The following is a 144,179-nucleotide window of genomic DNA, read 5'->3' as shown; positions in this document are numbered from 1 at the left end:
CAAACATTTTGCCTTCCTCCCCCTATTTTTCTGACCCCCTTTGTGTTGGGTTTAGGACTCTAGGCACTTTACTACTGCTAATCAGTGTTAAAGTGCATGTGCTCTCTCCACTAAAATGTGTAATGATTGGCTTACACATGTTTGGCATACTTAGTGTACCTGTAAGTCCCTTATAAAGTGGTATACCCTATACCCAGGGCCTGTAAATTAAATGCTACTAGTTGGCCTGCATATCGGATTGCAACACGCACAGAAGTAACCTTTCAAACTTGTCTCAGGCCTGCCAGTGCAGTGCATGCGTGCGTAGTTTACTGCCCCATTGACTTGGCAATTAAAACTATTTGCCAAGGCCTAAGCTCCCTTTTTACTACACCTAGGTCACATCTAAGGAAGGCCCTAGATAGCCCTATGGGCAGGGTGCTGTGGATGTAAGAGGTAGACATGTACTTATATGTGTTACATGTCTGAGTAGTGACAAACTGCCTATTTCGTTTTTCACTACTATGAGAGCTGCTCCTCTCATAAGTTAGCATTGGGAATTCCCTTAAATATTTTTAAGTGGTCATTTCTGATCTGTGAAGAGTAGCATTCAGCATGTTTGGTATGTTTTGAATGGTAGTGAAAAATCCTGCTTACTTGTGTAGTTGGATTTTACATTACAATTTTAGAAATGCCGCTTTTAGAAAGTGGGCCTTTCTCTCTGCATATAACTCTAGTGTTTTACATCCTGACTCCAATCCACGTCTAGGACAGAGTAGCAGCTACACTTGGTGCATACTTTCCAGACAGCGAAAACACAGAAGGGGCTGGGTGTGACAGAAGAGGCATCTGCATCCATCTGCATAATGAAAGTCATCTTGGGCTGGGTAGATGGAGAGTCGTTTACATTTTACAGTGTCAGATTACCAAATAGGCAAAGTAGGCACTGGCCTATGTGCCTCACTCATTTTAGGGGCTCCACCACAATAAGCAAAAAAATATTGATTTGATCTTCAAAGAAAATAACAATCAAGCTTTCTTAAATTGTTTTTAAAAGACAGAAAAAAATGGATCAACTCAAAGAAACGAAACCTTACATCAAAGACTCTATAGAGAAAATCCTGTATTAATGTAATATACCAATCAACAACTTAAAGTGCATAAACCATAGACTGCAGATTCACAGAACAGTTTGTCTTTTAAAAGCTCATTTTCTGTCAGTTGGTCCAAAAAAATACGTGTAAACTACATTCTTGTAATGTTTAGTTTTGTGTAATAAGATCTGTCACGTGCTTTCTCCACTATTCCTAAGCGCTGGCAGCTTCACTGCCGCGGCTCGCACTGTGCGTGCCTAGCTGCATTCCAACTGCTGGCACTTTATCACCCCTGGAGTTGGACCTCTTGCTTCAACCAGCGAGAAGGAAGCATGGATAAGCAAGAGGGAGGAGTGACTGCTGTTGTACCGTGCATCAGGCGGTGCCTTTCTTTTAAGTTAAGCAGCGGTCTGACAGGCCCTGGAGGATCCTGAACACGCTGCCACATCGGCCTTGTGCAGGCAGCTACATTTGCCAGCAGCTGGGCCACACGTTTGCGGTTTCACACGCAGTGGGACCCAGTGAGGTCTCCCCACAGTTTTCACAGTGTGTGCTCCCCACCCCTTTTGGGACCCACCTGGGGCACGTGCACTTTGAGACATTCCGAGGTGAGTCCTCTGCAGAGGTCCCCCTCAGAAACTTGTCCCTCCTAGAGACTAGGAGGTTACCACATTGAAGGTAATAGGCACGCAGGGGCTGTGATGCCTACAGTTAGGACCTCATTACCACATATAGGTTCATAGGAGGGCAGGCGCACTGGCCCCTATGTGTTTATGTAGATAGACGGTTATTTGGGCATTTGCAATGTTTTCTGGTGATGCATATGCCTGGTCCCTAACACAAGGTTGTATTACTCACACTAATATATTGACCTGTATACCTTTCTTTGCTTTATCATGCCCCAGCGCATTTCATGACTGGAACCCTTTATTGATCATTGGATACAGTTCATGTTGATCTATGCATTATCATTATACTGAGTGCCATTATAGTAATGGTTTCATTTACACAATATTTATGATGTCTGTCATTTTTGGTCCATGCTGTATATTCCAATATAGAAACAAATTGTTATACCTTCTGTGTGGAGCCTCTTTTGTGGTGTATTTATTTTGTCACTGATGTGAGTGTGTAGTGCAAACGCTTTACACATGACCTTTGGGGATAAGCCTGGCTGATCTGTGCCAAGCTACCATGGGGTGAGCACAGGTTATCTTTGGTGTGCAACGTACTTGCCCTGACTAGAGTGATGGGTTCTGCCTGGCTAAGGTGCATACCCTAGCCAGCCAGAAAATGCATTTCTAAGATTAAATCCATGTCCGAAGTCCCTTTGATGAAAGGTAGATTTGCTGCAAATATATTTATTAGATTTACCTGCAAGAAATCCAAACACTGAGCGACGCTCCGGTGGAGCTGCCCTTTTCCATATTTACAAGGTGGGGCTAAGCCACTTTGCATGGCTTGACGCTGCCTTGTAAATATGCCCCCCAATGCAGTTTTCTGGGCATGGAGTGGGTGTTGCTGTGGGCATTTCCACACAACATCCATTGCTTTTGACACTACCCCCTCCTGGGACACTTTCCTACACATAAACAATCATTCCCTGCAATCCAGGCACCCTTGCACTATGCCAACCTTCGTTGGAGCTAGGCAGCTAATTTTAGAGCTAGTGCTAGGGAAAACACAGAGGGGCGCCATATTCTTGTAAATACAGCTCATTCCTGTGTTTCCAAAATGGCGCAACTCGCCGCAGCAAATAGCTTGCGGCACCGCTCTGTGCCATTTCCTAGTAAATTAGTCCTGAATACATAATTACAGGCAACTTTAACCTCAAGCTGCCATACTTTAACCCCAGTGCTGAAAGATCCAGAGAGCAAGATGTTGTCTGGCAAGTACTGAAGTGTTTATACCATCCCCAGTGACCAGAGTATCTTGGCACAAGCCTAATTGAATCACTGCATTCTATGGGCTTTAGAGCTCCAAGGATGTCTTTCTCTTGACAAACCAGGTTCCTTCATGCATATGGCATCAAAGCATAGGTCAGTACTTGACTATACAATAGCTTCCCTTCACCTCAAGGAATTCATAAGTGAGCATCGCCTGGAAAGCAAACTGTTTCCATGGAAAGCTGTCTTAACCACTGGCAAATTTACCTAACTATATGCAACATCTGGGAAATCAGCTTCTAAAGCGAAACTAATAAAGTGGTGATCAAGGGTGGAAAAAAGGCTCCAGGAATGGATGTCCTCTATCCCAGGAGCCTTCTTGGGTTTTTAGACACCATTTTCCAAGACAATAACCTGTAGTGCCATATTACATAGATGGAAGCTAAGAGGTAAATTAAGCAATACATTACATGATGAAAATCAAAAACATTAAAATAGCAAACACAATCTAACCTACATCTTCAAAATATGGTTCACATTCAGCCTCCAGCAAGACAAAAGAAAGCTAGATAGGTTCAGTAGACTGGTGAGTAAAGCTAGACATGGGAATATGATCTACCATCAGAAATTATACAATTGCTTATGAGAGGCAAAAGCAAAAAGACTTTAAACTGAGAGGCTCTGGACATTTCTACAAAAACCATGCTCTTCAAGCAATTTCAGTTAATTTTGGTAATGGATTAATAAAGTGTCCTCTGTGAGCAACCCTCCCGCCACAAACTGCTTAAACTCTACAGAGTGGGAAAAAGCCATTGCAACCCTATGCATGATAAATCACAACCCAATTGATGAACTGTCAACAAGCAAGATCATACACAATTCACACCAGCAAACCTATGGAAAATGGATGACGAATAAGCTGCAATTAGTCTACCCAACAACCTAGATCAACATCCTCTAAAATGATTAATAAGAGAACGTCTACTGAAGATAATTGCCAAAAATCAGATAGATGCTGCTCCTGGACTGAATGTGATCAAATTCTCCTGAGCAAGATTTTTGAAAATTTATACTTTTCATGTACAATAATGACCTCTTGGAAAAGATCACACAACCCCATGTATAGAAAAGGAAACAGGAATGATCCCTCTAATTATAGATGTATAAACGTTTTGAATGCAGAGGTGAAATGTTGTGTCTCTCTAATTTTAGAAGATATGGCTGAATGAACAGTAAAGCACAATCTAATACCCTGATTCCAGACAGGGTTTAGTGAAAACAGTGGAACCACAGATAACATTGGAGGTCTTGCCCTGCTTGTCCACAAATCACTAATCAACAGTAGATCCTTCTACACATGCTTTATTGACCTTAAAAGGCCTTTGACATCATTGATAGATTACTGTGGGCCAGACTGAGTAAATGCGGCATCCCTGCTAAGACACTCAGGGCAGTAGTTTCGCTCAATTCTAAAAGCTGGGTTCAAGTCAAGCTGGATGCCCACAGAACGTTGTCAGAAAAGGTATTTGTCAACAAAGGACTGAAACAGGGATACATTTTGGCCCCAATCCTATTCAACTTGTTGGTCGCTGATTAGGAGCTGACAGTTGGTGGTCAAAGAGCATGCCCACCCAACTTAAATGTCCAACTGGTACAGATTCTTCAGTTTGCCAATGATGCGGTCATCCTCGACTACTCCACCACAGACAATCTTCAAAACTACTGAAAACAGTACAACCTGTGCATAAACCAAGAGAAAAAGAATTACCTTCTCGAAAAGACTACTCAACTCTACCCAACCATGGATATTTTGCCCCCATTCCTTCTTTAGTTCAATCTCCCACAAGTATTTGGGGGATGAATTTCTTGCATCTGATCACCACAAAAACATGCGCAAATGCTGGTAAACAAAGTAATAAGAATTAGATTTATGCTTGCTAACTCAGCACAATTTTTGCCTGGCTCATCTCCAAAACCCCTGCTCAGATTTTTAAGTGCTAAGTATCTTCCATTTCTAACATATGGCCATAAAGCATTTCTTGGAAAATGTAATAGATTGCTCAGGCAAATAAAGTCCAAACTTTACAAACTCATCCTTAAGCTGTCAGTCTCTGTGAGGAACGTACAGTTCTGCATAGATTTTGGCTTACTTGAGCAATCACTGGGTCAAAAAGCAGCATTTCTAAAATCCTGGTTCAAATTAAACCGAGCTGAAAAAGGTTCCTTCAGACATATTTTGGTTAGTATTCTCCCACTTCCAACATTCTCCTTGGCGCTTACTTTTGACTCTATACTCAACAATCTACCAATGGTACCATAGTGGGACCTCAATATATCCTACAAAAAATTCATACAATGTCTTAAGAGAACATTAATCTCAATATCTAGGGAATGGACTTGAAGACATTGCAAGCAAAACAACATAATGTGTTTGCAGTCTTTACATATAAAAACCAGGCACTGCAGGGGTGCTTAAATTTTGCTGTCCGCTGAGAAATGAAACTTCATTTCCTGAGGCTGTGCTTCAGCCTGTTTGATGTAGGTGAGATAACACAAAAGTGGAAATATAAAAGAGCAAACTGTGCCTGCCGTTTCTGTCCATACTTTAAAGAGTTGTTTACGCATGTTGTCTGTGTATGCCCAGTCTTTTGCTTGGGAGAGAAAGAGACTTCCTGGTCGACTTTTTTGGGAAATGAATATAAGAAAATATGGGCCTCAGTTACAAGAAATGATGCACCGCTGCCGCAGCGCAGCGGTGCGTCAAAAAAATTACAGCTACAGTACGATAGATCGTAACGCCATGCTAGCGCCATATTAACAAAATGGTGCACCATGGCGTTAGGATCCTGGATGCGTAAAAAAAAATGACGCTAGCCTGAGCACCCCAATAAAAAATAAGGCTAATGCTGCAGAGGTGACACTTAGCTAAATAGCGGCAGGTAATATGAAGCAAGCCTTCCTAGCATCACGTTTGTGTGCCACAAGAGTGAAAAAACCATCTGAAAATGCCTCATTTAAAAACAAGCACAACAGGAGTCACTCCAGAAGCAAACATGGAGAACCCAGGGCACCAGAGACCCCAGGACAATCCCCAACAAACCCAAGTACAAGCAAGGATGTCCGGACAGACTCTCAGGAGAAGGGGAAGAGGAAGTGCAAGTTTAGTGAGGAGGAGAATAACATCCTGATCACTGAGATGATGGAGCATCAACACCAGCTCTTTATCACTTCTAAATTGCCATTAGGGAGGAAATAGGTCATATAGCATTCCATTGTCAACAAGGTCAACTGTGTAGCAGAAGTCAGGTAGACAGTAATCGATTGTAAAAAAAAAAAAGGCACTGGCATGATTGCAAGCGCAGGACAAAGGAGAAACTGCCCAGCAACTGCAAGGCAACATTACAGACTGGAGATGGAAGTCCAGTGTCGCAGGAGCAGCTGGATGACTTGGCGGAGATGGTAGCAGCTGTCATCCCTGAGGTGTTAGTAATAGGAGTCCAAGGACAGGACAGTGCAGCATTTGACGAGCAACAAGAAACACAGGATAAGTCCCAGCGAGGGGCAATGTAGCAAGTAGGCAATGCCATAAGGTGCCGGCAGCTATGTCACAGCACTAAAACACACTGTCTGCAGGCCAAAGGGCAGTATGCTGGCACGCCTATGGTTAAGAGACATGTAATGCACACTGACCACCCACAGTTTGCACAGCCCAGTCCAGAGCCATCACCTTACTCCCTTCATTGTGTGAAGTGCAGAATCAGTCACTGTTTACCTAACTTTGTATTTTTTAGCACTTGCAGTGCAATGTACAACAGTACTCATCACAACTACAAATCCCAAAATACACAGCAAAAAGCATAGACTGGAACAATACACCAAGCATGCACACTGCCACCTTGCACAATCTGACTGTTACAATGCAGGACACCTTGCGCCATGTAGCTACTCGGTCTCACTTGGGCCTATGCACACTAATCTAGAATTTTAAGCCTCAGAATGGAATGGCTGTGTCACAGGAAAAATAATTCATCTGAGAGGGGGGGCCAGGTGTGGGAGGTATCCACACATAGGGACATGGCAAGATACACATCTGTAGTGCCCTGCATGAAACTAAATTGCACCCAACTGACCTGGCGTGCAGGGTGAGTGCACACAAGCGTGAACCACCATGGAAGGGACCATAGGAACTCCTTGCTAATAATCAATTGGAGGATTGGGGGAAAGTAAGAGATGTACACCACAGGACCATGTGTGTACAAACTAATGAAGATGTGTGGGCATGGTGGGCCACTGCTATGCAATGTAGGTGCTGACTGTGCATTTCAAATGACATTTGGTTTGAATGGGGAGACTGTGCATAATGGGGAGGTCGGAATGGACATGTGCACTGCCTTGGAGCTACACAAATACACATGCACTACTGGGTCTGACTGTGCAACGCTTGTGGCACACCCGGGAGGGATGACAAAAAACTGCCTATTGGAGGACTACAACCTACATGTCAATGTGGTCTAGGTGGAACATGTAGCATGTGCCAGGAGGGAGTCTGAAGCCACATTATCTCATGGTGCCACATGTAAAAGATCTAGGATGTCAAAGAGGGACTTGACAAGGGATACCAAGAAAAACTTAGCCATCACAAATTACAAAACTCATGGAGGAACCTAGGCTCAAGTGGGTGGGCCCACTGATGTAGGAATCGTATGTACGTTCTTGCCACTGTTCATACCAATAGAACCATGTGGGGTGAGGCAGCACAAGTAGCTGTCTAAAACAAAGCAACATGTAGCATCATTTTACATGGGCACGCATATCCTACGTGTTGTCGGCATGTGAGAAGTATGATCTAGGTAGGATTACTGTGTGGCACTTAACAGTGTACCAGGATCCAAAAGTGGGTAATCAGAGGAGGCATGTACACATACAATGGGGTGGGGCTCTGTCACATGATATGTTACAGTCTGCAGATAAACAACTCTGATCATGATGAAACTGGGAGAATGTCAATGAGCTTAAACTACCCAGTAGAACAGGGCCTATCCACTAGTAGGTACAGAGTTCCTGTGAGAACAATGCAGAGATAATTCTATTTGTAAGGGAAATACTGCAAAACTGTTTATTAATACCCATGCCTAACAGGTTTACTACACTTCACTGTTGAACTGAGGGCCTCATATATGAGGAAATGATGCAGCGTGGCACAGCAAGCCATCTTGCTGTGTGGCACTGCACCATTTTCAAAGTTCAGGAATGTGTCATATTTACAGAAATACAACCCATCCCTGTACTCAGCGCAGGTGCACAATCTGCTGCCTGGTGCCAACACAGGCACCCTTGCACGATGGTGCAAAGGTGCCTGTGTTGCAGGAATGATTGTATATGTGCAGGAAGGAACACCGTCTTGCATACAAACCATCATTAACGGTGCATTCCTCTTTCAATGTGCGCTGCAGAATGCAGCACACATAAAAAGTGGAAAAAAATGGGGAGAAAAATTACATTTCTCCCGTTGTGCCACTTTAATGCCATCCCTAAGGTAGTGTAGAAGTTAGATGTATTCCCAGACTTGTGTATCCGAGAATGTGTCAAATTGCTTTGGATTCCAGGGGTGTTGTGTGGGAACACCTACAGCAACACCCATGGAACGCACCAAACATGCAGTGTTATGTGTGAAAGGGGTACATATTCACAAGACCATGAAAAACCACGCCGAGGCACAGCGCCACCAGAGCGTAAAAAAAAACCTACACTCTGGTGGCACAGTGTGCCACTATGGCCTTGTAAATGAGGCGCTGAAAGTGCTACATCTGAAATCTTGAATGTCAACCTGATTACTCATGTCAACATCTAGCAGAGATCACCATTAACATATCTCCATCTCATTGCAGAGGATGAGTCCATGCCTCCTGGCCAGCTGACTGTCCTGGACTTTTCCGATGATGTGGATGACCAGCTGCAAACCATAAATTCTGACCCCCTCCAGCAAACCTTGGGTGCCATCCAGGGACCATCTCTGGTTGCGGGGAGGCATGACAGCTTTGTGGGGTGTCCAGATGATCCATCCAACATACACCACCTGCCAGCCCACCCAGAACCTGATCTCCCAGGACCCAGAACTGACATTCCAAAAGGCTGGGGTAGGAGTCCAGCATGAGCTGGAAGATCAGGTGCAGGTGGGGATGGAGACCATGGTGGGCATCCTAGAATCAGTCCATAGGTACCTCAATCTGAATATTGACAACACGACTGCCATCTGAGGCACATATTCTCCGATCCGTGGTCTCCAGCAGTCCCTGGCTGACATTGCACCATGAAGCAGAAGCATGAGCAAATGCCATGCCAAAGTGGCACCAGCGAGGTTGCTAGCAGGGGCAGGGGGCTATCCAAAACATTGTGGAGTCCATGGAGCGGAAGTAAGACTCTCTCATTGCCAACTTGGGTGTCTACCACTGTGACATTGCTGCTGTGTTGCAAAACCAGCAGATCCTCCTTGCTGCAGTGCTGCCTTATGTTTTGCCAGAGATGAGAGCTGCTGCAGACACGGGATCCACATCTTTTGCTCCTGATGTGTATGTGCCTCCCTCTACTTCAACACCTACAACACCCCTGTCAAGGGAGGCACTGCATACATTGGAGGAAGAAAATGTGGAATGCACAACTTTCATCAGAAAAACTGCCCGGTAGCAATTCCCTGTGGCACATACTCACTTTCTCCTTTGCCCTCTGCTTAAGGTCATGCCAGTGTCTAGACACCTGGCACTGTCCTCAATTTGACTCTCCCTCTGTTGATCTCTCACATTTGTTGGGCTGTCATCATGGCCTATCTTCTCTATTGGCAACGTGTCCTCCTCCTCACTGGAGCACTCTTCTCCTACACATGTCCCATCACATGTTCCCCCATGGACTCTCTCTGGACATCCAGTGGCATGACACATCTGTTGGGGTTGTTGTCTCATGAAGTGTACATCAGTACCTCACATAATTTTGCACCTGTAAATAAAACCACTAACTACAACCTGTGTGTTGTATGTGTGTCTGAAGCAGGACCATTTTGAACCTGTTGCATTGTGTGAGGAAAATAGACTAACTACTTACCAAAGGGAGGTGTGGAATGGAGACAGAGGAAAAGCCACACAGACTGAGTGAAACAAATTTGAAATTTTATCCATATGATATGCTTGCTGACTTGAATGCAGCTTCTGAGGCTCCCAAGCATGCAGTGCAACAGGTATCATGCAGTCATTATGAAAGTTGATGTACCTCACACCACAGGTGGCTGGTCTAATCGTGGATAGTAGCAAACAAACAACATTTCTGTTACAACTAAATGATGCAAGTGTGAGTCTGTAAGGGCAGGCATTAGTGTGTGAGCAAAAAGTCCTTGAATTAGGGTGGCTGCAATGATAACACCATCCCACCAATGCATGTCCCATGACTTAGCTACACATATCAACTGGATATGAATACCTGTGTTGGGATGTGTATCCATTCACAGACGGATTGTCACATGCACTGCTCATCGATGTTTGTAGATAGCTCATGTCATTCTATTACCAAGCTGACAGGTACCTGCCCATACGGAATTCATCTAGTCACACATGTAGCCAAATACTTCTAGCAAACCCAAAGGCTCATACCTAACATTACCTGACCAGATATGCTAACTCCTACACAGTAAATCGTGATGTAGACTGATGTATAACAAACAACAAATTTTAATAACAGCTTAAATACATGCCACTAAAAAAGCCTAACTACAAATACTAACTATCCTAAACTACACTAACTCACAGTAATTAATACCTACAACAATCTTAACTTAACCAAACTTATTCTGTACATTTAACTCCACATTATAAAAACTACCCCAGACCTCCTTAAAACACATCTTCAGACAATGAAAGCAGTAACTACAGCTATCCATTTACTAACTAAACATCTATGCTTAAACAAAGAAATCTTTTTCGTATTTTTGGTGATTTTTATAAATGTGTTTCTTTTTTTAAACACACATACATTTCACATCAAATCCACACACACTAAAAACTCCCAAAAAACACAAAACCCCTAAAGTTGTACAAACCCGTACTACTAACTACAAACCACTAAAACTAACCTACATTGCACTAACTTACCTAAACTATACTATCTAAAAACACCGACCAAAAGCAGTAACTGTCTACAAGGGGAAGGGAAGGAAGGGTCCGTTGGCCTCATCATGCCACTCAGTGTATTTGCACAGCCTGCTTGATTTCTGTGAGCAGGATGTGCATGCTGTCCAACTTGTGCTCCAGGCTGGAAACACGAAACTTCAAGCCTGCTATTTCCATGTGCATGTCTTGCTCAAAGTTATGGGAAGGTACTTGTGGTGTAGCATGGGAGACTGTGTGGGCTGTATGACAAGGGATGGAGGTTGATGGTCCTGCTCCTGCAGACCCACCGTTATCTGCATCCCAAACCTTGGTGGTGGTAGCTGGTTACATTGTCGGTACACCTTGAGAAAAGGCCCTCCAGGATACCCATGCCTTTTACTTGTCGAATATCTTGCCCATTTCTTGAAGGCCTTTTGCACTTTGCAAATGTGCCTATACCATTCCTCTCTCAGTTGGTGCTGTTTTGTTCTGGGCTGCGATCATGCTCACTGTGTAATCGTAAAGTATACATGTCATACAAAGGTTAACTTGGTAACTGAACATCAACCATGCCATGTAACTTCTATCTTCAGACATCACATGTTGCACTTTGCATGTCCTAAATACAGCTTGAAGGACAAATTGCTCATACATCTGCACAATATCCATCATCTCACAATACACCTCCATCAATGTACCAAGAATAAGCTAATGTTGCATAATAGCAATGCACCAATTTAAAACATCTAGGCATGACCTTGTCAACAGTGGGTATGCTTAGGAACAAAGCTGTTTTATGACCATGGTGAGGTGCAATCTTCAGGACATATTGATCATCAGTGTCCCTTCTGCATCCTTCAATGCTCTTGATACCATTGGCATTAGACAATGTGAGTTGAGCAAGGACTGTAAGTCACATGCAGTGTGTCACAACATTGGGTGCCTGATATGGCAAGGACGCATTGCCAGGTATCATATGTGACAATGGAGGGTGGATAGCTCACTCACATCACACAGAGATGTATGGAACAACTCCTATAGTAATTCCTGTTAGTACATGGTGGGCTGTGCGACAACTTCTTGCATACTCCCCAAGTAACTGCATGTATCCCACTACTCAACCCATTGCCTATACATATGTGTCAGATATTCATGTCACCTTGCTGCACTCCAGCACTCTGCACAAACATTTGATGTGTGTGAATGCATGCCCTAAATCTCATCTGCACAGGGATCTTGGGATGGCAATGGCTAATGCTGTACCTGCTATGATCCTGTTTGCAGTACATTTTGCAGGCTATAATGGCCAGCACTATCAGAAGATGGAGTGGGCATTGGCATTTTGCATGACAATGCTGTGCAGATGTTCCTCTGCTCCAACACACATTGCCCTATCTCTGAGGATGATATGGGTTAGCAATGTCGATCAATCCAACGTAGAGTATGGCTCAACACATCACATGAGTGGCGACTTCAACTACAGCCCCAAGTGTGGAATGTTGACCTCTGTACTTATTCACAGGTCCATCAGTCCAGGAAGAAGATAACGTTTTGTGATGCTCCTGTGGCACCCACAGCAGGAACATATTTTGAAAACAACATGATGCCACCCTGCATGGCTTGATGAGACTGTAATTGTGGCACATGTCCTTATTGTCATTACTGTGTTGTGACTCATACCCCCTGTGTGGGCTAGCCATACACATCGGACATATATTGTACTGTGAGTAACAACAGCATATCTGTGCATCTGAAATGCATTTGTTAGGTTTAACATCTCCTGCAATATTCAACTATGAATCCACCAACACATATGGCCACAGATCATGGCACTGTGGCCATTGCTCTTTGGTCATACCAGCAAACATGTGGCCCCCTCAGTGATAGCAATCAGATCCTTCTTGACATTAGCCAGAGGCAAGTGCACAGCCAGGACACATCCTTTACCTTCCTGTCCAGATTCATATGTAATATATGGAGTTTGATTTGCAATAGATGCACATTGGTCATGTCATTGCACAAAGCATGCAACATCACACACAATCCTTGCGCTACCCATTTGACATACAGGATGGCACTCACTGGTAGCATAGGGTCACTGAAGTTCTCGACCTCTCCAGTGGTGTAAGGCTCGGGTCCACCTGCAAGACATTAGAAGTAAAACAAACATCACTCTCCCATTAACGTTTAAAGTATTAATTAATCTGAAATAACACCTTATTGAACACACAATGATTTTATTCATATATAAATATAAATAAATGAAAATATCCACAGCACATATATAATAAGACAAATCCCCCCAACAACAAAACAAAAAGGTCAATAATCCAACTTATATACAGATAAAACTACAACACAAACAAACAGACATACTTGACCAAAACAAACGACAACATCAAAAAACGCCGGACAAACAAATAATGACATCAATATATACTAAAAAATAAAAATAAAGACAATAATGTTCAACAACCATGATCAAAATCATAAGAGTATGTAATTATATATTTATACAGTTTCACATACAATCCTTGTAAACTGCACACAAATTCTCTAATACTTTAATTCCAGTGAATGAAGGTAATAAATGTTCAAAATATATCTCCACACAGACTGGGGAATGTTCTGAAAAATGTGAAAAGATGATGTATATCAATCTTGTCAAGTGTCCACTTAATATAGTTGTAAAAATTTCAGAATTTCTCAAAATAATCGTTGATTCTCATCAAGGCCAATCATTAATTCACATCAAGGCCGACGCGCGTTTCGGTGGACTAACAAATCCTAATAGTCCCAAAGAACTGGAGCCACCTTCATCAGGGCACTATAGGATAATGAAACATTGTGTCGCAATCTAGGATCTAAGCATAATGGAGAATAAATATCTCAATTCAATACTGTTACATCTATACAGGGGAATGTCTCTCCCGTTGCCATGACAGTGGAAAAATCTAGAAAGCGTGAATATTAAAAATTATACAACACACCGCCAAACCCATGAAAAAGCAAAGATAAAGAGTAAGGGTAAGACCCAAAACCAAGACTAAAGTGAACTCCAAAACGAGTTTCTAGGCACATGCAGAGCCTCCATCATTAATAAGTAGATACAAACGATGTCTAATCTCCATCCTACCTGATAGTACTAGCAAACCAAAGTAACTCCAAACACCCCTCAAGGGGGTAGGGAGGTAGTTGACTCTAGAATAACAAACAACAGAAAAACACTGCTGTATAAAGCCTCCAAGCACATGTCTATTACACAATGGTTAAGTGGTACTCAAGGAATGGCAAAAATAAATATGCCTATCAAACAAAGGATGAACAACACTTACCCTTGAGCGTGATCACTGGGTGGATTACCGTATCTCCCTCTGCCTTAATTGCAGTCGTTTGCTGGACCTTGCGTGGTCGCAATACAGGGCACTTTTATACTTAGAAACAAACCCCGAGGTGACGATAACATAAAAAAGGGATTATGGACCAGATGTAGCAAAGTCCCAAATTGCGACTTGCAATTTGCGAGTCCCTGCGACTCGCAAATTGCAAGTCGCAATTTGGGATGCAGAAAGGTGTCTCAGACACCTTCTGCTACTCGCAATGGGGTCGCAAAGACCCACCTCATTAATATTAATGAGGTGGGTCGCAATTTGCGACCCCATTGTGAGTATGGGCACTCACGGAGATGGTGGCCTGCTGGAGACAGCAGACCACCATGTCTGTGACTGCTTTTAAATAAAGCAGTTTTTTTTTTCAAAGTGCAACCCGTTTTCCTTAAAGGAAAACGAGCTGCACTGTGAAAAAAAAACGAAACCTTTAGTTTCGGTATTTTTCAGGGCAGGTAGTGGTCCATTGGACCACTGCCTGCCCTTAAAAATTATTTTTATGGCCAGACACAAAGGGGAAGGGGTCCCATTGGGACCCCTTCCCGTTTGCGCCTGGGTTACCATCCGCTTCAAGTGGATGGTAACTTCGCCTTCATTGCGGTCGCAAATGAATATAAATAGCATTGCGAGCCGCTAATAGGAAGGGAACACCCCTTCCTATTAGGGAGTCGGAAATGCATTTTGCGAGTCGGGTCCGACTTGCAAAATGCATTTCTGCATTCCGGTGAGGCTTTTGCGACTCGCAAACGGCGTTTTTTGCCATTTGCGAGTCGCAAACGCTTTGCTACATCTGGCCCTAGATGCCTTCTCGAGTGTGCCCACAGCACAAATCGGCCAGTGGCCATGTTAGAATGGATACATATGGCTTAAGAATAGAGGTTACAAACTGCCAAGCACTCCGATCGGCCCAAATAAACAAAACCAATTATAAATATGAATAACAGCATGAAATACTAAAACAATATATACTCAAAAGACTGACGACGATGTTTGTACAGAGAAGGTTCTGTATAAAAAGTCTAAAAAAAAAAAAAAAGGGTTAATTTATGACAGCCGTATTGGAGTGGAAAGCAAATAATCTAAACATATAACAACACAGCATTCTGATAATCGCACAAGTGCGCGATTAAATAATGTGATGACCAATTAGCAATGCCAAATAAGACAAAGAGGGGCCTGATGGTAAACAGCATAACAAAAAATGTGTAGAAAAAGAATAAAAAAAATTAAAACTCCAACACAAATTCAACAGACAGGGGTACATCTATCTAAAGAAGAAAGGATTCATAGGTCACGAAAACTAGAAGAAGTTGTTAGCAAGGTTAGAGGGCATTGTGCCCAGGTATTTTCTAGTTCGGACCTTTCTCAAAAGTCTGTAAAAGGAAAATCCAGAATACCTCTCTCTTTTTTCTGATAGATTCCACACAGGCACCCCCTCTTGACCCAATTTTCTCCAGTATGGTCCATCTTAACTCGTCTTCCCTGTGATTCTGTGTATCCCAATGGGAAACCAATGGGGCATTCCATTTACTTGTTCTTATCGCAGATTTATGTTCACATAGTCTGGTCCTAAACTCTCTAGTCGTCTCACCCACGTAAACTAGATTACATGGACACAGGATCAAATACACCACGTTCTTAGATCTGCAATTCGTCGTAGTTGTAACAATCGTTCTTCCATTATGTACAAACTTGTCAGTAATCACGGCCCCATCGCATGCATGACAGCTACCACATTTAAAGTTCCCTTTAATGGGGTCCAATCCTAAGACTGATCTTTGTGCCGGATCATGGGTCAGCCTAACAGATGCCCGGACCAGAATATTACGCAAATTCTGGTTCCTTTTGAAGGCAAAGAGAGGTTTTTCTAATGAAGTGGCATCCTCACTCGTATTCAAAATGTGCCACTCAGAGTTGATAATTTGCCTGACTCTGTCATTTAAATTAGAGTGATGAACTACACAGACCAACTTCTCACTATTTCCTTTTTCCTTGCTTTTCAGTAATGACTGGCTGTAGGAAGTTGGCTCTGTATGTACTATTTCAAAGTAAGAAATAGTATGCACAGAGTCCAAGGGTTCCCCTTAGAGGTAAGTGTGACCGGGTATGCCCGGCACCAAGTAATTCAAATGACGTATCGGAAGGCTCCGATACGTCATTTCCGCGTTTCCCCGTTGCCGGGGAAACGCCGCGGGACCGAGGCCGCCGCACGGCCGTTGCCAAGGAAACCTGTATGGTTTCCCGGCAGAGGGGAGCTGAAAAGGAGGACGTGCAGGACCGAGGGAGAGGAGCGCGATCGACAGAGGATCGGGAAAGGAGAACAGACGAGGAGAAAGGAACCCTGGGGAAAGAGGAGAGACCAAAGGAGGAGGACTACTCTACGAGAGGACCATCAAGGACGAGAGGACGCGGAGACCCAGGAGGGAACGAGGAATCTACCCTGGACACCCCGGGAAGAGGAGATAGACCGGAGGACCGCCATAACGCCAGCCACGGCCCTGGAGGGTCGTGGCTAAGCAAGGTACGGTCCTTTTGGACTCCAGAAAGGGGCACAAAGTTATAAGGGACTGGGGAGGGGATATAAAGGAGGGGAAAAGGAGGGACGGGAAAGAAAGCACCTGGGCCACTGCATGTGAGACACTTTTTCCCCTCACTACGTGTGGACGCCAGTCAGGTCATTCCGCAACCGTTCACCAACACACCCCATCCTTATTTTGTTTAACCCATTTCCCCAGTCAGAGAGAGAGAGAGAGAGAGAGAGAGAGAGAGAGAGAGAGAGAGAGAGAGAGAGTGGAAACGGGTTATACAAAACCCATACTTACACCAGTATTTTCTATCCTTCTATTTCCGGTACTTTTTCTGGATCCACCTGAGTGAACACACCAGGACTGCATCTGAAAGAGAAAACAAAGACCAGAGGACATTAAGCAAACCGGGATTATATTGCTCGAGAACATAATTGAGAGAAAAATCAACATTACCTTAAAATAGACATTCTATGTACTTCACCATTTTCATTTGTTTAATAAACCACTTAAATAAGCACTATCACCACCTCTCCATTGTGTTTATACTGTTCGGCCTGTCACAGTGGTGTCAGAAGTGGGATTTTGAACCCCTTCCCGACGCCCGAACAGTAAACATAATGAGTGACACTCCCTCGCTGGAAGATATGATAAAACAACTAGCGGAAGGCCAGAGACATTTGCAGTTGGTATGGGAGGCACACCAACGCGAAGCAAAGGAGGATAGGGAAGCATTACAGTCGGCTTTGAAAAGCCAGGCAACAATCCTCGCAAACAATCAACTGGTCCACGAGACGGCTATGAAAAAATTAACCGAAACTATTGCTGTCAGTAAGGTTCATCCAAACGTACCTAGTTCTGTGTTACAGAAATATCAAGAAGGTGAAGACCCCGAGTCGTTCTTTACTAATTTTGAGAGAGTGGCCTCGTCTGCCCAATGGCCTGAGGATAGATGGGGTCAGTATGTCGCACCGCTTCTTACAGGGATATTACAAGCAGCCTATCAAGCGGCAAATCCAGGGGGTACTACGCCATACCAAGAGATAAAGACTAGTATTTTAGAACGTGTTGGGCATGACACCGAATATTATAGGGTCAAATTCCGGAAAATCAAATGGGGACCAAATGAGGACCCCCGAACCTTTTATTATCGTGTAAAAGACTTAGCTTTGAAATGGTTAGGTCCTTCCGGGAATAGCAGAGAGGAAGTGATCCAAACAATCGTTCTTGAACAATATTTAGATGCCTTGCCCACAGCTACCAAACACTGGATTCGCCAACATCCCAAAGTAAATACTGACATGGCGATCGACTTAGCGTGTGCTTATCATCGCTCAGTGGATATAAGGAATGTACCACCCCGACCTAGCTTAAAGCCAGGGCTATCCAACCCTAAAAGCATTCCCAGAACCCCTCCTGAGGAGCCTATTCCACGCAGACTAATCGATCATCCTCAGATATCAGGTCCCCAATGTTACAACTGTGGCAAATGGGGACACATCGCCCGCGTGTGTCCTAGAAAACAAGATCCTGGTGAGCCCATGGAGATAGGAGTCACCCGGAGAAGGGTACTGTGTACAGGACAAGGTAACCTGAAGTTTAAACAAATTATAACCATCAATGGACAGCCAGTATGGGCTCTTATTGATTCCGGGTGTAGCCAATCCGTAGTGAGGAAAGATATCGTAAACCTATCAGACGAGGACGTAGAACGAAGGGTAAATATTTGTTGTATTCATGGAGACAAAGAGCGATACCCCTTATATAAACTAACAGTGGAGTGGGGAAATTACCGAGATGTCCTACCCATGGGAATAATGACTGAATTGATTGAGGAATGTATCATTGGGACTGATTACGAACATTTCCAAGAAATCCTAGATCATGTTATAACATCCAAGAAGACCCAGGATTGGTGGAGGGAAGCTCCCTTTTCTAACAGTGGTATCAAATGCCCTATAACTCGTCGAAAGTTATCACGTAGAGAAAAACGAGCAGTCAAAGCAAATCACCGGGGAAAAGAGATACAAGTACAAAAGCCTGGCCTTATTGCCGAAATACATGAGGCACCTATCAGTTTCCCTCAGCTACAGAGAGAAGATCCTTCTCTCACACAAGCTTGGAAGTCCGCAAAAACTGAAGAGACTGAGGAGGTGGGTCCCTACTTCCTAATTAAGAAAAACCTCTTATACAGAATAACTACCACTCGTACAGGGGAACATAAACAACAACTATTGGTACCCGAGCATTATAGAGAACACGTCCTGACTTTGGCGCATAGTCAACCAGGTGGGGGTCATTTTGGGCGGGAAAAGACCGAAGAGTACCTCCTTAGGCGGTTTTATTGGCCAGGGGTTTTCGCCCACATACGCAAGTATTGTGCCCAATGTCCCCCATGTCAACTTACTGAACCGGGTAGACCTAAGAAAGCACCTCTACTACCTCTTCCCATCATAGACATCCCTTTTAGTAGGATGGGGATGGATCTAATTGGACCCCTAGTACCCTCAACGAAAGGTCATATGTATATCTTGGTTATGGTTGATTATGCCACCCGATATCCCAAGGCCGTCCCTCTCAAAAGTATGACAACCAAAACCGTTGCCCAAGCAATGATAAACGTTTTCTCTCGAGTGGGTTTTCCACACGAAATACTCACAGACCAGGGAACCCCCTTTATGTCTACTCTTATGAAGCAGGTATGTAAGACATTGGGTATTACTCAAATTCGAACTTCGGTGTACCATCCACAGACAGATGGTTTGGTGGAACGGTACAACCGAACCATAAAAACCTTATTGAGAAAAGTGGTACAGGACTCAGGAAGAGATTGGGAGCAGAAATTACCCTTAGTATTATACGCCATACGAACCCATGAACAGGCCTCAACAGGGCATAGCCCATTTGAGCTCGTCTTTGGAAGACAACCTCGGTCCCTTTTAGATATGGCCATTGAGACATGGGAAGAGGAGGCAGAAGAGGGTGGGAGACCATTATTAGAATATGCTCATAACTTACGATCTCAACTCCAAACTTTGTGGGAAACAGTGAGACAAAATATGGAGCAAGCTCAACAAACCCAGAAACAGTAGTATGACCGAGGAAGTAAGTTAAGGGTTCTACAACCAGGAGATCAGGTTCTAATAATGCGTCCCACCTCTGAACAAAAATTGATTGCAAAATGGCAGGGTCCATATCGGGTTATATGCGCCGTTTCTCCTGTTACCTATCTGATTGAAATCACAACCAATCCACCGAAAACCCAGATTTACCATATAAATCTCTTTAAAAAATGGGAAGAACCCGACAATGCAGACACTTCCGAAGAAATGGTCTGATTTCTCTGCCCTAGCAGAAATTTGCAAATTGAGTTTTGTCCCACAGAAACCAAGGGTGAGGAGGAAAGACTACCCGAAGTAAATGCGTCATTAACAAAATTAGAGAAGGAACAGGTGTATAGCCTACTAGAACCCTTCCGAAAGTTTTTTTCAGTAGTGCCAGGTAAAACCCCCTTGATAACCCATAAAATAAGGACAACACCGGGTAAAATTGTTAGGTTGCGACCGTATAGGATTCCCGAGGCAAGGAAACAACTGATGGAGAATGAAATACTAAAGATGTTAGAACTAGGAGTGGTAGAACCTTCGACTAGTCCCTGGTGCTCCCCGGTCGTCCTGGTGCCGAAACCTGACGGTACCATCAGATTTTGCATTGACTTCCGAAAGCTTAATGAACATTCAATGTTTGACACATATCCCATTCCTAGAGTGGATGACGTCTTGGAGAAACTGGGAAAAGCAAAATATGTCCACCTTAGATTTGACAAAAGGGTATTGGCATATTCCCTTAGCCCCAGAAGATAAAGAGAAAACGGCTTTTTCTACGCAGTCCGGGCTGTATCAGTTCACAGTGCTACCATTCGGACTGCATGGGGCACCCGCTACGTTCCAGCGATTAATGGATAGACTTTTAAAACCATTTCAATCCTTCTCAGCAGCCTACCTAGACGACGTAGTTATCTTTAGTGGAACCTGGGATGATCATCTCCTCCATCTTCAACAAATATGCCATACCCTCGAAAACGCGGGTTTAACTGCCAACCCTAAAAAGTGCGTTATCGGGAAACCCAAAATATCCTACTTAGGATACGAAATCGGTCAAGGGACGTTACAACCACAAACTAAGAAAATTATTGCCATTCTAAATGCACCCAACCCTAAAACAAAAAAAGATCTACGCTCGTTTCTCGGATTAGTCGGCTACTATCGTAGATTCATTCCCGACTATTCCACCCTTGCAGCCCCTCTCACAGATCTTTTGTCTAAATCACACCCTAATCGATTGGCCCCGTTTTCGGAATACCAGAAGGCTAGCTTTGAGCAATTGAAGTACTATCTGACTCAAGATCCCATACTAAAATGCCCAGATTTCACTAAAACCTTCCATCTATACACTGATGCCTCTGATGTAGGGTTGGGGGGAGTACTGGCCCAACCCGACGAGGAAGGCAGGGATCACCCGATAGTATACATCAGTAGGAAACTATTTCCCCGGGAACGAAACTATCCTATCATTGAAAGAGAATGTCTGGCGATTAAATGGGCTGTGGACTCTTTACAATATTACCTGTTAGGTCGACCTTTTATTCTTTTTACGGATCATGCTCCCCTCACATGGTTGTCCACTCATAAAGATACAAATTCCCGAATTTTGAGGTGGTTCCTTGAACTCCAACCATTTTCCTTTCAGGTCCGTCATATCCCAGGACCACAACAGACCCCGGCTGATTATTTGTCGCGGTTCCCAGGCTCTACTACGGTCCTCGAACAGGACCGTTCATGGGGAGAGGTGTGTGACCGGGTATGCCCGGCACCAAGTAATTCAAATGACGTATCGGAAGGCTCCGATACGTCATTTCCGCGTTTCCCCGTTGCCGGGGAAACGCCGCAGGACCGAGGCCGCCGCACGGCCGTTGCCAAGGAAACCTGTATGGTTTCCCGGCAGAGGGGAGCTGAAAAGGAGGACGCGCAGGACCGAGGGAGAGGAGCGCGATCTACAGAGGATCGGGAAAGGAGAACAGACGAGGAGAAAGGAACCCTGGGGAAAGAGGAGAGACCAAAGGAGGAGGACTACTCTACGAGAGGACCATCGAGGACGAGAGGACGCGGAGACCCAGGAGGGAACGAGGAATCTACCCTGGACACCCCGGGAAGAGGAGATAGACCGGAGGACCGCCATAACGCCAGCCACGGCCCTGGAGGGTCGTGGCTAAGCAAGGTACGGTCCTTTTGGACTCCAGAAAGGGGCACAAAGTTATAAGGGACTGGGGAGGGGATATAAAGGAGGGGAAAAGGAGGGACGGGAAAGAGAGCACCTGGGCCACTGCATGTGAGACACTTTTTCCCCTCACTACGTGTGGACGCCAGTCAGGTCATTCCGCAACCGTTCACCAACACACCCCATCCTTATTTTGTTTAACCCATTTCCCCAGTCAGAGAGAGAGAGAGAGAGAGAGAGAGAGAGAGAGTGGAAACGGGTTATACAAAACCCATACTTACACCAGTATTTTCTATCCTTCTATTTCCGGTACTTTTTCTGGATCCACCTGAGTGAACACACCAGGACTGCATCTGAAAGAGAAAACAAAGACCAGAGGACATTAAGCAAACCGGGATTATATTGCTCGAGAACATAATTGAGAGAAAAATCAACATTACCTTAAAATAGACATTCTATGTACTTCACCATTTTCATTTGTTTAATAAACCACTTAAATAAGCACTATCACCACCTCTCCATTGTGTTTATACTGTTCGGCCTGTCACAGTAAGATAGTGGCAAAAAGAGATCATTTGAATGCTCTATTTTGTGGTAGTGTGGTCTAGCAGTAGGCTTATCAGAGGGTAGTGTTAAGCATTTGTTGTACACACACAGACAATAAATGAGGAACACACACCCAAAGACAATTCCAGGCCAATAGGTTTTTATATAGAAAAATATATTTTCTTAGTTTATTTTAAGAAACACAGGTTCAAGATTTACAAACAATACTTTAATTGAAATTTCACTCAGGTATCTTAGGAACTTTGAATCATCACAATAGCATGTACAGTTTTGGCAAAAATGGCAATAAGCTATTTTAAAATTGGACACTGCAAAATTCAACAGTTCCTGGGGGAGGTAAGTATTTGTTAGTTTTTAAGGTAAGTAAAGCACTTACAGGGTTCAAAGTTGGGTCCAAGGTAGCCCACTGTTGGGGGTTCAGGGCAATCCCAAAGTTACCACACCAGCAGCTCAGGGCCGGTCAGGTGCAGAGGTCAAAGTGGTGCCGAAAACACATAGGCTTCAATGGAGAAGGGGGTGCCCCGGTTCCAGTCTGCCAGCAGGTAAGTACCTGCGACTTCGAGGGCAGACCAGGGGGGTTTTGTAGGGCACCGGGGGGACACAAGTCAGCACAAAAAGTACACCCTCAGCGGCACAGGGGCGGCCGGGTGCAGAGTGCAAACAGACGTCGGGTTTGCAATAGGTTTCAATGGAAGACCCAGGGTTCTCTTCAGTGATGCAGGCAGGCAAGGGGGGGTGGCTCCTCGGGGTAGCCACCATCTGGGCAAGGGAGAGGGCCACCTGGGGGTCTCCCCTGCACTGGAGGTCAGATCCTTTAGGTCCAGGGGGCTGCGGGTGCAGTGTGTTTCCCAGGCGTCGGGTTCTTTGAAGCAGGCAGTCGCGGTCAGGGGGAGACTCTGGATTCCCTCTGCAGGCGTCACTGTGGGGTTCAGGGGGGTCAACTCTGGCTACTCACGGGCTCGCAGTCGCCAGGGAGTCCTCCCTGTTGTGTTGGTTTTCCGCAGGTCGAGCCGGGGGCGTCCGGTGCAGAGTGGAAAGTCTCACGCTTCCGGCGGGAAACTTGTTGTCTTTAAAAGTTGCTTCTTTGTTGCAAAGTTGCAGACTTTGTGGAACAGGGCCGCTGTCCTCGGGAGTTCTTGGTCCTTTTAGGTGCAGGGTAGTCCTCTGAGGCTTCAGAGGTCGCTGGACCCTGGGGGACGTTTTGCTGTTGCAGTTTTTCTTGCAGTGGGGAGACAGGCCGGTAGGGCTGGGGCCAAAGCAGTTGGTGTCTCCGTCTTCTCTGCAGGGCTTCAGGTCAGCAGTCCTTCTTCGTCTTCAGGTTGCTGGAATCTATCTTGCTTGGTTCTGGGGGCCCCTAAATACTCAATTTAGGGGTGTGTTTAGGTCTGGGATGTTAGTAGCCAATGGCTACACCCTCTTTGTGCCTCCTCCCTGAGTCACCTCAGCTCAGGACACCTTAGGGGCTGTCCTGACTGGCCAGTTACTCCTCCTTGTTTTTCTCATTATCTCCACCGGCCTTGCTGCCAAAAGTGGGTCCGTGGCCGGAGGGGGCGGGTATCTCCACTAGCTGGAGTGCCCTGGGGCGCTGTAACAAAGGGGGTGAGCCTTTGAGGCTCACCGCCAGGTGTTACAGTTCCTGCAGGGGGAGGTGAGAAGAACCTCCACCCAGTACAGGCTTTGTTACTAGCCACAGAATGACAAATGCACTCTCCCCATGTGGCCAGCAACATGTCTGGTGTGTGGCAGGCTGGTAAAACTAGTCAGCCCACACTGGAAGTCGGGCATGTTTTCAGGGGGCATCTCTAAGATGCCCTCTGGGGTGTATTTCACAATAAAATGTACACTGGCATCAGTGTGCATTTATTGTGCTGAGAAGTTTGATACCAAACTTCCCAGTTTTCAGTGTAGCCATTATGGTGCTGTGGAGTTTGTGTGTGACAGACTCCCAGACCATATACTCTTATGGCTACCCTGCACTTACAATGTCTAAGGTTTTGCTTAGACACTGTAGGGGCATAGTGCTCATGCACCTATGCCCTCACCTGTGGTATAGTGCACCCTACCTTAGGGCTGTAAGGCCTCCTAGAGGGGTGACTTATCTATGCCATAGGCAGTGTGAGGTTGGCATGGCACCCTGAGGGGAGTGCCATGTCGACTTAGTCATTTTCTCCCCACCAGCACACACAAGCTGGCAAGCAGTGTGTCTGTGCTGAGTGAGGGGTCCCCAGGGTGGCATAAGACATGCTACAGCCCTTAGAAACCTTCCCTGGCATCAGAGCCCTTGGTACCAGGGGTACTAGTTACAAGGGACTTACCTGGATGTCAGGGTGTGCCAATTGTGGAGGCAAAGGTACAGTTTTAGGGAAAGAACACTGGTGCTGGGGCCTGGTTAGCAGGCCTCAGCACCCTTTCAAATCATTACTTGGCATCAGCAAAGGCAAAACGTCAGGGGGTAACCATGCCAAGGAGGCATTTCCTTACACAACCCCCCAACCCCCAAATGAAAGAGGATGAGACTAACCTTTCCCAAGAGAGTCTTCATTTTCTAAGTGGAAGAACCTGGAAAGGCCATCTCCATTGGCATGGGCAGTCCCAGGTCTGTGTTCCACTATAAAGTCCATTCCCTGTAGGGAGATGGACCACCTCAACAGTTTTGGATTTTCACCTTTCATTTGCATTAGCCATCTGAGAGGTCTGTGGTCAGTTTGAACTACAAAGTGAGTACCAAAGATGTCAACACCAGAGCAATACGCGCTCTATTGGCGACAAAAATGCAAAAAAACCAGCACTCTCAAAACAAAGTAATTTATGCATTGTGCTGATATGTTGTGGTTTAACCTTTTGCATTGCAGAGTTCAATCCTGAAAACTTATTTTTAATAGGCTTACAAATGCTGTTCCTTTGCAATGTATTGCTGCAGGTTTTCAGAGTGTGTTAGGGTGTGGCCCCTTTCCAGGGCCTTCCAGAGACTTTCCCTGCAACATGCCTGGGCGTGGTTCTGGGCTGGGCCAAGACTCTATAAAAGAGAGCCAGCCCAACTCCCAGTGCTCACTATTCAGAGGTCCCGGTGCAGAGCAGAGCTTCTTCTTGAGCTCCTGTCCCGGCGGCCTATTTGGATCTTCTAGTTTTCTGCCCTAATCCTTCATTGGTGATCATTGTTCCAGGCGGTAAGACGGTGGTTGGACTGTCCCGACACCGTTATTTCGAATTTTCATATTCTTGGTTTAAATTCTTAAATGAGTAACAGATTACTTGCGCGCTACCATTTCTTGACATTTATATGGTAGTTTACAAATAGGCAAGATGTGCAATTTATTTCATAAAGGTTTGACTTTGTTATTCATTACTACCTTTTCTTGACATTTACATGGTGGCTTAAGAATTGGCAAGACGCGCGATTCGTTTTATGGTGTTTAAACATTGTTGTCCATTGCGCGCTATATTTCTTGACATTTACATGATGTTTTATGAATTGGCAAGACGCACAACTCGTTTCATGAGCATTTAACTTTGTTGTTCATTGCGCGCTACAGTTTCTTGACATTTTACATGGTGGCTTAAGAATCGGCAAAAGAAGCGCGATTCGTTTCATTGTACTTTGATCTTGTTATTTATTGTGAGCTGTTATTCCTTGACATATACATCGTGTTTTATGAATCGGCAAGACGCACGATTCGATTAATGATGATTTGACTTTGATATTCATTGCGTGCTACCATTTCTTGGTATTTTACATGGTAACACTCGAATTGGCAAGACGCACGATTCTCTCCTCGAGTTTAATTCATGTTGTTTATTGTATGCTACTATTCTAAGATATTTATTATGTAATATTCGAGTTGACAAGTTATGTGATTTGTTTCCTGAATCCATATTGTGTTATTCATGGTGCACAATCCTTTTATGGTGTTTACTATATATATATATACATATGAAATGTGCGCAATTTGTGTTGAAACATTTTAAGAGTACACAGAAGGCCAGAGTTTCTAGATGCAATATTGTATGGTCCTAGTATACATTCTCAAAACAGGATTTATATGACTGGTTTAAAATTTAGTCAGAATGATTTTTTCTGATTCTCATGTAAAGGAAAGTACTTGAATAAGAAAGTTTTCATTTAATTCATCTTGATTCCCCTACAGGTATCCGGCCATCTTGAAACTTAGTCATTTTAAACTTAACTCTTAGATTGTTCATGTTTTCAGAGTGACTAGGCTTAGAATCATAGTCTAGTATTGATTTCAGGAGATATAATTTTCATATTGTGTGTTCTAACCTTTTTCTTACTACAGGTCTCCTTCCCAGCTGTCCCCTTCCTAATCCCCTCTTCCCCTCTTGGACTCTCTCAGTCTCTGTGATTTATCTATCAGAGTCTTGGAGCTGTTCAGTGGTGGACGTGTTGGGAACGTGCACAGACCCCGAGGTTCTAGTGACTCTGACAGAATAGTGAGCCCACAAATTATTATCCTCCTGACTTGTGTATGTTCTCAGCATGGCCATGCTAGACGAGTTAGTCAAGGCTATCACCCAGCTCCAAGCAGAGGTGGTATCATCCAAAGAATTGACAACAAGCTTAGCAAAGAGAGTGAGTCAGTTGCAAGTTAAGGTAGAGAAGAAGGAACAAAGTCCCACAGGTGTGTCTTGGCCAGGTACTTCTTCTCAGGCTTCTGGAAGTAATCCGATTTCCCTAAATGTTCCTTCTGCAATTCCTTTAGCTCCCCCAGAACGTTTCTCAGGTGACGCTTTGAAAGCGCAATCTTTCCTGGTTCAAGTGGAACTACACTTCACCTGCAGACCAAATACTTTTCCCGATGCCCAGTCCAAAGTAGCTTTCTTGTTATCATATCTGTCTGGGGATGCAGCTACTTGGGCAATTCCTCTTGTGCGTAAAAATAGTCCCTTGTTGTATAACTGGAGACATTTTGTTCGTGAATTTGAGAGAGTTTTTGATCGTAGAACTGTAACACAGTCAGCAGATTGTGAATTATTAGATTTACGCCAGGGAAATCAAGACCTAGTGTCGTATTTAGCCAACTTTAACCGGCTGGTTGCCGAGACATCCTGGCCTGAAGAAAAACAAGCGGTCTTGTTTTACAAGGGACTTAAAGAGGAATTAAAAGATATCTTAGCCCAAATCGATCCACAACCTACAGACTGTCAAGAATTAATAAATCTTGTCTTGAGACTTGATCATCGTTTAGCAGAACGTAAAGGAACTCGCAAAAAGATTGAAAAATATTCATGGCGCGTTCATGATAACAGAGACTCAAGAACTCCGAAAGAAAAAACGCCGGAACCAATGGAAATTGGAACCATCAGAAGACCTTTGACCAAAGATGAAAAGGACCTCCACAGAAAAAATGGACAATGTCTTTATTGTGGGCGAAAAGGTAATTTTGCCAAAGATTGTCTAATCAAACCAAAGAACAAGCAAGGTCCAGTTCAGAAGGTCGCAGCCAATGCACCAGTCGAGTTGGAAAACTAAAACACCCGAGATGCAGAGAAGGGTTGCTCTTGGGTGTCATCGTGGACCCTTCACAATCTAGACATCTTAAACTGAAATAAGAGTTCAGGTCAAGAAAAAGATCTATTTAAAAAAAGCTCTAGTCAATTCTGGGGCTATTGGGAATTTTGTTGATGTCCAATTGGTTCGTACATGGTGGATCCCATGTATTGAAAAGAAGACCCCAGAAATCATCTAGGCAGTTGATGGAAAACATTTGACTGGAGGTCCGGTAACTCTTCAGACTATCCCCTTGTCGATGATTTGTGAAGATAAGATTCAAAGAAAGAAACATAAAGAGAAAATCATCTTTGACATGATCCATGCTCCCCAATATGGGATTAACCTCGGCTTGCCATGGTTAACTCATCACAATCCAGAGATCAATTGGGCAGAATGAAAAATCGTGTTCTCATCTGCGCTATGTAATGAACAATGCCTCCAAAAGATTGAAGTACCAAAAGTTTGCAACTCTTACATAGCTACTGCCGCGGAGAAAGAAATTCAGCTGCCCAAACAGTATTCATCTTACAAAGATGTATTTGATGAGAAAGGAGCAGAGACTCTACCTCCTCATAGATCTTATGACTGTCAAATTGATCTAGCCCCAGGTGCGATACTTCCCAACTGTCGTGTGTATGCCCTGTCAGGACATGAAAATCAACATTTACGAAAATACCTAGATCAGTTTTTGGAGAATGGCTTCATTCGCCCCTCTAAGTCTCCTGCAGCTTCGCCTTTGTTTTTTGTTACAAAAGCTAATGGAGAACTTCGAACTTGCATCGACTATAGGGGTTTGAACAAAGTCACCATCAAGAATAAATATCCTTTGGCCCTAATTCCGGTCTTATTGGAACAAGTAAAGAAAGCAAAAATCTACACGAAGCTTGACCTTCGAGGTGCATATCATTTGGTCAGAATGAGAGAGGGTGACGAATGGAAAACAGCGTTCAAGACAAGATATGGCCTTTTTGAATACACCGTCATGCCTTTTGTTCTGTGTAATGCTCCAGCAGCATTTCAATTTTTCTTGAATGACGTTCTTAGAGAGTACCTCGACATATTTGCCATAGTCTACATCGATGACATTTTGATCTACTCAGACAATGAAAACAAACATGTCCAACATGTCAAGAAAATTCTTGCAGCCCTTCGAAAACAGCATTTATATTGCAAACTAACCAAGTGTGAGTTTCATGTTACCACAGTTGAGTTTTTAGGGGTTATTCTTACCCCTCAAGGTATGGTGATGGCAGAAAAGAAAGTAAAAGCCGTATCTGACTGGCCCACCCCAAAGACTTTTCGTGATGTACAATGTTTCCTGGGGTTTGCAAATTTTTACCGGAGGTTCATAAATCATTTCTCCCAGACAGTGGCTCCAATCACTAAGCTACTAAGAAAGAAAGAAAAGTTTGTATGGTCCCCAGAAGCTGATCAAGCCTTCTCGACTTTGAAGGAAGCTTTCTCCACTGCCCCAGTCTTGACTCATCCTGATGCGAATCAACCTTTCATAGTGGAAGCTGATGCTTCAGATGTAGCAATAGGAGCCGTCTTATCACAACGAAATAAAGGCACTGGTCAACTTCATCCTGTAGCTTATATGTCTCGGAAGTTGAACGAAGCCAAACAGAACTATGTCATTGCTGAAAAAGAGCTTCTGGAGATTCGTGACGCCTTTAAAGAATGGAGACATCATTTGTTGGGTGCCAAATACACTGTTACAGTATATACTGATCATCGTAATCTTCAATTCATGAGTTCCGCCAGACTTTTTACCCCTCGGCAATTACGCTGGATGCTTTTTTTTGCCGAATTTGATTTTGTAGTAACATTCCGGCCTGGTAAAGATAATCCCAAGGCTGACGCCTTGTCCCATCAAGAGTCTCCCATGTGGCCTGCATTTCAAGCCTCCAGAGGTATCATTGCTCCTGACAAGGTTCTATGTATCATAAAAACTGAAGATTTCTTTGAAGAAATTTGCAACTCTTTCACTGTTGAAAAATGGCAAACATGGGCCCAAGCAGATCCCAAAAGGTCAATCAAGCAAGGATGACCTTTCATGACGCTCGTTTGTTCGTACTCACTACCAAACTTCGCAATATAGTGTTTCATTGGTTGCATGTTATGCCTACGGCAGGTCACCCAGGTATTCCTAAAACTCTTGAACTGACCCAACGCTATTTTTGGTGGCCTACCCTAACAAAAGATGTAAAAGCAATGGTAAACAACTGTGAAGTTTGTGCTCGCATTAAAACAAGTCATTCAAAACCAAAAGGGTTGTTACATCCACTTCCAACCCCAAGTCGTCCATGGGAGCACATTTCTTTAGACTTTATTACCGGTCTGCTAGTGGTTCAACAGCATTCAGTAATTCTGGTGGTAGTAGATAGTCTCACGAAATATGGACATTTCATCGCCTGTAAAAAATTGCCCACTTCTAGTGAATTGGCAACTATTTTACTGAACAGAGTGGTTCGTTATCATGGACTGCCAAAGGTTATCCTCTCCGATCGGGGGTCACAATTTTCCTCCAATTTCTGGAAGACATGGTGTAAAACACTCCAAGTGACATCTACGCTATCTACTAGTCACCATCCTCAAACAGATGGTCAAACGGAGAGACTAAATCAGACTTTGAAACAATACCTACGTGCCTACGCTGAAAAGGCACTTCATTCTTGGACATCTATGCTCTGGTTAGCTGAGTTAGCTTACAATAACTCATTCCACACTTCTATTGGCGTTACACCCTTTTTTGGTTTATTTGGCTATCATCCTGACACCTTGCCCATCACAATTCCTCAAGAAAGTTCTCTTACTCCAGCTGTGTCAGAAACCATTCAGCATTTACATCAAACCCAGAAACTGATTCAACAGCATTTAGAAAAAGACAAAACAAAAATATAAAAGGCATTATGACAAGAAACATTGTGAGGGACCGCAATATCAACCAGGTGACAAAGTGTGGCTTTCCACAAAACATATAGACTTCAAGAAGAAGCACATGTTTAACCCTAAATTCATAGGTCCTTATACTGTCCTTCAGCAAATCAATCCGGTGACCTATAAACTACAATTGCCCCGATCCTTACGGATTCATCCAGTGTTCCACACTTCCCTCTTGAAAAAGGCAGTCCAAAAGGTCCACCCTCATCCAGCTCCTGTTCTAGTACAAGGGGAAGAAGAATACGAAGTCAAGAAAGTATTGGATTCTAAACTGAGAGGGCGTAATCTATGGTACTTAATCTCATGGAAAGGTTATGGCTCTGAACGTAACTCATGGGTTTCCGCATCTGATGTTCATGCTCCAGTACTTGTGAGATGCTTTCATCGTCTTAATCCAAGCAAACCAGGCCCTAGAGCGCGTCTGGGAGAGGGGAGTACTGTCAACACCAGAGCAATACGCGCTCTATTGGCGACAAAAATGCAAAAACCCAGCACTCTCAAAACAAAGTAATATATGCATTGTGCTGATATGTTGTGGTTTAACCTTTTGCATTGCAGAGTTCAATCCTGAAAACGTATTTTTAATAGGCTTACAAATACTGTTCCTTTGCAATGTATTGCTGCAGGTTTTCAGAGTGTGTTAGGGTGTGGCCCCTTTCCAGGGCCTTCCAGAGACTTTCCCTGCAACATGCCTGGGCGTGGTTCTGGGCTTGGCCAAGACTCTATAAAAGAGAGCCAGCCCAACTCCCAGTGCTCACTATTCAGAGGTCCCGGTGCAGAGCAGCAGCTTCTTCCTGAGCTCCTGTCCCGGTGGCCTATTTGGATCTTCCAGTCTTCTGCCCTAATCCTTCATTGGTGATCATTGTTCCAGGCGGTAAGACGGTGGTTGGACTGTCCCAACACTGTTATTTAGAATTTTCATATTCTTGGTTTAAATTCTTAAATGAGTAACAGATTACTTGCGCGCTACCATTTCTTGGCATTTATATGGTAGTTTACAAATAGGCAAGACGCGCGATTTATTTCATAAAGGCTTGACTTTGTTATTCATTGCTACCTTTTCTTGACATTTACATGGTGGCTTAAGAATTGGCAAGACGCGCGATTCGTTTTATGGTGTTTAAACATTGTTGTCCATTGCGCGCTACTATTTCTTGACATTTACATGATGTTTTACGAATTGGCAAGACGCACAACTCGTTTCATGAGCATTTAACTTTGTTGTTCATTGCGCGCTATCATTTCTTGACATTTTACATGGTGGCTTAAGAATCGGCAAAAGAAGCGCGATTTGTTTCATTGTACTTTGATCTTGTTATTTATTGTGAGCTGTTATTCCTTGACATTTACATCGTGTTTTACGAATCGGCAAGACGCGCAATTCGATTAATGATGATTTGACTTTGATATTCATTGCGTGCTACCATTTCTTGGTATTTTACATGGTAACACTCGAATTGGCAAGACGCACGATTCTCTCCTCGAGTTTAATTCATGTTGTTTATTGTATGCTACTATTCTAAGATATTTATTATGTAATATTCGAGTTGACAAGTTATGTGATTTGTTTCCTGAATCCATATTGTGTTATTCATGGTGCAAAATCCTTTTATGGTGTTTACTATATATATATATATATACATATGAAATATGCACAATTTGTGTTGAAACATTTTAAGAGTACACAGAAGGCCAGAGTTTCTAGATGCAATATTGTATGGTCCTAGTATACATTCTCAAAACAGGATTTATATGACTGGTTTAAAATTTAGTCAGAATGTTTTTTTCTGATTCTCATGTAAAGGAAAGTACTTGAATAAGAAAGTTTTCATTTAATTCATCTTGATTTCCCTACAGGTATCCGGCCATCTTGAAACTTAGTCATTTTAAACTTAACTCTTAGATTGTTCTTGTTTTCAGAGTGACTAGGCTTAGAATCATAGTCTAGTATTGATTTCAGGAGATATAATTTTCATATTGTGTGTTCTAACCTTTTTCTTACTACAGGTCTCCTTCCCAGCTGTTCCCTTCCTAATCCCCTCTTCCCCTCTTGGACTCTCTCAGTCTCTATGATTTATCTATCAGAGTCTTGGAGCTGTTCAGTGGTGGACGTGTTGGGAACGTGCACAGACCCGAGGTTATGGTGACTCTGACACCAACGCTGCTCCCTGGGGAGTAACCTCCTGCTAATGAAAGCAACAGGCTGGTCAAGGCCATCATCATTTGTTTGGGACAAAACTGCCCCTATCCCATGTTCAGAGGCATCAGTCTGCACAATGAACTGCTTGAAGTAATCTGGAGCTTTTAGAACTGGTGCTATGTACACAGTTTGTTTCAGGGTGTCAAAGGCCTGTTGGCATTATATAGTCCAGTTTACCTTCTTAGGCATTTTCTTGGAGGTAAGTTCTGTGAGGAGTGTCACTATTGATCCATATCCCTTCACAAACCTCCTGTAGTACCCAGTCAAGCCAAGGAATGCCCTGACTTGAGTCTGGGTTTTTGGAGCTACCCAGTCCAGAATAGTCTGGATCTTGGGTTGGAGTGGCTGAACTTGGCCTCCACCTACAAGGTGTCCCAAGTAAACCACAGTTCCCTGCCCTATCTGACATTTAGATGCCTTGATAGAGAGGCCTGCTGCTTGCAGGGCCTTCAAAACCTTCTTCAGGTGGACCAGGTGATCCTGCCAGCTGGAGCTAAAGACAGCAATATCGTCAAGATAAGCTGCACTAAAGGACTCCAAGCCAGCAAGGACTTGATTCACCAACCTTTGGAAGGTGGCAGGGGCATTCTTTAAGCCAAAGGGCATTACAGTAAACTGATAATGTCCATCAGGTGTGGAGAATGCTGTCTTTTATTTTGCTCCTGGTGCCATTTTGATTTGCCAGTACCCTGCTGTCAAGTCAAAGATACTTAAGTATCTGGCAGCACCTAGTTTGTCAATTAATTCATCTGCCCTTGGAATGGGATGCCCATCTGTCTTGGTGACAGAATTAAGTCCTGTGTAGTCCATACAAAACCTCATCTCTCTCTCACCATCCTTGGTGTGAGGTTTGGGGACTAAGATCACTGGGCTAGCCCAGGGGCTGTCAGAGTGCTCAATGACTCCCAATTCCAGCATCTTGTGGACTTCCACTTTGATGCTTTCCTTAACTTGGTCAGACTGTCTGAATATTTTGTTTTTGACAGGCAGGCTATCTCCTGTGTCCACATCATGGGTACACAGGTGTGTCTGACCAGGGGTTAGGGAAAAGAGCTCAGCAAACTGTTGTAAGACTTTCCTACAGTCAGATTGCTGTTGGCCAGAGAGGGTGTCTGAATAGATCACTCCATCTACTAAGCCATCTTTAGGGTCAGTGGAGAGGAGATCAGGGAGAGGTTCACTGTCAGCTTCCTGGTCCTCATCTGTCACCACCAACAGATTCATATCTGCCCTGTCATGAAAGAGTTTGAGGCGGTTCACATGGATCACCCTTTTGGGGGTCCTGCTAGTGCCTAGGTCTACCAGGTAGGTGACCTGACTCTTTCTCTCTAGCACTGGGTAAGGGCCACTCCGTCTGTCCTGAAGTGCCCTGGGAGCCACAGGCTCCAGAACCCAGACTTTCTGCCCTGGCTGAAATTCAACCATAGCAGCCTTTTGGTCATACCACATCTTCTGGAGTTGTTGGCTGGCCTCAAGGTTTTTACTTGCCTTTTCCATGTACTCTGCCATCCTGGAACATAGGCCTAGTACATAGTCCACTATATCTTGTTTAGGCTCATGAAGAGGTCTCTCCCAGCCTTCTTTTACAACAGCTAGTGGTCCCCTGTCAGGATGGCCAAACAGAAGTTCAAAGGGGGAAAACCCTACTCCCTTCTGAGGCACCTCTCTGTAGGCGAAAAGCAGACATGGCAAGAGGAAATCCCATCTCCTTTTGAGCTTTTCAGGGAGCCCCATGATCATGCCTTTCAATGTCTTGTTAAATCTTTCTACAAGACCATTGGTTTGTGGATGGTATGGTGTGGTGAATTTGTAAGTCACCCCACACTCATTCCACATGTGTTTCAGGTATGCTGACATGAAGTTGGTACCCCTGTCAGACACCACCTCCTTAGGAAAAAGCACTCTGGTAAAAATACCTACGAGTGCTTTAGCTACTGCAGGGGCAGTAGTGGACCTAAGGGGAATTGCTTTAGGGTACATAGTGGCATGATCCACTACCACTAGGATATACTGGTTCCCTGAGACCATGGGAGGTTCAAGTGGACCCACTATGTCCACACCCACTCTTTCAAAGGGGACCCCCACCACTGGAAGTAGAATGATGGGGGCCTTAGGGTGTCCACCTGTCTTACCACTGGCTTGACAGGTGGCACAGGAGACACAAAACTTTCTGGGACATGTTGGGCCCTATAGAAATGGTTGACTAACCTCTCCCAAGTCTTGGTTTGTCCCAAATGCCCAGCAAGTGGAATATCATGAGCTAAGGTCAAAATGAACTTCCTAAACTCCTGAGGCACTACCACTCTCCTAGTGGCACCAGGTTTGGGATCTCTTGCCTCAGTGTAGAGGAGTCCATCTTCCCAATAGACTCTATGTGTTCCAGTGATTTTTCCTTTGGTCTCTTCAGCGGCTTGCTGCCTAAGGCCATCAAGAGAGGGACATGTTTCTTGCCCCTTACACAACTGTTCCCTTGTGGGTCCCCCTGAGCCTAAGAGTTTAACCTGATAAGGTTCCAACTCCATGGGCTCAGTTCCCTCAGAGGGCAGAACTTCTTCCTGGGAAGAGAGGTTCCCTTTCTTTTGTTGTGTTGAAGCTGGTTCCCCAGTCTTCTTTCCTTTCCTCTTGGAAGGTTGGGCCATTATTCCAGGCTCCAACACCACTTTTTCACCCTGAGCTTCGCACTGTGCCCTTGTCTTAACACACACCAGTTCAGGGATACCCAGCATGGCTGCATGGGTTTTGAGTTCTACCTCAGCCCATGCTGAGGACTCCAGGTCATTTCCAAGCAAACAGTCTACAGGGATATTTGAGGAGGGAGACTACTACCTGTTTCAGGCCATTGACCCCTCCCCATTCTAAAGTTACCATAGCCGTGGGATGTACTTTAGTCTGATTGTCAGCGTTGGTGACTGGATATGTTTGTCCAGTCAGGTATTGTCCTGGGGAAACCAGTTTCTCTGTCACCATGGTGACACTGGCACCTGTATCCCTCAGGCCTTCTAAACTAGTCCCATTAAGTAAGAGTTGCTGCCTGTATTTTTTCATATTAGGGGGCCAGGCAGCCAGTGTGGCTAAGTCCACCCCACCCTCAGAAACTAATGTAGCTTCAGTGTGAACCCTGATTTGCTGTGGGCACACTGTTGACCCCACCTGGAGACTGACTATTCCAGTGCTAACTGCAGTAGTAGTAGAAGTGGAACCTTTCTTGGGACAGGCCTTGTCTCCAGTTTGGTGTCCCTGCTGGTTACAGCTATGACAGCAGGCCTTTTTGGGATCAAAGTTTTTACCCTCGTACCCAAAATTGTATTGTGAAGAGCCTTTGGACCCTCCCTCCTGAGCAGGTTTTTGGGGCCCTGTAGAAGACTCTTTACTTTTACCCTTGGATGTCTCAACACTCTTCCCCTGGAAAGTCTTTGTGGCCCCTTTCTTTTGGTCACCCCCTGTGGAAGTCTTGGTCACCCTATTCTTAACCCAATGGTCCGCCTTCTTTCCCAATTCTTGGGGAGAAATTGGTCCTAGGTCTACCAGATGCTGATGCAGTTTATCACTGAAACAATTACTTAAAAGGTGTTCTTTCATAAACAGATTGTACAGCCCCTCATAATAATTTACACCACTGCCATTAATCCAACCATCCAGTGTTTTGACTGAGAAGTCAACAAAATCAACCCAGGTCTGGCTCAAGGATTTTTGAGCTCCCTTGAACCTAATCCTGTACTCCTCAGTTGAGAATCCAAAGCCCTCAATCAGGGTAGCCTTCATGAGGTCATAGGATTCTGCATCTTTTCCAGAGAGTGTGAGGAGTCTATCCCTACACTTTCCAGTGAACATTTCCCAAAGGAGAGCACCCCAGTGAGATCTGTTTACTTTTCTGGTTGCACAAGCCCTCTCAAAAGCTGTGAACCGTTTGCTGATGTCATCACCATCTTCATATTTAGTTACAATCCCTTTGGGGATTTTTAGCATGTCAGGAGAATCTCTGACCCTCTTACAATTGCTGCCACCATTGATGGGACCTAGGCCCATCTCTTCTCTTTCCCTTTCTATGGCTAGGATCTGTCTTTCCAAAGCCAATCTTTTGGCCATCCTGGCTAGCGGGAGGTCATCTTCATTGAGACTGCTCTCAATGCTTCCAGAGTTGCTGGACTCTCCTGTGAGAGAAGCAGCATCTCTGACTATCACATGTGGAGTCAGGGTTGGAGAAACCCTGGTCTCCCTATCTAGGACTGGAGGTGGGAGTTCCTCCAACTCACTAGTGTCCCCCTCTGTGAGGCCATCATCAGAGGGGTTGTTTTTAGCAAACTCTGCCAAGAGCTCCTGGAGCTGTACTTTGGTAGGGTTTGAAGCAGTTTTTATCTTTTTGATTTTACAGAGAGACCTTAACTCTGACATCCTGAGATGCAGGTAAGGGGTGAGGTTGAATTCCATCACTATCTCTTCTGTAGTAGACATTTTGTTTCTAAAAGTTGGAATACTTTTTAAGAACCTAAAACTATCTCTAGAACTTAATTCAAACGTTTACAAAACTTTTAAACTCTAAAAGAAATGCTAACAGGGACTAACACAAGGCCCTAGCAGGACTTTTAAAAATTTAGAAAAATAGCTCCAATTTCAAAAATCAGTTTCTAATGAAAATTTTTGGAATTTAGTCGTGTGATCAGGTATTGGCTGAGTAGTCCAGCAAATCCAAAGTCTTGTACCCCACCGCTGATCCACCAATGTAGGAAGTTGGCTCTGTATGTACTATTTCAATGTAAGAAATAGTATGCACAGAGTCCAAGGGTTCCCCTTAGAGGTAAGATAGTGGCAAAAAGAGATAATGCTAATGCTCTATTTTGTGGTAGTGTGGTCAAGCAGTAGGCTTATCAGAGGGTAGTGTTAAGCATTTGTTGTACAGACACAGGCAATAAATGAGGAACACACACTCAAAGACAATTCCAGGCCAATAGGTTTTTATATAGAAAAATATATTTTCTTAGTTCATTTTAGGAACTTTGAATTAGCAAAATAGCATATACAGTTTTCACATAAATGGCATATAGCTATTTTAAAACTAGACACTTGGTGCAATTTTCAGCAGTTCCTGGGGAGGTAAGTATTTGTTAGTTTTTCAGGTAAGTAAAGCACTTACAGGGTTCAAAGTTGGGTCCAAGGTAGCCCACCGTTGGGGGTTCAGGGCAACCCCATAGTTACCACACCAGCAGCTCAGGGCCGGTCAGGTGCAGAGGTCAAAATGGTGCCCAAAACACATAGGCTTCAATGGAGCAGGGGGTACACCGGTTCCAGTCTGCCAGCAGGTAAGTACCAGCGACTTTGGAGGGCAGACCCGTGGGGTTTTGTAGGGCACCGGGGGGGACACAAGTCAGCACAAAAAGTACACCCTCAGCGGCACAGGGGCGGCTGGGTGCAGAGTGCAAACAGGTGTCGGGTTTGCAATAGGTTTCAATGGGAGACCCAGGGGTCTCTTCAGCGATGCAGGCAGGCACGGGGGGGGCTCCTCGGGGTAGCCACCACCTGGGCAAGGGAGAGGGCCACCTGGGGGTTGCTCCTGCACTGGAGGTCGGATCCTTCAGGTCCTGGGGGCTGCGGGTGCAGTGTGTTTCCCAGGCATCGGGTTCTTTGAAGCAGGCAGTCGCGGTCAGGGGGAGCCTCTGGATTCCCTCTGCAGGCGTCGCTGTCGGGGCTCAGGGGGGTCAGCTCTGGCTACTCACGGGCTTGCAGTCGCCGGGGAGTCCTCCCTGTAGTGTTGGTTTTCCGCAGGTCGAGCCGGGGCGTCGGATGCAGAGTGGAAAGTCTCACGCTTCCGGCGGGAAACGTGTTGTCTTTAAAAGTTGCTTCTTTGTTGCAAAGTTGCAGTCTTTGTGGAACAGGGCCGCTGTCCTCGGGAGTTCTTGGTCCTTTTAGATGCACGGTAGTCCTCTGAGGCTTCAGAGGTTGCTGGACCCTGGGGGATGCGTCGCTGTTGCAGTTTTTCTTGAAGTGGGGAGACAGGCCGGTAGGGCTGGGGAAAAAGCAGTTGGTGTCTCCGTCTTCTCTGCAGAGCTTCAGGTCAGCAGTCCTTCTTCATCTTCAGGTTGCAGGAATCTATCTTGCTTGGTTCTGGGGGCCCCTAAATACTCAATTATGGGGTGTGTTTAGGTCTGGAATGTTAGTAGCCAATTGCTACTAGCCCTGAGGGTGGCTACACCCTCTTTGTGCCTCCTCCCTGAGGGGAGGGGGGCACATCCCTAATCTTATTGGGGGAATCCTCCATCTCCAAGATGGAGGATTTCTAAAAGTCAGACTCACCTCAGCTCAGTACACCTTAGGGGTTGTCCTGACTGGCCAGTGACTCCTCCTTGTTTTTCTCATTATCTCCTCCGGCCTTGCCGCCAAACGTGGGGCCGTGGCAGGAGGGGGCGGGAATCTCCACTAGCTGGGATGCCCTGTGGCGCTGTAACAAAGGGGGTGAGCCTTTGAGGCTCACCGCCAGGTGTTACAGTTCCTGCAGGGGGAGGTGAGAAGTACCTCCACCCAGTACAGGCTTTGTTGCTAGCCACAGAGTGACAAAGGCACTCTCCCCCATGTGGCCAGCAACATGTGTGGTGTGTGGCAGGCTGGCAAAACTAGTCAGCCCACACTGGAAGTCGGGTATGTTTTCAGGGGGCATCTCTAAGATGCCCTCTGGGTGTATTTCACAATAAAGTGTACACTGGCATCAGTGTGCATTTATTTTGCTGAGAAGTTTGATACCAAACTTCCCAGTTTTCAGTGTAGCCATTATGGTGCTGTGGAGTTCGTGTATGACAGACTCCCAGACCATATACTCTCATGGCTACCCTGCACTTACAATGTCTAAGGTTTTGCTTAGACGCTGTAGGGGCATAGTGCTCATGCATCTATGCCCTCACCTGTGGTATAGTGCACCCTGCCTTAGGGCTGTAAGGCCTGCTAGAGGGGTGACTTATCTATGCCATAGGCAGTGTGAGGTTGGCATGGCACCCTGAGGGGAGTGCCATGTTGACTTAGTCATGTTCTTCCCACCAGCACACACAAGATGGCAAGCAGTGTGTCTGTGCTGAGTGAGGGGTCCCCAGGGTGGCATAAGATATCCTACAGCCCTTAAGGACCTTCCCTGGCATCAGGGCCCTTGGTACCAGGGGTACCAGTTACAAGGGACTTACCTGGATGCCAGGGTGTGCCAATTGTGGAGACAAAGGTACAGTTTTAGGAAAAGAACACTGGTGCTGGGGCCTGGTTAGCAGGCCTCAGTACCCTTTCAAATCATAACTTGGCATCAGCAAAGGCAAAAAGTCAGGGGGTAACCATGCCAAGGAGGCATTTCCTTACACTTGGGATCAAAATATGTTGCTCTTTTTAGAGAATTCTTGATCACCCTTGGTGGATATCCTCTTTGTCTCAGCTTCTCCGCTAGGACATCTGCATGGTTCAAAAAGTCTTTGATCTCAGTGCAATTTCTTCTGAGATGTAGAAACTGAGAAAAAGTAATAGCCTGTCTTTGACTTCTAGGATGGAAACTATCATAGTGTAAAAGTGTATTTCTAGCTGTGGGCTTGGTGAATAGAGACACGTTGAGGTGTCTGTTCACATGTTTGATGTATACATCCCAAAACTCCACCTGATCACAGCTGCACTTCATAGTGAATTTAAGGTTGTTGTCACACAAATTAAGCCATAAGAGAAACTCATCCAGTTTCTCTTCCTCACCTTTCCAAATTAAGAAAACATCGTCAATGTATCTACACCAGATCGATACATTTTCAAAAAAAGGGGTGATCTCGTTATATATATATTTTTCCTCAAACTCACCTACATATAAATTAGCTACACTGGGAGCGCAGGCAGCACCCATGCTGACTCCCTTGATTTACTGGTATATTGTCATATTGAAGTCAAAAAAATTGTTATGTAAGACAATGTTCAAGCAGTCAACTACGAATTTATGTAGGGGATCTGGGCCCAGGTTGGTGAAGAAAGACTTCACACAATCCAGGGCTTGCTGTTGGGGGATATTCGTATAAAGAGCTTCCAGGTCCATAGTGACTAATATCTCTTGCTCTGGACTGAAATCAAGACCTTCTACTTTTGAAATCAAATTTCCTGTGTCATGGACATAGGACGGAAGTTCTATGACTAAAGTTTTCAAATAAGTGTCAACGTACTGAGATAATGGTTCTATTCCAGACCCTATAGTCGAAACAATGGGACGTAGGTGTGGATCTGTTGAGTTTTTATATACTTATGGAAGTCCATAAATAATGGGCAAACTCGTATGCTCAGGTGTAAGAAAATCGAATTCCTTCTGGCAAATCACACCTTGTTGTAAGGCAATACTGTTGTTAGCTTTAATCAATCTTTTACGTATCTCTGGATTTCCTGGCATCACTTTATAAAACTCTGTGCACTTGAGCATATTAGACATCTTAACGATGTATTCATCAGTATACAAAACAGCAATACCACCACCCTTGTCGCAAGGTTTAATAGTGATCTTGCTATTACATTTAAGATGGCATAAAGCAATGTTCTCTTCTTTGTTTAAATTAAATTCTGGCTTCAGAATATGTTTAAACATATTATCAAACTTTCGTAGCACAGCTTTCTCAAAAATCGCCACTTCTGGACCTAAGGAGTCTAAACTAGGAACAGACGAGGAAGGGAGTCTCAGACCTGATCCGTTGGACTCTGGTAAAGAAAGAGGCATAGAAAAATATTTTCTCAAACGGACACGTCTGAAAAAAGCATGCAGACTCCTCAAAAACTCAAACCTATTAATGTTGGTACTAGGAACGAATGACAAGCCTTTCGACAGAAGACGCTCTGAACAATGATCTAAGGAAATAGTACTTAGATTGAAAATAGGGATGTTGTCTAATCCCTCCAATATTGGTTGCGTCTGGTCTGTAGATAGTGTGGTGAAGGATCTGAGTTCAGAGGCCTGTTCCTTCGATTCTGTCGAAACCGTGGTTTGAAATTGTGCCTCCTGTTCCCTAAAAAATGAGAAATTACCTGATAGTGGTCAGATTGATTCCACCTGTTACCAAAGGAGTCAAGGTGGTGAGAACTGCCCTCACCTTCTGAATCTGATGTATCTGAAAAGGTTACTACTTTCTTAGATGTCCAATCCTGTTTTCCACTAGAGAGTTGTTGTGATTGCTTACAATATTGCTCTGATAGATAGGGAAACGTCTTTTCCAAGGTAAAATACCTAATGTCCTTTCTAAGTTTGTCCATCTTTCTTTTGATCAAATACTGATTAAACGACTCAAAATTGATCTTAACTTCTTCAAGTTTCTTTTTCGCTTCATCCAATGCAACAGATTGTTTGATTTTTTTCTCCAGTTCCTCTATCTCATTGATTAGGGCTGAAACAATTTCTCTAGCCGTTTCTATTATAAGCAACATCCAATCTCTAGAACACCTGTTTGAGATCAGAGACCATTTCTCCAAAAATAGTCTGATCTCCACAAATAAGCCTGGGACGTTTCTCACTCTAAGACCATTGGGAATAGTGCCTGCTTTCAAATATTCTAACAAAAATTCTGCGTGTGCTTCTGTTCTACGGGCTTTCCTTTTAAGGTTCAAGATTTTCAACCAATCGTCATTTAGATTATTGGAGAATAAAGTGTCTGACCCAGCATTCAAACTAGCCCCTACAATTCTTGAAAAGTCCACCTCAGAGAATCCAAAGGTCTTAATACTATCCATCAAACCGGAAAAAGAAATTGGGGCCTAACTACAAAACTAATATTACAAAAATAAAGCTCTCACCACACCGCCCAAGAGGAATAAAAGAAAAAGAGGTGAATAAAAAAGTGAATGAAAAAAGTGCACCCACAGTGTCATGAGAACGGGCCAAATCCAACCAAAGAAAAAGAGAACAAACCCTCACAGCAAATTGCTGTAATGAGGCAATTAAAAAAATAAAAAAGAGGGTCCCTGATCAGATATGGAGAGAGATCCAGGGAAATACAATAGAAGTAAAACAAACATCACTCTCCCATTAATGTTTAAATTATTAATTAATCTGAAATACCAGCATATTAAACACACAATGATTTTATTCATATATAAATATAAATAAATGAAAATAACCAAAGCACATATGTAATAAGACAAATCCCCCCAACGACAAAACAAAAAGGTCAATAATTCAATTTATATACAGATAAAACTACAACACAAACAAACAGACATACTCGACCAAAACAAACAACAACATCAAAAATTCCGGACAAACAAATAATGACATTGTTGCGTAGGCTCTCATTATCCCAATGAGACTACTGGATTTTTGGGTGGCAGGATCATTCACAGTGTGGGGGACTAAGTCTAACCCACGGCGAAGGACCCTTGTCACCCCAAATCCGGGTTGAGCTCCGGTTAACTAGCAGTGCCTCATCTCTCCCAAAGGGAAGAGACAATTGGGCAGCCGAGCGCATGACATCTTAGTGCTTCCCAGGGAAGTCGTGGTCACTCAGATCCCAACCATTTCTCTCATACACAGTGTGGTCTCATATATAAATGACAAAGGCAGTTTGAGTTTTAAAGATTTGTTTAATAAAAAGACTGCATTTTAGATAACAAGGCGTGAGCCGCAATAACCAGAACCATACAACACAGTAGGATTGAAATAGTAACGAGGAGAGTGAAACATAAGAATAACGCTATTATAGTGCTACTAGATTACGTTCTCTCTTCTAAGTTCTATTTTGTGCACAGCATGTTAAGCTCTAAGCCTGCCTTTCAGGTTCCCCCGGGAGGACATCCACCCTCATACCTGAGCAAAGGCCTGTGATCGGGATCAGCATCTGCAACAGGACAGTCAGCGTCTAGTTGTGGTTCCTTGGTCGGAATCTCCCTCCTACGTGTACCAGGACTAGGAAGTGTTTTTATAACTAACACGCCGGTGTTCTAAGAAACGTCCCTACGTAAGAATGTGTACTTTCTACGAACCCTAAAGACTAAACTTCTACCACGTCTATCGGCAATGTACCAGACTGTATCCTTGACTGAAGCACAGAGCGAGCAAGAATGCATTGTTTGAGAACTCCAGTGCTGAAGTAAGCTAAACAGTGTGATAGAAGAGAATAAAACAAGACCGTGAAACTGGTTATTGTAAAATAACAGTGCGAGGCTAAATAAAATGCATCTAGGACAAAGTGCACAGAGGCCTAATACTTTAAGCAAATGCGCAAAAGCTACATTAAAAAATGGCTACACTACACCCTCCCCTTGTCGGTAGAAAGTGGTTTAAGCAGAAGCTAAAAAATGCCCTAAGTTAAAAAAATTAACTAAAACCTTATATAATTTCAACAAGTCAAGAGGACACCAAAGCACAGTAATACTAAATTTGAAAATAGGCATGTGGCTAAGAGCACAATTCATGTAACAGTGTCAATTTAGACCAAATTCAATTCAAACAGTAGTCATGGAAAGCAGGAGGTTCTCCACTTCGGCAGATGACAAGACCGGAAAATCCACGCCAAAGACTATTAAGGAGCAGGTGTGTTCCAAAGCCCCAGAATCAACCAAGGCGGCATCCCGTACACAGTCCGTAAACGAGTTAACATCAACTTCCTCCAGGAAGGGTATCTCGTAATCAGCCTCACGAAGCAAACGCAGCCGCAGCCGCAGCGCGCATGTCTGGGAATGAGCCCTCATCGGGAACATCAACAGATCAGCATCAACCACTGGGGGGCGTCGCTGTGAGAGACAGACGTCTAGTGCATGTTCAAAAGAGCACCAACGGCACCGAAACACAGGCTGCACACAATCCAAAACCGGTCTGAATGACAGAGACCAGTCACACTCCAAATGTCCCAGGAGTGTTGCTCCAAAGTGCTGCATCATGTGTTCACGACACAGCTGCACTGATGGGAGCGCCCACATTCGCCCTTGTTGCGGCGGGACAGCCATTGCAGAGTATCAACAGCAACAGCAAAATGCCGGCTAATAAAGCCAAAGTGATCGGAAATCCCCCAAAAATGCTTCCGAAAATTGAATGAATAGCCGAAGGTATTAAACCGAATATGGAAGAGAAGGTGTGAACGAAACCAACACCTACGGCTTTGAAAAAATGTGCCAATCCAGCTGTGCTGGACGCATTAAATATACGTCCCACAAGTTCACCAAAGTGGCTCGGAAAGTTGGTATTTAACAGGGACTGTATTTCTGCTGATGACCTTGCCACCTGAAGTGCGTAGGTCTCGCGTGCAGATGTAAGGGCCACATGCTTCTGAAACAATAAAGCCTTTAGTCTACTTAACTTGTCGAAATTCACCTTGGAAGTAGCAATGTGAGGCCAGATATCTGGTACCTCCCTTAATTTAGTGGGGGGAAACAACACATTCCAGCAGGAAGTAACGACCTTGGTGACCGAAACAACGTAAACTATTCCGGCCCGCATGCCACAACAGTCTTCACTATTGAGGAGGACATAGCTGCCGTTTGAAAGCACCTGGAATGTGCGTTTAATCAAGGGGACCGGAACTCCCTTCAGATAGCAAGCCAAGTTTGCAACCGAGGCATTACATGCCCCATGCAAGGACAGCTGCTTACAAATCATCGAATGGCTGACTGAAGTCTCGCATTCACTACCACTAAGAAAAACCTCTCTCATGCCATTGAGACATTTGTACAAGAAGGGAAGTTCCCACACCTCATGTATATAACTATCTCCCAGCTTTTCATATCTGCCTACCGGAACATGTTTTAAACAAGAAGTGAATTGTAGTGTAGAAATAGGCAGATTAATAACCCCGTGTATCAACCACTCAGCTGAGGGAATCTCGGCCACGGTAAAAGGCAATCTTTCCAATTTTTCAATGTTAAGCATGACATAAGCCGCCTCCTTCTTAGCCATCAGTTGTTGTTGTCGTGTCAAATTAATGGAAAAAAATATCTCCCTGGCACTGATGTGCTGCCATGGAACGCGACCCGCCTTCAATGTCTGAAGTGTCCAACCCAACTGCATAATGGACCTTGTTTGACTTTGTCCATGATATAAAGAAGACATATCAGATCGGGTAATGTCTATAGCAGAAGAAACAATGTTGTCAATGGTATATATTCGGTCGGACAAGGTGTGAATTCCATTATCCACAACAGCTAATGCCTTTTTCAAATTTTCCTGATCTATTTGCCTTAACCGGGCTGAAGCCTCTTGTTGGGAAAGTTTCCATATTTCATTGTACACTTCGTACAAGAAACGCTTCCTACGTGGTGTCTTCGGGCCTGACAAAAAATCTTGCAAGTCAGTGTTATTAGACAGGAGAGTAAGATGTGTCTTGACTGCATCTAGCGAGGATGATTTTAACCATTGTTGACTCAATTTTCCCACACTATATGTAGTAATAATTTCAGCATATTCAGGTGATATGTAGCGAGGGTCTGCCCGACTCGTCCTGAAACCCCCCGAGGAGGTGACAAAATGTTGATGACACTCATTGGTGTCTATAGGCCGTAATAACCACGTGCCCGGACGTGTCAATGAAGTGTTAAATGTACCATTCTGGACCCAGTCTGTAAGCTCACTAAAAGTGGCATTTATGTATTTCTGCCAAGCATTAATTTTTGTAGGGACAGGTATACTAGGCATGTTCAATTCTCTAATCATTGCTAAGCCCAAACAGCTAGTCTGTTGTACTGTTTCATTTAAAAAAATCATTTGGACGGGACTGAGACATGCTCTAAGCAATGTTTCTCTACCCTGTGTCTGACAATGTTTTGTTCCCCAAACACTTTTCAAATCAACATTATTTGACCAACATTCGTAACCTTCAATCGACAGTCGGGAAAAAAAAGAATCTGAGTATATGAATTTCGTATTAGTCAACAACATTTGCTTATCTTTAGACGGAGTTAACTTAAAATATTATGACTTAGCATTCATTTGATGATGCCCAGAAAAATACGTAAATTTGTCTGAATAAGTTTTAGAACTCCCTTGCGGGGGAGTTGGGCAATGCTCCCATTGCGTATAGTAAAATATCGTTTTTGGACTACTTGCTTTATGTATAAAGTGGTGCCCATAATATTTATAGCAAAACATGTCACCATAATTGTCTTTAAACTGGTAAACATATTCATTCTCATAGACAGTATAGTATTGTAATTCAGTCATCATGGAATCAACTGTCTTCACATCCCAATCATCAGATACAATGCCTGGTATTACTATATCATTCATAGCTAACTTTAGAAAATACGGTATTTGAATTATCTCAGTGGGACCGTATATATCAAAGATTACTTTATCCCACACAATCCCATCCGGAATTGGTACTGCAGAAATGTTCACAAAGGACAAGTCTCTTCGAACCTTATGTGATGAAAAATGTGGCTTCAACACCTCCTCCACCTGATCAACCGCTGATCTCTCAGGAAGATAATGACCATGTATCAACAGAAAAAAGGTACCGACAAACCCTATCCAGAGAAAAAATGCTGCCATAGTCAATAAGAGCCACAGATAGTTCCAAGGAAAAACAAAATACGTATCTTTAAGCCAACAAATCAGCTTACGTAGAACTGGGTCAGTGGTTGAAGAGGCAAACGAGTCCGATAGACTATCGTTGTTGTTGGCAAAGTACCCAGAGGCAGTTTGTGTAAAAGGTGCCTCCGTATTCAATGGAGGAGTTGGTGTTTCTCGCGGTGGTACACTGTAGATAGCACCATCCGCAACATCAGTAGTCATGGTGACTCTATCAAATGTTTCCAAGTTATTTGTCGTCAGTGGATCTAATGCAAGATCATGTTCCACCCTCCCCAAGCTTGGAGAGGCAACAGTGTTGGTATAAATAACTTGGAGTGGAACATCTTCCCCAGTAGTGAGAGAGATTCGGGAACTACTGGACGTTCCTCTTGGTCTGCTGTGCAGAATCGGCCACATGTTGTAACTTGACATTGTCAATAGAAACAAAGCGATTTTCTTTGGCACCTGGCAACGGTGGTAAAATAACCGTTCTTGTTCCGTGTATCCCCAACACAGGGACTGGTGCTCGATAAGAAGGGCCAAATTATTTTTTCACTGCGACCTTTTCACGCACAAGATCCCCAACTCTGGGAATCCAACCAGTAGGTTTTACTGGCACATCCTTAATTCCTGTGGAGGCAGCACTTTTAGAAGAGTTATCTTCACGGAACTGTCGTAATTCCTGCAAAACAGTGACACGATCATTTATGTCAAAAGGCGTTTCCGCCGCCACCACACCAGGACCATCTAGATCCGGAACAAATATTCGTGTTCCGAACAGGCACTCATATGAAGTACGACCCCCCAGGGACCTTCTAGGCAGGTTATTCAGTGCTCTCTGTACTCCATACAGGTGGGTTATCCAACTACGACCCGCACCTAAGACTCTTGCTGTTAAGGATTGCTTTAAATCGCGATTTAAACGCTCCACGACAGAATTTCCCTCGGGATGAAATGAAGACGAGAACTGGAGCTGGACCCCAAACGAAGCCATGGTGTCCCCGAATGCCCTTGAGGCAAAAGCAGGGCCCTGGTCTGAATGGAACGCCGCAACTGCATATGTACCGACAAAGACACGCAAATCTTTAATAACAGTTCGAGCGTCAGCCGAGCGCTGTGGCCATACCCACACAAATCTGGAGCAAGAATCTACAGCCACCAGTATATATTTGTATGCACTATCCGGTGTGAGTGGACCGCAATGATCCAAGTACACACATTGTAATGGTCTGTTTGATATTAAGGGAGGTGTCTGCAGCGGGCGCTTAGCTGTTGAAACTTTAATTTGTTGACAGATGTCACAACAAAGGACATACTGCTTAGTCTCTTTATAGAGACCAGGCCACCAGTAACGGGCCTGTAATAGCGAAATTGTGGCGGCCACGCCAGAATGTGCAGATGGCACCCCCTCATGCGCTGCATTAATCAATTGAGGTCTTACAACTTTATTGGGGATCTCGCGTACGCCTACGCCTGGAATTTTAACCTCAGCATTCAGCATAATTCCCATAAAGTATTGGTATTTATTAGGAAATCTTTTAGGATAAGGCGTGCCATCAACCGTAGCTTTAATGGCAGCCAGAATCTCTGTGTCTGGTTTGGAACTCGAACGAGTCACTGCGGCTACAGTGGCAACTGCCACTGCAGTCTTTGCGGCTTCATCAGCCAGAGTATTCCCAGCAACGTGTATTCCAACACGCTGGTGTCCAAGAGTATGTACAACATGGACTTTGGGTAGCGTCTCCTTCAGGTCTGCTACCTTCCCCCACAGTAGTCTGTGTTTTATGGTGTTGCCCTTTGAATCTCTGAACCCATTCAAGCGCCAGTAATGTAGGGATTCATTAAAAGACTGGACACAATAATACGAGTCACAAACAATCAGTGTGAACTGTGTCGGATCCGTATGTTCTAATGCCATCAATAGAGCTTTCAGCTCAGCCAATTGTGCCGTACAGTCCCCTAAGGTTTGTGTATAAGTATGTTGGGGGCAGAATTTCTCCCCCTCCATATGGCTGCTCACTACTGCACATGCAGCAGAATATTGGTGTTTTGTCCCCACCGCCGGTTGCGCAGAGCCATCGGTGTACATGACTACTTGATAGTGATCAATAGGCAACGTGTCAGCGGGAACTGGATATTCAATTTCATATTGCAGAAATTCCTGAGTCTGTAACTTTGGGTCAAAAATGTAATCTACATCAGTGGCTGTTAAAGACGTAGCCCATTGTATCCATCGCGGGTGCAGTGCTTTCGCGTTAGGAACACTCGCTTTTGTAACAGCCTCTTGGGCCGGAATAGGGGAAACGACTATAATGCGTTTACCCTGGGCAAGAGGTCGTCCTTTAATAACAGCCATCTGTACAGCAGTGAGAATTTTCTCCGCTGGTGCGAGTCGTTGTTCAGCAGCCGAATACAAGTGGGACTTGTATCCAATCGGGACTGTCTCACCTTCATTAAATGTGACATACGTAAACCCAATGGCCCCAGCTATCACCCTGATGACCAAATGCGTCTTATTGTCCCGTGTATGTAAATGTTTTGCAGCTAGAAGATCTGCTTGTAACTCCCGAAGGGTATGTGTATGTTCAATTGTCCAGAATTTGCTTGAAAAATCAGGACGTATTAATTCGTATAAAGGTTTTATGCATGTAGCATAATCAGAAATGTATGTTCTGCCAAAATTTAGAAAGCCCAACAATGATTGGAGTTTCTTAATCGTATTAGGTGGTTGCAATTGTGCACATTTTTCTAAAAATTGTGGCGCTAGGCTCTTACCTTCATTTGACAGCTCATATCCCAGGAATATGACGCTGAGGAAGGCAATTTTTGATTTTTTGAAGTTACATTTGTAGCCGGTTTTTGGCAAACCCAACAACAATGCGGGCTACCCGTCTCAAATGTTGTAGTAACTCGTCATCCGTGACATATATATCATCTACATATGACCATGCTTCAGGGTCCAACCCGTGTAAAAGTTCAGTCACACGAGCCGCAAACAGTCCCGGGCTATTCTTATACCCCTGAGGCAAATGACAGAATTTTTTCTGGGAGCCTAACGCACTAAAGCTTGTGAGGTCCCTACTTTCGGGTGATATATTCTGGCAGAAGAAACCATTCGAGATGTCTGAAGTCGTTTTGTACTTTTTCCGCACAATGTTGTTCATCAGTGCGGCGCTATGTGAATTTTGTATAGCATGTGTACGTGTATGTCCGTTCAAATGTCTGTTGTCTAAGTCTATTCTATATGAATGGTCTGGTTTAGCTACAGGGAATAAGGGATTATTCATCGGCAAGACACAGGGTTCAATTACTCCCTGGTATTCTAATTGCGTAAGTATTTCTCTCACCGGTGCCCTTGCTTCATGTTTTATTGGATATTGCGGTTGTGGCTGAGGTTACCTTTAATCGGAATTACATGATATGGAGAATCCCTATCCCACCCTACATGATTTCTGTATAAGGCAGGTGCTTGTGCTAGAGCTCATTTGATGCTATAGGACTCTGCAAGTTCCCCTGGAACAAGTGGTGAGAACGAAAGTTGAATAACCTCCTCCCCAACTGGGCAGGTGCGAACAAAGTCAGGCGGCCAATCCTGTTCAGACAGCAAAATGTCATATATCTTGACTACACGATCCCAAAAGATTGCATTTATAGTGCGTTCAATGTCTCCTTCCAATTGTAAAGTCACTGTATATGCCCTATCGGGTTCAGAGACACACATATCTGCTGTTTCAACTTGTATGAAGTCATCAGTTGCTTTCACCTCCAGATGCTCTAGAAGATTCCGGCAAACTATTGTGACCTCTGCCGCGCTGTCTAGCAGTGCTTGGGCCCATGTCTTGTTCTTCAAGAGAACTCTCTTCCTGTGTGGCATGTCTAACTGAGACTACCGCCACTTTTTTCTTTTTAAACTGTTGTTTTTGTTGTATCGGTTTCTCTTCCTTCTTGACAGAAACCTCTGAAGAGCGTTGTAAATCCTGTCTTGGTTTCACGTACTCTGTTCTCCGCTCTGACCGCCCACCTCTCTCATTTCTCTTTTCCGATGAGTCCTGAAAGGAACGAGATTGGCGTGTATCAGTGTATTGATATCTATCAGGCGTTTTCAAGTTATCCCTATTTATGAGATTATACCTAGTCTGCGGGGTCTCTGCTCGCGGAGATTCTCCCCTTTCTTTTTTAGGTGTCTGTTGTTTTTTCTCCCAGCGCTTTTTATTACCCTCAGGTTGCTGTTTAGTATTATCTTTACTAATTTTCCCTTGAAACTGTGGTTTCTGTGGTCTAGCCCCTAGGCTATCTCGACCAATACTGGAATATGTTTCCGCTATTATTTTAGGCAGTTCCCGCTCCTGATCTAGTTGCGGGACGTCACGAAGACGCATGCGCACCGCTAGTGCAACTGCCTCCCCTTTAAGATTACTTAGTATTATTGAAGAAACCGTGGCAAAATTGCCCATCAGTTGCATTCCCAAATCTAAGCCTGGGGCAGCCCCGTATTCATCCTGAATCTGTTTAAGCACTTCCGGTAGGTTTGCCAATGTCGGTGTACCGTGTGCTGTTATGTAGAGGGTGGCAAACACCGTGCCCCATGTATTACAATGTTCCACTGTGGGAACCATGCCAAATGGTAAACACATAGTTAATATTCTATGTTTGTCCTGAGATCCAGTATGGGGAAATACCGCCTCCAGTGTATTAATTTTCTGTGCCAGCCAAAATGGAGTCTCCTCCTGTTTTGCTGGAACTTTACCCATGATAGAGTGTACAGTCGCCGGGTTTATACCTGGAGCTACTGCATGTGGTTGTGCTGGAGAAGCACGCGCTGGGTTTGTATTGAGTGTCTGCATCACAAATTGTACTAAGCGTCTATATGTGGCCGTTAAGTCTGTATATAAACAACGAACTTCAGCCACCGGCATGTTTGCAACCGCAGGATGTGGTGTATATGTGGCCAATAAAGGCCAGGTCGGACCATCATTACTCAGTGGACCTAACCTTACTGGCAATATTGTATGGGGTAAGGCGCCATCAAGCCAATTATTATGTTCTTGATAAGATAGAGGTATCTCTAGGTATGCGTACGCCCTGTACTGGCCAGGCGCGTTCGCAACCGTATATGTGTGAAATGTATTTGTATTCCCATCAACTGCTGGAAATGTGACCCAAGAGTAAAAAAGTTCTGTTTTATAGGCTGCATGGGCAGCCACCACAAATGTGACTGGACCCCCCTGGATTGTAAAACCATGTGCAAGCAAATGTGCCGTGATCGGCTGTCTCATATTAAGAGCTATTTGTATTACCTGGGGATTCGCCAGTAGAAAAACAGCGATGGTTCAGAGAAGGCACACCAAAAACGGGGTCTTTCCTTTTAAGGTTCAAGCTTGAACAACCATTCGCTAAATATAGGGTTACCTATATTGCGGTGGTGGAAGTCCTCAGTGCCACGGACGTCTCCGTTAAAGGAACTGAGGGATCATTATAATATATAAGACCGAGAGAGACTGGTGGACGCAAAGATTAGAGCCAGACCAATCATTGGCGGCGCCATGTCACGGAGGCTCTCATTATCCTAATGAGACTACTGGATTTTTGGGTGGCAGGATCGTTCACAGTGTGGGGGACTAAGTCTAACCCACGGCGAAGGACCCTTGTTACTCCAAATCCGGGTTGAGCTCCGGCTAACTAGCAGTGCCTCATCTCTCCCAAAGGGAAGAGACAATTGGGCAGCCGAGCGCATGACATCTTAGTGCTTCCCAGGGAAGTCGTGGTCACTCAGATCCCAACCAGTTCTCTCATACACAGTGTGGTCTCATATATAAATGACAAAGGCAGTTTGAGTTTTAAAGATTGGTTTAATAAAACGACTGCATTTTAGATAACAAGGCGTGAGCAGCAATAACCAGAACCATACAACACAGTAGGATTGAAATAGTAACGAGGAGAGTGAAACATAAGAATAACGCTATCATAGTGCTACTAGATTACGTTCTCTCTTCTAAGTTCTATTTTGAGCACAGCATGTTAAGCTCTAAGCCTGCCTTTCAGGTTCCCCTGGGAGGACATCAACACTCATACCTGAGCAAAGGCCTGTGATCCGGATCAGCATCTGCAACAGGACAGTCAGCGTCTAGTTGTGGTTCCCTGGTCGGCATCCCCCTCTTACGTGTACCAGGACTAGGAAGTGTTTTTATAACTAACACGCCGGTGTTCTAAGAAACGTCCCTACGTAAGAAAGTGTACTTTCTACGAACCCTAAAGACTAAACTTCTACCACGTCTATCGGCAATGACCAGACTGTATCCTTGATTGAAGCACAGAGCGATCAAGAATGTATTGTTTGAGAACTCCAGTGCTGAAGTAAGCTAAACAGTGTGATAGAAGAAAATAAAACAAGACCGTGAAACTGGTTATTGTAAAATAACAGTGCGAGGCTAAATAAAATGCATCTAGGACAAAGTGCACAGAGGCCTAATGCTTTAAGCAAACGAGCAAAAGCTACATTAAAAAATAGCTACACTACAACATCAATGTATACTAACAAATAAAAATAAAGACAATAATGTTCAACAACCATGATCAAAATCATAAGAGTATGTAATTATATATTTATACAGTTTCTCATACAATCCTTGTAAATGGCACACAAATTCTCTAATACTTTAATTCCAGTGAATGAAGGCAATAAATGTTCAAAATATATCTCCACACAGACTGGGGATTGTTCTGAAAGATGTAAAAAGATTATGGGGGTCATTCTGAGTTTGGCGGTCGGCGGTTGCCGCCCGCCAAACTTCCCCCGTCGAAAGACCGCTCCGCGGTCAAAAGACCGCGGGGGCCATTTCGACTTTCCCGCTGGGCCGGCGGGCGACCGTCAAAAGAGCGCCCGCCGGCCCAGCGGGAAAGGCCCTGCAACATTGAAGCCGGCTCTGAATGAGCCGGCGGTGTTGCAGGGGTGCGATGGGTGCAGTTGCACCCGTCGCGATTTTCACTGTCTGAAAAGCAGACAGTGAAAATCCTGCTGGGGCCCTGTTAGGGGGCCCCTGCACTGCCCATGCCAGTGGCATGGGCAGTGCAGGGGCCCCCAGGGGCCCCACGACACCCGTTCCCGCCATCCTGTTTCTGGCGGTGAAAACCGCCAGAAACAGGCTGGCGGGAAGGGGGTCGGAATCCCCATGGCGGCGCTGCAAGCAGCGCCGCCATTGAGGATTCTCCAGCCGGGGGAAATCCGGCGGGAAACTGCCGGACCCGGCTGGGCGACCGCGGCTTTACAGTTCTGTTTTATAGGCTGCATGGGCAGCCACCACAAATGTGACTGGACCCCCCTGGATTGTAAAACCATGTGCAAGCAAATGTGCCGTGATCGGCTGTCTCATATTAAGAGCTATTTGTATTACCTGGGGATTCGCCAGTAGAAAAACAGCGATGGTTCAGAGAAGGCACACCAAAAACGGGGTCTTTCCTTTTAAGGTTCAAGCTTGAACAACCATTCGCTAAATATAGGGTTACCTATATTGCGGTGGTGGAAGTCCTCAGTGCCACGGACGTCTCCGTTAAAGGAACTGAGGGATCATTATAATATATAAGACCGAGAGAGACTGGTGGACGCAAAGATTAGAGCCAGACCAATCATTGGCGGCGCCATGTCACGGAGGCTCTCATTATCCTAATGAGACTACTGGATTTTTGGGTGGCAGGATCGTTCACAGTGTGGGGGACTAAGTCTAACCCACGGCGAAGGACCCTTGTTACTCCAAATCCGGGTTGAGCTCCGGCTAACTAGCAGTGCCTCATCTCTCCCAAAGGGAAGAGACAATTGGGCAGCCGAGCGCATGACATCTTAGTGCTTCCCAGGGAAGTCGTGGTCACTCAGATCCCAACCAGTTCTCTCATACACAGTGTGGTCTCATATATAAATGACAAAGGCAGTTTGAGTTTTAAAGATTGGTTTAATAAAACGACTGCATTTTAGATAACAAGGCGTGAGCAGCAATAACCAGAACCATACAACACAGTAGGATTGAAATAGTAACGAGGAGAGTGAAACATAAGAATAACGCTATCATAGTGCTACTAGATTACGTTCTCTCTTCTAAGTTCTATTTTGAGCACAGCATGTTAAGCTCTAAGCCTGCCTTTCAGGTTCCCCTGGGAGGACATCAACACTCATACCTGAGCAAAGGCCTGTGATCCGGATCAGCATCTGCAACAGGACAGTCAGCGTCTAGTTGTGGTTCCCTGGTCGGCATCCCCCTCTTACGTGTACCAGGACTAGGAAGTGTTTTTATAACTAACACGCCGGTGTTCTAAGAAACGTCCCTACGTAAGAAAGTGTACTTTCTACGAACCCTAAAGACTAAACTTCTACCACGTCTATCGGCAATGACCAGACTGTATCCTTGATTGAAGCACAGAGCGATCAAGAATGTATTGTTTGAGAACTCCAGTGCTGAAGTAAGCTAAACAGTGTGATAGAAGAAAATAAAACAAGACCGTGAAACTGGTTATTGTAAAATAACAGTGCGAGGCTAAATAAAATGCATCTAGGACAAAGTGCACAGAGGCCTAATGCTTTAAGCAAACGCGCAAAAGCTACATTAAAAAATAGCTACACTACAACATCAATGTATACTAACAAATAAAAATAAAGACAATAATGTTCAACAACCATGATCAAAATCATAAGAGTATGTAATTATATATTTATACAGTTTCTCATACAATCCTTGTAAATGGCACACAAATTCTCTAATACTTTAATTCCAGTGAATGAAGGCAATAAATGTTCAAAATATATCTCCACACAGACTGGGGATTGTTCTGAAAGATGTAAAAAGATTATGGGGGTCATTCTGAGTTTGGCGGTCGGCGGTTGCCGCCCGCCAAACTTCCCCCGTCGAAAGACCGCTCTGCGGTCAAAAGACCGCGGGGGCCATTTCGACTTTCCCGCTGGGCCGGCGGGCGACCGTCAAAAGAGCGCCCGCCGGCCCAGCGGGAAAGGCCCTGCAACATTGAAGCCGGCTCTGAATGAGCCGGCGGTGTTGCAGGGGTGCGATGGGTGCAGTTGCACCCGTCGCGATTTTCACTGTCTGAAAAGCAGACAGTGAAAATCCTGCTGGGGCCCTGTTAGGGGGCCCCTACACTGCCCATGCCAGTGGCATGGGCAGTGCAGGGGCCCCCAGGGGCCCCACGACACCCGTTCCCGCCATCCTGTTTCTGGCGGTGAAAACCGCCAGAAACAGGCTGGCGGGAAGGGGGTCGGAATCCCCATGGCGGCGCTGCAAGCAGCGCCGCCATTGAGGATTCTCCAGCCGGGGGAAATCCGGCGGGAAACTGCCGGACCCGGCTGGGCGACCGCGGCTTTACAGCCGCGGTCAGAATAGCAAAGGAAGCACCGCCAGCCTGTTGGCGGTGCTTCCGTGGTCGTCGACCCTGGCGGTCAGAATGACCCCCTTCAATCTTGTCCGGTGTCCACTTAATATAGTTGTCAAAATTTCAGAATTCCTCAAACTAATCGTTGATTCTCATCAAGGCCAATCATTAATTCACATCAAGGCCGACGCACGTTTCGGTGGACTACCAAATCCTAATGATCCCAAAGAACTGGAACCACCTTCATCAGGGCACTATAGGATATTGAAATATCGTGTCACAATCTAGGATCTAAGCATAATGGAGAATAAATATCTCAATTAAATACTGTTACATCTATACAGGGGAATGTCTAGCCCGTTGCCGTGACAGTGGAAAAATCTAGAAAGCGTGAATATTAAAAACTATACAACACACCACCAAACCTGTGAAAAAACAAAGATAAAGAGTAAGAGGAAGACCCAAAACGCAGACTAAAGTGAACTCCAAAACAAGTTTCTGGGCACATGCAGAGCCTCCATCAATAATAAGAGGATACAAACAATGTCTAATCTCCATCCTACCTGATAGTACTAGCAAACCAAAGTAACTTCAACCACCCCTCAAGGGGGTAGGAGGGTAGTTGACTCTCGAATAACAAACTACAGAAAAACACAGCTGTATAAAGCCTTCGAGCACATGTCTATTACACAATGGTTAAGTGGTACTCAAGGAATGGCAAAAATAAATCTGCCTATCAAACAAAAGATGAACAACACTTACCCTCGAGCGTGATCGCTGGGTGGATTACCGTATCTCCCTCTGCCTTAATTGCAGTCGTTTGTCGGACCTTGCGCGGTCGCAATACATGCCACTTAGAAACAAACCCTGAGGTGAAGATAACATATAAAAGGGACTATACGCATTCTCGAGTGTGCCCATAGCACTAGTCGGCCAGCGGCCATATTAGAATGGATAAATATAGCTTAAGAATAGAGGTTACAAACTGCCAAGAACTCCGATCGGCCCAAATAAACAAAACCAATTATAAATATGAATAACAGCATGAAATACTAAAACAATATATACTCAAAAGACTGACCACGATGTTTTTACAGAGAAGGTTCTGTATGAAAAGTCTATAAAAAAAAAAAAAGTGTTAATTTATGACGGACATATTGGAGTGGAAGGCAAATAATCTAAACATATAACAACACAGCATTCTGATAATCGCATAAGTGCGCGATTAAATAATGCGATGACCAATTAGCAATGCCAAATAAGACAAAGAGGGGCCTGATGGTAAATAGCATAACAACAAAATATGTGTAGAAAAAGAATTAAAAAATGTAAAACTCCAACACAAATTCAACAGACAGGGGTACATCTATCTAAAGAAGAAAGGATTCATAGGTCACGAAAACTAGAAGAAGTTGCTAGCAAGGTTAGAGGGCATTGTGCCCAGGTATTTCCTCATTAAGACCTTTCTCAAAAGTCCGTAAAAGGAAAATCCAGAATACCTCTCTCTTTTTTCTGATAGATTCCACACAGGCTCCCTCTCTTGACCAAATTTTCTCCAGTATGATCCATCTTAACTCATCTTCCCTGTGATTCTGTGTATCCCAATGGGAAACCAACAGGGCATTCCATTTACATGTTCTTATCACAGATTTATGTTCACATAGTCTGGTCCTAAACTCTCTAGACGTCTCACCCACGTAACCTAGATTACATGGACACAGGATCAAATAAACCATGTTCTTAGATCTGCAATTCGTCATAGTTGTTGAAACAATTGTTCTTCCATTATGTATAAACTTGTCAGTATTCATGGCCCCCTCGCATGCATGACAGCTACCACATTTAAAGTTCCCTTTAATGGGGTCCAATCCTAAGACTGATCTTTGTGCCAGATCATGGGTCAGCCTAACAGATACCTGGACCAGAATATTATGCAAATTCTTGTTCCTTTTGAAGGCAAAGAGAGGTTTTTCTAATGAAGTGGCATCCTCACTGGTATTCAAAATGTGCCACTCAGAGTTGATAATTTGCCTGACTCTGTCATTTAAATTAGAGTGATGAACTACATAGACCAACTTCTCACCATTTCCTTTTTCCTTGCCTTGCAGTAATGACTCACAATCAAAATATTTCACTCTTTTTAGAGAATCCTTGATCACCCTTGGTGGATATCCTCTTTGTCTCAGCTTCTCCACTAGGACATCCGCATGTTTTAAAAAGTCTTTGATCTCAGTGCAATTTCTTCTGAGACGTAGAAACTGAGAAAAAGGAATAGCCTGTCTTTGACTTCTAGGATGGAAACTATCATAGTGTAAAAGTGTGTTTCTAGCTGTGGGCTTGGTGAATTGAGACACGTTGAGGTGTCTGTTCACGTGTTTGATGTATACATCTAAAAACTCCACCTGATCACAGCTGCAATTCATAGTGAATTTAAGGTTGTTGTCACACAAATTAAGCCATCAGAGAAACTCATCCAGTTTCTCTTCCTCACCTTTCCAAATGAAGAAAACATCGTCAATGTATCTACACCAGATCGACACATTTTCCAAAAAAGGGGCGATCTCGTTATATATATATTTTTCCTCAAACTCACCTACATATAAATTAGCTACACTGGGAGCGCAGGCAGCACCCATGCTGACTCCCTTGATTTGCTGGTATATAGTCCCATTGAAGTCAAAAACAATGTTCTGTAAGACAATGTTCAAGCAGTCAACTACGAATTCATGTAGGGGATCTGGGCCCAGTTTGGTGAAGAAAGACCGCACAATCCAGGGCTTGCTGTTGGGGGATATTCGTATAAAGAGCTTCCAGGTCCATAGTGACTAATATCTCTTGCTCTGGATTGAAATCAAGACCTTCTACTTTTGAAATCAAATGTCCTGTGTCACGGACATAGGACGGAAGTTCTATGACTAAAGGTTTCAAATAAGTGTCAACGTACTGAGATAATGGTTCTATTGCAGACCCTATAGTCGACACAATGAGACGTAGGGGTGGATCTGTTGAGTTTTTATGTACTTTTGGAAATCCATAAATAATGGGCAACCTCGTAAGTTCAGGTGTAAGAAAATCGAATTCCTTCTGCCAAATCACACCTTGTTGCAAGGCAGTACTGTTCTTAGCTTTAATCAGTCTTTTGATACGTATCTCTGGATTTCCTGGCATCACTTTAGAAAACTCTATGCACTTGAGCATATTAGACATCTTAACAATGTATTCATCAGTATCCAAAACAGCAATACCACCACCCTTGTCACAAGGTTTAATAGTGATCTTGCTATTACATTTAAGATGGCATAAAGCAAGGTTCTCTTATTTGTTTAGATTAAATTCTGGCTTTGGAATATGTTTAAACATATTATCAAATTTTCGTAGCACAGCTTTCTCAAAAATCGCTACTTCTGGACTTAAGGAATCTAAACTAGGAAAAAATGAGGATGGGAGTCTCAGACCTGATCTGTGGGACTCTGGTAAAGAAAGAGGCGTAGAAAAATATTTTTTCAAATGGATACATCTGAAAAAAGCATGCAGACTCTTCAAAAACTCAAACCTATTAATGTTGGTACCAGGAACGAATGACAAGCCTTTCGACAGAAGATGCTCTGAACAATGATTTAAGGAAATAGTACTTAGATTGAAAATAGGGATGTTGTCTACTCCCTCCAATATTGGTTGCGTCTGGTCTGTAGATAGTGTGGTGAAGGATCTAAGTTAGGAGGCCTGTTCCCTCGATTCTGTCAAAACCGTGGTCTGAAATTGTGCCTCCTGTTCCCTAAAAAACGAGAATTTACCTGATTATGGTCAGATTGATTCCACCTGTTACCAAAGGATTCAAAGTGGTGAGAACTGCCCTCACCTTCTGAATCTGATGTATCTGAAAAGGTTACTACTTTCTTGGATGTCCAATCCTGTTTTCCACTAGAGAGTTGTTGTGATTGCTTATAACATTGCTCTGATAGATAGGGATACGTCTTTTCCAAGGTAAAATACCCAATGTCCTTTCTAAGTTTGTCCGTCTTTCTTTTGATCAAATACTGATTAAACGACTCAAAATCAATGTTAACTTCTTCAAGTTTCTTTTTCGCTTCATCCAATGCAACAGATTGTTTGAGTTTGTTCTCCAGTTCCTCTATCTCCTTGATTAGGGCTGAAACAATTTCTCTAGCTGTTTCTATTATAAGCAACTTCCAATCTCTAGAACACCTGTTTGAGATCAGAGACCATTTCTCCAAAAATAGTCTGATCTCCACAAATAAGCCTGGGACGTTTCTCACTCTAAGACCATTGGGGATAGTGCCTGCTTTCAAATATTCTAACACAAATTCTGCGTGTCCTTCTGTTCTAAGGGCTTTCTTTTTAAGGTTCAAGAGTTTCAACCAATCAAGACATAACATGGGACCTAGCACTGTAAATGTTGGACATTAACAAGTGCTTGCAGTACAACCAGAGAAACTGGACAACATATATGCTAGGGCCACTGCTCACTGTGGATGCATGACAGCCCAGTAATCTGAAGCCTCCGTGTCATGCTTTGTCAATGGAAATCTGTCTTGCAGTGTGATGGCATTTGTGCCCTGACATATCTGGACGACTGACACCATGGGCCTCATTTACAAGGCCCATGCTGGGAATGCATCAGATACCTACGCCACCACAGAGGTGGCGTCACAGTGGCATAGTGGGAGGTAATTACATTAATTCTCCATGTTTTCCTTTTCGTGCTGCATTCTACAGCACACATAGAAAAAGTAAAACACAATCAATGATTGTGTATGTGCAGGAAGGGACACCCTTCCTGCACATGAACAATTATCCATGTAAACCATGCACACTTGCACCATGGCACAAGGGTGCCTGTATTGGTGCTCGGCAGCAATTTCTGGGCAGGGGACAAGGACAGGAATGCGCCCAATGTCATATATACAGCTCATTGCTGCATTTGTTGTAGATGCAGAGCAGCGCAGCAACATGATTTGCGGCCATGCCCTTAGTCCAAACTTAGTAAATGAGGCCCTGTGGCCAGCAGACATCTAAATGCTAATGAAATCCAAAGAATCATTCACAAAGTATGTGTACTTACCAATATTTCCACCGGCTTCTAAGCTAAGGTAGTTGAGGAGGTCACATTCCCTGCTGATGACATCCGCCCAGCTATGTTGCAGGTGGTGGGTTGTCCGCTCCCCCTCGAATATCCACTGCATGTGGAAGCAGAGCTTCTCCCACCACAGCTTGCGTGCCTCCATCCTATAGCCCTGTATCACACGTCCTCCCATGGCCACCATGTTCGGCAGGTAGTGTCACCAGCCATAGGAACCCTCTGAGCTTCTGGGTGCTTATGCTTTTCGCCCTTTCCTGACATCTCCCACTCCAACACATGATGAACAACCCACAAAAAACATTCCAAAACTTCCCCAAAGAACTATAAAACCTCAAAGACCAACACCTGACAATACACAGTACAATACAATTTAAAAAACGAATACAAAGGACTATTGAGACGAGGAACAGAACAGGGACAGCAGACAGCACAACAGACTCCAAAAACAGCACTCCTCTCTCCACCAACACCACAACAGAACCTCTCCCAAGCACAGACATGAGGACTGTGAGTTGAAGAAAAAGTGAAAGCAACTTCACATTTCCTGGTTTGCAGCGTGGCCGATCCATTGCATCACAGATGCAGCACGTTTTCTGCTGATGCATCATTTCTTTTTGTGCTTCAGGCCAACGCATGGATTTTACAGAAGGCATGACAAAGCTCAATGAGGAAATTCTGACGTGTCTGATATGAAGCGTAATTTTGGACTGAAAAAACACGCATTGGGCTCATGCGTCTATTTTTTAGACGCAATGAGGAAAACGTGTAGTCATGTATAGTGTGATGTGAAATGCATGTACACAGTCATAGGGATTGCTGTGTTGCCTGTGAATAGTTGGGTTTACCTGGTTCCTGTCCTTCTATGTGTCCAACGTGTGTTTTGAGAGTGTACCTATGTGAAAGCACATGCATAACTAGGAGCATACTACGCATAGGGATCAATCCCTATATTTGTGTAACGGCATACCTTAGAATGGTTGCCCCATGGGCCAACTATGCATTGGTACCTGATTTCATTGCTTAGAGTACCCCATGGATGCTGTAAATTAGCCCTTAAATGGGGTTAGCACACCCACATCGAGGCCAGAGCAGACGTCTGCTAATCTGTGCTGTGTCCCAAGGTGCAGACAGCAGGCTATCAGGCAAATTGGGGGGTAGAGTCACCTTTTCAGGCACGTGTTGTAATAGGCTGGACAAGCATGTAAAGGGATGTATAGATAATGCCAAATGCCCATTTTCCCCACTTCAGGGAGCTACCATCATGGGACACACTGCTAGTGCACCTCTGTAGAAGGACTTTTCCACTAGCCCCATATCATGCTTACAGCGTAAAGTCCAAAGCAGAGTGGGGTTCTTAGTGACAGATGCCCTCGGACCCCTGCACAAGAAGGTGCACACTCTGTTGATGCCAAAGCCACTGTAGTCTCCCTACTGCACAGCTTTGTCATAAAGGTCAGCACATACATGTGCAGCACTTTCAGGCATTTCCAGGTACTCCGGAGAATCACAAAGTGTGTGCAAAGGGCCAATGTGCACCCACATGACTTATTTCACGCACACCTTGGGGCCTCATTTAGAAGGCCCTAGCGGCACACTGCACAACTAGAGCATCATTTGTTTTGATGCTCTACTGGCACAGTGTGCCAGCCCATATTTACGAGGCCACAAAAAGCCACCTTGCATGGCTTTTCATGACCTTGTAAATATGGACCGTTTTCATGCATGACACTGCATGAAAGGGGTGTTCAGTGGGTGTTGCTGTGGGTGTTATCACACAACACCCATGGAATCTGATGGAATCAGATGCATTTCCAGATTTACAAGACTGGCAATGCGTCAGATTCCTACTCCACCTCAGGGGTGGAATTAAAAAGGAGCAACCAGAGAAATAACATTATTTCTCCTCTTTTTCACTCTGTCTATGTGTGCATTCTGTAGCACACATGTTGACTGAGTAAAATGGCAATAATGATTGTTTATGTGCAGGAAGATGTCCCTCCCTACACAAAAGCAATCATCCCCACGACTGAGGCATCCTTTCACCAAGGTGCAAGGGTGCCTGCAATGGCGGTAGGCAGCAATTTGTGCACCAGCGAATGGGACAAGGACAGGACTGTATTGTATCTTGTACATACAGCGCACTCCAGATCTTCTGTTTTGATGCAGGGTGGCACAGGTAAAAGGCTTGCAGTGCTGCTCTGTGCCAAAACTTAGTAAATGAGCTCCTTGATGTGGCTACTGTTGCACTTAAGGTGCTATTTCTAAATGTAGTATCATGTGAAGGTGTCCTGACTAGTCCATTTACATGATTTTTGGTGCACATGATTTTCAGTCATGCTGCAATGCTTCCATACCATGTATGCCTTTGTGTGACCTCTGACATACTAAGGACAGTAAGGCAGCATACCTCAAACCATTACTACACTTGACATCAAGGTGGTGTTGCTTGTGCATAGCAGTAGGTGTACACATGTTGTACCCATGTAGTTTAACACTGTGACAAGTAAAGGGACTCAGGTGGACCAGGCCCAGTCCCACACTCGTTAGACATCCCCAGTAGAGCATAAATAAGAATGTATCAATTGATGTGACCTTGGTACATCTATTTCAATGTGTCCTGTATTATGTAGGTCACATTGGCCATGTGGGACTGAGCCATGGATGTTACTTATGTATGAAGGTGTTGGGTGGACCGTGATACATAATGACAGCAGATTGTGTAGATATGTGAGCCTCTTCTACAGACCCATGTTGACATCCACATTTACATTGTTCATGCAGGTTATCCATGTGGGTTGTCCAGCACTGATGCACCAACAATGTCCCTGACTGTCACTTGTGAGCCTCTTGGGGTGCGTCCAGTTACTCCATAGTTAGGAGTCCATGATGAGCCACACAGCTGGACTGTGCAGGCCTCATGGACATTCTTGAGAGACTTGGGCCACCAGGTGGTCTATGGGTGGAGTAACACCAGCAGTCATTGGCCTCTGGTAAGTAGACTCATAGCTGTACAACTCGCCATCCTTGGAGAGGCCACTAGCACCCTAAGAATTGGCTTACAGGAAAGGTAATCGTATGCCCTCTTTCCGGTATTAGTCATGAAAAAATCTACAGTGTTAGGTTGTTGGATATACTATTACCAATCTGAGTCCTTTGCTGACACATTTAGCTCCTTCCTAGAAAGATCTGTGCATATGTCAGATATTCCCATGTTAGCCTATGGAGCTAAGCTTCTACAATGAGAAAATAATTTGATGTGCAGTTTTCCACTCACCAGGGCCTATCAAACATCTTTTGAAATTTCCCTGCTTATAGCTACATGGACCTCTAACCCCATCCCTCCCCACCTCCCAGGGCACTTAGAGGAGCCCTTAGGGGTGGATTTTTATATAAGAGTAAATTGGATTAACACTTTGGCACTGGGCCTGGTGAGCAGACCCAGGCTACAGTCATGGTCAGCTACCACCGATATCAGTCATAAAAAGTGGGGTGCCTATGCTAAAAAGAGGACTTTCTCACACTATGACTGGGCGGGTAACTTGCCCACACACTGGTTGTGCTTATGTGTTGTTTTCCATAGGTACAATGATTAATTTTGTCTTACACTTGGGACGTTGTGAAAGTCATTCACACAGGTGCCACACAGATTTCCTACTGTATGGTACATCAGCCATGTTGCTGCTACTGATGGTACATTTTGAGATTGCTCCTCATCTTCCTCATCCTTATCGTCCAGTTCTACATGCTCATCACTGTAATAGGGCCATGGGATATTTGGCCATGCACATTTATTCTGCAACATGCAGCACACTAGTATTAGTTTAGTAACCATTGTGGGCGAGTTGAGTGATTGACCACCACATACATCCTGACTCATCAATTGGTACTTGTGTAGTGTGAAAGTCCCCTCCACAATGTCCCTGGTCCTATTAAGGACATGAATGTGGCTCTGCTGGCCTTCCTTATGGGTCTCTCTGTGAGGAGTACTCACCCACAGCTGCAGACTATGGCCCTCATTCCGACCCTGGCGGTATGACGGAAGCACCGCCAACAGGCTGGCGGTGCTTCATTCGTCATTCTGACCGTGGCGGTAAAGCCGCGGTCGCCCAGGCGGGTCCGGCGGTTTCCCGCCGGATTTCCCCCGGCTGGGAGAATCCTCCAGGGCAGCGCTGCCCTGGGGATTCCGACCCCCTTCCTGCCAGCCTGTTTCTGGCGGTTTACACCGCCAGGAAGAAGCTGGCGGGAACGGGTGTCCTGGGGCCCCTGGGGGTCCCTGCACTGCCCATGCCACTGGCATGGGCAGTGCAGGGGCCCCCTAACAGGGCCCCAGCCTGCTTTTTACTGTCTGCCTAGCAGACAGTGAAAAGCGCGACGGGTGCAACTGCACCCGTCGCACACCTGCAACACCGCCGGCTCCATTCAGAGCCGGCTTCAGTGTTGCAGGCCGCCTTCCCGCTGGGCCGGCGGGCGCTAACAATGTTAGCGCCCGCCGGCCCAGCGGGAAGGTCGGAATGGCCCCAGCGGTCTTTTGACCGCGGGGCGGCCAAATGGTCAGAATGACCCCCTATTTTCTTTGTCAGATGCACAGTGAGTAGAGATGGATTGTATGGGCCCCTCCCCCACAGAGAGCTCCCCACATATGGGATGACTCTGGGCCAGGAACTTCAGTGGGGGAAGAGGGTCTGATGCGCACTAACCCCTCAGTAAGGGCTTCTGGCATTGTGGGGGCAGACATGGCACGGCCCCGGCAGAGCTCCAGTGCTTCCAGGGTGTGCATGGAGATGACATGCCGGACTCTGCCCTTTAAAAGGGGGTCATGGTCGGTGAGCGGGTCTCTTGCTCCCGCTCGCCAACTGCAACCAGAGAAGTGCGCATCAGCAGCTCAATGGGGCATCACAGATTTTGTGACCTTTCTTCTTTTCCTTGTTTCATATCTTTAGGTGCCAGCAGAGATACTGGCTCAAGGAAATGCTCGAGGGAACGCTCCGCTCGCACCCTGCATATTTGGCAGCAGTTAAATTGAGCAGCTCAGTGTGCATCACTGGGAGCCGCACAGGTTTGAGCCTCACTCACCTGACCGAGTCCTTCTTGGTAGCGGCTCTGGTGGGGGCCCTGGTGCTGCAGGTGAGGAGCCTATTTGGGCCATAACTTTAGTATTTGAAGTGTATTTAGAGGGCTTTATTGGGTGAATTTGGTGAGCTTATTTGGGGCATATTTTTACAGGGTGTAGCCTGTTTTAGGCCATATTTGTAAGTGTATTGGACATCTTTTGGCATTGTGACTTCAGTGAGGTTTCTTGTAGGTATTGAAGGAGGAGTGGTCTTTCCTCCTTTGTGACATTTATGTATACCAGGCTTTGGTTCTGGTTGACTGCTTTTTGATTTGTTGGGTATGCACACTGTTAGGGTGTGGGTTCGGCCATGTGCTCTAGTTTGTCTTGTGTAGTTTTATTTTGGTTCCCTTTGCAATGGCAGCAGGTGGGCATAGAGGCAAGAAGCGCTTGCGCACAGAGGCATTGCTAGAAGCAACAATGCTTCCAATGGACACTATGGACACTATGGATAAAGCTATAGCATCATTGAGGGCCGCCCTCTGTCTCAGATCCATTACCCAGCAATCAGGTGGACAGGCACAGACGGGTGGGGGTGCCTTCTTGGGAGGCATTCCCCCCCAGTTCTGAAGAGGGTATGTGGGCAAAAGAAGAGTAGGGGGTCACGCTGGGGCAGGTGGAAGCAGGGCAAGCTATCCCAGTGCAAGTATCTGGTGGTGTAGGGGTGTCTCCAGGGAGTCTGGCCTCGTCCCAGGCCCGTCCATTGCAGACTGTGGCTCAGTCGGTGCCCGTGGTGGCACCAGTCCCGTCTGCTAGTGTGCCACCAGTGCCGACAGGTACCAGCCAGGTCAACGTGCCGGCCACAACAATGTGTGTAGCTGGGGCACTGGTGATTGGTGGTGGGTCTGGTATGATGGCAGGTGCTATCCCCTTTGGGGGTGTGGGGCAACAGGACTTGGTAGATCACTTGACATCCATATTACCATGGCTTTTTGAGGTGGGTATGCTGTCTGCCTTTTGGTTGGAGGCCCCTTAGCAGGTACAGCGGAGAGGATGTTAATGGAGTAGCATGGCGTCTGGTTTTGCATCTAGGCACCACAAGGGGTTGCCAGGGGTCTCAAGGTGTCGTGACTGGGACAGAGCGTAGCGAGGGGGTGAAGAAGTTAGATCCCCCCCGCACTATCCTGCCCAGCTGAAGGTCAAGTCACCCCGTGACGGTGGTGTCTGTCCACCAATCGGTCAAAGCGCCAGCAACGGTGAGCATTACGGTGACATCTTCTTTTATCCAGGGAGCGGCAAACTCAGTTACTGGTCACTCTTCACCCCTTATGGACCTTGGTGATCGTCAGGAATCCCCAAGGTGCCTCCTGCGTTATCTGTCAGCATCCCCAGGGATTAGGGTTAAATCATATCTCTGTTCTTGGTTAAACCTTTCTAAGTAAACATATTGTGCTGTGTTACACAATTGGTTTTATCAATGCTTGTTTTACCAATGCTTGTTTGCAAATGTGAGCAGGTGTAGACATGTGCTTCTAATTGGGTGTGGTGTAGACATGTGCTTCTAATTGGGTGTGGTGACTCATACCTAGTATTTTGGCAGAGTGCTTATCCAGAAGAGACAAATGCATCTCTGAATATTCTACATTATTATTGTAGTTACTTGCCTAAATGTGCTTCAGGAAATCTGCTTGAGCTCAAGTACTACAAAAAGTGACAGTGCAATTTTAAAAGAGCATTTACATGACTTTTATTTCTCTAATAGCATAACTCTTGGATTTAAATTGTGTCATTCATGCCTGTGTGTCAGATTTGAGGAATTTGCTTTTGAAGGGTTTTTCACACACACACACACACAGTGAAACCAAACCAATCTGGGCCACCCTAACTGTTTAAACCTAAAGTGGACATTTTTATTTCTTGGATTGTTTTGTTCCTTTTAGCTTAACTCTATGCATGCAGGAACGTTATACGTGATATAATTAAAGCCCTTGTTTGTCTTTCTTGTGCATGATAAGTGCAACCACAGTTCTAATTGAAGTGTGCAACAGTGAATCTCTGTGAAGCCAGCCGTAGTGTCGCAGTATTTATTGTTATGGTACTCAGTTTGGGTTTTTGGTAATGCAGTGTTAGTAATTGTGCCAACAGTTATTATTATCCAAGAAAAGTGATGGAGCATCCCGGTGTTCTTCGACCGCTCCTGTGCCCATATCAGAAAGAGAGATTCAGTTTCAAGGAAGTTGAGTGCACTAATTCTACTATCACTCTGTCAACAACGACCTGCCCCCCGAAGATACAGGATTCCTGGCTGGACCGGCAAGATGTAGCAGTGTTTTGTCTCTTTCTCTTCCCCCCCCCTTTCCTTTTGGGACACCTGCCGGGGTTTCTGTGTCCACCAGGAAGTGCCGAGAGGTGTTCCAGGAAGTCGGTAGCATACCCTCACCCCTGCAGACATCCTGCTTTTCAAGTGAGTGGCCCCATCTTGACATAAAGCCAAGCCACAACATACAGGGCTGCCTGGGCGATGGATTCCTCAATGAGTAGTTTCAAAGGTTTAGCACAGGCTTTACCAGCTGATCAGGATGCTCCATCTTTATTAGATTTAACTAGGGCCCTAGCGGGATTACAGAAGGAAGTTCTTTCCTTAAAGCAAGAGAACCTGGAGTTGCACCCTGAACTACAGCGGTATAAACCACAAGACGCCCCCTGGGGAGGAGTCAAACTAAAACAAAGATCTCCAGTACTACAAGCCCCTCGGTTTGACCCGCTTAATCATGTTCCTAGACCTGATTCAGGCCCAACGACTTCCACCACACAACCCATGCAGGTAATGGTCACAACACCAACCCCTGTGCCCTTAGCTCCTCCAGAAAGGTTTTTTGGAGATAGTGCCAAGTTAAAAAAAAATTTTAGCCAGTGCCAGCTACAGTTTTTGTGTCGGGCAGCTGCATTCCCCAACCATGCTGCAAAGGTAGCTTTTAATATCTCTTATTTGGGAGGCAATGCAGTTAATTGGTCTATTCCGATGGTGGAGTGCAATGACCCTATACTGTATGATTTCAACCGGTTCAAGGAAGCCTTGCGGAAACTGTTTGCCAAACACCTCTTCGTGCAAGCCAGTGACAATGAGTTGCTGAATTTGCGCCAGGGAAACAAGGATCTACTGTCCTATATCACCTCTTTCAATTGGTTGGTGGCAGAGACTGAGTGGCCCGAGGAGAAGAGGACCTCCCTCTTCTATCGTGCCCTTTGGGACGATCTCAAGGATTTTCCAGCCCAAATTGTGGAACCTTCTACGGAGTGTTCCGAGTTCATTGACCTGGTAGTACGATTGGATCACTGCTTGAGTGAACGTAAGGCAGAAAAATTCTGGGGTGACACATGCTTAGTGGTGCTTAAAACTGAGAAAAAGGAGTCCACCATTCCCACTCATGATACACCTGAGCCCATGCAAATTGACAGTGTGCGGGGCCCACTATCTAAGGAAGAGAAAGAACGTAGGAAAAAATTTAAATTGTGTTTATACTGCGGTAAGGCAGGGCATTTTGCTTGGGAATGTCCTAAAAAGCATACTACTCCAAAGAAAACCAGTCAGAGCCGTGGATGGCTCAGAATTGCCCTCCGTGCTTATCATTTATCAAACAACACCCTTGTCCATGCTTTGTGCAAACAACCATACAGAACAAATTCAGTTTGACCTCATAGATACCCCAGTATTTGGAGCCATTTTGAGGATACCGTGTCTTCAGTTACACAATCCCAAAATTGACTGGGCAGCAACGACAGTGACATTAGACTCTAAACATTGCTGGCACTCCTGTTACCAAGACAAACCATTACTAGTGACACCCTTGCATTGTGGGTCCACACATAGTACGGCTATCAAGCCGGACGACACACTGGCCATTCCTGCACTGTATAAAGACCTCCATGATATCTTAAGTGAACAGAAGGCCACCCAGCTGCTGCCACATAGGTCATACGATTGTCGTATAGACTTGATTGCAGGGGCAGCACTACCGTGTAGTAGGGTGTTTGCTCATTCTGAGCCTGAGAATCGATACCTGCGAGACTACCTTGATGATCTATTGGCTAAGGGTTTCATTCGCCATTCAACATCACCAGTATCATCGTCCTAGTTCTTCGTGCCCAAGAAGAATCGCGAGCTGCGCGCCTGTATAGATTATCATGTAGTGAAAAAAGTGACCATAAAAAATCGGTATCCACTTCCATTCATCCCGGTACTTTTAGATCAGGTACGTCAGTCGACCATTTATACTAAACTAGACCTCCGGGGCGCCTACCACTTGATCTGAGTGATGAAGGGGGATGAGTGGAAGACGGCGTTCCGAACTAAATTCGGACTCTTTGAGTACACAGTGATGCCCTTCGGGTTGTGTAACGCTCCTGCAGCGTTTCAATTTTTCATCAATGAAGTGCTGCAGGAGTTTCTGGATATCTGTGTAGTGGTATACATAGACGACATTTTGATCTATTCGTCATCCACTAAGGAACATATAGGGCATGTAAGAGCGGTTTTACAACGGCTTCGTGATCATCATTTCTTCGCCAAACTGGAAAACTGTGTTTTTCACCCTACAACTGTAGAATTCCTGGGATATGTGATCACTCCCGATGGAATTTCCATGGATAGGTCCAAGGTACAGGCCATCCTGGATTGGGTAGCCCCAAGATCCATCAAGGAAGCGCAACAGTTTTTGACCTTCGCAAATTTTTATTGGAGATTTATACCCCCACTTTTCTACTATGGTATCTCCCATAACTCATCTCCTACGAAAGCGGATTAAGTTCCTCTGGGATGCAGAAGCAGAGAAAACCTTCAACATCTTAAAAACATGTTTACTGAAGCACCCATTCTCCATCATTCTGACCCGGCTCAGCCATTTTTCGTGGAAGCAGACGCTTCCCAAATGGCAGTGGGTGGTGTCTTGTCCCAACGAGACCCTGAGTCTGGGATTGCGATCCAGTAGCTTACTTCTCAAAGAAATTGCTACCCGCAGAACAAAATTACACAGTGGCGGAGCGGGAACTTCTGGCCATCAAGGTTGCCTTCCAGGAATGGCATCACCACTTACTAGGAGCTAGACACACCGTAACTATTTACACAGATCACCGTAATTTACAGTTTTTTCAAGCGATCAAGGCCCTGACACCTCGTCAGTTACGCTGGCTTCTATTCTTGAATGAGTTTAACTTCGCAATCACCTATAGGCCCGGTACTACATAATAAAAGGCAAAACACGTTGTCTAGGATGTGTTTCTCCTCTGATGTTGCGCTAGAACATGTCAGAAGCATTATACCCCGAGAAAAAATTGTGGCTGTGTGCACTTCTTAAGAGTTCCTTGAGAAAATACGGGTAGCCCAACACAAGGTTCCCTGTTCAACTGATGTGTATGAAAAAGAGGGTATACTATACCATGTTGATCAGTTGTACGTCCCTACCAAAGAATTACGGGATACAGTGTTACACTGGGAACCTGATTCTGTCCTCGCAGGTCACCCGGGTGAGAAAAAGATGTTAGATCTCTGTTGAAGATGGTTTTGGTGGCCCACACTTGTGCAGGATGTCAGAAGCTCCGTCCCGACTTGTTCCACCTGTGTTTGGGCTAAAACCCCACATACTCTAGCCACAGGATTGTTACTTCCCATGCCAATTCCGGTGGCCCCATGGTATACCATAAGCATGGATTTTATTTCTGATCTCCCAGCTTCCAGTGGACACACTGTCATATGGTTGACATTGACAGTGTGTCCATTGGACATTTTGTTCCATTAAAATGCCTCCCTACAGCTTCCAAGGTCTCTGATTTGTTTGTCCAACACATTGTACGGCTTCATGGGTTGCCACCACAATTGTTTCAAATCGTGACCCCCAATTTATATCACGGTTTTGGTGTAGCTTCAGTTCCTCTGTCGGTATGGACGTCCACTTGTCCTCTGCATATCATCCACAAATGGATGGGCAGGCGGAACATGCCAACCAATCGCTGGAGCAAATCCTGAGATGTTACATTGACACATGGTCTACTGAGTGGGATAAGGCTTTGCCTATATAACAACAGTGTCCACATGGCTACAGGAGTATCCCCATTTTACTGTTTGTTTGGTCTGCATCCAAGAATGCTACCTATAACTGGGTCCCAAACAACCACAAGAATCCCATCAGTACAGAAACACCATGAAGAGTTACAGGAGATTCAAAAACAAGTACAACACCATTTAAAACTCTACCAAGCTCAAGTAAAAAATACAAGCAGACAAAAGAGGGAGACATGCTCTCATAAAAAAATCTCCATCTTGCAGGATCCAGAAAATTAAACCCCCGATTTCTAGGCCCCTTTTCTTTTGCCAAAATCATCAATCCTGTGGTAGTAGAACTGACATTGCCAAATGATTTCCAGGTACACCCTGTGTTTCATGTGTCCTTACTCCGTCTCTAGTCCCGTGATACCCGTGATGCCCCACCACCTCCCCCGGTAAAAATACACGAGCAATGGGAATTTGAAGTGGCCAAAATTCTTGACTCAAGGCGCGTCCATGGTGTTCTACACTATTTATTGGCTTGGAAAGGCTATGGGCCTGAGAACAATTCCTGGGAACCCGCGTCCACAGTTCATGCTCCAAGTCTTACTAACAAATTCCATCTCCTGCACCCTTCCAAGCCCCGCCCTTTGAGAGGGTCCTTGGTGGGGAGGACTGTCAGGAATCCCCAAGGTGCCTTCTGCGTCCCCAGGGATTAGGGTTAAATCATACTCTGTTCTTGGTTAAACCTTCATGTTTCTAAGTAAACATATTTTGCTGTGTTACACAATTGGTTTTTATCAATGCTTGTTTCACCAATGCGTGTTTGCTAATGTGATCAGGTGTAGACATGTGCTTCTAATTGGGTGTGGTGTAGACATGTGCTTCTAATTAGGTGTGGTGACTCATCCACATGTAGAAACTCAACTGCTTTCCTGATTGGCTATAAATAACAGAGTGAAGCCTGCCTCCCTGCTTGGCTTTGTTTTGCTTCCTGATCTCAGCATCTGATTTGGCAGTCCAGTCCCTGCTGTCATCCTCGTATTCAGGACTTTTGAAGCAATTCTTTTCTTCGTTCCCGTACCAGCTGACACCAGGCATTCCTCCAGCACTTCGGAAAAGACTGCAGCTAAGTGACTAGTATTCTCCAGGGAGTTTGTTCTTTGAGCGCTGCGCTTTCCTAGAACAGCTGATGTATTTCAGACCTCGTATTTTGGAAGAGTGCTTATCTAGAAGAGACAAATGCATTTCTGGACATTCTACATTATTATTATAGTTACTTGCCTAAATGTGCTTCAGGAAATCTGCTTGAGCTCAAGTACTACAAAAAGTGACAGTGCAATTTTAAAAGAGCATTTACATGATTTTTCTTTCTCTAATAGCATAACTCTTGGATTTAAATTGTGTCATTCATGCCTGTGTTTCAGGTTTGAGGAATTTTCTTTCGAAGGGTTTTTCACACATGCAGTGAAACCAAACCAAACTGTGCCACCCTAACCGTTTAAACCCAGAGTGGACATTTATATTTCTTGGATTGTTTTTGTTCCTTTTAGTTTAACCCTATGCATGCAGGAAAGTTATACGTAATACAATTAAAGCCCTTGTTTGTCTCTCCTGTGCATGATAAGTGCAACCACAGTTCTAATTGAAGTGTGCAACAGTGAATCTCTGTGAAGCCAGCCCTAGTGTCGCAGTACTTATTGTTATGGTACTCAGTTTGGGTTTTTGGTAATGCAGTGTTAGTAATTGTGCCAACGGTTAGTATTATCCAAGAAAAGTGCTGGGCCATCCCGGTGTTCTTCTACCGCTCCTGTGCCCATATCAGAAAGAGAGATTCAGTTTCAAGGAAGTTGAGTGCACTAACTCTACTATCACTCTGTCAACAACGACCTGCCTCCCCCGAAGATATAGGGTGCATGGCTGGACCGGCAAGACGTGGAAGTGTTTTGTCTCTTTCTCTTCCACTCCCCCTATCCTTTTGGGACACCGGCTGGGGTTTCTGTGTCCACCAGGAAGTGACGAGAGGTGTACCAGGAGGTCGGGGCATTCTATCGCCCCTGCAGACATCCTGCTTTTCAGGTGAATGGCCCCATCTTGACAGTGATATTCGCTCTGAGCATGAACGCCTAGGGCTGCATGTTCTGACTGACGTGAAGGAAAAGATTTGGAGGAGGGCTCACATCGTAATTTTTTTGCTACTTGTGGACAAATCAGACATGGATGAGGTTTAGCAGTATATAGTGCATTCATTCTAGAAAAAATGGCCATGGGCCTCAGAAGAAGGTTGAGGAGTCACTGTTGAACTGGGTGTGAGCTTTCTCGACCTATCAGGCCATAATGGCAGGGCATGTTAGCGATTTGGGAGCCTGGTTAGCCTGTTATCAGAATAGGATTTTGGGGTCATATGATGAGTATGGGGTACCGCATGGAGGGATTACGATAAGGCTTTTAGGAGGATGAAGGCCAATAAGCCTACCCGGTTAGGACCAGATTCATATAATCACATGGCTGCAATACATGAATTGGCCACAGGGGGTTGGAAGTCAGCCCTTTTGGGAAGGATCAGGAACTGCCTCAGGCAAGGCCAGGGAGAATATGGCAAAGAAAGTGGCCTGCTGGGATTTCAACCGGCGCACGTGCTTCCGGCTGACGGGGACCTGCCATTTCAAACACTGCTGTTCTTTCTGTGGCTAGGCATCCCACCCTGAATTTAAGTGCTTCAAGAAGTCACAAGATAAAGGGGGTGAGAAGCAGGAATGATGATTTGGCAGGAAGGGGGAATGGTGATTAAATTTTTGGCAAGGCCTCATCCCCCGTTAATTTGTTGACTATGGTCCCTTAGCTTAATTCCTACACCAACAATACAGCCACATGGGTACTATATGAGGGCTTTAGGGACGGTTTTAGGATCCTGGCTCAAGGATATGTAGGCTCACCGCATTGCAGGAACCAGTTGTCTTTGAGGTCCAACCCCGAGGGGGCTAGGGCTAAGATCCTCAAGGAGCTGAATTTGGGGCAGTTAGTGGGTCCCCTTGATGGAGTTCCTATGCAGAGTTTTGTCTGTTCTCCCCTAGTGGTGGTCCCTAAGAAAGAGCCAGGCGAGTTCAGGCTAATCTATAACCTGTCGGCGCCAAACAGCCAATCTGTGAACAAAGCTGTTGAAGGGACTCTGTGTTCGGTCAGGTATATAACTTTGGATCAGGCAATTCAGATGCTGCAGGAGCGGGGGCTGGAGCTCTGATGGCAAAATAAGACATTGAATACGCCTTTAGGCTGCTACTGGTCCACACGTATGACTTCCATCTCTTGGGTTTCCTGTGGAAGTACTACTTTGAAGTGTATGCCAATGGGCTGCTCTAAGTCTTGTTCCTATACTTAGAAATTTAGCACATCTTTAGAGTGGGTTTTCAGATGTACATCACACCACCAATGGGTACTCTACTACTTGGATGATTTCCTCATTCTTAGTCCCTCTGGGTTAGATCAGCGTGCAGGTGCATTGGGAGTTTTTCAACGTGTTATGGGCGAGTTCGGAGTCCTGCATGCGCATAGCAAATCTGTGGGTCCTGACACCACAATTGAATTCTTGGGGATTGAATTAGATTCTGTGGCAGGGTTGTCCAGGCTTCAGAGGGACAAAGTTGTTGCTTTCTCTCAAACCTTACAGGCATGAGTGAGGGCAAAGAAGATCACTCTCCGTCAGTTGCAATGCATGGTTGGACAGCTCAATTTTGCTCTGCGGATCATTCCCATGGGACGCCCTTTCTCTTGGTCCATTGCTCAGACCATGTCAGGGTTGAAGGTGAAACATCTCCACACCAGGCACTCCGGTGAGGTCAAGCAGGATATGAGAATTTGAGAGTCTTTCCTGCATGACTTTAATGGGGCGATCATGTGGCTGAGTCCACCGTGTCCGCAGTGGTGGTCCACAGAATGGGTCCACTTTGGGATAGTAACTAATATTGGTTTTCTAGCAATATTTCTTGTGGCATTGTCAATCTGACTTGAAAGATTTCACAATCAGTCTGTGATTTTCTGGTCTGATAACAGGGATATGGAATTCTTATCGCCCAATGCCCAGGACATATTTTTGGGGTCAAGGGCAATACATTTTCCTGTTTGTTTTGTCCTTAGGGCAAGTAGGCCCAACCCCTTGCAGCACAAACCCTTTGTTACAGAGAAGGGAACTGTCTGCAGTTCAGGTAATATTTGTGTCCAAATGTTAATGCTGTTCAAACTTGTATTTATGGTTCATTAATGAAAAGCTTTTATTATTAGGGTGAGCGCTGTAAATAAACATTTTATGGTCACACTGCACTACTGACAGTGGTTCCAGAAAACAAAGTATACATAAATGTTTGAAAGGTTTAACAATATGAGGCCGAGTATAATGCTCTCTGATTAGATGCAAATGTTTGCAGTAGCTTGTAAGCAAAAGAGATGATTCTTTGCTTTAAAAATAAAATGTTCAGAAAAAATGCAGGTAGGGAAAGTTTCACTAATATGAAATTTTAGGTGCTATTTGTTTGAAGCATCATTTAGTAAAATGTGTTGTTGCATACTAGTATTTCTAAAGATTATTGCTAATGGAAGATCAGTGTAACCATTTTCAACAAGATTATGGGAAGCATGAAAATAAACAAGCACTGGCAAAGCCAACCAATCCAACATTTGTTTTGTGAGTCTGTTGGTTTCATCAATACGTGTCTTGTTTTGACATGGCTTTTGCAACCCTTTATTGTAGTGGGGGCTGCCAGGCCCTCACCATTTTGGTCTCAAAAAGCACACGTTGCCACCAGTGGCATAACAAAGGCCCCGCAGCTCCCCTCCAGGGGGCCCACTCAGCAGAGCACTTGCGCTGAGGGAGTTTGGGGGGTCACTCGATGTTCTTTGCAGGGTGGCCACCTCCAGTTTTGTTACCCCGCTGATTGTCACAGTAGTTCCTGGCACTGAACAAAACTACTTTGTGTGCCTATATGCTCCTTGTGGAAGAGCAGAACACAATCACTCACAGTAAAGCCGGCTGATAGATAGGGGGGGAGGTAGAAGTCTAATAAAAACAAATTGTCGTTGTTAACGCGAGACCTAATTAGGGACCCAATTCTTAAAGAAAGTCACAAAAGTGCACCCATGGTATATGTCTTTGAATTAGTGGCTTTCATGAATTCACAAGAAGTTACAGAAGTAGATCAGGAAATTGTACTCTTACAAAATACTTGTGAACTGTATTTTAGAACGAGGAAATTTGCATGTGTAGATACGCTCATGTAAAAAGCTATCTAGCTTTCACTTTTCGCCCAACCACTTTTTTTCCCAACCCTGGAAGAACTTCTACTTCTGCCATTGTCAGGAGTAAATTTCCAACCTTTCTCATTATGAGAAAAGATTAGAGAAGAGCTGGTGAAAATCCTTAAAACATTCAAGTTAGTAGGTTTGCAGACTCAATAGCATTCCAGCCCTGAAACTATTGCTTACTGCTTCCTCCAGCCCCAGTATGTAAATCTGAGAAAGAGGGCAAAATAAGGAAATTGCTATAGTAGGGATTGAAATTGCAAGTATTCAAGCCCTACTATAGTATTAGCCCTGGCATAATCAGGGAGGCTATTATCAGAGCTCTTACATAATGAGATGCCATAATTTGTCACCACACTACATGGCACCAAAGGGACAAGTAGATTTTTTTTTATAGGACAAGTAGATTTAAGAAGTAACTTGTCCCATGGACAAGTAGATATTTTATTAAATTCCACACCCCTGCTGATCATATGTCAGTGGTGGAATGCATAAATCAACAGGCTTTTAGGTGTAAAATGATTCTGAGATTGTTGAAGGAAATTGTATTGCTGTATCTGAAGTTGAATGTAATCTTTAGAGCAAAAAATGTGCGTGGTGTCTTGAATAATGCCGCTGATGCCCTCTCCCGTTTTAAGATGCAGGTTTTTAGGTTCCCCCACCCAAAAGCGGAGGAATTCCAAACGCCCTTCCCTGAACATCTGTAGTGGATTGGTGCCCAAGACTACCAGACCTCATGACAGAAAGGCCTATGAGAGGGCTTTCACGACCTATGCTAATTTCCTTGGTCACACAGGGTTGTCCTTTTAGTCAGATGCATCATCGATCTTAGCATTTTTGGTGGTTCTGAGGGAGGAGGGGCGGTCGGTTGCATGCGCTAGGCAACACACTGCCGCTATTTCTTTCTTTGCGCAACTTCAGGGGGTGCCTGACAGGGAGAAATCCTTCTTGGTAAAGAGAGCCCTCAAGGGTTGCCAGCTGCTCCAGGGGACCAAACCGGATTCTAGGTGCCCCATTAATGTGGTGAAGCTGGAATCTATTTTAGGGGCTTTGGGGCATATCTGTACCTCTTCTTGGGAGGTTGCCCTATTTAAGGCAACTATTACATTGGCTTTTTATGGGGCCCTCAGACTTGGTGAATTGGTTGCCAGAAACAAGAAGGATATGACAGGGGGGTTGTAATTGGTGGATATAAATTGGTTGGAAGGTGCGAGGTCCTTGCAATCAATATCCCTCATTCTAAGATGGACCAGGAAGGGAAGGGTTATCACATACTCTTGCGATGAGCCCCTGGCAAATGTGTGCTGTCCGGTCTATAATTTGGAGGTCTTCTTAATGCAGTGAATCCTGGGGGGAAAGGGTACAGTTTTAGTGCATGCAGATGGCACACCGCTGTCCAGATACCAGTTTTTACAAGTTCTCAAATGTGCTCTATCCGTGGCAGGTCTTGACGTTTCTGAATTCAGTACTCACTCCTTTAGGATCCAGGCATCTACAGCGAAGGTGGCAATGGGGTTTTCGGGTACAGTGGTTAGCAGAATTAGCAGGTGGTCCTCAGACTGTTACAAGAGGCATGTGAGATTGCATATGCTGTGAGTGCCTGCTTCTCACACATTTTGTCTTGTTCCGTCTTCTCTGGGTGGCTGAGGCAATTGTTTGTAGGTCCCAAGAGTTCCAGTTCATGCAGGAGCTGCAGGGGTCACAGAAGTGTGGGTCATCGGCCACTCCTATGTCTGACAGGCAGGTGATCTGTATGTATAGAATGCCTTTGCATCACACATCGCAGGCTGGGTACCGCGTTTCTTTCTTTAGATGAGGTGGGCTGTGCTTCACTCAGCTGATGCTGGTGCTGGACTCAATGCTTCCGCTAGGATGCTGCCATCGGCGTCATCATTTTTCATCTTAGGGGTAATGACTTGGTTCCCCTGGGTTGGCGGCAGCTGTTTGAGTTGGTGGTCTCTGACTTCAGTTGGTTAGATATTTCCATAGGCAATGCTTTGCTGGTCAAACATTATCCCCCAAGTGCAGTGGAGGAGCAGCCTGTCTGTTAAGGCCCTCAATGACTCGGTGAAGAGAATTAATAATAACAAGGTTGCCAAGTTGTTCAGACCAGCTACATTAGCTGTCATTCCACAAGGCTGCATTCAAGGGGAGTGTTTCTTTCTCCAGGATGGAGTGCATCTTTCTCGGGTGGGGAACGGCATGTTGTTAGAAAACTTCCTGGTTTGGTTTGTCCACTGTCACTTTGTAGGGGAGCAACTGTGGGAGGGGGAGGCCAGATATTCTGTTTACTATGCTGGCCTGTGGCAGGGTGAGAGCATGACTGGGGGGACAATTAGATACCTTTTACTTAGCTGAACAGGACAGCAAGGTAATTGACCCTCCAAGGAGTGCTGGCTTAGAAGCGAAGGTGACATCCATGGGTGTGGGGAGTTACGAGCGGTCGCTGGCAACTGCTCCCTAGGGCCAACTACTAACGTACGTGCAAAGGTCTTGAAGCTAGCCCCGGCCCTTGGGGGGTGGAGGCTGAGGGTAGAGGGGGCCCCTGAGGTAGGTATCCTGGGGGCAAGCGGCTCCTCTCTACAGGGTATACCCACAACTCGTTACAACTGGGCTTTGGGAGGGGATAGGATGAGCCCTTCTGGAGCTCCTAACCCTGGGCCTCCCAGCCGTGGGAACAAACAGAGTCCGGGTGTCTTAGAAATCAGTCATGATCTCATCCGCAGTCACTGATATTTGGATACACAGGAAATTATTTAGTTTATGATAGGAAATCTGATGTATTAGCGTACTCTGTTAAGGCTAGGCATCTGACAAAAATGTAAATACTATATAAATATGATGGGATTACTGCGTATATATTTTGTGGATTGATGATTGATTTATGTGATTGAAAAATTAAATACGACTGGGGGTTCAGGACCTCTAAACCCAAACACTTGTGGTTGTCCAAGTCAAAGTAGTGTCATGCTGGGTGTGGTTGGGGGTGGGGACTTGGACTGTGACATAAACTCCAAGTCATACATTCAATCATTTATTTACATGTTGGAGCCCTGTCATACATTCAGTGACATATACTCATATGTAGAAATTATGCACAATGTGTGTGCATCTACGTGCACCAGCAACTGTGTTTTTGATTTCGCCATCATGTGCTGCTGCCTCCTTCTTCTTCTCCTCCCTTGAGTCCTCCAGTTGTTTATCCCAGGGGACATTTGTGCAAACACATATATTGTCCAGCATTTCACAAACCAAAATAAATCTGCAGACTGGGGAAACCCGCCAGAAACATCAAGGCAGCAAAACCGGGCCTTAAGCAGGCCAAAGGTCCGCTCAACGCATTACATGTGCAAATGTGGGCCTTTTTGTAGTCCTTCTCTGGTTCAGTCTGTGGGTTGGCATATGGGGTCATCACCCATGGCTGGATCCCATATCATTGGTCAGCTGAAATGGAAAAAAGAGACAGTGTTAAAAATGAGGCCAGATGTATTTGATAAAGTCCAGCTCGTGTGATATGTGTAGTGTCATGCGCATGTCCCAGTTATGATCACATGATGTGTGAATCATGCATGTGTCATGAGGTTTACAGGGGCCTATTTAATCAATCTCTGTAATGTCACTGCAATTCAACATCCTGACTGCCATATTTCATTAGGATATTTTGGTGGTGGCCATTTCCCATTCTCTAGTCCACTCGATGTTATGTGTTCACACTACATTTGTGGAGAGACACAATGTGGATGTGATTCTTTTATGTAGGTCCTGACTGGGTAGGTGTCCATTGTCATCCCCAGATTTTTGTGTTGTCCTACATTATATTGGCCCAGGCGTTTGATTGTCCAGTAATTGTCCAGGATAGTTGACTTGATGCCATACGCACAGTATGCACTCCCACATACCAACTCAGTGACATGCCGTTTCCCCATCCATGCTTGCGTGTCACAGTGGGTGAACATTGTGTACATGTGGATGGTGTTGTGCCTAAATTGTGCACACAACACATGGATCATACAGATTTGTGAGTGGTCCTCTGCAGTCCAGATACACAACTTCCTGCACTGTAGAACATCTTTGAGAAGGGGAATTGGTACACAATATTTGTGGCCTCCTGCACTTTACGATTTCTTCCAACTAGACGTGCACAAAAGTTGCCCAGCAAGTTCACATTCACACTTGCATCAGGGCCTGTAGGGGTTTTTCTTTGCTTGCAGGTTTGGATTTGTGTGTGCAGGTGCACATTCCAGCCAAAGCTGCTGCCTCAGAGGAATGGTGAGTGATGAATGTGTGGAGCATTACACTTCATACGTGTGATGTAAGTGAATTTGGTGATTATTATACAGTTGTACAGTTACATGTCACCTGTCCATGAGTCATGCTTTGTCACCTTGCACCTAGCTCCTGTTGTGAGAGCCATGACATACTTCTACTTCAGTTTAGAGCACCAGGAAGACAACAACAGCCGCCACCATCACCAATACCTCCACCATCACCACCATATTGTCCACAGAGGCAGCACATAAGAAGGAAGCAAATATATCAGCTGTGAACCCTACTCATTGGACTTAGGAAGGAAAGGTAATCACCTATTAATGTCTGTGGTGGGAGTCCATTGTGCAGCTGCTCTATCTAATTGTGCCAAGACTACAGGCGGCAGTGGATAGGGTCACCAACATCCCACCACACATCAAGCTCCTGGCTGTGCTACACATGCTGGCCTCAGGTTCCTTCCAGACAACTGCAGCCCAAATGGCTGAAGTCTAACTGCCATCATTCTCATCATTCATACTCTCTGTCCCGCATGCCATCATATGTCTCACATCCCGCTACATGCCAACACCCAGCAAATGCAACAGGAGATAAATCAAGGATTTTGTGCCAACGCTGGGTTCCCACATGTGCTGGGTGCCATGGATTGCATGCATGTGCAACTCATCCCTCCTGCTGCAACAGCCCATCTATACAGGAAATGCAAACACCCCTTCTCCATCACCATCCAAGCCATTGTTGACCATTGTGGCTTAATCACAAATGTGCTGGCTAAATACCCCAGCAGCATGTATGACTCCTTCATATTCCGACACTCCCTCATCAACCGATTGCAGGAAGGACAATATGGAGATGGCCTACTTGTAGGTAGCAAACAGCAAGTGCCTAACAGACACATTAACAAATAGATCTGGAGGACACAATACATAGCTCACTGTCTGCCAACACAAATAGGGGCTGCAGGACGAGGGCTGTTCCACATGCATGCACCAGGCTTTAGTCTACACATACAATGCATATCACCGTGACATCCATGTGAAAACATCACAAGCCAGTTTTGCAGATGTTGCATGATGTAAAGGCACACAGCAAGGCATAGCAGTTAGGAAATCTAGCCAACATCATGGTGTGCAAGGGTTCATGGGATGTGTTCACATGCAACACACTGGGGTTGTTCACAAGCAACACCCATGAGCCACATACACAGCCGAAGCCCACTCAGCTGCTGACCACTTCTATCTGCACGAGCTGACAGCCAGCTCCTCCACAGTGCTCTGTCCCCCTTCTCAGAGTGGCATCGCCCTCCTTCATAAATTTATTCCAGCTCTGAACTTAGGCCCACACACTAATTTCTTGGGACACCTCCAACAGCTGTACATACAAACCACTCTAAGATGCCAGGCCTTCGTGTCTCTAATGGACAGTCCACAAGCAAGGTCATAGCTTCCTTTAGCTGGGTACACTGTACACCTGTTTTTTATGTTTTGCTTGTAAGACATTTTCAATATGTTATATTTGGCACTGTGCCTTTCGCTCATTTTTGCTTCAGCTACATTTCTCTTTCCTAAATGTTTGCCCATGTTTGGCATTTCCCTTCTTTTGGTTTCTGCTGGTGCTGCATTTTGTACAGTATAAAGAGGCTACCTCCTGGCCACTGGAGAAGAAGGAAACTGAGAGCACAACTGTGTGTACTGCCTTCTTCCTTACTGGAAAACATGAGTGGATGGCTACAAATACATTTCTTATGTTCCTGAGCAGGTGCTGCATCTGGTGGTTTTCTTTCATCAATCATGGGAGGATTTAAAGAGTTTTTCCCTCTCACTAAACTCACCCATTTGCTCAAACTAGTGCTTGTTATGTTAAGAGAATGAGAGTGGGTCTTCAGAGTCTTCACAGGATTTGGATCCAGAACCCTAAGTTCGGGCAGCTGAGTGCCCCAGGAAGTCTTGTGTCCCACATCCTGCCACTTTCCCTCAGTCAAGAAGAGAGCAAGGAAGCAAGCAAAATGGGGTGGGTGTTTCAGAGAGCCTGGTCCTGCCTAACCGGGTGTGAGGGGGTTCTCGAGGGCTAGAATCCAATGCACAGCCCACAATTTTGGCACCTGAACCCCCCCTCCAGCGACTGCCTCAGTTGCCACACTTCCTAGGAGCAGCCACCCCCTAACCAGGTCCCCTTAATCGCCTCTCAGACCCCGATTTCGCGCCCCCCTTCCTGGCACGTGGCATGTGGAGCAAGCCTTCGACACTTAGACACATTATCACATCAGGTCTATTTTCAGAACACAACATTTTTTTACTATAAAAACATCACACAGGCCAAAGAAGGTTAGAGAGGTCATTCCAGCCAAAGGAGCCATCCTATGCTGTGTGCCACTTCATCGCTGCTTTGCTGATCCTGGCTCTGTCTCTACAGCCAACTGAGGAGATGGCCAGCAGACCCCTGTTTTCAGGTACGGGGTGGGTGCTCTTTCCATAGACTAGTATAGGAAGAAAGGGCTATCACTGCTAGGCTCTCATGTAGGTAGGAATTCTTAGACACATGTTTATTCCAGGATGTTGGGACTGTTCATCTGTTTAACACTAATGGTCACAATTGTAACTGTGATATGCGTCATCATCCTAATAATCACAGCTCATGTCTTTTATCGTAGAATGCAGTCATTTCAATAAATACATTAAAAGCTTTCCTGTATCTCTTTGTCTGCCTTTGTGTGTGTGAGTTTTGGGCAAATGAGAGAAAGGGGCAGGATCTGCCAACCACAACTTTCCTGAGGAGTCAGAGTGTCATGTTTTCTAGGCTGCCACAAACCACCTTTACTTCCTATATTTTGGTGAGGTGCTGCTTGCTAGCTGAAATGGTTAGGCCCACAACCTCTAACAAGTGAGGGAATGTCTCAGTCACACATGGTGGTGCTGCCGCCTGAAAACGGGCAATCTTACCCCCATGATAAGAGTCCATTGGCAAGGCACTAATTTTACAGATCTCCTGAGTATCTCACTCGTGCACATGCTAAAAGTACCCTAATTACCTTATACAGAGACGTATGTGGTGTTATGGGAAATCCGCCTCAGCTAAATAGTTAGTACCTATCTAGGGCTGTAGGTTGTGCAAGTTTGTACCTTAAAAGGATTCCCCCATTGGTGTTCCAAAGTCTGATACCTATCTTTTGATATGGCTAATGCACAACCAGTAAATATCCCAGAAAACTGTAGACAACCAGTCACACACTTTCTATTAGCTAGTAGGCTAACTAATGAGGGTTGGGATTTTACGTTCGTGGTAGAGGCACATGATGCGTACAGAATAGAAATTTTCTACTTATGGGTCACCTTTCCTGAAGCCAAGGCAGACTCAATATCATTTCACACATACAGAGTTGCAAATGTACCTCAATAGTACAGAGCATACACAATATTTAGAGATACTACTAACTTATAAAAAACACCATGATTGATTTAATGTTGCCCTCCCACATGTAATAAACGTGTTAGATTAGGTCCTTTAAGCAATGATGAAACTACATGGCCAACACTGGCTACATTTACACCACATCCTAATGTACAAACTATGCAAGTAGCAAAAGTGCATACTTTATACAACAATCTTGTTGATATATATAGACGCCTCATACAATTTGTATTGTGGACCTTAAATACCGCCCCAGCGAAGGCTCCTCCAGCTATAAATCAATTGTCTGTAACAGGAATAAATCCAGAAACAGTCCATTCTATAATGGTTAATGCACCCATGGAATGGGAGACAATTCTGTTTTGGATAGCACTAAAAACAAACCAGCTGGCAGCAGTGTTTCCCACACGAGACCCCAAGATAAACATAGAATTCTCACAATGTGCTTGTCTTTTTTAATGGTTCCCTCTGATTGTGCCACTTGGGGCACAGTATTTGCTTCAGTATATACCACGAATAGTACGTTGACACTTGTGAATCTTCTGGAAATATTAAAACAAATGCAAAATGAGTTTGGATGAAACTGATGCACAATTTTTACACTGGCTCCTCAATTATTTTAAGTAACATTAAAGAGGAAGCTTTGGCAATTCACCAGAAGATCCGAGATGTTCGTTAATGGGAATAGGAACGTGAGCTGCGACAAATTATTTCCTAAACTTATACTAGTATAGGTCAGGGCCAGACCAGGTAGACCACAATTACAAAGTTCTTCCAGTAAGGAAAATACTAAGCAAGCACAAGAGAGCTCTAAAAAAATGCTGGGAAAACAAAAACTTAATAAAGGTAGAAGAAGCCAAAGAAGAGAATCTCCGCATTCGGAGACCTCAGAAAAGCAATACAACCTCAGAAATAGGGAAACTTCAAAAACTCCTGACACATATCAGTATGCTGACACTTGTCCACCTCATTCCTTTTTTAGGACTCACCTGATAAACGCAGTGAGAGAGGAAGGTGGGCAGGCCACCAAAACTAGTACGTGAAGCCGAGAAAGAAGTTGCAGTGCTCATCAGAAGTTTCAGTCAAGAAGGAAGAGAAACTTCTGGGACAAAAACACCAATTAAAAAGAAAAAGGTTGCAGCAATTTCTCCTAAACATGCAAAAAATATTAAGACCATTACTAAAGAACAGGACGTAGGCAGTGACTGCTATACAGCACAGCAGAAGTCACAATATGTTGGCAGAATCTTATAGATCTTCTGGATGTGACACCGACTAACAACTTCCTTGAAGTCGAAACAGCGGACAGGCGCATCTCTCCACCTAACAGGGTTTATAGATTACATATACAGATTGAGGGAGATGCAGAACGCACTATTGAAGTAGTTGAACATTCCAATCAACCCTGGCAAGATGAATGTTGAGGTCGTCATCTGTGAGATAGATGTCATCCACATAGGACAACGCCGCAGGGTCAATATCATGCATTATTAATGTTACACGGGCAGAACACAACCCTGGCCTGTTTTTATAGCCCTGGGGTAAACTGCAAAACTGTTTTTGGGAGCCAAATGAGAATGCACTCAGGTCACGACTTTCATGTGCTAAATTTTGGCAGAAGAAAAACATTGGAAATATCCAAGCTCTTTTTTGTATTTTTTACGTACTATGTTATTAATTAGTGTGGTGCTGTGTGCATTTTGTACTCCATATGTGCGTGTATTGTTGTTTAAGTATCTGTAATTTAAGACTATTCTACACGAATGGTCTGGTTTTGCAACGGGGAATAACAGGTTTTTCATTGCAGAGGCACAGGGCTTTATTACTCTCTGGTACTCGAGCTGAGTGAAGTTCTCCCTCACTGGAGCTTTAGCCTCGTGTTTAATGGGATATTGGGGCTGAGGCGGGGGTGTAGATCTGAAAGGTATTACATAGTAGGGGGAATCCTTATCCCACCCTACGTGATTGCGGTATGGCGTGGGTGCTTGCGCCAAAGCCCAGTCAACAGTGTAGGTTTCTTTTATCGCTTCCTAAACAAGATCTGAGAAAGAAGGCAAAATTACATCTTCCCCATGGTGTGAGCTTACGGACGTGTTGAGGTGGCCAGTCTAATGGTGCACTCTATGTCTCCCTCAATTGGGATATTTACATGATAAACCCTGTTGGGTTGGAGAACGCGCCGTCCTCAGTCTTGACTATAAGAAAGTTATTAGTTGCTGTTGCATCCTGATGATCTTTCAGACTCTGGCGACATATCGTGACTTCTGCCGTGCTGTCCAGCATGGTCACTGCCCACGTCTTGTTCTTCACCACTGTTCTCAAGATTGCAGGCATGTTTTATTGAAATTGCTGCCACCTTGTTCTTTTTAAATTGTGGTTTGTGTTGTGGAGATTTATTCTCTTTCTTCTCTGAGGATCGCTGAAAGTCTTTCTTCTGTTTCACATAGCCAGGACGTTGCTTTGACCGACCCACTCTCTCACCACGTCTTTCCGGCGTGTCCTGAAAGGAACAAGAGGGACGTGAATCAGTGTACCTGTCAGGAGTCTTTAAAAGTTTCTCTTTTTCTGAGATTATATCTCCTTTTGGAGTTCTCTGATTGCTGAGAATCTGCTCTCTGACTCCGTGTGTCCTTATTTTGGTTTTGTTTGTCCCAGCGCTTTTTAGAACCCTCTTGAGGTTGTTTAGTACCATACTTAGGGGTGGTACTCTGAATGTCAGGTTTTTTTCGGCTTGCCTCCCAAATTATCTTGCCCTATACTAGTAAAGTTGTCTGAAATAACTTTTGGTAGTTGACGCACCTGTTCCAGCTGTATAATCTTCTGGAGTCACTGGTGTGTAGCCAATGCTATTGCTTCTCCTTTAATGTTACTGAGTATTATTGAGGAGACTGTGTCGAAGTTATGCATCAGTTTAATGCCCAGATCTAGGGCTAGAGCAGCCCGTGCTCATTTTGAATTTTAACACTTCCGGTAAATTCATAAGTGTCAGGGTACCATGTGTGGTAGTATATGCTGCAACAAAGACTGTACCCCATGTGGTGCAGTTGCCCACTGAGGGAACCATTCCGAATGGCAAACACATTGTGAGAATTCTATGTTTTTCCTATGGTCCCATATGAAGAAACACAGCTTCCTGCTGATTAGTTTTTTGTAATATCCAGAACAGGATTTTCTTGCGTTCCGTGGGCACTTTGCCCTTGATAGAATGTACTGTTTGAGGGTTAATCCCAGTAACGGCTAATTGGCATCCAGCTGTTGCTGGTGGTGCTGGGCGCGCTAGTGTCCTGTTCAAAGTTCGCAATACGAACTGAACAAGTTGTCTATATAATGTTACTAGCTCATTGTATAGATTGCGCAGATCAGTTGCCTGCATGTTATGTACACCGGGATGTAGTGTATACGTGGCAAACATTGGCCACGTTGGGCCATCATTACTGAAGGGACCTAATCTCACAGGTAGCATTACATGTGGTAGGGCGCCATTAAACCAGTTCTGATGTTCTTGATAGGTAATCAGTATTTCAAGATATTGGTACGGTTGGTACCATTGTGATACGTTCACTATTTCATATGTGTGAAATGTGAATGTTTTAGGGTCTTCCTCAGCAAAGGTAACCCAGGAATAGAATGTTTCTCTTTGGTAGCCTTCTCTTGCTTCCGCTATAAATGTAACATCCCCACCCTCATCTTTCAAGCCACGCTGTATTAGATGTACTTTTAATTAATATCTAGCATTTTCTGGAATGTCAATAACATTAGCCATATTGAATAATGGGAACAGAGATGGAACACCAAGTGGGGAGAAAGTCCTTTTAAGAGTTCAAGCTTGAACAACCTACAGCCTAGTTAGGTTCTCCTTATTCAGCTGAGGAGGATTATCTCCAAGACCACGGACATCTCGGTATAATAGTACTTAGGTTACCTGTTGTGTGTGGGACAGAGATACTCATGATATCCATAGATTAATGCCACAATAGCGTCATTGGTGGTGCCATGTTATAGTTGGACTCTCGCTCCTATGTGATACTGCTGGTTTAAGGATGACAGCACTTTTGTTTGTAGGCAACTAGGTCACTCCTACAACGTCACAACTGTCTGCCCAACCCTCCCAGCTCACAAGCAGTATCTCACCAAAAACCTAAACAGTAAAAGGTGATTTCTCGCAGCCTGTATGCATGGACTCTAGAGTGCGACATCTCATGGGAGTCATGGTGGCACAGAAGTTACCCTTTACTCATATAAGCAAAAAGTCTCAGTCACGCACAGGCAATAAAGAAGATGTGTAGGAATATTTTCAATAGGTTTATTGAAAATACTGCAATCTACCGTAAATTGCATGAGCTGCAATGATTAGGACAACTAATAATAAAAGAAGCATGATTGTGAGAATGTGTCGTTACTACAAAGACTCACACCATCTTCAAATAAAAATGAAATGTAAAAACCCTAGCGTAGAGAGCCTAATCCCTAACCTAGTGAGAGCTAGGTGTGTTAAACCTAATCTGCCAGTACCATGTCCATAAAAAGCGCCCCCAACCCTCGTTACCTTAGAATGAGGTCTCTAGATCAGACTCCTTGGTGACTCAAAGACTGGGTTTGCATCAAGGCGACATGCAGCATAGATGGTGTCGATAGCATCTGTTAGGAATCCCTCTGGTAACCTTGTATGTGTGAGATATATTTATATAGATCTTGTAGGACCCCTGATGCAGTTATGTTCCCAAACAATAGATAAAGGGCAAGCTTGTGGAGGCAATTAAGTAAACAATTCCCACCAAACGTACATTTTGTTCCTCTCACACGTAAGTGAGAAAGAGACATGATATGGACACCTACATATATCACTTGGTTTGGACACTGACAGTGATGCCTTCACAGAGTGGCACTGATAACACAAATCAAAACATTGCTCTAACTCTAAACAAAGGCAGCCATGGTAAAATAAATAATAAAATAAATAGGCTAAGACACAGCAGGCTAAATAGGTTAAAAGTAACTAGATGATGGGGGCACAGGCCTGTAAGCTAAAAGTCTAAGCTAAACTCCTGATTCCCACTAAAACTAAATAGGATCCACTACAAAGCCAAGGACCCTCAATGTATCTGAGTGGTGATTCAGTTCAGAAATATCCAAGCCTGTGTCCATGACCTGGCTGTCTTTGGAATATTCCCGTAAGCTCATCAGTGGTGAGCAGATATTCCACTATGACGGGGTACTCCTTTGTGACTTCAGGACAGATCTCTTCACCAAGGACAATTGATCATTCACACATGCTCTGTTTTTTGGTGAGCAAGGAGAAGGACCTTCTTGCCCTAGTCTCCCTTATGCCAAATTAGCACCTACTGACAGCAATTCCTCACTGGGGTAGAAAGCTTTTCTACACAAAATATCTCCTAGGAAAGCACTGAGGGAATAGCCAGAAATCCTTAGATCTGCGAGGGACATCCACACACGCTTGTGGGCACAGTCTCATGGTATCCAGTGCAGTGCAAAGGGCTTTAGCCCTGGTTCTCATAGTCTACCCATTTGACAACTTGGTGTGTGGGTGCAATGGAACAATGGCAGGTGGTCCAGAGCACAATGGGTTGGACTACTTCCCAGGGATGTAGGTGGTTTCACCTGTATGGTCCAGACAAGCATGCATAAGGTTAGGATATTTGGCCCTTAGTGCTGTGACACCTCTGGAAATTGCTCAGTTGAAAACAGATGGATCAATCATTGCTGTTGTTTGCAAACTTTTCTTAGAAGTGCTGTTTGCACATTTTCTTTCTTGTTAATCATCTTTTATGAGTCTTAAAATTGTTTACATTTACTGTTCAAAGTTTATGATTGTCATGTTTGTGTGAATTTGTGAATAAACATGACCCATTTGCCCATGGTAAATTGCAGTGGCTTGTCTTGAGTTTGAGGGGGGGGGGTGGTCCAATCTAGGGGTCTTCTGTCACTGTATTGCACAAGCATGTTTTCCATTGTTTGATGCTTCCTTAGGTGCATTTGTATATTTCCATATGTAACATTTATCTGTGTAGTATAAAGTATGGTTCTTTTTAAAGTAAAAGCACTGACTGAATTGCTAGATTGATGGAGTGATATTATTGGAGCTGCTGAATTCTGGGTCTCTAGCCCACACAAACTCCCAGTGTAAGCTTTTGACCACTCTCCTTAGGAACCTTAAGAGTCAAGTGCTAAAGGAGTGTATATGGTGTTTAGTTTGGGGTCTAATTGTAATGTGGCTCCAGGACTTCAGAGCTGGAAGGGCTCCAGTTGACTCATTTCAAGCCCCGTAACTGTGATTGCACTAGGGCTTCCTGAACCTGTTCCCATGCAGTAGTTGTCTGTGAAATATCAGGATGGGACTATCATATAAATATTTGCAAATACCCCCAAAAAATAGTTTATGGGTGTTGAGGGTGTTCCATGGATTGTTCATAGCTGCCCCACTGGCACATCCCCTTTGTTTCCCAAAACTCTCAAAATATTTCCCCACAGCAAACATCCAAAGACATAGTGATATTGGATTTTACAAGTGGCGATTAATATTTGCACACCTAATTTCAATTTAGATGTGCAGAAAAAGTTTGTGAATTAGAGACTGTTGCCAACTGTGGCTCCAGTGCTTCTATTGCTAACACTACCACTTGACCACAAAATGTACTTTGGGAGATTCTGGTCAAATGGCTTTATATGATAGTCTTCTAGCTGCAGATTGCTTACCTAAGAATTATCCCTAGGCCCCAGACAGGGTACAGAAATTTTCGAGCAGTACCCATGTGCGCCAGTAGGTGGTATTGTTTGGCTCTGTGTCAGCAGCATCAGCATTGTCCACACCAGAAATGATGTATGTGATACTTATAGAGGTGCCACCTTGGTACACTGATTTCAGTTCTTTCATTTCTATGTCAAATAGCACAGATCCGTGGAGATCTACCCCCTAAGTCACTTTTTCATTGGCTTTTTTTGACATTTTGACAAAATTTTAAAGAAAAAAATCCTTTCTCTTGATGTGACAGGGATGTCTCCCAAGAATCCGGCTGGCTTCAAATCATGTGGCACCTGTCACAGACAGAAGCCTGTGATAGACCCTCCCCCCTCAACTTGGTCTGTTTACGGTGCCTTCAGAAAGACCTTGGCTCGAACGCATGTGAGTATTGTCTTGCCATGCACCTGAAGACGCTGAGGGGATGCTCCCTCAAGCTTCTTGCCACCAAACGTCAGTCGACCTCACGACAATCAAGACCCCGGTTGTGTGGAAGGTCCCTAGACCGCTCAAGAAGCTGTCCCGGTTGAATAACCGTCGGGTAAGTCACACAAAAAGAAGTTGAATAAGTCAAAGAGGTCTTCTACTTTTCCGCATCTATTCAGATCTTCAGACGAGAGGAGGGAGCGTTGGCACTGCAGGCCCTGCACCTCGGCAGACCCCCAACCAGGGTTGGCACCACAGTTCCCTGATTTTCCCAGAGCGACCTACATCTAACTACATGAGTACTGTGAGGCCTTACACCTCATTTTTAGGGGGCATGGCCCCTCTGGATCGCCTTTGGGCCCCATGGATGTGGAAGGGGCCCCTACTGGATTCCTGCCAGTGGGTACACTCTCGGAGCCAGTCAGGCCCCATGGATCTGGTGCTGGATCCAGAGCATCCCTGTTAGTGAGATCGAGACCTTCTCTGGTGCCCACTCCTGTGCTGATGCCCCTGGAGGCCTCAACGCCAACCCCATCATCCTTGACTTCAACACGGTGCCATCTGGATCCATTCCTTCTGGGTCAGAGCCAGGCCCTTTTATCTATGAAAGACCTGGTACATGGGATGAATGGGAGGGGTATGGCGACCCTGAGGAATATCGCCACTCATTAGATGCTAACGAGGACACATGATATGAGGACCTGGAAGATGCCAATGGATTAGACACTTCGCCTAACCCTTTCACTGTGGCTATGAAGGAGGGTGCCTCTTTCGCTATGGTGGTGCATAGGTCAGCCAAGATCTTGGACCTTCACTTGCCCTTAGTGGCAGTCAAGACTAAGGCCCATATTTATACTTTTTAGCACCGCATTTGCATCGTTTTTTTACGCAAACTCAGTGCAAACTTACAAAATATTGTATTTTGTAAGTTTGCGCCGCTTTTGCGTCAAAAAACTTTGCAAACGCGGTGCTAAAAAAGTATAAATATGGGTCTAAGATCTTGACAGAGGTACTTCAACCAGGGGCTGCCCCCTCTGAACCCTTGCCCCTCTTTAGTGAAACCATCACTAGTGTCCTCATGCACACAAAATGATTGCCTGCCACCACAGCCCCACTCCAAGTGACCCCAGTTTCCTCATCCAGTGTCCCACTCTGGACAGCTTGGTGGTCCAGGCCTCCACTTCCAAAGTCAACTCTGGTGCATTCCCTTCCACTCCATGGATAGGGAATCCAAGAGGCTGCATACCTTTTGAAAGAGAATGTTCTGTCCCACCAGCTTAGCACTGCGGTTGGGGGAACACTGCATGCTTCTCAGGCTGTTATACCCACACGATCTGGGACTTTGATGTGCAAGTGGTGCCAGTGTTGTCAGAGGAGGCATGAGTTATACTCCCTCAGGCTATTGCCGACGAGAGAGATGCAGCAAAGTTTGCCATTCTTTCTGGTCTGGACCTAAATGACTTGCTAGGCAGAGCAATTTCTTCATTGGTAGCCCTTTGCCACCATGCCTGGCCGAGAGCTACTGGCTTTTCCAGGGATGTCCAAGCATGGCTTATGGGCATGCCCTTTGATGGCTCCCGTCTCTTTGGAGAGAAGGCGTACTCAGTGCTTGAATGAATTAAGGATTCCAGGGCTATGGCCTGGTCCTTCAGTCTCTCTATGGCCCCTCGACACCCCCAGTCCCCCTTTCATGGCTACGGAAGGGGTTTCCAACCATGTCAGTACCCTCCCAGCACCACGGCCAGCAAGCTTCCACACCTTTTGTGGCCAAGGATGCAGTTTCCACAGAACACGTGGGACATGTAGCTAGAGGTTGGGCAAGTCCACCACTACCCCAGCAGCCACAGCCTCCAAGATCCCTTAGCTTGCCCTCCTATCATCATGGGCATCTAATGGTGGTCAAAATATGCCATCACCTGCCCCACTGGAGGTTAATAACATCAGACCGTTGGGTACTACAGATTGTACAAAGAGGCTACTCCATCCCCTTTGTGGCTGCCCTTCCACCCATGCCACCCACTTACATCCAGTTGACAGAGGACCATCTTTCCCTACTCTGCCAGGAAGTGCTGGCTCTTTTGGCCACAGGAGCTATAGAGAGGGTGTCTGCATCAGAAGTAGGTTGTGGTTGCTATTCCCACTACTTTCTGGTGCCCAAAAAGGATGGAGACCTTCATCATATACTAGACCTGTGCCTTCTAAATCACTTCCTCAAATGGGAGAAATTCAAAATGCTCATGCTTCTCAAGTTCTGACTGCCCTAGACCCTGGAGACTGGATGGTAGCGTTGGATTTGCAGGACGCATATTTTCACATCCCCATCCTGCCCGCCCAAAGACGTTACCTGTGATTTACCGTGGACCACAAGCACTTTCAGTTTCATGTGCTTCCCTTTGGCCTTATCAGTGCCCCTCGAGTGTTCACCAAGGTGATGGCAGTGGTCGTAACTCATCTGCGAAGGTCTGGGGTTCCAGTGTTCCCCTACTTTGACGATTGGCTGTTGATGGCGGGCTTATCCAAGGCGGTCATCTCTCACCTCCAGACTATGGTGAACCTCTTGCACTCACTGGAATCTGCTATCAATGTCCCAAAGTCACACCTGACTGCCTATCAGATGTTCCCTTTCATCTGAGCTGTTCTGGACCTGGTGCAATTTTGGGCTAATCCTCCTGAGCAGCGAGTCCAGGATACTCAGGCTGTCATACCAATATTTCAGCCTCTGTCCTGGATTTTGATGAGACTGACTCGCAGGCTGCTGGGCCTCATAGCCTCTTGAATCCTGCTGGTAACACATGTCCGTTGGCATATGCGGGCTCTGCAGTGGAACTTGAAGTTCTAATGGGCGCAGCATCAGGGGAATCTCTCTGCTGTGGTTCAGATCTTGAGTGGAATTGTAAAAAACCTGCAGTGGTAGCTAACGGACCACAATTGAGTTGGTGGCAGGCCCCTCTTACCTCCCGAAACAGAGTTGACTGTAGTGACCAATGCATCACTCCTGAATGGGGGTAGCCACCTGGGAGGGGTGAAGATCAGATGACTCCGGCATCTGGCAGAGTCTGGGCTCCACATGACGTTTTTGGAGCTTTGGGCAATTCACTTGACATTGAAGGCCTTTCTACACTCCATGAGGGGATGGCTACTGCAGTAGTTCACAGACAACAACACTGCCATGTGGTACTGCAACAAGCAGGGTGGGGTTAAGTCGTGGACCCTTTGTCAAGAGGTGTTGCGTTTCTGGACATGGTTGGGACACCAGGGCATCTCTCTGGTAGCTGAACACCTGCCAGGCTCTCCGAACATCAGAGTGGACAAACTCAACCGTTGATGCCTAGCGGATCATGAATGGTATCACCATCCAGAGGTGGCGCAAGGCCTCTTCCAAGATTGGGAAGAACCTTGGTTAGATCTATTCACCATAGCTGAGAACATGCAATGCCAGCAGTTCTGTGTGCTGAAGTTTCCAAGGTGGCTCTTACTCAGAGACTCTTTTCGTCTTGAGTGGAGCTCCGGCATCCTGTATGCTTTTCTGCCAATACCACTCCTGTCCATAGTTCTCAAAAACCTCAGGGATGACCTGACTTAAGTCATGCTTATGGCTTTGGACTGGACATGGAGATCCTGGTATATTGAGCTGTTGAGCATGAGCATCGGTCCTCCAGTCTAGTTGCCTCTTCAGCAGGATCTTCTGTCATAGCAATGGGGAGAGTTCTGCACCCGAACCTGCACGATCTCCGCCATCATGTTTGGAGATCGAGGGGCAACAGTTGACAGCCTTCAACCTTCCTCTCGAAGTCTGTGATGTTATTCTGTTAGCGAGGCATCCCTCCAACAAATCGGTATATGCCTGCCGATGGGACAAATTTGTGGCATGGGGTGTATCAAAAAACACTGATCCCTTATCTGCTCCTCTTTCTCAGGTCCTATTATTTGTTCTTTCTTTGGCCCAGCAGGGGCTTTGCTCTGGGCACAGTTAAGTGCTACCTTTCAGCTATTCTTCAGTTTCCGGACCTACCTCCCTTATTGAAATCACCTGTTGTGACAAGATGTCTTAAAGGTTTGCAACACATTTTATCTCCCAGGCCATTCATTATGCCTCTATAAGACTTGAACCCGGTCCATACTTTCCTGGTGTGTGCTCCTTTTGAGTAGTTATACAGTTGCCCTCTTTGGTTATCAACCATCAAAACCATCTTTCTGATGGCCATTTCATTGGCAAGGAGGGTCAGCAAGTTGCAGGCTCTCTCAGTGCACCCGCCTTACACTACTTTTTATCTTGATAAACTGGTGCTCTAGACACGTGCCTCCTTCCTCCCGAAGGTAGTCACCCATTTCCACGTAGGTCAGATGATCACCCTACCTACTTTTTTGACCCACTTCATTCTTCTAAGGAAGAGGAGAGACTCCGCTGTCTGGTTTCAAAAAGAGTATCACTCTTCCTTGACCTCACAAATGAATTCCAGGTGGATAACCAACTCTTCATAGGGTACATTGGGGCCAAGAAAGGGAAGACTGTGCAGAAATGAACCGCCTCCTGATGGATTGTGCTCTGCATAAAAATCTGCATGCTTTGGCTAAAAAGCAGCCATCTGAGTACTTGTGCGCTCATTCTATGAGAGCCAAAGCTGCAACCACTAGGTTAGCCTGCTGAGTTCCAGTACTAGACATCTGTCAGGTTGCAAAGTGGGCTTCACTGCACACATTCACAATACACTACTGCCTGGACAGTTAGGTCTATTCGGTCCTGTAGGACTTTCAGGTCTAAGTTGGGTTTGCAGACCCGCCTCTGGGAAGTATTGCTTGGGTATCTATTCTAAGGTAAGGAATCTGCAGTTAGAAGTTTCTTTCAGGTGAACGAGTTACTTATCTTTGATAACGCCTTTTCTTGCAAAAACTCTGTCTTGCTGCAGATTCCTTACAGACCCTTCCATTCTCCTTGCTCTGCAATCTGATTAACAAATAAGATCTTCCTCTTATGAAGGGCCATAGCAACTCATACCAGTGGTCAGTCTTGATTGTGGCCCCGCGCTCCTGATGTGGAGTGTCAGGAAAATAAACTGACGTCAGCAGTACTGTGTACATCATTTCCAGGTCAGATGCCCACTGATGCAGAGTTGAACAATGCCACCTATGGAGCACAGAGGTACTGCACGAAAATGTCCGGATCCAGTCTGATGCCTGGGGATAATTCTAAGGTAAGGAATCAGCGGCTAGGGTCTCTACCAGATAAGGCATTACAGAAGGAAAGTAACTTGTTCTTGTTTATCTTCCTCCAGCATGGCTATCCTTCTTTGCTAGAACTGGGATGCTTAGATACAGTATAAATCCTGATGTTGCACTATTAGTTTAGCTGGGCAATGCTTTAGAAACATATTGTTTATGGTGTAAACTCGGCCCATTTCTCCCAGCAACTAACATGAAACGATAAGCATAAGAGAACGGAACAGCATCAGAAATTATAACCAACATGAATGCACTACAAAATAGTTTATTGTATAATCACCTAGAGCTAATAGTCGAATGGGACACACAAATAATGTACGCATCTGAAGGGGTCGAGAAAATGAAAATATGGTGGTATAACACACCATGCTTCCTGTGTGTCCTAATTGCAAACCCGTCCTAGAAAGGCAATGCCCCTCTGTTGGCGTAGGAGAGCTCAGAATTAGCTTCGCTTGTAATTACATCATCAATGTATTTTTCTTTCATTAAAAATTATACTGGAACAATGTCAAGTGTTCATGTCTAAATCTTTCCAGGAAACTGTCTAATGTAGGTGCAAAATACAGTGCCAATGAAAAAATGAGAAATGTGTATTTTTAAACTTATTGTGAAGCGTGGGCCATCGTTCTCCTGTGGTCCTTGCCCACACTTGAGAAGCATGTACCCTGGTCCTTGTACAGCCGGCCTTGGCCCTTGTGTGGGCACAGAACACACAGGTGAAAACTAGAACCTTGCCTTTGTGTGGTTCTAGCCCACCCTTGTGAAGCGTGGGCCCTGGTCCTACCGTAGTCCACGCTTGAACACTGACATTGTGGTCCTTGTGTAGCCGTAGCACACTTTAGAAGTGTGGGCGTGGTCTTCCTGGGGCCATAGTCCTAGCCCACACTTGTGAAGTTTGAGTCCTGGAGCCTGTGTGGCAGTAAACCACACTTGCGAAGCTGGGCCCTGTCCTTGTGTGGTCAGCCCTTTGTGCTCAATCTTTGTCTTTGTGTGGCTGTATACCGCTCTTGTGAAGCCTATGCCCGTTGTGGCAGTCGCACATACTAGTGAAACCTGTGCGATCACTCTCTGCACTTGCGAAGCCTGAGTCCTGGTCCTTGTATGGCCATAGCCCCTACTTGTGAAGGCTGGGCCCCGTCATTGTGTGTGAACGGGCACCTGTTCTCGTTCCACAGTTGTGTCCTAACGTTCCCCCCATAACTTGGGCCCTGGTCCGTGTGTGGCCATCGCCTACATTGTGAAGCCGGGGCATATCCTTGTGTGGCTACCATAGCCCACACTTGTGCAGCCCTGGCCCAGGTTCCTGTGTGGCCTACTGCATACACTTTGGCTGCTCTGCTCCCTCCTTGGTACTTGTGCACTTGTGCACTGCGATCATTTTCGTAGATTAGTGGCCGCGCGATATTTGCATAATGCTGCTTTGGCTCTTAAGAGGGACCCGCCCCCGGATTTCACGGGTCACCTCCCCGCCACAATCGAGGTTTAATCGTTTCTACCGAAGCACAGCTAAAGACGCGAGATGAAGTTTCTTGGGGAGTTTTAATACCTCAGAGCTGGAAGATGCCGCGGCTTCTGAAAGGAGGCGGACTCGGGACAACTCCCTTTGTGGGTCCTCTGCGTTTGAAGGCAAACCAGAGATTACCGTGTAGCGCCGACTGGGGGACGATCCCACAGCGCCTCGGAGAGCATGGGCGGCGGTTAAGACCACTTATCTGTGGTATCGCTCTTGTGAAGCAAATATTGGAGCAATGCGTGAGGTAGTGACGTTTACTTCTAGTGTACGGTCACGTAAGAGACTTCTTTTCTCACTGCACGTGTGCACGTGTGCTTTCACGCGTGCTTTGCATGAGTGTAAAGGTGCGCTTTACAAACGCATGTTATATTAGACGCTTTGCGTCGCTGAAAAGGTGACATATTCCTGAATAAATAAGTGTCTGCACGATTCTCTGAACGGCTACAAATAACTAGATACGTTAGAATTTAGTAAAGGCGTTTATTTCTCCCAAAAGTATGGTCGTGCCAAGTATTTAGAACTTGCAAACTTATAAAGTCGTTTTCTGGGAAGTGATAAACACGAGAATACTTAGAAAAGTATCTTAGTATGATATATATATATATATATATATATATATATATATATATATATATACCACATCAACAAAATCCCACTTTCTAATTAAAGTTCCACTTTTCATACCAAGTTTGGTATGAATCCGTTCAAAATGAGAAAACTTATTTTTTTACCCACTCCAACTTCTGTTTTTTCGCTCCACAGAACTCCACAAAGTTTGGCATTGCAGACCTTAACTGACTATCTGAAGCGACAAAGATGCGGGCAAATCCAGAAAAGTCAACGGAGAGTGTGGCTGGGGGAATAAAAAATATATATATATATATATATATATATATATATATATATATATATATATATATATATTTTTTTTTTGGTGCAAGCCACCTAAAGTTCAAGCCTGGCTCTGCTTGAGATCGTGTTGGAACCTTCAGTGCATAACGAGCCAAGCTTTCATGTGGCTACTGCCTGCCACCGTCGCTTTATCCTTCATGCACAAAAAAGAGGTAAAAACAATGCATTAACATTTTAGTTAAAATGATTGAAAAATAGATACCCATTTAGTGGCTGATTTGCACAAAGTAAAACCAGTAAATCTTGATTAATCCCGGCTTCCCAACTTAAACAATGTCATTTTAGGCAAATATTTTGTCAAATACGTGACTTCATAATACCAGCTGTATAAAAGCCTATTGTGTTTGATTTGAATAACCTTAGTGTTTCTCTGCTTATGAGAATGTGGGCCACATACTGGGATCACATGACAACTGTCCTCCCTCTTATGTTGCCAGGGTTTGGATAGGAGCAAGAATTTGAATAAGTTAATTTAAAAACTATCACTTTTAATGAGTACTACTCGGTGCAGTGCTGTAATGTAACATGTTCATGTCAAAGCTTCCACATATCAAAGAAAAACACGTTGACATTTTTTTTGAAGACTGTTTTATGTGATGTTTGCTGAACTTTTTAAGGGGTCAGCTTTAGCACAGGCTCTGAAAAAACCAAGCCGCTCTGGCTCGGCTCACTCTGTCAATTTGTTGGCTTGCCCAATTATTTATTAAAATAAATAAATAATATATATATATATATATATATACACACATACACACATACATACACATACTCACACCCCTCATTGCAGTGAAAATAAACATGCCCACACAAGTTATTTAGAGCAACTGTATCTAATAAACACACATTCATATATTTATTACTACAATGCAAAGGTTAAATCCACGTTTATTACGAAAGTACAGCACAATTGAAGGTAGAAAAATATTTTTTGCTTCACAGATTGAAAGTGAAAGCAACAATAACTTTACACAGAGAAACAACTGCTCTAAAAGTCACACAAGGTTACGTGAGTGTGATTTAAATGTAGTGCACCAACGTCCCTTGCATCCTGCTTGTCATTAACTACATTTGTTAAAACAAGTACACATGAAAAACATACCATGCCATAAACCATATATGCTTTGTATCTCATGAGTCATAGCCCATCCCCAAACACGATTATGATAAATAACATATTTTACTCTCTCTCTCTCTCTCTCTCTCTCTCTCTCTCTCTATATATATATATATATATATATATATACTGTGTGTATACGTATATATATATATATATATATAAAAATATATGCACTGAGTAAAATATATTATGGAGATATACATACATACTCACAAACAGAAATACACAGAGTGTGATATTCGAATATGCTCTTTCTTACCATTGTTGCATGGGGGGCTGTGACTCACAAAGTGTTCTTGGGTGCGTTAATTTTCCCTGCTGTGTGTGTGTGTACATATATATATATGTTTGGTCGACACTGGAAAGGCTTAACACTTTTATATGTCTTGGCCATTTAAAATCATATTTTAGAAAATCCCAGTTTCAGGCAGTCATATTTGAATCGTTCAAGGAATGTGCTTTACTGATAAAGCGGATCAAAATTGTTTTGGGCATCTTGAAAATCGCAATTTAGTTCACAATCGAAATTTGAGCGTTGTGGGAAATTGCAATTATGCAGTTGCCATTTTGTATTCCAAAATACAAAGGCACCAGAAATCTTGAGTGTTTTCATCATGGTATACAGTTTTTCATTCCAATGTCGGTGAAATTCCGGGATTTTTCATGTTTATGTTCACTAAATCAAAACGGACGGATGGATGGATGGATGGACGGACCTTTTTCCGCTTTTAGGGACCAGAGTGTGGGGTTAAACCCTTGACCTTTAATTCACAACATTTCCTTTATGGGCATACACCATTTAGCCCACCTCAAGCAACTGATGATTGAATTCTTAACCCGAGAGCAGTCACGGGTCGGCGAGAGCTGAACTCCTGTGTAGGTCTCTCCTACTGCTGTGTGGGCATGAGGTGCCCTGCTGCGGTGGGCACCGGGTCCCACACTGGCTCCGACCTGCCGAGTACCACGAACCTCCACAACAGAGAGAGAGTGTTGTCAAGCGACCTGAGAGCTTAACCGAGTAGCAGGGAACAGAAACACCTCACTGGGACTGGAGACATCCGCTCACCTGCTCAGCTGGGGTGCAAAAGCGGGAGGTGTGGCAGAATATCAAGGGTTAAATGCGTGGACATGTTTCCATTTTCTTGTGAATGCAGACACCAAAGGATGTGCCTGCTGGAATATTTGGGGGCCCGTCTTAGTTACCCAGCTCGAGACCCCCCTCAGGGGCTTGCACTGTCTCTGACGCTGCACATTTCATGCCAGCCGCTAAGTAAACGAGATCCTTTGCACCATTTTGGATGCTTCTGTAATATACTTTTACCCGTGAATTCACGCACAGCACACGTAGACCAACACAGCAAACCCATCTAACTGCGGTGTTGTGCACCCTCCTTAAGCAGCTTAAGCGGGGCCTGTCACTGGGCCCCATGGGCTGGTGAACTGTGTCATACTAAAGGTGATTTCGTTGATCACGGGCCTCTGCTGTCCCAAGACATCGTAAACCTCACTCTCATGAAACACCGAGGGAGGGAAGTGTAGAAGCAGCGGTTACTTTATTAGAAAGAAAGAAATAATTCTTTAACAACTACACATTGGGATAATAAAAACACACAGTCTGCTAGTAAAAATGGAGGACTAAATACATTTAGATCCTGCATTTAAAAGATGAAAAGATGAAAGATCCAAAACCTTGACAAATTGTCCAATAAAACTAAAACCATTTGACGAGAAGCAATACTTAATAGCTTGATTGATGGACCTGATGCTAGCTGTGACAAATGCACCTCTTAAATGTTTTTTCCTAAGGTCCATTAACGACGGGCGCAACGTGCTCGATAGATTCCTCCTTTTACCTGCAAAGCGCCCAGCTTGAGGGTGTTGTACATGGCTGGAAGGCATCGCAAAAGAACAGGGAGAGAGAAATTAAATAGGGATTAGCAGAGAATGGGACAAATAGAACAAGTGCACGTGAGAGAAACAAGAGAGAAGAAGTAAGGATGGGGGACAAAAGAAGGGCAGATACAAAGTGAAAACAACGGGAGAGTGAAGGAATTCAAGGAAGAAAAGGTGAAAGAATGTAAGGGTGAAAGAATGAACGAATGGACCCTTGAAAGAATGGATTGGTGTGGGGGTGAAATAACGGACAGAGGAGTTAAATAATCCATAAGTAAATCAGTGAATGGACGGAAGGATGAGGAATGGATAACTAGGGAACATTGAAAGCATGCATGAGTGGGTGGATGAAGGCGGAGCGATGTAGATATGAATGCACGACTAGATAGAAGGGTCGAAGGATGGCGAAAGGGGGTGGAATTTTCTCACCCCATGTACTTGGTGTGTGATTAGAGGGATGCTTCAAGTGGGGGTATTATCTTTTTCTGACTACGGTCCCCACAAAACCACTCTTCCAGTGATAATATAAATGGCACACTGCCATCAGCACACAAACCAAGTCCGCACTGGGGCCTATATTTATACCTTTTTAGCGCCGCATTTGCGTCATTTTTTTACTCAACAGCGGTGCAAACTTGCAAAATACAATTGTATTTTGTAAGTTTGCGCCGTTTTTGCGTCAAAAAGTAGCGCAAATGCGGCGCTAAAAAAGTATAAATATGGGCCAGGGTGCGCAAGGGGCACAGAGCAGACCCACCTCTACCACAAACATGCTCCTTCCAGTGAATGCACACACAACAAACTATGAACAGCAGCACGTACACTTTTCTTCCAGCCAGTACACACACGGCACCCCTCCGGTGGCAGCATATATTTCACCCTGCCGCTACCACATAAACCCTCTTTCTACTGAATACAGAGATTGTGTACCACCACAGAAACCCTCTTACTACTGAATTCACAGACTGTGTACCACCACCACCACTACAGAAACCTTCTTACTACTGAATGTACAGACTGTGTACTCCCACAGTAACCCTCTTGCTGCAGAATGCACAGACTGTGTACTAGCGCCACCACCACAGAAACCCTCTTACTACTGAATGCAGAGACTATGTACTACCACCACCACAGAAACATTCTTACTACTGAATGCAGACTGTGTACTACCACCACCACAGAAACCCTCTTACTAATGAATGCAGTGACTGTGTATTACCACTACCACAGAAACCCTCTTACTACTGAATGCACAGACTGTGTATAACCACAGAAACCCTCTTACTACTGAATTCAGGGACTGTGTACTACAGCCACCACAGAAACCCTCTTACTACTGAATGCACAGACTGTGTATTACCACAGAAACCCTTTTACTACTGAATGCACAGACTGTGTACTACCGCCACCATAGAAACCCTCTTGCTACTGAATGCACAGACTGTGTACTACTGCCACCACAGAAACCCTCTTACTACTGAATGCACAGACTGTGTATTACCACAGAAACCCTTTTACTACTGAATGCACAGACTGTGTACTACCGCCAACATAGAAAACCGCTTACTATTGAATGCAGAGACTGTGTATTACCACTACCACAGGAACCCTCTTACTACTGAATGCACAGACTGTCTACTACCACCACCACAGAAACCCTCTTACTGCTGAATGCAGAGACTGTGTACTACCACCAACACAGAAACCCTCTTACTACTGAATGCAGATACTGTGTAATACCACAGAAACCCTCTTACTACCAAATGCACAGACTGTGCACTACCACCACCGCAGAAACCCTCTTACTACTGAATGCACAGACTGTGTACCACCACCACAGAAACCCTCTTACTACTGAATGCACAGACTGTGTACTACCGCCACCATAGAAACCCTCTTACTACTGAATGCAGAGACTGTGTATTACAACTACCACAGAAACCCTCTTCATACTGAATGCAGAGACTGTGTATTGCCACAGAAACCCTCTTACTACTGAATACAGAGACTGTGAATTACCACTACCACAGGAACCCTCTTACTACTGAATGCACAGACTGTCTACTACCACCACCACCACAGAAACCCTCTTACTGCTGAATGCAGAGACTGTGTACCACCACCACCACAGAAACCCTCTTACTACTGAATGCACAGACTATCTACTACCACCACCACCACAGAAACCCTCTTACTGCTGCACAGACTGTGTACTACCACCACCACCACAGAAACCCTCTTACTGATGAATGCAGAAACTGTGTACCACCACCACCACAGAAACCCTCTTACTGCTGAATGCAGAGACTGTGTACTACTACCGCCGCCAAAGAAACCCTCTTACTACTAAATGCAGAGACTGTGTATTACCACAGAAGCCCTCTTATTACTGAATGCAGAGACTGTGTATTACCACAGAAACCCTCTTATTACTGAATGCAGAGACTGTGTACCACCACCACCACAGAAATCCTCTTCCTGCTGAATGCACAGACTGTGTACTACCGCCACCACCACAGAAACCCTCTTACTATTGAATGCACAGACTGTGTGCCACTACCACAGAAACCATCTATAACGCTTACAGCCAAAGGCTTCGTGGCACTATAAAAAATGGGTACTGAGAAAGTGAACTAAGACAGCTACATAAACAAGCGGTCACTGCAAACCGGAAAGGCTCCAATGCCTGGAGAAGCACGGCCAACTTGTTGATCTAGACAGGTTTTGACAAGTTCTGCAGGCGCGTTACGATCTCACCTTTTAAACTGAAGCCTCAGGTTTTCCACATACATCAGGTGTCACTGTTCCCGCCTTTTTGTGAGCATACACGATGTATAGATGGAATCTGGTGGTCATTAGATAGCCACTGTTGTCTGCTGTTACTAAGAACCCGTTCCATTCTCCCGTTCCTGGGTACCCGACCCTAGGCGTTCTGATGCTACCAAGGTGCTTTGTGGCGCTTTACAAAAAACCCATATCTATCTATCTATCTATCTATCTATCTATCTATCTATCTATCTATCTATCTATCTATCTATCTATCTATCTAGCTATCCATCCTGCACCAAGGCGCGGGGTGTTGGAGAATAAAAGCGTGTATCGAAGATACTTTCACCTGTCGCAATATACCATCTGATTCCCGCACATGGTTCTTGGGAAGCCATCGGCTTTACTAACCTGTGTCTGAATCCACTGAAAAGTGCACCTGTCGATGATTTAATTAGTACCACGAAGGCGTCTTGTGCATAGCAATAGTGCTATCCCATGTGACATAAATCGGCGATTCATGACATGCTAAGCTTGCCACACCCGTGAGTCTCCACCCAGAGGGGACGCTGGAAATGTACAGCTAGGCAACACTTAAACCTGCTACCCACTTGAACTCTAAGCAATGCCTCGTTGTTGTAAACGATTGGTTCTCCCTCAAAATAGGCAATTGAGTGTTATCGACTTCGGAAGGATTGACGCTTCATCGGCCTTGAAATAGCCGGGACCATTGACCTTCAGATAGAGGTGGGTGAATCACTGGAAGCCAGACTGGAGCATTAAGCTGGGTCAGGCGCATCTCCAGGTTCTGTTGGAACCTCAACCTCCTGAGGAGCCCGGCTTTCACGCGGCTTCAGCCTGCCCTCCCTCTACCCTCGTTCACAAAGAGGTAAAAAAGCAAAAACAGTATAAGTGAGAGAGAAATAGATAATATTTTAGTGGCTGATTTGTACAAAATGAACCCAGAAATGGATTAATCCCTGCTTAAGCAAACGGCGTGATCTTAGGCAAACGTTACATTTCAACAAGCTTCCTTTTTCTTCATTATGGCACATGAAAGCACTTTCAAACAGTTGAATCCAGAACACCAGCTGTACAAAAAACCTATTGTGTATGATGTCATAGACCACAATGTTGCTCTGTCTTTGAGAATCTGGGCCACATAGGGGGTTCACATGACAACAGTGTTTCCTTTTCGTTCACTGGTCCACTGTCTCCGGGGTGGCGGCGGGGTAAGAATAGTTCTAAGTTCATGCTTAAAAAGGAACACTTTTTTATACGTATTTCTCAGTGTAGTGTTATAATGCAGCGTATGAATGTCACACCATCACATTAAAGAAGTACACTTTTTTAAAAAATTTAAAGAGACTTCATCACGTTTTACATGACCTGTGTTATTGATTTACATGGCAAGCACCTTCAGGATTCGGCTCGCGCACCGGCTCTGAGAGCCAGGCCCTTGGCTCGGCTCTCTTCGGCCCTCCCTGTTAATTTGTTGGTTCGCCCACCTCTACCTGCCGACAGCACGTTTTTTTTAATCTACTCTGCTGGCGCTGCCCCCGGGACCTCTTTGGGCCACGAGACATGTTTTGAACCACCCACTCACCCCCTGCTGTGCTAGCATAGACTGGAGGAGGGGCTTCCACAATGGCCGCTCTTTCATGGTGCTGAGGGAGGGGCTGAACCTGGAGGCAGAGGGCGAGACAGCAAGCAAGAGATATGCAAGGGGCGCCGGTGCTGGAAAGTAGTGGGTGGGAGGAGAGCCGAGTTTGGCGTGTGGGTTTGGCGTGAGTGCTGGGTTAGAATAGGGCTTTGGAGGTGCGTCGGCCACTCGTGGGGAAGTTACAACTGAGTGGGGGGTATTTGAGGTGCGTTGGGGCATCCGTGTGATGCAAACGGTATGGCAGCGAGTGTGAGCTCAAGTGGAGCAATTGTGAGTGGCTGAGTGTGTGGGAAGAAGGCAGAGAGAGTGGAGTGTGTGGGGGCTGGAAACGGGTACCCGTGGGGTCCTATGAGTGGAGACATACTTGTGGTGGATGGTGTGACGACAGCTCGGGGTATGTGGGGCGGTGTGCAGGGGAGGGTACCACAATGAGTGGGAAGCACTGTCATGTGGATGTGCGAATAATGGCGAGAAGTTGCATGAGTGTCTGCGGAGTAGGGTGGGAGTATGCCACTTGGGGAGGTGGATGCTAGGGACGATATTAAGTGGAGGTGCATATGGGAGGGTGGGCGAGGGTGCATATGAGTGGGTGTCGGGGAATAATCGATGAATATAGTGAGCGGGGAGTACCTGTGCGAGGTAGGTGTGTGGGAGCAGTGTGGGGAAGCCATGGTGAATGAGTACTTATGGGAGCTGTGCAAGCCCAGGGTTACAATAGCACGAGGCGAGTAGGGGTGCGGGCGGATGTTTGGAATCGGGTGTTCGCTTAAAATAGCGTCGATGAAGAGGTCACTGTTAGGGCCAGAGAACTGTCAGTCATGTCATGGATCAGCAGCCAGTGCCGCCTACAGCCACTGGCACGATCATTCTGTTACTGGCCCAGTCACTGCAGTTGCTATACTAAGGCTGCGGGGCGGCGGAGACATTCTGACCAGTCCAGTTGCGTAACGAACCTGGAGGAGGCCTCCCTGCAAAGAACATGGAGTCCCCCTAGAGGACTCACTCAGCCCAGTTGCTGTGTTTAGGGGTCCCCCTGGAGCTCGCCACACCGCGGGGTCCTTTGTTACGTCCCTGCACCATTCGTAGGCAAGGGGGCATCTTAAAACCCTGTGTAGGTGGAAGCGATGCATTGGCATGTCTTCCAGGTGAACGGAAAGTGTGAACACAGCCACAAGCAACTCAATGACTGAAATGATTTTAGTCCTAACTGCATTGTTTCCATTCAATCATATCAGCCTCTTATTAGTATGTCGTTTACTCCGTTGAATTGTATTCCATTTTCTGCACTTTTTACCCAGCGCTCTTGGTACAGTGAAAGCAGCTTGCCTGCCCTCTTTAGGTGTGTGACGGGTTGACCCCTTGGGCCTTATCAGCCTGCGCGAGTTGGGGGGGGGGGTCGTTGTTCAGAAACCCCCAGTGGGCGTGGCTTGAAGTAGCGGCAGATTTTCCTGTGTGGAGTGGCCCTGAGGAGCTCGCGTTTTGTTTCCACCGGCAGGGAAATCCCGGGGATACCCTGACGATGGAGTATTTAGGGGTGTGTGTGCTCGGAAGAATGTCTTTGCATCGCTCATTTGAAACACCCTAAAACACTCCACCCCACTCTATATGTGCCAGCTTGGTGAGAACAGACGTGTTCAACAATGTGCCCTTCATCCATCTGCCTCCTTTACTCTCACGTCTGTACAAAAAGTGCTACCACGGTTATTTCACTGCCCATTCAGACTGGGCACCCTGCCTCCTTCATGCACGAAGTGTATTTTTTTTTAACAAATTGGTACTTTTTAAGTCTCACTTTCCATAGGCCGGTAGCCCTTCGGGCTGACCCTAGCGTCGTCCTTAGAGTCTTCTTGGCTCGAGGGTGCATTTCTTCAGAAGGCAAAGAACCGTGGGAGATTGTGCGCCCTGGCTCTCTGGCGCGTGTTTTCATATCCGTGGGGTGTGGTGGTGGCTGCATTGTTCCAATGTGCAGTGGCTGGAGTGAAAGACCTGACACTAGTGCCGTGCGTGTGCCCCGTGCGCCCCTGGGAGCGGGAGAGCGCGGAGTGCGGGGCTCTGGCAGCACCACGGACAGCGCCCAGTGCTGGCTCACGGCTGCCCGGCTCAGGTAGACGGCACCGAGGGCACAAGTGCTCCAGTCTCTCGACCGGACTTTACTTCAGAGGTGGATGTGCGCCAGCTTCGCCTTCACCAAACCATTCATTCTTTTAACCAATCATAGCGTGGCTAGTCAACGTGTGTATACTTGGAATCTAAGGAAGTAGCACAGCACAGCCACGCACGCATACACACATGTCGAGAGGCCCCTTGCACACACACGTCCAGAGGGTCACACATACGTTCAGAGGACCACACACACGCGCATGTCCAGAGGGCAATACACACATAACACACACCCATTACGCGCGCCTCCAGGGGGCAGTGTACACACACATGCCCACGCGCAGCTGAAGATACACCTATGAGGGCACCATAAAGGCACCCCAGCACACGCACTTACACCACACACATAACCCTTTCTACAGTTTTGACAGCCTTCTGTTACGGAGATACACAACCGTAAAAGTTCCATCTATCTCATCCCGATTCACAGGGGCACTCAGACACACACTGTCTCTCTCCTACACACACATCTCACACACCACACACAGCTCTCACACATACTTTTACTCCTCTCTCTCACTGAGACACTAAAGGGTAAAGGTGAGGTGTAGCTCATCTAGATACACAAAGGCACCCCCCTACACACATACACGCCCCTCAATCCCCCACCAAGGCCAGGTACCGCCCACCTGGACAGACGGAGAGCCCAGGGCTTGTCTGATGAGCGCTGACGCTTCCAGATCCAGACAGCTCGTTAATTACAGAGGGAGGCAAGTGTGTGTGTGTTTGGGGGGGGGGGGGGGGGGTACAAAGCTAGAGGAAATCTGCTAAAGATCCTGACAGCAACTTATGTGTCAAAGGGAGAAGGGCAGAGCAAATGTTGTGCCAGACGCCCTCTGCCTGTCTGTCCCACGCCGCAGGACCACAGGCTCTGGGGCTGACTGAAGGTTGGGGGAAAACACGAGCTGCCGAAAGTGACTTTCACAGTATGAGGGGCACTGCAGTGCTCCTGCATGCGTACCAGCTTCGCCTGGCCATTTAAATGAATGCCCCAGCTGTACCACCTGCAGCTGAAGACCTGGTGAGAGAGATGCAGTGCCAGCCCCTAGGAGGGAACTGTAATGCCCAGTGACTGACCCTAGGAAGGAGTGCCCAGGGCCAGACCCGAGGAGGGGTATACAGTGCCTAGTGCCAACCCATCCGTAGAGACAGGGGCACAGCAGACAATGCTGGCTCTCTCTAAAGCCCGGAGACAACCGGCCACAGCTGTTGCTTGACTTTTCACCCTCTTATTTCATGCCCCACCCGGCCATTTACAAGGTCATTGTGCCCTCCACGAGTGCCAGAGACTGGCAGGTGTAGGGCGCACCTGTTTCGTACATTCACTCTAACCACCGCAAGATCTTCCCACCCTTAACACTGACTCAATTGATCGAAATAATTTACAATGTTTTAATCATATTTTAATTCCCCCTACCAACCCACATCGGAAAAGCCAGGTCTGCATGTGCAAGTTTTGGAAGTAAATAGCTGTGTCCATAACTAACGGATTGCAAGTTACCGCCGAAAGCTATATGTGTAATCGAAATATATGTGTCTCGAATTTAACCTATAAACAGGTCTTTCGTTACATACGGGGTGCTATGTAACTGCATCAATGACAGTGCGAACAATAGCGCAGAACGTCACCAGGCGCTTTATTAATTAAATATTCACTCGGGAAAGAACAACAAAATACGAAACGTGAACTTTTTTTAAGCACCCGGTTCCTTTTAGCAGATGCTATCAGGTAAAAACGAGTAATCATAGCTGATTTATTTGTACTGGGGCGGGTATTATTTTCGGGCTGTTGAATGGACACCCTAGAAGCCGTGTGCGGGTTAGATTACTATCCGCCCCAGAGAGGGCAACCAATTTATAAAGTGACTTTCTGTGGTCCTCGCTCCCACACTACCCGCTTTTTTCTAAAGTTACACAGGCTCGAGATGCTTTGTTACCTGGACTCAATATTGGGACATTGTAGAACATGAGATGTGCTTGCACTGAGACACCCAACCTCGTGGACACGCACGTGTCTGTTTCCATGTTACACATCTATCTATCTATCTATCTATCTATCTATCTATCTATCTATCTATCTATCTATCTATCTATCTATCTATCTATCTATCTATTCATTTGTCTTTATCTATTTGCCTCTATCTGTAGTAGTATTCATAGCTGCTTCAGATGGATAGATAGACAGAGCTATCTATAGTAAACATCTGTCTGCATAGCTAAAGAGATAGATAATATTGTGTAGCTCTGTGTTCCATTTTAAAATATTTCACCGCATTGGGCTTCGGACCGCTTAGTTTTACTGCATGCCATTTTAAATAATTATTTATGTTTAAAACGTTTTAGAAATAAATTAAACTGCAGGATAAATGAAGCAATGCCTCGGTAGGTCACAGATTACAAGGCTTCACCCAGTGTATCTAGTGGCGGCTTTTGGAAAAAAAACGAACTTTTCTTTCGACTTGTGAAGAAATGTAGAGCGCCTTTACCTCCAGATCAGCTTTAAGGATCACAGAGGACTGCAATAAATGTGTATACAACGCACCACAAGGTCACATTTGTAAATGTAATTTCCTATGGGCCGACTAGTGCTTGTAAAGGAGACAGTGCACATTTTATTATCATTTTTTAATAAATAAAACGCGAGTCCTCCACACCCCACCCCTCTTTTTGCTACCTACTTCTTTCTTCATGTAACCTATCAAAGTCCTTCGAAATTAATTTTCTTGCCTCCTGGCCATTTGTCAACGCCAGAAGGTAAACTGACTATTCAGGGGCTGAAATGTTTATTATACGTCTGGGGCAGGGTTGGCTTTTTTATTTGTCTTTCTGCAGATCGATAATTGTTGAAGCATTTGTGGGTCCCTAGGAGGGGACCAGCGGCCAGTCCATTAGGAGAGAAGTTCTGGTGAAGCGCGCGTGCAGCTTCTCATTGTCCCCATCAAAGCCGCGCGCCGGGGGCTGCTCGGGAGTTCAGGGGAGACCGGCGTTAAAAACAGAGCTGAGCCGCCGTTTGCAGCGGTAATTACCGCGTTTGACTGTGTCCGAGGATTCCATTCATGCACATTTCAGACCACCTTGGCTTTCTCATGCTGGTATTGCCCATCTCAGACCAGTTTTTTACTCTGGTATTGGCATCCACATTAATACACTTTCATAGCTGCTTTTCCTATTTTACATTAGTATGTACATTAGAGTACACGTTCCTGCCGCAAAAATATCCCTAATTACTAGTATGCACCTTATTGCAGGTTTCAGAGAGCATTAGATTAATAGTAGCGTGAATGTATTGCATGCACATTAAAGAGCGCTTTAGGTGTTTTAATACCAGCATTATCTATCTATCTCTCTCTCCCCCTCTCACTCTATTTAGCTATCCTTTCTTTAATTATAGCTTTTACTATCATGCTTATTTCACCCCGCTTTATTCTGGTTAATACTCGTATTCACATTAAGATGCTTCTCAGGTCGCCTTTTGGCACGTACTTTATTGCACATTTCAGACCGCTTTCTTTTCTTTAATACCAATATTCATATTAAGACACATTCAGGGCGCTTTATTCTTTCTAAAACAAGCATACACTTTAATGCACATTCCAAAACTCAGCATTGTCGTTACGCTGTTACGCACTACAATGCAAATCTCAAAGCACGTCGACTCCTCTAACGTAAGTATAAATATTACGCCACTTTCTATTCTTTAGTGATATTACGCACCTTGTATACATATTTCAGACCACTTTATTTTCTCTAATACTAGTATTCATAATAAGGCACTTTCAAACCCCTTTACATGATGTACTTTAATGCATATTTCAGGCGACTTTATTTCTCTAATATTCATATTAAGAAACTTTCAGATCGGTTTATATCATGCACTTTAATGCACATTTCAAACCGCGTTATTTTCTTTAATACTAGTATTATTGTTAGGAAACCTTTCAGATCGCATTATAGCATGGAGTTTAATGCATATTTCAAACCTCTGCATGACTTTAAAGCTCTTATGCACATTGATGCAAATTTCAAAGAACATTATTTCCTCTAATGCAAGTATACAAATTAAAACAGATTTCACACCACTTTATGGTCTTTAATGATATTATGCACCGTGTATGCCCATTTTAGACCGCTTTATTATCTTTAGCACTATTGTTTTGAGCGTAATCGGTATATAATGCCCTCTGAGCGATTCTGCGCGAGTTTACGTGCCACAGACTATGACAGTTGTCGTAATTGTTTTTTAGAATTCCCAAAAAGTGTTCCTTAAATGAGCGAGGGAAGTGGCGAAAACCACAGGTGCGGATATCTTCACGTGCAGGACTCGGTTTTCAAACGGTCGAGTCACAACCTCAAGATTTACCACACGTTTCCCTGTCGCAGCTCTGCTTTCAGACTTGTGGGCGAGATGGTACGTGTTACAAGATGAAACGAAAGTGAAAACGGCACACTTTTTTTGCACACAATCCGATGGCAAAAAAGACATTTCATGAGCGATAAACATCAACATTTCTTCTCGCACAATATCGCAAGAGAAAAGTGACCTAGCCGTTATGATTTTGTATTTTATGAAAACACATCCGCATTTGAACAACACTCCGGGAGTCTGTCAAACGTGCAGTGGGTGTATTTTAACTTATGCTTTTAAACAAAAAACAGACATGCCTTTATATGCTCATCGATCTGGAAGCAACTGCCAATATTTAATTTCAATGCGATGTGATGTTTGTCGACTCTAAGAGATGACAATGTCTGTGCTCCATTTAAAATAAAATGTAATTTATGTTCCAGCTGGATAATAAGACGTTTAAATCGTGTGTTACATTTTCGTTATCTCCATACGTGCGTACAAACGATTCGAGAAAAGTAACTAATCCACAGCCAAGTTAATGTTTGAATATGTTCGCTGATTTTTTATAGGAAAGTTTCCCAAAATTTGACAAGCACGACATTAACTTGTGTATCTTAAAACCAATTACTTCGTTTCCTGAAAGAGGAATCGATTCTTCAGTCTGTCTCTAATATTGCATAAATGCACATTTCAATAGGTTATTGTAATATAGATAACATACAGTGAACTCCCATATGGTTATTCAACAGACGCAATACATCCTCGCACTTTCTTTGTGAAATGCAAGTTAAAACGGGAGTTGTCTTTTGGTGTTCTTTTTTTTTTTTTTTAAAGCTTTGCGTTTTGTTTTTAATCCCTGGGGACATTTAATCACGCAGGCGATTTTATGGCGCAGGAGCGTGTTTTAAGTCTGAGATTTAAAAAAAATATGAGAACATATATATATATGCATATACATATATAGGAACTGCACAATACACCTGATAGGGTGCGTTATATCGTCGAAACCAAAATAAATACTTTTAACGGAACATCATTTTTGCCGGTGATAACCTCGGTGTGTAGTGGAACTGGTCGGACCCTAGAAAGCACCTAAGATTGGTAAAATGGGGTGAAATGCGTGTCCCATGGTGACCAGCTATTTGTTACACAGGGGCAACACTTCTAACTGGAGCAGATAACGCATTGTTACGTCCAACTCATCATACACAGACATATATTTTTAATTATTTTTACAATGTCGACATTGTAATGCCCGGTGGGAAAGTCGCCGGCTGTATAATGTGTTAAAAGTAGACTTTGGGCCTCTTCACCTCAGTTATTCACGGGTTTTCCGGGAGTGAGTGCAAGTAAGCCCTCGCCTCCTGTGGCTTCACTCGGAGTGTACCCTCACTGAGCGCACGCCGAGCCCTTTCTTTAGCCGAAGTCTAAACCTTGGTGTTGGAGTATATTTTACCGATAATGATTCTGAGCCCCATCCTCTAACATGACAACATCAGAATGAAACGTAAATGAATGGGCGCTCATTCTCAACGCATCATTCAATTATACGCTGAAACAAGCCCGAAAACGGCGCTGAACATGCACCACCAGGTACCTCTGTTTACACAGCATTATGCGTATGTTTATACAGAAGCATACAACCACTCATTACCATATTTGTACACTACAGGCCAGCAGACCGTGTGGTATTGCATTCACTGGTAAAGAGTTATGTCTTTAGACACTTGGCACGTCTATAACTCACGTAGCGCCTCTTCGCTGAAACGAGAAACAAACGTGGGGCCACTAACTAGATGGTGCCTTATTTGCATCAGGCTGTCTACAACCGGCTCAGAGTCACTGCATTAAGAAGCCACCGTCACAGCAGACACACGGGGCACATCCTTTCCCACAAACACGGGTAAACACGGCGCATGCGCCAGAAGACTGGGCCTTCCAAGGGCTGTCACTGTGGCTGAGGGCAGGGGGCAGCACATTACGTTTAGCTGCAGCGATTCACCCCCTGAAGCTGGAAAGGAAAATCGGTGTATTTCTGTACAGGTCTTCTACAGTGCATAGAAATGGCAGATGTGCGTTTCCAAGCAATAATTATTATTATTAACGACGGCCTAACAGACAGCAACTATTGCAGGCTGGCTCAGTTTCGGCGCTCCCCGCCCGTAAGACCGTTAACACCGCACGTAAGTCCGTTAACACGTAAGGCCGTTAGCAACGCGCGTAAGGCCCCGGCGCGCGGACGCCCCGCGCTTCCTGTGGTGACGCAGGTGTCTGACAGGTTTACCTCACAGCGCTGACGCACTAAACTGCTCTGTGCGCTCTGTGACCGTTTACCGTTAGTGCTGGGGTCTGTTCACGAGGGCTCACTGCACGCCGGCGAGTGTGCCCTGATGTGGGCTGTGTCTTGGGAGGCCGGTGAATTGGGCTGTGTGTGGGAGATAGTGAGACAGGTCCACTTCTGTGTACCTCTGACCCCCTGCCGCCACCCTCCCCCACCAACACTCACACACCTGCCGACAGCACAGAGCTCCGCCTGAGAAATAGACGCGCCTCTGTATACCACTCTCAGCTCGGTTGGTTGACTGGCATCGTGAGGCGTGTACGTTGTTTTGTGCAACGTGGCACACCCCTGACCCCTGTAGGCAGAAGAGGGAAACAAGCTGGTGTTATAAGAGGTGTACACCTCCATGTACACGGTGCACAGGGGAGTGGTGATGGTGTCTGACACATGTACACGTCTGTGTTCATCTGCACCTGCCCTCTAAGCAGACATGAGAGAGGTGCTGTCTGAGACAAGCACACCTTTGTGTACCACGGTGTCCCTTTTAGGGCGCTTTCTGAGGCATGTCCACCACTGACACGACGCGCACCGTCAGGCAGGTGTCTCATACGTGTGCGGCACCGGTTCCGCCTTTTAAGTAGTCAGAAGGGTGCTGTCACAGGCATGTACACTCCCCTCTCCTCTACAGACAGGAGACCTATGGACGTCGAGGCGGGACTGCAGGCGTGCCTTGTACAAGTGCACCCTCCAGGCGCCGTACGCACTCCCTCCTATACGGAGAGTGTCCTACACTTGATCTATTCATGTATGGCTGATTTGACATTCTTGAAGTCCTTGTGCATATACGACAGCAGCACTACGGTTTCTTCCCTCAGATCCCCAGATTATTTCCTACAAGCCGCCTGTCTGATCCCACAGCATCTTTAACTACGCCAGACACCTACGAAGACAACACTTTATTAGTGGCGGTGGTTTTTGGAGGGAGGTGTCGATCTAAAATAACGAAGGCGGTAAAGCTTGTGAGACCCCGTCCTGTGTACACAGCACTCTGTGAGCACACTACACCGCCTCTGCTTTAACGATGAGGACCATTTGCAAGTTGAATTAAGGCGCAGATAAATGTTGGTTAAAAAAGTTCCTCGCGGCTATTCTTGTCGTGGGGGCACACGGTGCGCTCGCTGCCCCTCTTGAGGTTTATCCATGCGAAACTCCCACTTTCCAAGTACACTGAGGTACCCTGAAAGGAGGCCTCGTGGATCCTCACAGGCAGCTCGTCGTACACGTCATGTCTTGATCGCCCTTACTGTAGCCAAAACACTCACTGATCCTGTTTCCTTATATCGTGACTAATGTCAACATATGGGGCAGAGAATACCGAAGGCAGGGCCTAGGTGCATATGCATAGAGTACGTTATTAATTCATTATTATTCATTAATATTACTATGTATCACTAGCATTGTCTCGTGACCCAAAAATATCTATCGCTACATTTTTATTATCGTCATCTCCTGAAAAAAAAAAAAAAAAAGTATATATATATATATATATATATATATATATATATATATATATATATATATATATATATATAGTGTTCGATGTGAGATATATATAACATTTTCCTGTCTACTTATACACGCCTATTTATAGATATATGCGTTATATATGTCTCTTTGTCTCTGCATATATCTCTATCTAAAGCTGTCTGCTGCCTCGTATACAGCACCGTAGGGGTAAACTTGTGTGCATTGTGCAGATAATGCTGACCCCCCCCCCCCCCCATCTCCTTCCCCCAACAAACACTCATATTTCTCACCACAGAGGCATCAAATAGTGCTGCGGAGATCAGAAGGGGGCACGGCCTCTTTTCAGGCAGAAGTAGAGATGTGACAGGTTTTGTTGAGGGCGCCACAGAGGGGGCTTTTGTGGGACCGTCACTTTCTTTCCCAGTAAATGCCCCTGTCTGCAGCGTGACTGCCCCAGGCCGCTCTCTGGTCGCAGAGGCCGCAGGGGCCAGAGCTGGTGTCAGGGCTTATATTGTGAAGTTAGCCGCAGCCCTGGACTCCCTGCCCCGGGCCGCAGTCTCACCGCTGTGGGACAATATGTTTGTTCCTATTAAAAAAACGCAGACATTTTAAGAAGACTCAAGAGCCTCGAAGACCGCTTTTCATAGTGGGAGCATCTCTTTTGTGTTTGGTCCCGTCACTTTGAGAGGTCTGTTTGTTCCCAACTTCCCAGGACACTCCGATACAGCCATTGCACATGGGCAGTCAGAGTGTAACTAGTGTGTGTATATATAGATATATATTTAGAGAGAGAGAGATAGCTAGATTCGCGAGACAATCCCCTGTTTAATCCTCCTGATAACGATTAATTGAGTACTGTAAAATGTAATGCCTAAGTCTGTTCTTTTCTGTATTTAGCAGTGCCGGTACCGCATTATAGGGTGCAGAGCATGAACGTCAATTCACCAAAAGGCCACCGAATGGGTTCTGCAACAGGTCGGTTCCGGTGTGTGGTAGTGCGTGAATGTATGGCAGAGTCTGTTTAAGCTGCTGTGGTGTGGGTCATGACGCGTCTTGGCTCCCCTTTAGATGAAGCTGGCAAGCCCTTCCAGTTATAGCGCCCACAGGCCCTTTGCAGGGGCGCCTCCCCTCACACCTACGCTGCCCGTGTGCTGACACAGCTATTTATTGCAGGAGTCCCCGAGATGGGTGGCAATAATAGAGGCTTCTCACCCAGAATCAATAACCCCTCAACAATTGGAAACTCGTGGTGCAGTCATCTCAGCACCCTCCTATGGACGGAAAGCTGCCAGGTGTGTAGGGCGCCAGACTGGGGTGCAAACAAACGCAATGAACCCAGAAACTCCCGGTAGGAGGAGGGGAGGGGGCTCGAGGACCCCTCGGATACTTGTGTAGGATCCCAGGATGTCTGGGGTTAAGTAGCTTTTAAAACGTCAGCCCTACCCGATTTCTGCAATAAAGAGCTGACTTTAAACCCTAGCAGCCGCTACAAGCGCCGCACACAGGGAGCCAGCTCGGTCTGACACAAACCTGTTCTCTAAAAGCCAGGAGGAGTTGCTGAAAGAAGACGCTGTTTGCACAGTAATCGTAGAAAACCGGAATATCGCTTCCGTATATTTCTTTGATGGGCACGTGTACGAGGAAGCCGAGGGTAGCATGTACAGTGTTGAACTGTTGTTGCGGTGCCGATCAGGGAGGACCTGGCCTGGCACTTAGGCTTGGCCTGTTTCCATTGGAGCAAGGTCAAGATTGATTTGCATATTGCTGGGTTTAAATAAGGATGGACTGGGATGCAGAGTTTTTATCAGTGGCTGATCTAATTTCAAGCATTCCACCCATCACTTTTTTCTATACTATGTTGTGATGTGTGGCAGTGCAGAGCTATAGTTTGACTTCGGAGAACAACCCTAGTGTGATGAGTAGCAAAGCAAAGATGTGATGTAGTGAGATAGGGTTGCACAATCCTAATTCTAATGTAAGAAATTAGAGTATTATTGGGTTGGGGGTTGACTACCCAACTCAATGAATAATCACAACCTCTATCTGGATGAACCCTCAAAGTGACTAAATTAACCTGAGCACGATCCCTGGTAGCTATGGCTTAGGGTAGACAGGCTTAACTTAGGCCAATGTGTACAGCATTATTAAAACAGTAATAAACTCAACATGCTCCACAACAAAATCTCAAACCAAATTAGAAACATATAGTACAATTAATAAACACAATTACACCAAAATGAAAAAATCCAATAAAAGGAATCAGATTTATGGCTTGTTAAAGTTTTAAGTAAGGATGGGGTCAAGATGCATAAAGTGACAATTGTTATTTAGTGGTTGTGGTAGACCGGGACCCAGGCGCAATTTGACTGTAGGTCAGATACTCCACCCAGGTTTGTCCTGGGCAAATATTTTACCTTCTGACTTTAGTCCTTTAAGTCCCAATTCAACACTGGACTACACTTTTAAAGTCCCCCAGAACCTTAGAGACTCATAAGTTGTCAAGCAGATGAGATCAGCATGGTCCATTCCAGGTCCATTTGTCACTGATCAGTTGGGAAGTTGTAGCTTGCTGTATGCCTGTACCTTGAGCAGAGGCTAGTTTTATGATACTTGGAAGCTACTTTTTTGTCCTCCTGTGTACGAGACACCAGGTCCAGTCCTTCAGGGCTCTTCTCGGACTAAAGGCAGTAATTTCTGCCTTCTTCTGACCTTCCTTGGGTCCAGGAGTCCTCCGTAGTGGGTGGCTGGAGGTGCCACATTTATGCCTGGTACAACTAGTGGGTGGGAATGACTCCTGAGCTCGCCCTAACCAATGAGTTAAAAGTTTCCGGGGCCAACCCTACCCAGTTTGGGCATTTTTAAAATGGCAGAAGTGCCAGGCTACACTAAATTTGGGCTCTGACTGCTGGGTGAGTGTGTGGAGGGTGTACTATCTAACACTATAGTAAAGTATGGGTCAGGCACTGTACCCTGAATAAACCCAGAGACAGAAGTCTGGTAGAACCACTCTCTCACTTATTGTCTGCCAATAGAGTGCTCTCCAGAGACTTGTTATGTTTGTCTTTGTATGCTACTTTTAATGTAAGTGCATCAGATTATTCCTCATATTGTATGTGCATATAGGTTTTATATCCAATGTGGGCCACTACTATGAGAAAGCGGATCTGTGGAAACTGCATTAAGTACACTGGTTGTAACAAAAGTTTACTATTATTCTTTGCCATAAGTTTATTCAGCAGAGAGGATCATTACATCCTGACGAATACCCCTGCATCTTGATAGGTGGTGCATAATAGGCAGAAACATTTTGACCTTTCCATGTGGGTAGAATTAATACCCATCATTTTTACCTTTAACAATGGGGATCCAATGAAATTAATCTAATTCCCCAATACGTGGTTTTAATCCTTTATTTACTTCTTTTCACCTCTATAAACTACACCCTACACCCGAACAACCCACAAGCCTCCTTCGGGAAACAGGCCTTGTGCACTGCAAATGATTACAGTTTTGGATCCTTTTCTGTTTCATAAGCCACTGCACGTATCACACCACAGCAAGGAGTACTTTTTGTGTTTTTTAATATATATCGAGGGATGTTTATCTTTGCTTGCTAATCTCCTTCTCCCTCCATTGTGTTATCAGGCGACACTGACAGTGTAATGCAAGATCACAGCTCTAGGGTGGTGTGGCACGTCTATAGTTAAGTGGGGACCCAACTATATTATGATGTGTGGTATTGTAATAGTGTGATGTCGAGGCACAACTAAAGTGTGGTGTGTGTGGCACAGCTAAAGTATAATGTGAGAGTACATTGTGATATGCGACACAGAAAAAGTGTGGCATGTGGACACAACTATATGGCGGTGAGTGGAGCAACTTCAATGTGACATAAGAAAAAAACATAGTGTGACACGGATGCACCTGTAATACTTTGTGTGGAATTGTTACAATGTGACAGTTTTTCATAACTATAGTGTGATATGGAAAGGCATGAATGAATACATGAAAATACTTCTTAGTGCGCATCCCGTGGCATCGTTGTGCAAGGGCTGTGGTGCTAAAATGCTGCTAGGAGACCTAGCCCAAGAGATGTCTTAAGAGACTTACCAGATTACTGGGCCATACTTTGGAGCACAGTCCATTGAACGAAGAATTAAAGTGCTGGAGGATACTTACAGAAACCTTAGCCCCAGCCCCCAACCATGTGGTCTTTCTGAATCACACCCAGAGCAGACCTGACAAACAGGACAACAAGGAAGGAGGTCTTATAGGGAGTCACTTAGAGACCTGGCCATAAAATGCCCAATGAGCAAGCCACAGGTTCCTAAACTCAATGCGTCACGCAATGGACACAATTATCTTGTGGCGTGTGAGCACAACCACAGTGGAATGTGGTGGCATAACCATAGTGTAATGTGTGGCACAGCCATAGTATGATGCAAGTCACAACTATAGTGGAATGAGACAAGTAGAAGATGTTGTGGGGCCCAGCACAGTGTAACGTAAGGACCTGCTATAGTATGATGTAGAGATGCAACCAAAGCCTGCTGTGTTGCCCAGCTGTAGTGTGATGTCGGGCATGGCTTTCGTGTCAAGTGAGGCATAATGATTGTGATGTGGGACACGGCTATAGCATGATAGAGTGATGTGAGAATTCAACTATGCATACAATTATAGGGTGATTCGCTGCACAGCTATAGTGTGCATGGTATGACGTAAGAGTACACCCATAGAATGGCATGAGAACAGAGCAATAGTGTACTGAGGCAAAGTGAAGTAGGACGCAGCACAGTGTAATGTAGGATATATCTATAGTGTGATTTCAGGGCACAGCTATGGTGTGACAAGAGCATAGTACAATATAATGTGGGGTACAGCTATGTTGTGATGTAGGAAAGAGCACTATTGTGATTGGATGTACCGTACAGCATGATATTAGATCCAGAATATAATTATTTAGGGCACAGTTATAGTGTAATATTGTTCATAGCATAAAGAGATGTGGAACACAGCCATATTGTGGTGTGACCATTAGTTTAAAGTGGGGCCCTTACGACGTGGGGCACGGCTATTGTGTTGTGTCAGACATCAATACTATATTTTGGGGCACAACATAGTGTCATGAACCGTTCTATAGTGCATTTCTTCCTTTTCTATGGACCCGTATTGCTTTTGGAGTCATTGTGTATATTTCGGCAAGTTTTTCAGTCATGTTCACTTTTACACAATGGCGCCTATTAATTATTAGGAATAATAAGATGTGCCTAATTATGTCGTCGATCTTTCGTGTGTCAAATGTATAAAGATGCTTGTGTCAAAGGAGTTTGCTATGATTTATACCACTATGGTGCATGGTTCTTCATTGACCAAGTTGAGCTGACTGTTCTTTTGTGCGGCATTATTAGCCAACTATGCAGCTTGGCTTTGACAACTAATTTTATGGCTTTAATGTAGTGTTGGGCTCATGATGGTGCAAAGATTTCAGTCTAACGTATTCCATCGAGGGTAGAGCTAATTAAAAATATGACTGACACATGCTGAATAAAAAAACATTGATGATGGTGAGTGCTGTTGGAATATCAGCAATGGAAAGAAAATATGTTGCATCTGAAATGTGATGGATATATCGAGAGGGTCTGTATGATACTTTGTGTGTGGTGATTCTTTGGTGTTATGTTTTATTGGGGCAATCATGATGCACAAAATAAATTGGCCATCTCTGTGTTCCTAAGAAGCTGGTCATGGAAGAAACTCTGGTTCTTTTGGACTTAACTATACACAATTTTACGTGTTCTTGGAAAAGAGAATAGTGCAAGATGTAATTTACAGTCTAATATAATTCACGAATGTCTTCAAAACGAATATTATGCATAATTAGTCTAGGCTGCCTGATGAAAGTAGTGTTAATGTCCTTGATTTTGGTCTGATGAAAACCTCATAAAATTACTTGAGTGGGGTTGAAACATCCCCTGATTGGAGTTTTGACTATTTTTCTAGAAAAAATGCAGTTGAGAACACATTAGATGTAATTTAACCCTGACTTCTGGTCTAACCAAATAAGGATTGCCATAACCATTTACCTTTACTAGTGCGATTGCACTCTAACTACATCCACACATTTGTTTGCTCTTGAGCACTGTGCTCTCACCTCATTATTGTTATGTAGCTCCCTTCTTGTTTTTTTGTGACAATATTTTTGCTGGATTAATTAAAGCGATAGTTGTTAATGACTGTATTACATGGTAGTTTATTTCCCGTCACTCTTTTTGAAGAAATTCATGATGGCCAAATGTAAGGCATATCTGGGCTATGTTGGACATATATGAATGTTTTATCTAGTGTGTTCTTCTGGATGTTGGACTGTGGGAACTGTACAAACAATGTGATCTGGCCATAGCATAGTGTGATGTGAGACACAGCTATAGTGTGCTCAGGAGCACACCCACAGAGTGCTCTGGTGACACACCATATTGTGTTGTTGGGTACAGAAATAGTTGGAATGGGAACAGAAGTGGAGATATATGTGGCACATCACAGAACGTTGTTGGGCACAGCACAATGAGGATGGGTACACTGTAGTGTGAAGTAAATACTGCAGTGTTTTGTGGGGTGCTGCCTAGTTCTGTGGTACACATACATCTGTGGCATACTGCTCAGTATTGATAGTTTGTAGTTTGTATTGTGATGGCACATCTATAATGTAATGTAGGGATCTGCACAGCGAAACGTGGGGCCTGGGTTAACTTGCTGTGAAGCACACAGTGTGTGAGGTAGAGCACAGCTGTAGGGTGATGCTGGGCACAGTGTGTTGCAATGAGGAACAACATAATGTGGTTTGAGGCACAGCATTGAGAAATGTAGCGACCAACTAGTGTGTGATAGGGCACACCGGACAGTACGAAGTGAAGTTTATGGATTGCACATTTTTTTTTTTTGGGGTGGGAGCTTGAAACAAAAAACTAAAGTTTGAAAGTTAAGAGAGGCCTGGTCTGTATGCTGGTGCCTGAGATGTGGGTTTTTGAACATTTTGGGGTATATTTACTAAAAACTCAGACAATGCAAAGCAACAATTAAAGCTCTACTAAGATGTGGCACTGTCCCACCCTCTTCCTAGCGGTGATGAACAATTAGGTTGCCCAGTGCCACACATACACTTTGCACCATAGTGAAAGTTTGTATGTGATGTCTAGTATAGTTTTTGTACCCTTCCAGTACAAAATACTTTCCATAGAAAACGTACAAAATCATTTCCCACTTTGAATATGTACTGCTAGTGCAGTACTCATGCAAAGTCAGAAAGGTTTGGAGAAGTAAACAATCTCTCCAAATAAACACCACTACCAAAAAAGCAATATTGTTGGCACAAAAACCTAATTGACTATTGTTAGAAGATAGGGCTTTGCGTCAAAACTCAAGGGTGGTTTCATGGGAACGCCCACGTACTACCCACAGTATGTCCCCTTTGCACAAAGCGTTACTTTTAGGCAATTGTCCAGAAAAAGTAAATTAAAAATAAGTATTTTGCACTGTTCTTTGTCATAATATCATAAATCACATCATATCCGATTGTAATTAAGACTAAAAACCTGAATTGGTGACTGGGTGCAAGCATTAACAAAATTGTTTTACCCTTCAAAATAGGAGTGGCCTCAGCACAGTTGAAAATGGAAAAGCAGAGTATGAAGAGAGGTGAGGCACATTATGAATACAGGTACAACACAATGTGACTGGAGGCACAGCACAGTGTGGTCAATAGGTAATGCCAGTGTGATTAGCTCTTTCGCACAGGGAAACTGTACCACATGGTTGGGCTCCCCAGGGGACAGTGCGTGAGCCAGCCCCAGGGGATGGGGTCCCCAAGCCTTTCAAGGCTTGGTGAGGGAATCTGTGCGCTCTTGTCCCTTTTTAAATATTATACGCCCTGGGGGATGGAGTATCCAGGACCCTTTGAGGATCACATCTTGTTGATGTGGTGGCTGCCTATCATATCTTATCTTTTGATCTGTCAGGTTGCTGATCCTTCGCGGTGTGAAATATAAGAAGTTTTTGAAGCGTAATTACACCAAAACAACTGATCGGACTTATACCAAATCACAAAAAGTATGCTTATGGGCTAAGATCTAGCTTACTGACAATTTTGGTGTAAATCTGTTGTGTCTAAAATTCTTATGAAAAAATGAATGGGGAAAACTTGTTTTGGGAACCCTTCTTTTTCTCGGTCCTCGCTTGATGAATCACACCAAGCCTTTCCAGGAAGGAGCTTACTGGGAAGCACATTTTTTGGAAACTTTTGTGAATATTTGTCCAATAGTGTAAAAGTTATAAGCAAAACCAAAAAGACTTTTCCAATAGAAACACAATTGTATGTATTTGTGTATATGTATATATATATATATATATATATATATATATATATATATATATATATATATATATATATATGAGGTGGGCAGATGGGGCTTCCCTACTAGGGCAGTCTATGGCCCAGGGACTGCCACATCCCTGGGGCCTATTTAAAATGTATTGCAGTGCAGGCCTGCTTGGCCCGCCTAAAGCCCAAGGGACTGCCACCTCCCTGGGGCTAAAATAATTATGTTGTGTGCTGGGGGCTGAATGCCCCCCGCAGCCCTGGGGATCACCACCCCCCTGGGACCAATGTGATACAAAATGATGGGGGCCACGTGGCCCCACCTGCAACCCTTGAGACAACCACTTTCCTGGGGCCAGTGTGATATGCTATGAGGGGGCCACACAGCCCCCCACAGCCCCAGGGACTGCCACCTCCCCACAGCTAAAGTTAAGCATTGAGGGGGGGTCCTTTTCGGACCCCAGGGGCAATACACTTTGGAGGGGTGCTGTGTGGCCCTCCTCAAGGAGCCAATAATGGCCCTGGGGACTGCCATCCCCCCAGGACCGGTTCCTGCTATGTCCCAGGTTGCTCACCACCGGGACATAGCTGTTTGCTTTCTGCCATCAGGAGCTGTCACACAACTCCCGCTGGCAGAAAGCAGATTTTTTCATCTGTTTCCGTGCATACAAATACGTGTGCAGGGAAACAGATAACAACATTGCTTCCACAAGCAGGGAGCTGCTATTTGAAGCAGCTCCCTACTTATGGGAGCAAAACTGGCTCCTGTAGGAGTATCTTCTGAATAGACTCCAGACTGTTCAGAATGCAGCAGCTCGGTTGGCAATAGCTCTTCCGCAACAAGAACATATCTCCATGCATTTGCCTGATTTGCATTGGCTTCCTGTTGAAAAATGATTTTCTTTAAACTAGCTCTCTTAATGCATAGGGCCATTCATACATCTGACCATGCCTATCCCTCGGCCAGAATTTCCTTTTATAACCATGAGAGAGTTCTATGCTCTGTGAGTAACTTTCTGGCTAAAATTTCTCTGATTTGCTTGGCTGTGGATGGTGCCGTTCCTTTTCTTTTCTTGGTCCACGTGGCTAGAACATGCTTCCTATTGATTTGCGCAAAGTTAAGGCAGAGGCCAGCTTTAAGAAAAAGCTTAAGAAGTGGCTGTTTCTACAATGATTGTATTTGCATCTGAGTAGGTTTCAAGCGCCAGGACATTCCTGAGTAGCTGTGCACTTTATAAATCCTGTCAGTATCTCTAACCCCTGCTACGCACAGCCAAAGGCCATGCGTAGTGTGGGTTTGGGTGGTTATAGGGGTTGACTGCCGGGTCAGGCTGCAGGCCAGGACCTGCAGCTAACCCCCATTGTGCACAGCCAAAGGCTGTGCGTGCTGTGGGGTTGGGTGGTTATAGGGGTTGGCTGCAGGCCCTGTGGCCAACTGCTGCTGCACACGGCCTTCGGCCATGGAGATGGTGGATGGATTAACATATAGTAATGAAAACAAAGGTTACAAGGACATTATAATTAGGAAATAGAATTTAAAAAACATAGAAATTCACTTAAAAAAACAAAGATTACAGAGACGTTATAGGTAGGCTCACATTTTTAAAGTACAAAACCATATAAATGTACCTGTTATAGATTGAGTTACCTCAAGTAACTATAATTCATGCCCTAAGGTAACTATAACTTGCGTCCTCACCATGCACCGCTAATTAACCCACAAATTACGGCACTCAGGTCATCTTTGATAACATAATTGATAATATCAATGTAATATTTGTAGTAAAGTGTTTGACGAAAAAACTGTGCATTGCGGGGGCGCAAGTAATAGTTAGGACTTTTTCTCTGGATCTGTGGAGAATCTGCCCCCCTATATATCTATATTTTTAAAACTCTAATGTCTCAGAAACTGCTGAACAGATTTACACTAAATTACAAAAAGCACTCTCTCTAGACCAAGAGCTAGCTTTCTGCCAAATTTGGTGTGATTCCATCCAACAGTTCGGGTTGTAGTTGTGTTAAAAATCCTATTGCAAAATGCATGGGGAAAACAACCTGTTTTGGGACCCCCCCCCCTTTTTCTCGCTTGACGGGGATCACCCCGAACTTTTCATTGTGGCAACACAATAATTATATATATATATATATATATATATATATATATATATATATATATATATATATATATATATATATATATATATATATAATGAGACTGGCTCTCTATATAGTGTATGAAAATGATGTACACTGTGGAGAGAGTCCAAGCAACCCCGCCTTGGTTTACAGTGGTAAAAACCAGACCACCTAGTGCTCTAATTTTCGTAGTAGCTTGGTTAAGCAGTTAGGCTATTCTTGGAGAAGTTCTAAGAATTTGTTTTACTCATAGTATCAATAAATGTGGACACACACTCAAAAGAATAACCCAAGACCAATTTACAAAAATTCTTCAGATTTTTGTAACATTTTTAAGACCAAGATCATCAAAATCGGTTTAGTACTTTTTAAGTGAGGATTTTTCAAATTTTTGCAAAAATAGTCTTTTTGTGAGTAGTTCCACGCCATAGGAATCAATGGGAGAAAACTTTTAAAAAGCATATAAAATCAGGCAATGTGTTTACTAATGACTCCTTCTGATTTTTGGTTGAGGTCATCGAGGGGTCTGGTGGGCCAGCTGGAGACGTTTGAGTGGTTCACGGTTCGAGCGGGAGCAGCTGCTAAAAGTCTTGGAGCTGGGGCAGGACAGGTGAGGTAGGCCGATTTGGAAATGCAGTGCACAGGCGGACTTCAAGGTGAGTCTGATAGGTCTCCTTGGAGTGTAGAGGTTGCAAGGGGTGGAGGACCCTTAAAGCACAGCAGGTTCTCCAGTGCAGGGGCCAGGGAAACCAGGTACAGAGCAGATAAGTCAGCCAAGGCCGGGGTGCAAAAGTGCCCTTGGAACTAGGAGGCAGGCCACTCTGGGGGGGCGGTTCGTATGTGTCCTGAAGTCACTCGACTGGTTCTTTTGGGTTTCCGATGTTGGGGGTCCACTACCCCTGGCTATTGCATTGTTTTGCCACTAGAGGTCACAGTGCCACCAAACGTGGTCCTCTGTGTCCGTCGGGTGAAATTTGGTCCGGCTGCTGTGTCCGGTTCCTTGGTCAGTGGCCAGTCAGTGAACTGGACTTCACTGATTTCTGCTTCTTGCTTGCAGGAAGTGATGCCTTCACTCTGGAGGGAGGTCTTTGGCAATATTTGGAATGGTGGAGATCCTTCGGGGTTTCTCAGAGTCCATCAAATGTCCAGTCAACCCCTCAATGGCAATTGTCGAGTCCTGGGTGCAGCAGGCAGGGTTTGGGGCCTTTTTCTTGGTGCAGCAGGACTTCAGTTCTCGCTCCTTCGGTCTTCTTTGTTCCTGGCCTTCTTGAGTGTCGGTCAAATGCAATCTGAAGGTCTAGGGATGGGGGTCATTTAGGGGAGTACCTAGTAGTGGCCAATGGGCCATCTACCTTAGGGTGGGTACACCCATTATTTGCCCACTTCCTGTGGGCAGAGGTCACATTCCTATCCCTGATTGGATATTTCCCTGCCATGCAAGATGGAGGAAAATTAAATGGAGGGGCCCCCTTCCCTGCAACACCTTGGGGGTGATGCAGGTCTTGGGTGGCCAATCCTCTTGGTCTTTGTGCATTTTCCCGTGTTGTCCCCGCCAAAAGTAGTTTGCAATGGGGTGGCCATAAGCTGCTAACAGAAGGGCTGGGGAACACGTTTCAAGGGTGGCAAGCCCTTTAAATCTGGCAAGCAGAGCAGTGCACATTCCCTGGGGAAGAGCTTTGTTTTCTGGTCCCAGAGAGCAAATACCCACACCCCAGGGATCTAGAATCTTGTCTGGTGGTAGCAGACTAGTTAGGACTGGCCAGCAACCATGCCAGGGTTGGTTAGCTTTTGCAGGGGTCACCTCTACGGTAGACTCTGGGTACATTTTGCAATAAATCCTATACTGGTACCAGTTTGGATTTATTGATCTGAGTTGTTTGATACAAAACAACCCAGGGTTTAGAGTTGCCGTCATGCAGCTTCGAAACACATAATGACCAGTGTCCAGCACATGCATTTGAAATGGCTGTTCTACACACTTACTATGTCCCAGGTATGGCAAGGATACAGTAGGGGCATATTGCTCATGCACCTATCCCTACACATGAAGTATAGTGCACCCTGCTTTAGGGCTGGAATGTCTGCCAGAGAGGTGTCTTACCTATAATGCATGCAGTGTGTTGTGGACAGGTCACACAGGCTGTGTGCCATGTTGAATTTGTAGTTTAGGATTGCACCAGGACAATGGCAGTGCTGGGTGCACTTGGATGCATGGTCCCTGAGGATGGTACAAACTGTGCTGCTGCCCTCAGAGGCCCACAATTAGTACCCCATGTCCTGGGTCCCTAAGTACTTTTTACAAGGGTCTTATTGTAGCAGCTAAAGTTGTTGCCAATTGTGGCAATGCATTACAACAGTTTTGGGAAAGAGAACTGGCCCAAGCAACCTGTTTAGCGAGGGACCAGGGCACTACAACTTTGAAAGCACATCAAATAAATACCGGGTAACAAAAAGTGGGGGGCTACCCACATCAAAAAGGCACTTATATATATATATATATATATATATATATATATATATATATATATATATATATATATAATATGATATTGTGTTTTCGTAGGAAAAGTATTTTTGTTTTTGCTTGTAATGTTGGCACTGTTTGAAGGATCTTACATGTATATTATATAAATATAATTTAAATTAATTTTACATTTATTCTAATTAATTAGTTCACCGCCCCTTTTTTCACATTACCCTTACCACCATGTACCACTACCCACCCCATAACCCTTAAATTGCCATTAGCACCATTTACCATTAACCACCATAAATCCTAAAATTACCCCACCTATGTTTACCACTACCCACCCCTAAACCCTAACATTACCCTTACCACCCTATACCAATAGCCACCTGTGAATCCTAATATCAGCCTTATCACCCTATGCCACTACTCATCCCGTAACCCTAAAATTACCCTTACCATCCTTTGCCACTACCCACCCCTAAACCATAAAATTACCCATACCACTCTTTACCACTACCCATCCCTAAACCCTAAGTTTACCCTTATTGGGCCTGATTTAGGTCCTGGCTGTAATGATTCCGCTGTCAGTTTTCAATTGGAAAACCCGTCCGACACCTTGGCGATCCGCCTGTCTGATTTAGATGTTGGCGGGACCATAGGCAAAAGACTTCCTGAGCCCCGCCGGCTCCGCCATCAATCTCCACTCGCATCGACGACACCTTTGAAAATAGTGGCAAGACTCCAGATACCCTTCCCTCCGAGCAGATTATCATCAAGCCAACTGTGACAGAGTTACCTCCACACCTGAGTTAGCGGATTGGGGTGGGGGGGAAATGGTTCCACTTCCATTTTTGACAAGACAAGACCTGATGTTGCTACTGCCACTGGACCACGGACCACCGTAAACGAAGGTAGGGATTGCGCATTACATGTGTACATTGTGTGGTCACTGCACATGAGGCTCGGGACCAGTGCAGTCATATACATGTCACAATATGTTTTTTAAAATACCTGTGACATGCACATGTCAGGAAAACATTTGTGTCAGAAATTGATGAAGACACACTAGTACAAGACACATATCGAACATGTACACAATTGTTATTTTGTTGTCAGTATTCATCTCCAAATGAATACTGGCACCACAATACCGATGACATCACACTTGTCAACTATGTACCATATGTTCACATTGCAAGGGAACCAGCACATGAAATGTCTTGCTTCCAGTAGTGTATGTAAGTCAATATGTGCAAGTGTGTAAGAGATTAGATTCACTGGTTGAGGTGGAGGGAGCTGGAGAGGATGATGTGGTTGTGTCAGTATATGTGACACTTGCCTATGAGTCTGATGTTGTTGTGTATGTTTGGTTGTGTGTTGTGCTGCTGTGCGCAACATTCAGGTGAGTGTTCTTGTTGTATGGTGGTCGTTGCCTTGGCGTGTGTAGTTGTGCTTTTGTTTGAGTATGTTCCTGTAGATGAGTGTGTACTTATGTTGGTTGTTGTGGTTGTATGTGGGTGCAGTGTCAATAATGTGTGTATGCTGTGTCATGGATGTATGGAAATGTTTATTTTCTGGCATGTACATGTTGTGTTATTGTGGAATGTCAATGGATAACAGTGTGTATGTAGTGTGTTATGTAATGTATTGTATAGTGTGTTGTGCAGGTGGACACATATGACTAAGTACAATGTGTGTCTGACTTACCTCTGTTCAATAGCCACTACCATTGTCCAATGTACATTGGCTCTCGCGACGGTCTCACTCCGTCAGCAATCCGCCGCCAGTACACTACGTGCAGAACTGTAACTTCTAAATATAGTTGGCAGGAACCCGCCAGCCTGATTGCTAGGAAGAGGACTCAGTCCTGGCATTCAGTAGCTCAGCTGCAATACATCTAAATGCGGTGGAACACCATTGACTTGATGGAATGCTCAGATCGGCCACAGATCAGCGGCTATACCGTCAAGATCTAAATCATGCCCTTACTGTTTTATATTTTGCTCAGTGCCAGTCGCCATTTGGTAGTTATAGTCAGGATTGTGTCCTCATAGGAAAAGCACTTTTTGGTTTGTTTATTAAAACTTTGGTGCTGTTTGATGAATCACCACATTACTTACCAAAAAAATGTTCTTCTACCTCAGATCCATCATGATAAGTTTGAGGGGATTCTGTTAAGCAACAGCCAAGAAAAAGAGGGGGGGTCCCAAACACACATTTTCAACATTCATTTTTCATAGAAACTTCAAACACAGCTACAGCCCAAATGCCTGAAGGGACACCAAATCTGGCAGAAAGCTAGATATTGGTCCAGAAAGAGTGCTTTTTTGTGATTTAGTGTAAAGTAGTTCACCAGTTTTTGAGTATATTTTTTGTATATTTTGAGTATTTTTTTGTATATTTCATGCAGCGGAGGGTCTGCAATGACACAACAGATCTCATACTAAGATATGTTTGGCTGCTACCACATCAACAAAAAAAGGTTACAAAACAGACATAAGGGGGCAGGGTAGGGATACCTTGAATAACCTGGTGGGGGTCCCAGAGGTACCCGGTCTGGGGCCAAAATCAATTTTTTTTATTTTGATGCAAATTCGTAGAGGATCTAGAATTTGGAAAAAAACACTACTGACATAATTAATACCTGGTGTGGACCGGGGCAAGAGGGGTGGCAGAAAATCTAATTTAGGATAGGAGGGCAAGTGGCGACCTCTCCCCATGGGGCCAAGATCAAAATAAAGGGGAGGAGGGTGTGCGCCTCCACCTACCTGAGCCTCAATAGGCCCCAGGGAACACATCCCTCGTGCCAGCTCAATTACTGTGTCCTGGGCAGCCCACAACTAGTTTGTGGGCAGGGAAACATATGTTTGCTACCACCTGATGGGAGCATTTTCAAAGCTCCCGCTGGGTGGGAGTAGACATGCCTTCCCTGTTCACAAGTGTAAAGAAATGGCTCCCTGTTGCAGTTACCCCCCACTTTTTGCCTGATACTGATGCTGACTTGACTGAGAAGAGTGCTGGGACCCTGCTAACCAGGCCCCAGCACCAGTGTTCCTTCACCTAAAATGTACCATTGTATCCACAATTGGCACACCCTGGCATTCAGATAAGTCCCTTGTAACTGGTACTTCTAGTACCAAGGGCCCTGATGCCAAGGAAGGTCTCTAAGGGCTGCAGCATGTCTTATGCCACCCTGGAGACCTCTCACTCAGCACAGACACACTGCTTGCCAGCTTGTGTGTGCTAGTGAGGACAAAACGAGTAAGTCGACATGGCACTCCCCTCAGGGTGCCATGCCAGCCTCTCACTGCCTATGCAGTATAGGTAAGACACCCCTCTAGCAGGCCTTACAGCCCTAAGGCAGGGTGCACTATACCATAGGTGAGGGTACCAGTGCATGAGCATGGTACCCCTACAGTGTCTAAACAAAACCTTAGACATTGTAAGTGCAGGGTAGCCATAAGAGTATATGGTCTGGGAGTTTGTCAACCACGAACTCCACAGCACCATAATGGCTACACTGAAAACTGGGAAGTTTGGTATCAAACTTCTCAGCACAATAAATGCACACTGATGCCAGTGTACATTTTATTGTAAAATACACCCCAGAGGGCACCTTAGAGGTGCCCCCTGAAACTTAACCGACTATCTGTGTAGGCTGACTAGTTTTAGCAGCCTGCCACAAACCGAGACATGTTGCTGGCCCCATGGGGAGAGTGCCTTTGTCACTCTGAGGCCAGTAACAAAGCCTGCACTGGGTGGAGATGCTAACACCTCCCCCAGGCAGGAATTGTCACACCTGGCGGTGAGCCTCAAAGGCTCACCTCCTTTGTGCCAACCCAGCAGGACACTCCAGCTAGTGGAGTTGCCCGCCCCCTCCGGCCAGGCCCCACTTTTGGCGGCAAGGCCGGAGAAGATAATGAGAAAAACAAGGAGGAGTCACTGGCCAGTCAGGACAGCCCCTAAGGTGTCCTGAGCTGAAGTGACTCTAACTTTTAGAAATCCTCCATCTTGCAGATGGAGGATTCCCCCAATAGGGTTAGGATTGTGACCCCCTCCCCTTGGGAGGAGGCACAAAGAGGGTGTACCCACCCTCAGGGCTAGTAGCCATTGGCTACTAACCCCCCAGACCTAAACACGCCCTTAAATTTAGTATTTAAGGGCTACCCTGAACCCTAGAAAATTAGATTCCTGCAACTACAAGAAGAAGGACTGCCTAGCTGAAAAACCCCTGCAGAGGAAGACCAGAAGACGACAACTGCCTTGGCTCCAGAAACTCACCGGCCTGTCTCCTGCCTTCCAAAGATCCTGCTCCAGCGACGCCTTCCAAAGGGACCAGCGACCTCGACATCCTCTGAGGACTGCCCCTGCTTCGAAAAGACAAGAAACTCCCGAGGACAGCGGACCTGCTCCAAGAAAAGCTGCAACTTTGTTTCCAGCAGCTTTAAAGAACCCTGCAAGCTCCCCGCAAGAAGCGTGAGACTTGCAACACTGCACCCGGCGACCCCGACTCGGCTGGTGGAGATCCAACACCTCAGGAGGGACCCCAGGACTACTCTAAGACTGTGAGTACAAAAACCTGTCCCCCCTGAGCCCCCACAGCGCCGCCTGCAGAGGGAATCCCGAGGCGTCCCCTGACCGCGACTCTTTGAATCCTAAGTCCCGACACCTGGGAGAGACCCTGCACCCGCAGCCCCCAGGACCTGAAGGACCGGACTTTCACTGGAGAAGTGACCCCCAGGAGTCCCTCTCCCTTGACCAAGTGGAGGTTTCCCCGAGGAACCCCCCCCTTGCCTGCCTGCAGCGCTGAAGAGATCCCTAGATCTCCCATTGACTTCCATTACAAACCCGACGCTTGTTTCTACACTGCACCCGGCCGCCCCCGCGCTGCTGAGGGTGAAATTCCTGTGTGGGCTTGTGTCCCCCCCGGTGCCCTACAAAACCCCTCTGGTCTGCCCTCCGAAGACGCGGGTACTTACCTGCAAGCAGACCGGAACCGGGGCACCCCCTTCTCTCCATTCTAGCCTATGTGTTTTGGGCACCACTTTGAACTCTGCACCTGACCGGCCCTGAGCTGCTGGTGTGGTGACTTTGGGGTTGCTCTGAACCCCCAACGGTGGGCTACCTTGGACCAAGAACTAAGCCCTGTAAGTGTCTTACTTACCTGGTTAACCTAACAAATACTTACCTCCCCTAGGAACTGTGAAAATTGCACTAAGTGTCCACTTTTAAAACAGCTATTTGTGAATAACTTGAAAAGTATACATGCAATTTTTATGATTTAAAGTTCCTAAAGTACTTACCTGCAATACCTTTCGAATGAGATATTACATGTAGAATTTGAACCTGTGGTTCTTAAAATAAACTAAGAAAAGATATTTTTCTATACAAAAACCTATTGGCTGGATTTGTCTCTGAGTGTGTGTACCTCATTTATTGTCTATGTGTATGTACAACAAATGCTTAACACTACTCCTTGGATAAGCCTACTGCTCGACCACACTACCACAAAATAGAGCATTAGTATTATCTCTTTTTGCCACTATCTTACCTCTAAGGGGAACCCTTGGACTCTGTGCATACTATTCCTTACTTTGAAATAGTGCATACAGAGACAACTTCCTACAACAAGCATGTGGGCAGGTAAGGCACATCTGCTCCCACTCACAGAAGCTTTAAAAATGCTCCTGTCTGGCTGGGAGCAGACTTTTGTTTCCCTGCTCATGGTAACAGGCAGGGAAACTCACATTGCTCTTGCAAGGCAGGAGCAATGTTCTGCTCCAGCATCACTGAGCATACTGTTTGGTGGGTGCCCGGTGGGCACTAGGGCACCCATTCACACCCAGTGAGGCCTTGGGGCTGGGGTCATGGTGCCAGTATCAGTTCAGGGAGGAGGGCTGTGTGTCTCCTCCCCTAAACAAATATGTTCTGGCCATAGTGAATGGGGTCCCTGGGGCTCCTTGTGGCGTGGGGAGGTGAGCTGCTTACCCCACTCCCCTTAACAAATATGTTTTGACCTCAGGAATGGGGTTCTCTTGGCCACTATTGGCTCAGAGAGGGGGGCTGCGCACCCTCCTCCCCTTAATTAAAAAAGGTCCTGCAGGATGGGACCTCCAGGGCCAGTATTACATTAAGGAGGGCGGCCACTTGCCCCGCTCCCCTTAACAAATATGTTTTGGCCGAGGGTGATGGGGTGCCTGGAGCTGCTTGTGGCTCTGGGAGGGGGGACTGTTGTCCCCCTCCCCTCAATTAAAAAGAAGAAACCAAGAGTGGGGTCCCAGGAGTCCTTAGTGGCTTGGGAGGGTGGGGGCATCCCCCCCTTCCCTTAAAATAAAAAAAACAAAAGCCTTGGGTGATGGGGTCCCTAGGGCAGGAAGTGGCTTCTTGATGAGTTGGGCTCTGTGCCCTTCCACTTTACAAAAAAGGCCCCGGGGATGGGGTCCCCAGGGCCTGAAGTAGTTTAGGGAGGTGGGTCTGCACCAATGGGTTGGACACCGGGCCCTGGCTGCCTGCAGGGGATTGGCTTTACATATGGTAATAAAATATTACTTCATGTTAAGCCCAGAAATTCATTAAACTAAAGGTTAAAGTAATGTTATAGTTAGATGTACATATCAGTGACAATGTAATGTTTTAAATATGCAAAACCACTGAAATTCACCAGTTCTAGCTATCTAAAGTAGTTATAAGTGGTGCCCTAAGGTAACTGTAACTCGCACCTTCACCATGCATTACCAATTATCCCACTATTACAACCCATGACATGTTCTATGACATCATTAATAATATCACTGCAACATTTGCAATGAAATTATTGATGAGAAAACTGTACATGATAGGGGCATTACAGTATAGTTACCTTAGGGCATGAGCTATAGTTACTTGAGCTAGCTATAAGTTGTGAATTTCAGTGGTGTTGTAGATTTAAAACATTTACGTTATCACTGAAATGTTCATCGATTAAGTTACTTAACCTTTCGTTTTTTCAGTTAATTTATTTCTATGTGTATATATATATATATATATATATATATATATATATATATATATATATATATATATATACATATATATATATATGTAGATATATATATATATATATATATATATATATATATATATATAATACATGCATACACTTACATATATACTTCAAATGCATAGTAAATGAATTGCATAGTAAAGGCTGTTTCCCAGTGTAATAGTTCATAGAGTGGCTTTAACACTGGCCATGCAGGATATGAAATGAGGTGAGACAATGTGAAAACAGGTACATCTCAGTGTGAATGGAGGAAGAGCTCAATGTGATGGATGGCACAAGCCAGTGTGATTAGCGCAAAGCACAGACCAGAGTGTGATATAAAGCACTGCAAGTTGTGTTTTAGAGTACAGCTAGAAAGTAGTAGTGTACAGAGCACAGTGTGGAGGGGTACAGCTAAAGTGTGATGGGGTACAGAGCACAGTGTAATGGGGCACAAAGTGGAGAGGAGGCCCTTGTCACTCCTAGAAACAGGAGCTCACGCGACAACACTGTGGCAGAACAACTGCAGAAAAAGTTGCAGGTTGAGGTGGAGAAATATCAGTAGTCACCGAAAGATCTCAATAAATGTAAGTCAACCAGTCAGAAACTTGAAGCTCAAGTGATAGAGAACAACATTGCACAGGAGGAACTGGAGTTGTTGGATGCGCCCAACACGGTGTTCAAACTAATCGGGCCAGTGCTGGTAAAGCACGACCTGGAATGAGCTAAGCCACCGTTGCTAAGCGCCTGCACTACAAATGGGACACATAGCATAATGCAATGGGGCACAGATTGAGTGCGGTAGGGCATAGAGCACAGTGTGATGAGGCACAGCTAGAGTATGATAGTGCTTAAGTGTGCTGTGGCACAGCTAGAGTGTGACGAGGCACAGAGCACGTGTTGTGAGGCTCAGATAGAGTGAGATGGAGACAGCTAGGGTGTGATGGGATACAGCTGCAGTGTGATGGGGCATAATGCACAGTGGGATGGGGCAGAGCTAGAGTGTCATGGTGCACAGAGCAGTGTGATGGGCCACAGTGTGATAAGGCAGAGGTCAATGAGGCGTGGTACATGACACTGTGTGATAGGGCAATGCTAAAGTGTGATGAGTCACGGAGTACAAGGGATGGGGGACAGAGCACATTGTGATGGTTAATAGAGTGACCTCCGCAGCGCTGATGAAAGGCCATGCAGGGTATGTACTAAAAGATGACATAGTGTGAAGACAGGTACAACACAGTGTGATTGGAGGCAAAGCACAGTGTGATAAATGACACATAGTAGTGTGATTGACAACGCGCAGAACAGAGTGTGGTGGAAAGCACTGAAAGTTGTGTTTTAGGGCACATCGTACTATGCTCGTACCCTGAGCATAGTACGATGGGGAACAGAGCACAGAGTGAAAGTTCCCAGAGTACAGTGTGATGGGGCACAGCTTAAGTGCGATGTCCGCACCTAAAGGTGATGGGGTACGCTACAGTGTACTGGGGCACAGAGCACATTGTGATAGTTAATGGAGTGGCCTCAACACCATTGATAAAGGCCATTCAGGGTAAAAGTGAGGCACAATACAGTATGAAGACAGGTACAGCACAGTGTGACTGGAGGCACAGCACGTTGTGATGAATGGCATGTGCCAGTGTGATTAGTGACAATGCACAGAGCAGATTGTGATGGTAAGCACTGCAAGTTGTGTTTTGGGGCACAGCTATCACAGTATGGTGGAGTACAGCTACAGCGTGATGAGGCACAGAGCACAGTGAATTGGGCTGATAGGTCAGTGTGCTGGGACAACAGCTAGAGCATGAAGAGGCACAGAGCACCGTGTGATGGAGAACAGCTAGAGCATGAAGAGGCACAGAGCACCGTGTGATGGAGAACAGCTAGAGCATGAAGAAGTACAGAGCACCGTGTGATGGAGAACAGCTAGAGCATGAAGAGGCACAGAGCACCGTGTGATGGAGAACAGCTAGAGCATGAAGAGGCACAGAGCACAGTGTGAAGGAGAACAGCTAGAGCATGAAGAGGCACAGAGCACCGTGTGATGGAGAACAGCTAGAGCATGAAGAGGCACAGAGCACCGTGTGATGGAGAACAGCTAGAGCATGAAGAGGCACAGAGCACCGTGTGATGGAGAACAGCTAGAGCATGAAGAGGCACAGAGAACCGTGTGATGGAGAACAGCTAGAGCATGAAGAGACACAGAGCACCGTGTGATGGGGAACAGCTAGAGCATGAAGCGGCACAGAGCACAGTGTGATGGGCTGATAAGACAGGGTTTAGATGATGGGGTGCTACTAGAGTGTAATTGGGGAACAGAGCACAGTGTGATGGGGCGCAGCTGAGTGTGCCTAGAATGTGATGTTGCACAGTTAGTGTGAGAAGGGGCATAGCTGGAGTGTGATACGGTACATAACACAGTGTGATGGGGCACAGCTAGAGTGTGATAGGGCACAGCGTGCAGGTTGATGTGGCACAGCTACATGCACAGTGTGATAGTTCAGGAGCAGAGAATGAATGGGAACAGCTAGAGTGTGATGGTGTGTAGGTAAAGTGTGAAAATAAACAGCTACAGCGTGGCAGGTGAACAGCACAGTGCCATGAGTCTCACGGGATGTCATGATGTAGAACACAACTAGTGCCGTGGTTTAGATCATGGGCTTGTGTATGCAGGCAGACCTCCTCTGCCTGGTGCAATCCAGAGCTCAATTTTAAATCAGTAACCAGCACTAAACTAGTTTTGTCGCTGTAGTTTAGCATATTTGCAAAAACTGGAAAAGAGCGCCTAACATCGCCGCTTTACTAGTGACAAACACGCTTCCTATCGGGTGTCTGCCCCAATCAAACACTTATCTGCCCTGACACCCAGCACTGTGCGCCTGCACCTATAATAAATAGACGTACTGACCCGGCCAAGGGAGGCCATGGCAAGCTATGCCCTGTTGGCGGAAGGGGCTGTTACACTCAGCGCTGCCAATCTGGAAATGCATCGAGAGTGAAATTGCTCTCAGCGTGGAGGCCAGGGCCAGCGGGTTAGGAAAATGACGATTCGGAGGCAGGGGTGGGCAGGCTGCTGTGCTCACACAGCCACCTGCACCTTGTGGAGTTTGGACCCAGGTACCATTCCCAGAATCCTGCGCCCTCTGCCGGCCTTTGGACTCATGCTGGGGAGGGGTGTAGGGGCGAGTCTATCAGATGCAGCTGACGTCAGTCGGTGGGTTGACTCTAGGTGCACAGAGCGGGTCGTAACCTGCACGTCACAAGCTCGACTCAGCCTTTTACCTTTTCGACGCGGATAAAAAGAGTACATTTTGCTGGATGAAAATCACTTATGTTACTAAGTCCCGTTATTAAGTAGTCATATTCGTTGAGCTGTCTGTTGTAGTAAAGCATACCTACACCAGGAGACCCCGTCCCAACACTCGGCAGAGCCGATGCCTCAGATCAGGAGCCCGGGGGTCTTACGCTGAAATGTAAATATTGGCATGAATTGAAGACCCTCCTGTGTGTCTGCATTTCATCCCAGAATGAAATGTTAAACGTGCGATATTTATTTTATATAACCTGCTAACTGTGTTATGGGGGTGGACCACTACCCCTCTGTAACAGGAGTGCCTATTGTTAGTTGTATCGCTGTGTTCTACTTTACCAGTCAGCGGGCACCCAGAGCGCATTTTTACACAAAAGTTCGTAGGTCGATACAAAGGCAGTGCTTTGTTCTCTGCCACAGCTAGATACTGAACTTGATGCCTACTGTGTTTATTTTTCTACTTATTTCGAGCGATGGGGCCCAACAGACTTTACTCCATGACAAGATAGGAAGGAACACAAAGTGGAAAAGACGGAAGAAGAAAACGAAGGAGAAACTCCCAAAGAGAGAAAGCAGGAGTGAGAAAGTACCTGCAAGAGTGAGTTTAAGGCGTGTCTGGCGGTGAATTTAAGAGCCGTAAGGTGGCACCAAGACTACCAGCCTTAGTGTTGCACACGCAGACAGAACTCCTGAATAAAAAAAAACGTATTTTCCAAATTAAGCCTTTTAAACTTTAGTGCCGTCTCTGATGCAGGCAGCAGTCCCCTTCATGACTTCATTTCACAAACCCCCTCACCATTTCACGGTGAGCCCTTTTCTCCTCTGCGCACGTCCATCTCGCAGCACAGAGGCAGGATGTAAACACCCGACGGCCGGTGACACCCAGGCCCAGCCCCGCAAAGAAGAAGAAAAACTTACTTGCTGCCGGCTCCCTCCTCAGCGCTGCGCCTGTCACTGGCTCCATATTTCATCCCGGCGCCCTTGGGAGGCTCGGGGAGGCGATTCGCGGAGAGGCCCGAGGTGCCCCGCGCCCACAGGCTTTGAGAGCAGATTGAGACATATCGGCCCCCGATAAAAAAAGAGAAGCCTTCGGGTGGGAGGTTGCACACAAACTTTGGCCTCGTGACTGGCATTCTTGAGAGACACGCATATTTTAAAACAACAAAGCCGGCCGAGAAGGAGGGGGGCTGGCTCAAGAAGAGGGGGGATTGGGAGAGAAGTAACTGAGTGACAAACATCTGTCAGTGTGTGGTCGTGTGTGTCCCCCCACTGAAACACTGACAAAACTCCTCTCTCCAACGCGGAGGCGCTGGTGTATACCTGGGGGCAGAGGCGGGCCCAATCGAACGGAGAGAGGTCGGGGACAGGCCCTGCTCTGAATGGCATAGTATATGTCTTGGGGTGCACAGTGCTTTAATGAGGCGAGGGTGGGTGGGGTGGCAGACATAGGATGCCTCTGGGTGGCACCCGTGTCTGTATCAGGGTAGAAGCGGCACATGGACCAGACCGAAGGGGAATCAAGGGCAAACACCGGCCGCCCTTCTAAGTGCCCAACTTGTATGTCCAAAAGAGGGGGCTCAAATGGGGGGAAGGGAAGAGGGCACTGGCTGCTGGCACTTCTGAGAGAGAGATATGTTTGTGGAGGGGGTAAGGTAAGCATAGAGGCACGCCACGGTGCCATCAGTCTGTTTCTGTTGACAGAGAGAGGTGCACGGGGTAACTCTCGGTTGCATCAGTGTGTTTTTATTGGACTGGAGAGGCGCAGTGGTCACCCCTCCTTGGCAACAGTGC

At 45.2% G+C, this 144,179-nt stretch overlaps 1 long non-coding RNA gene across 1 annotated transcript; it reads right to left on the bottom strand.

Annotated features, from left to right (window-relative positions):
* Positions 1-81,844: 81,844 nt before the first annotated feature.
* On the bottom strand, positions 81,845-143,780 carry LOC138285447 (uncharacterized). Its single transcript, XR_011201594.1, has 2 exons — positions 143,307-143,780; positions 81,845-82,267 (listed from the first exon to the last, which is right to left on the bottom strand). It is a non-coding gene; the product is annotated as an uncharacterized lncRNA (long non-coding RNA).
* Between the last annotated feature and the right edge of the window lie 399 nt (positions 143,781-144,179).

Source organism: Pleurodeles waltl, chromosome 1_1, assembly GCF_031143425.1.
Source record: "Pleurodeles waltl isolate 20211129_DDA chromosome 1_1, aPleWal1.hap1.20221129, whole genome shotgun sequence".
NCBI lineage: Eukaryota > Metazoa > Chordata > Amphibia > Caudata > Salamandridae > Pleurodeles > Pleurodeles waltl.
The sequence above is the reverse complement of the archived record's forward strand: the minus strand, read 5'-3'. Positions and strand labels throughout refer to the sequence as shown.